At 44.0% G+C, this 144179-nt stretch overlaps 1 protein-coding gene across 1 annotated transcript; it reads right to left on the bottom strand.

The window, feature by feature from the left end:
• Positions 1-42560: 42560 nt before the first annotated feature.
• On the bottom strand, positions 42561-125462 carry NDNF (neuron derived neurotrophic factor). Its single transcript, XM_078676852.1, has 4 exons — positions 125182-125462; positions 52816-53007; positions 51195-51319; positions 42561-45598 (listed from the first exon to the last, which is right to left on the bottom strand). The coding sequence occupies exons 2-4, from the start codon at positions 53004-53006 to the stop codon at positions 44196-44198; spliced, it is 1719 nt and encodes a 572-aa protein (XP_078532978.1). The 5' UTR covers position 53007; positions 125182-125462; the 3' UTR covers positions 42561-44195.
• Positions 125463-144179: the final 18717 nt, after the last annotated feature.

Here is a 144179-nt window from a genome sequence, read left to right as displayed (position 1 = left end):
GGGAGAAAGAGGACATCCCTGACGAGTGCCTCTAGACAAGGAGAATGATTTGGAAAAGTGGTTATTGACAAAAAGACTAGCACGTGGGGAGGAATAAAGAAGTTTAATCATAGAAATAAAAGAAGGGCCAAAACCAAACCAGTGTAGGGTATGAATGAGATATTGCCAGTTGATGCGATCAAACGCTTTCTCAGCATCTAAGGACAGAGCAGCTAAAGGGACTTTAAGATGTTTGCTGTGAGCAATGACATTAGAGAATAAACGAGCATTGTCCGCAGCAAGACTACCCTTTACAAAACCCACCTGGTCTGTCTTTATAAGACGGGGGATAAGGGAATCAAGACGGGAAGCAAGTATTTTAGCAAAAACTTTGCAATCATAGTTTATCAGGGATATAGGACGATAATTTTTGCATTGGGTGTGATCTTTATCAGGTTTCGGAATGAGGATAATTAATGCTTCCAAAAAGGACCCAGAAGCTTTCGCACTACCAATAAAAGAGTTAAAGAGTTGAAGGAGTTTAGGGACAAAAAAGGTTTGAAACGAAGAATAAAATTCCACAGGAAGGCCATCTGGACCAGGAGCCTTCGAGCGCTTGAGGGAGTGAATGGCTCGGGTTACCTCTTGAAGTGAAATATCCTCTTCTAGGATCGCAAATTCATCGGGGAGGGATGGGGGAGGGGGAAGACCCTCAAAAAAGGAGGATAAGTTTACATCAGAGGGAAGGGTGTCATCAGTATATAGGGAGTGATAGTAGGAATGGAATACATCAGCGATGTCTTCATCAGTTGTAACCAATTTGTTTAGAGAATCATTAAAGATGGGACCAATATTTTTACGTTCAGACTTAATTTTTAAATAGTTTGCTAACATGTTCCCGGCTTTATTTTGGCCACCATGAAATTTGGATTTAATTTTGAGGAGGGTATTACAAGCCTCATTGGTAATAATCTTGTTAAGGTCCGTTTTAGCTAAGATCAAATCATGAAGAGAGGAGGAGGATTTAGAAGAGAAATATAAATGCTCGAGGTTCTTAATCGTACGAAGTCGGTTGTCGTACTTTTCTCTATTGAGTTTCTTCTTTTTAGCAACATGTGATATGGTAAATGCTCGAAACGCGACTTTAAACGCATCCCAATTGTTGGGAATGGAAGTATCAGAGGGATCATTAAATGTAAAAAATTCAGTAAAAAATTCCGCACTTTCCTTTAGAAAAATTTCATCAGAGAGAAGAAAGGTGTTAAACTTCCAGCGACTAAATTTAGAGGATATCAGGGACAGATCAAGTGAGGTAGAGACAGGAGCATGGTCAGAAATAAAAATGGAGCCAATGGTAGATTTGTGAATGGAGGGGAGTAAGGATTTACTAATCATAATGTAATCAATTCTAGAGCGGGTGTGGTGAACAGGGGAGAAAAAGGTATATTCCAACACATCTGGGTTACATAATTTCCAAGAATCATATAATGGACGTGAGGCAATGGCAGATTGGAAACTTTTATGGGATTTGTCTGGTTGAAATTTAGTGGAGGATAATCTGTCCGAAAACGGGTCCAACCATTGGTTAAAATCACCTGCAATGATAAAATCAGGACAGTCTATGGAAGAAATCAGGGTTTTAATAGCACTCCAAAACTTAGGGTCAGGACGTACTGGACCATAACTATTGAGTAAAACCATAGTCTTCTTATGGATAACAACCTTAGCCATTGCCCAACGTCCTTCATCATCATGTTGAGAGGATATAATCTGTACATTCAAAGCCTTGTGAAATAGAATAGAAACCCCTCCTTTTTTAAGACACGCTGGAGAAAATACAACCTGACCCACCCACTGTCTCTTCAATTTGATTGATTCAACACCGGAACAATGCGTTTCCTGAAGAAAAACAACTTGAGAACCAATTTTGGATAGATGAGACAATACCTTTTGACGCTTGACAGGGTGACCAAGACCTCGCACATTCCAGGAGACAAAATTACACACCATTGAGGAGAGGGGTGATGGACGACACGTGAAGAAGACACTTGGCAAGGGAAGCACTACAAAAAAGGAAATAACAATGACATAAAATACGAATAAGGGAAACTCTTAAAATACTCAGAATGCACATTAAAAATGTGGTCAAAAGGACAAACGACATTGCGAAGGAAAATATTCGAAGAAGAGATTGCAAAGGAGAAGAAAGGAATGGAACAATGAAGAAAATGAAAAGAAATGTAGGAAGAGGAAAAGAGAAAAAAGAAAGAAAGGGAAAACTAAAAAAGAGACAAGAAAAAAGATATAGAAAAGTAAACAGATCAAGGCACAGACGCCTGATCGGAGAGTAAGCGAGAAACAGAAGCATTAGGGGCAGGGATACGCCTGGCAGCTGAAACGTCCCCATGAGCAACCGAGAAAGAGGACATAAGTATAAGGTGAAGAAAACAGTGTAAGAGCGGAAAGTAGAGGAATAAAAAAGTACAGATGAAGAAGAAGAAACATACAAAGGAACAGTATGTAAGAATGCATTAACAGTGGGAGAAAGACAGGAAACAACATGTTAGAACTTCAAGAGTAGACACAAGAAGAAGGATTATGGCACAGTTTCCATTGTCGACGAAGAAGCACTTTGGAGTTAAGCATGGAGCTTTTGAGGATCATCAAATGAGCGGGTTCGGCCGTTATGAGTGATCTTGCAGAAAGAAGGGTGAAGAAGGCCATATTGGATGTGAAGTTGTCGCATCAGAGGTCGAAGATTCAAGAATTCTTTACGTCTAGCATTAGTTGCAGTCGAGAGGTCTTGGGATATGAAAATATTGTGACCAGACCACTGGAGACGCCGTTTTGGTCTTGCAGCTCGTAACACAGTCATTAGCTCTGTGAATTCCAAAAAAAGCATAATAATGCCACGTGGTTTGTTAGATGCAGAGTTCAAACGGCCAAGTCGGTGGGCTCTTTGAATGTTCAGAGGAGAAGACGTAGGTTGGAGGTCCAGAAGTTCTTGTAGAAATTTTTGTAAAAAAGACACCATGTCGGAACCTTCCAAATTTTCCGGCACACCATAAACGCGTAGATTGTTCCTTCTATTGCGATTTTCCAAATCCTCCGTATGCAGCTTAAGTTTGTGGATTTCTTGCTCCAGGAGTGGAATTTTAGTCGAAACATCGTGAATGTCACTAACCCTTTGCTCCAAATTCAAAACTTTGCCTTCCATAAGTACCCAACGGTCTGCAATCTGTTTGAGCCTGTCATCAGTCGCACTCATAAAGGGTTGGAGGCCTCGAACCTCCTCAAGAATCGAGTCGAGAACAGGATTAGAGGAAGACTTGATGGGAGAAGGCGGGTTATTTTTAAGCCGCTTAGGTTTGGTACCAGTCTGAGACAACTTGGAGTCATTAGCCATGATGTCAATGGGAGCCGGAGCCAACAAACGCTGCCAAAGATAATCCGTCAGACAGATATTGCACCAGAGAAGCTATCACTGAGAGGAAACACCGACAGTAAGCCAGGTGTAAACAAATCGCAGAATGCTGAGAAAGGATAGGACTGGGGTATGTGGAAAAAAAAATGACACCAGGCGCAGCGTTAAAGTACACAAAAACAAGTGACCTTCCTCATAAATACCACTGCAAATGCGTAGAGCATACGAAAAGTAGAGCGATGTGGTAAAAATAGCAATCCTCGAGGTATATTGGATAGGAGAGACAAAATCCAGTCAATTGAAGCAGTAGGAAAATGGCGTCATGTTTTTATCATAGAAAAAGCATAGAGTCATTTGCAAGCATGAAACAGGGGCATAAAAATGGTCAAGAACAACCAAAATGACGCCATAGTGGTGCAGATTATGGGCTAAGTAGAGGAATAATGCCCAACATATAGAAAATGATTAAAGCAGGTAACGGACCGACGACACGGGCTCAGCGCACAAAATGGCGGCCGCCCGCGTCGCGTCTGAAGAGAAAGTTACCGCTTGGCATTTAGAGCCTTCGCCGCTTGGAAATCCGTTCTGCCGGTAACATGCTTGTCGCGGAGCCTTCCGCCGACAGTAGACCTGTTTCGAAGACCAAAACAGCAGAATACAGCGCTCTCACGGCATTCGATAAGGAGTCCACCACGGAGCTCACGGAAAGAGCGTCTTCACTGCTCGGCGCGCAAGCCACGCCCCCCTCACCAAAACAGCAGAATACAGCGCTCTCATGGCATTCGATAAGGTGTCCACCACGGAGCTCACGGAAAGAGCGTCTTCACTGCTCGGCGTGCAAGCCACGCCCCCATGGTTACAAAAGATTAAGGCCACTTTATTGGCTATGGGCCTCATCCATTTGTGGGAGGACCCTGAAGGGAATTCTCTCCCTTCCAAAATACATTTTAAAGCCATATACAGGGACATGGTCAGCCAAAAGTCTCTGTCTCTGGTGAATGGTGCTTCCCTAACAGGTCTCTTTCTGGATCACAAAATTGAATATAGGCTGGAGGCTTATTGGGATACCATCACGAGCCCTGGTGACAGGAAACTCTATCACCAATTTAGAGTGGGCTCTCTCCCCTTAAAATCTTTTACTAAAAAGTGGGGGATCAATCAAGAAACAAAATGTCACCTTTGCCCATGTGAGGAAGAGACCTTACCGTATGTTCTGTTTGTATGCCCTGCATACAAAGGCCCTCGTCATAAATGGCTTAAGCTGGTTTGCGCTATAATAGGAACAAGATCTTGTCAAACGGCTTTGCGTATCTTAAAAACTGATACTAGTGAAGTCATAGATATTGCTATGGTTAAATTTTGAAGCTGGACGTGGGCCGTTAGAAGGATTAGTTTGCAAGGTTCTACGTAACATGATTGTGTTGAGTGTACTGTGTTTTAGTCTTTTCTAATATATTCTGCTCACAAGAATGAAGCGTCTAGCCAAAACTTGTGTAATTAGACATAATATTTTTTACTATGAATTTTGAATTGGTTTTAGGAGGAAAGGATTCACAATCATTTTATTGTTGATATGTGTTTAGAATTTTAACAGAATCCTACTACGATATGTTTAATAAAAAAATATTTTTAAACAAAAAAAAAACCTACCATGAATTTTAACTATTTTGTATTGTTATATGTGTCTTTTTTGATTATTTATGATGGAATAAAGACAAATCGAATTTGAATTTGAACTAATAGTTCACACGCACCGAATAGGGTAGACGTACCGGATGGTGCATATACCTGTTTGAAATAGTTTGCAAAGTCTTCAGCTATTTCCTGTCCGTCTCTAGTCAAGGCTCCATCATGTGTCTTAATCTCAAACACCCATCTTGTGGCCATTTCTTGCTTATCCAGCCATGCCAACAGTTTACTTGCCTTATCTCCTACCTCATATACTCAATGCTGCGTAGCACAGTAATGGCTCTGGCCACCTCCTCCCCAATATGTTATGTTATGTTATGTTATGTTACATTTTATTTTTATAGCGCACAGCGACTCAAAAAGAGTATCCTGGCGCTTTCACAGCGAGACCTACAGTGAGTAACACAACACGACAACAAAGCAGAACGAAAATGTGATAAACAGAAAAAGAAACCTATAAAGTAAACAGCCAGGTTTTAAGACCTTTCCTGAAAGCCAGTAAACTCGTGGCACCACGAAGTGTCAGTGGCAGAGCATTCCACAGCTGGGGGGCACGCAGACCAAAGGAGCGACCCCCAATGCGGGCTTTTTGAATACGCGGTACAACTGCCAGAAACTGTGACTCTGATCTAAGTGCCCGTGCCGGTTGATAAAAGGACACTCTCCTTTGGAGGTACTTCGCACCTCCAGACTGTAGGGCCTTATAGGTCAGAGTCAGCGTCCCTTTATTCTCTTTGTTTGATCTGCAGCCTATGATTTATGTCTGGGAAGTCCAGTGTTATCAGTTTGCATTCTAGCTTGGTGATTTCCCTCTCTACCTCTAGAAGCTGTTTTTTGTTTCTTATGCCTACTGATTGTAGAGATACCCTGCCCCTTGATAACTGTCTTGTACGCTTCCCACAGTGTCTGGGCCAAGTCCACTGACCCCTCATTCTCTTGGAAGTAGAGAGCGGTAGCCTCGATAAGATGTTCCCTTATGCTCCATATTTTAAGATACCACAGGAATTTTGTAAGGGCGGCCTTCCCCTGTAGCGTGTGAATAGGGACGAATGATCTGAGATGCACCTTGGGAGATGCCCAACCTCAGCGAACATCGGTAGCTGCTCTGCCCTTCCAAATGTATTGTCTATGAGGGAAAGACTCCCATGGACCCCGGAGTGGAAAGGATACTGGAGAGCAGAAAGGTTTTGGGTTCTCAAAACGTCTATTAAGCTCATTGCCCTTGTAAAGTCTTCTAGGGCTTTTCCCGTGGCCTCCCTGGACTTGCCTGGGTTTCTATATTCATCTGCACTTTTAATCTCTCAAAATTAGGAAGAACATACAATTGTATGATTGTGTCTTTCATGTAACAGTGCCACATATGGCAAAAGGCATGTCCTGTGCTGCAAGTACATAGGACACAATCTCACAGTCACCCGTATACAAATATATTCCCTTCATACGTACACATGATCATACATCCCCAAAAACCACGTTCTCACTGACACACATGGCAGCCCTTTCATAGTGTCCTTAGTCATAGTATTTAGTTCAAATCATAGTATCTGGCTCTATGGACATTAGGCTCCAAGTCAATGTAGATGAGCATGGGGGTGTCTGTTTACAATGTGCAAGTAGTTTAGCCTTCAGTAGTTCACAATGATTTTGACTGATTAGAAGTATCTCTCACTCCGGAAAATGTTGAGGACCCCTGGCCTAGATAATGTGACAGGGCTGGATTAGTGAAGTCATGACATGAGAAGGGATAAGGGTACTCAACTGGTTACTACAAATGTGCTTCGATTTATATTTTCAAAATGGAAAACAAAATTTTGTGTTCTAACTTTTGACCAATGTGTGTGATTGTTTTCTAAAAAGTGTGTTATGTCAATACAGACAAACAAAATGTCACAAAAGAAATGTATCCATACAGGTCAACGCCCATCAGAAGAAGACGATATGGAAGGGCATCACGAAGAAGATTTGGACCCTGGAGGTCTACAAGTGGTGCAGCCTACATTCCCAAAAGAGGTGGGAGGACCTACAATGCTGGGCCAATAAGTCATCTAAAGTCCAGTTTGTGCAGTCCTTTCAACATGGGCAGTACATGTGTTGAACCCTGACCCCCCCCCTTTTGTCCCCCATGCTTGCGATGGTCTATCTGGAGCTTGATGGGCAGTTGAGAGCCCAACAGCAGCATCAAGGGTGTAAGTTCTTGTATGAGTTTAACATGTTAAATAGCTATTTTATGTTGCAGCAACAAAATATGGCATCAACATTAAGGTCGACACATGTCCAATGTACAAGAAGAATTCTTAAAGGTGTAGGTTTTGCACAAGGTTTATGGTGATGCATTTCACAGATTAGATTTTGGAAAAAGATACCTCCTGGTGTCTGTTCAGTACCAAATGACTCATTTGAACAGACTGATGTTATAAGTGACAGTTGTAGCAAACAAGCCACTAGTTTTTATTGTGTCAGGTGTGAAGCACCTTCTCTATTGTGAATGATGTACATTTAGCCTTATTAAAGGTGGCATAGCATAAAATGCACTTATGAAACGATGGATGTTCCAAGCATCATATTGGTAAGTCAGTTTTCTGCATAAGCAAGAGTGAGCATGTAAGTCAAAATGGCTAGTAACATCAGATTAAAAGGCTAAATTGTTTAATCAAAACATATCCCAAATGTTGCCTTGATTCAAAATTACTATTTCATTCATGTTAAAATTGACAGATTTCCATGATGTCTTACTCCTTCACTGTGCATGTAAGCCAGTCTGTGTTTTGGAAAATAATTGTGATAGACATACAACTTTTGGAAAAACACAAACAGGAATGTGTACACATTGGTGGCGAAGTACCACATACCCCAAACCATTTTTCAATATCCTTTGTTATGTACAGATGATATAGCAATGATGGAGAAAAATTGGATACTTAAAGGGATTTTTGAAGATGGAATGTTCCATCAAATATATGTTGGAGTTTCCCATCTGAAACTCAAAATTAGGCCCAAATCATGACTCGTTAGGAACATGTAGAAATGAATCAAGGTGCAATGTGTTACATATTGTGAATTGCATTTGAATCTTTGATGTAAATAGTATATTTGAATCAGTGTATGTAATATTTACTGTGATGTTGCACAAATATTTGCCTAAAGTGAAAGTCATCATATTTTTTAAACCATTTCACAATGGTAAAACAAACATGCAGGAGATCATGATAAAAAATAGCAAAAGTTTGCAAGTCTTAAAGCAGGAGACATCTGCTAATTTTGCAAATATATGGAGAAAAACTTCATGATCAGTTCTATTTACACTGATACAGTAAAACTATTGTATATGTCTTTATAGCAATTCAATAGGGACATTGGCCACATAGGTGGGGAAGCCGCTGGCAACTGTGGTTCCGGTGCTGAGACCATGGACACCAAGCGACCAAGTAGCACAGAGAGTGAGAGGAATGCAACAGGGGCCAATAGCTCCACAACATCCAGTTTATAGTGGTGGCAGACCCTACAGCAGCTGTTCTACCTGCATCCTTGTCCACCACCCAGAGATCAATCTCCACCCTCCCTCTCACTCCTCTCCCCAGTTGGCCAAATCCACCACCCTAAAAGGGCTGGGGTCTCCTTCGCTTCATGTACACCCCACCCTGCCGCTGTCTCCTTGGCTGGTTTGAATGAGGAAGTTAATGACCTCTTACGCAGCATCTCTGTAGGCCAGACTGCACTCCCAAATGCCATACAGGGCCTTAGTTGCCATATGTAACAAATGGTGCATACCTGGAAGGCATTCCTAGTGCTAAGTCTGGCCTGCAGAGATTATTTACAGGCCTAACCTCATTGATCACAGTCCCTGAAACAGCCCAACCTTGTGCCCGACTCAGGTCCCTTCCCCATTTCAACTCCCTGTTCCCAGCCCTGTCCAAACCACATGCACTCCTTTACATGCACCCACTACAAAATACACCAGCAGCACACACACTCATGCACACACACACACACACACACACATATAAACCCAAACACAGCAAGAAACACAAGTACAATCACAAGAACACACCCAAACAACATGCAGACCACCATTCCCACCACCACAACCAGCAAACCCACAAGCGCAACCCCACCTACTGCCACACGCACCCACCACAACCAGCAAACCCACAAGCACCACACCTATTGCCACACCCACAAGCACGCCTACAATCACCACACTCACCACCACACCCACAAGAACCAACATATCCACAAGCAACAAAACCATACCAACCAGCTCAACAGCGCACTCAACCAAACACACACCTACATGCAAACAACACCCACCAAACACAAACGCACACACGCACCCGATCAACATATGCCTGCCAAGAAACATAAACCTGGCAAGAAACACACACCCAAATGAACAAAACTTACACCAAACCCACATGCAACTGCACAACTGACACACACACATCACCTATTGCATCACCCGCTACCTCCAAAACCCAGACCTCTCCCACCCGTCCTACTGTTTATTCTAGTTTTGCTTTTATTTCTGCTCTGACCTTCACCCCTTCCAAATGAAAAGCCACTCCTCCTAAACATACCCCCCTTCCAAATGCCAAACCCACCCCTCCAAGCCCTCCCACACCCATCCCATCAAGCCCTCCCAAATCCGCTCGACACCTTCCACTCATTCAAAACCCAGACTCATCCCTCCTAAGGGCGATCATTGAGGTGCCTGCTCTGTGCCCTGGGGAAGTTCCATTTGGCAGTTTCCTAGGAGGCAAGTTAAGATGCTGCAGCACAGCTGTGCAGCTCATGAAGTTTTTTGATCTGCATGTTTTTATATTAAAGTTTCATCAAGAGAGAAGTATCTCATTTGGAGAATAAACCAATATTTTCATTTCACCAAGTTTGTCCTGATAATAATTTTTATCTGAAATTGTTTGATCCTAGACTAAAATGTGAAGTACATATTTGTATTCACGATTATGGCAGGAAATATAACAGATGTTTTTAATGTCTACTTTGTTAAGTGCATACATGTGTTAAAATTGTATGTGAAGATCATTTGAATTTGAATTTAGGTGCAAGGATTCAAAATGATAATGAACACTTGCACTAGCAAATAGATGTTTTATTTTTTTAAGTGTTAATTCACGTGTGTTTATTCCAACTTGATAAAAAGTGATGAAAATAAACTTGGGTGACAATTGACATTTTATAAAATGCAGGAATTACACTAGACAAGGAGAAATATTACCTGGCTTAATATGTTAACAGATTCATGTTTGGGACTGACATTGATTTTACAGGTATTTAAAAAGTAAACATTACACATTGTCTAGTGCTATTTCTACATTGTCGTACATTTCACTGATCCCAATGATGTTTAATGCATATGTCTTTAATTTGACAATTCATGTAATTTATTTAAACACACCTGCATGGTCACTTTTGATTTCTTTGGATTAATGTACTTTTTTGTTTGTGTCCATTTTTGCATGCATCTTCCACCAAATTTTGAAATGCAATGTAAATGTACTGGTGTGTTTCATAAATTTTCTTAAATGTCGACATTACACACAAACACATATGCATTGCACATTGGTATGCTATTGCTTGTAAGAGAGATTTGACAAGCATTTACAATGCAATAGGTCTCGCAATTACATTATTTTGAGCTATTGACATTGTAAATGACATTGATTTTTTTTTCTTCTATAAAACATAAAAGGCATTTGCTGTTGACTATTAACATTGCAAATGACAATGCCCTTTATTTTTGTTTTTAAAACATAAGTAAAGGGCATTGGTATTTATAATGCCAATAGCTTAAACTCGTGTAACTGCAAGACCTATTGCATTGCAAATGCTTGTTTTTCAAGGCTTGTGGCTGTGCTACTAACAGCTTGCTGTATGTTAATGTTGTGGGCACAGTATCCCTCTCACATGAGCATTCCTGCTGATGAAACATGATAGAACTGTCAATAAAAGCGCTGAGAAGCCAGTAGAGCGTAGACCTCCAGACACGGAAGATAATAAAAAGTGATGCTATGAGACCTCTATATTGTACCTGGACCCCTTGGAGCTTTTCCTTGCATCTTCAGTGGGCTGTCCGTGGATATACCATGCCCAGTATAGAGCGGGCGCTCTTGTTATGGACGCTGTGTTTTCCTGCCCATGCACACTGAAAGTAGGGGTGGGTCATTGCCAGTGCTTAATTTGAGCCGGTGGTTTCAGATGCTTGGCACTGGCACTTGTCCTCACCACACTTCCCACAGTCTTCCACTGTAGAGGAGTTCCTATATTCCCAATAGGCTCTGTGCATTGGAATAATATATCCTATAGATGTGAAGTAGGACTTATGTCTACTAGGTCGCTATTGAATATATTAGACTTAATTGTGAGTGCCAGCTAGCTCAGAGGTCACTAGAAACTTTCTCGAGTTCACAAGAAGGGATTTAGTTTCTGACAACCGCATAAACATGACAACTTTGTTTCCCCAAGATAATACTGATCTTCAGAGTCGTGGAAACAATAGATAGATATTTTTCTCAGTCAATCCTGCATGCTTCGTTTCACCAGAGGTGCAGAGAAATAGATAGACGGGCGTTTTCAATAAAAGGATTTATTGAACAGTCTTCTTTCTAAAGCATAAGAAATTAACTGCTACAATCGTAAAACTGGTTGCAAAATATAATGCATCCAGTAAAAAGAGTAGAATAAATAATACTGTAAGAGCATTGTATGGTTCTTAGACCATAGATAAATACATACATAAATAACAAAGGTTAAAAAGTACTCAACTGGTGTTTCTAAAATACGCCTTCCCCGGTGTACCTAACCTAAGCTTAGTACGAGGGAAGAAGTAAGTGAGGTGTAGCATAAATGTAGTATTCTTTGCCAAGAATCTATCCAAGATATCTCTTGGGGTCTAATCAGCTCCGTACCTTGGTTTAGAATGAAGAAGGTCAATCTCAGGACTCGATTTCCCAACAACCCGCAAGGGTAGCTTGGAAACACTGGAGCTGGATTTCTCGGCAGGAGAAAAGACAGCGTGTCTCTCAGTGCGTCTGCTGGAGGGTCGGTTTCCTTCGGCACTTGCAGTAGCAGGGCGCGTCGGGCAAGTAGATAGTCGAACTGCTGCAAACCACCGTGTGTTTGCTATGGCAAGTGTGGGCATATTTATACCTTGAAGGTACAGAGTTTGACGTAAAGGTGGACATAATAACGTCATCAAAGCATCTCAGTTCTTTGAAAACTCCATGAGTTGTTGGACAAGTCAGTATTCGAGCAAGGGGAAGCCCCTAGCTGTAGAAGTCGAGTTTTCCAAGAAATCGTTGTAGATTTTCGTAACTTGTGGAAGTAGCCCTGCCGTATTTGGACTGCATGAGCTATGTCTAAATATGGTTATGATTCTTATGCCTATATAAGGATATGGTGATTTATACCTATATAAGGGCATGAATCGGGGAACATTACAATAGGGTCCTAAAATGTTATACAACACCACATGTGGCGCTGCTCATCTAATTTACAGATGAGCAAAACAACGGTTGCTTATGAATGCAATACTGATTAAAAATTACTAATAGCTGCCTCCCCAGTCATTCCTTTCGCTTTGGGGGCCTGAAATAATCTAAACTGTGGCACTTGCAGGCGAGAGAGATGGTTCAAAGTTGTTTTGGCAGCGATGACGGTGCGATGGGTGGTTCAAGCTGCAGTAGCCTCCTGGTCAGGGCCCTGGCACTTATTATTTTACAAATTAAGCACTGGTCATTGCACGCTGACCTCCAAACCCGAGGGGGGAGGTGTTTTAGGGGTCATTCCTAGTGACATTTTGGGGTGTTTGAACCTCCAAAACCATGTCATCCCCTCTGCTGGGGGTCTTGGTAGGCTTCCTGTTGCACCATTATTTACACGGTGCCTCGTACCAATAAAGTTCTGCTTCTTAACGCTGGCATAATAAACTCTGCAAAAACTGCATTTCTCTCAACTCTGTGGCACATCAACTCGGTGGCACATCTATCGGCCTGAGGGATTAAAGTGTGAGCATGCCCAAGTGTCTGGAAGATATAGTCATCAGCCCGTGGCATTGCTGCAGGCAGCACCCAGCTGACTGAGCCCTAAACCCGCTGCCACCCCTGAGTATGAGCTTTAGATGCACAGCCCCGGCACAAGTTAACTGCACGGAATCCAAGTGGCAAGAGGCCATTGTGCCATAAACGACAATGACCTGTGGGTGGCCCCCAGGACCCCTTCTTGTTCTCCAGTGACACTCTCTTCCTGGGCACCAGAGCCAGGGACGTCTCTCAAACACGGGCACACATCTTAAGGCTGAAAATAGGCACAACCAACTTACACAGAAGAGTTCAACGCCGCTGTCAGGCCCCACCCGACAGACCAGCTCTACGGGAATAGGAAAATGACATGGGGCAAAGCTCAAGAGAACAGTCCTCTGCGTCACCCATGCCCACACACTCAAGTGGAGGGATGCAATCATGGAAGCCACAAGCACTATTCAGTGTGCACACTGCAGCCAATAAAAAGGTGGCACTAAAAATACAGATTCGATATATTTACAAAAGTAGACAGACTGGTAGACAGGCATACCGATAACAGACCTCATGACCCATAGAGCACAGCGTCAGTAACCTAGTTACATTAAATGAGAAATGAGAGCAGCCCGGGGCTCCCTGCAGCCTGCCCACACCCTCTGCCACCTTTCAACTAACACAGGGCTTGACAGGTTAATCCTGCTCGAATTCTTGTACTGCACACTGAAGCAGCCCCCTCCACCCACCATACCACACATACACACAGCTGGACTTAGAGCATGACTCCATCCTCAGCTCCGCCCTCTCCATGTATGAATGATTGATACCTGTGCGTCGAAGTGTTGTGTGCACTGTAATCAGGCCAGCAGCTCACCAATGCAAGTGCGGCAAGTGCAGACACGTGTGACGCAATAGGACCGGTCACCTATTCATCGAAGCGTTGTGTGCACTGTAACCAGGCCTGCAGCTCATCATTGCAAGTGCTGCACATGCAGACGCGTGTGACGCAATAGGACCGGTCACCTGTGCTTTGTGCACTGTAACCAGGCCTGCAGCTCACCAATTTGGGGAGGTGTACAAACTTCCAATATCGATTGTCACAATAATTACATTTGGTTCCCGGGTTACATTTTCCAGTTTGGAAAGAGAATCTAGAATAAAAGATGGTATGTCCTTCACGAAAGGTTGGAGTTTCCCAGATATATACTCTCCCAATCTTGTGCAGGGTGAATTATCTCCTGTTATAATCAGTCTTACAGGGGGTGGATTGTGTATTTTGGGCAGTAGGTAAAATGTCTGCTTTGTAGGATGTGATACAAACAGATATGTTTTTTCCTCACCACTTATTAGGTCCTTGGTATACCATTCTTCTCGTTTGATCTTCATCTGGCTTTCAGGGGTGGGGTCCTGAGTCAGTAGTAGGTAGCAGGTGTTATCTGACAGTTGTCTGTTTTCATTTTTAGCTTTGACCGGAAGTTCTATATCCATTATTATTAACTACACTTCAGTCTACTCGATACTAAGAGCGGACAGTTGCCACCCACAACACAACATTGGCAATATACCCAAAGGGAAGTTTCTGTGTATCAAACACAACTGCAGTGAAGACTCAATTTTCGAAATAAAAGTCAAGAAACCATAACATCTTTAGCTAATCATGGATACAAAAAACATCATCTATGGGCAGTCATGAATAGCATCTCAAAGATGACAAGATCCTTGGCACTGTGCAAGAAACAACCACTATATAATATGAAGGAAGATCGTATTCGCTTTGTCACAGAATACCACAGTCGGCAACGCCATCTTGGAATGGTACTCAAATGTTATTGGAACCTACTTCGCCATACACCAGGAATGAACAAATATCTAAGAGAATACACTGAACTGAGTTTTCGCAAAGCACCCAATTTGAAACTAATGCTATGTCAATCTGAGTTTGTTGACAAAAGGAAAATCACGAGCACCTTTCTGGAAAGACCAGCTGGCCTCTATACCTGCCACAACTGCAAAGCATGCAAACTGGGCAAAAATAACACAACAGAGATCTCAATAGATTCTGGGTCACGTATCAAGATAAAAGAATCTATTGACTGTAATAGTAAATTTGTTGTCTATATAATCTTCTGCCCTTGCAACTGCCCTTACATCGGGAGCACAATCCGCCTGCTCAAAATTCGAATCCAGGAGCACTACAGGAACATTCACAAATTCACATTGGGACATTAATTAACTGAACACTTCCACTTGACACACTGACACAACAAATCTTTTACCTTTTTGAGTATTGAAATAATACATAAACACAGACTGGAAGGGAATTGCAAACTTATACTAAGGACGAGAGAAAGCAAACTAATGCTGCGATACAAGGCCACAAAGCATGGACTTAATGAAAATGCAGAAGTACAATATTGGCTTAATTAAGACTGATATTTTTCTCCATGATGAATCATACCCACATGGCCCTCATCCAATTACAGGAAGAGACACTAAATGGACTTGTTCAGTATCTTGATCTGTTATAAGGTTGACATTTAATTATGTTGATGCTTAATAGTTAAATGTATTCATTTTGTTCTCCAATAATCATGTTACAAAACCCCCTGGTTTGGTTGGTGTGCAATACAGATGCTTTGACAATCCACTGTCTCTTGTCAATACATCTCTAAGGATTATGCCACCATCATTCATTGATGGCCGGTTGCTTTTTATGTCCCATACTTATCATCTCAGGGTAACAACACATGGGTACTTTATACTGCTAGTCAGAATTGCATTATCACTACCTCACCGGCACATTCCTTCCTTGACATAGGGCATTCACTGGCACTTCTCTTGGTGATAAGGTACATCCTTTTCTAGCCTATATCTTCTATACTTGCTGTAGCTAAATAGGACACTTCCACCTTATTTCATGCTGCTTGCTGATATTATGAAGAGGAGTTTATGAGTTTATTTATTATGCTTGATTAATTAAAACCATTGCATACAAAAAATAAAATATCTTACAATTTTTGATAAAACAATTATAAAAAAAATTCCAACTTTTCATCAGCAACAGTAATTAAAGTAATTAATACATTTTTTACAAGATGTTAAAAAAGTGCACAAATTATTAAAACATTCTGCACGTTAATCGTGTTGACTTTAAGTATTGTTTCGACTGTGTTCGTTCTTGTAATGATTATGTCAGTTCTTGCAGTAAGTAGTCATTAGGCGACTCGGTCCAGTGTTTCAATCTTTTTGCAGTTATGTCAAGGTATTTAATCAGCCGGCAATTTAGCTGGACCAGCTCAGGGTTGAAACACAGCATTACCACTTGTCTGCATGATCTAACTCCATACTGTTTGATCGCTGGCTTTAACAGGGTGATCCTTATATCTTTTAGCATGTTACAGGTGCATATGACGTGAATTAGGACCTCAACACCACTGCCACATAAACGACAAGGCTGGACTCCTCCCTTTCTCTCCCAAAGTGGCATGAATTGATTAAAGGGCCCAACCCCAAGCCAAAGTTTTATGAATTTTTCCTTGATATTAATTTTTGTTCCCATTTTGAAGTAGAGCTGGGGTTTGAGTGTTTTGTATGTGTTTAGGACCGTCCCGCTATGCGATTGTTTGGCTAATGTTTTTTTATCCTCTATTGCGGATAGTAAGCGGGTTACTTTTGTTACGTTTTTTTTAAAATGTAAAATGATTCGTCGGGATGTTACACAAGTCTGTTAGACCTAAATGTATTATAGATTTTTGGAGGTATAGACTTACTGGTGATTTCCCTGGGTGAGAAAGTTCCATCCAAAGTTGGTCATTCAGGGTTCCTTTTTCGTCGCTTTTGATCTTATGCCAACATTTCACGTATGCTCCCTTGTGTTCCAAAGACTGTTTTTGTAGCCCAAATTCCAATCGTATTTGGGCCGGGGAGACCATTCTGGGGAGTAGAAAGATCGCACGGTATGAGTTGGATTTATATTATCAAGGGTTGTTGCATTTTTTCTTTCAGTGCTTCGCTCCCATAGGTTATTCTTGGCTGGAGTTTATCTTGCAGAACCCTTAGCAAAGGGTCAAACGTCAGATCCGGTAAAAGCTTCTTTAGGGGCTTTATGGTTAGGTAGGTCATTACCCCCTTTCTCCGCAAGGATTCTATTTGCGGTTTCGATTAGTTATTTTGATCAAGTATTACCCCTAGGTAGTTTTAGCTAACTGCTTGTTCCAAACTATGTCCGCTGAGAAACTAATTAAGGTGCTTCTTCTTGCGATTATTGATTGCCATAATTTTTGTTTTGTTGAAGTTTATTTTTAGTACGTTTTCTTGCGAAAATCTATAGGTTACATTCAATAAGTGCTGGAGTCCAATTGGGGTCCTACTTATCAGGACTAGGTCGTCCGCGTATAACAGGTTTGACAGAGTAGAATTCCCTAGTTTTGGTGCGTGGGCTGCACAGCTGTTCAGCTCCCCCGGAAGGTCCGCTAGTAAAAGATTGAACAACAGGGGGGCTAGAACACAGCCTTGTTTAAGCCCTTTTGTAATAAGATTTTTTTTAATATATGTAGACCTTCGCCAAGCTTTATCCTGACCCATGTATTAGTGTGGAGGTTCCTTAGTTGGTATAAGAGAGTTGGAGGGATCCCCCAGCCATCCAGTTTTTGCCAAAGCTTTGTTCGATCGGCGTGATCGAATGCTGCAACAAATTCTATGAAACAAAGAAAAAGTGGGTATTTTCCCTGTTTAGCTGCGTCCATGAGAAAGGTCAGGGCCATTATGTTGGTTATTGTGCCTTGGCTTTTCCGAAATCCTGTTTGCGTTTGCGGTATTATGTGATTCTCTTTGGCCCAAGTGGCTAGGTAATTTAAGAGGAGCCCTGCAAAGTATTTAGCCTCGATATCAATCAGGGTTATCAGGCGGTGGTTTTTCGGCACAGACTTCACACCTTGTTTATAAATTGGGCTTATAGTTGAGCCTCTCCATGACTCAGGAATTGTGGAGTTTCTGACTGCGTACTTAAAGACAGGTTCAAGTGCGATGCTCCAGTAGTCCGGGTCATTTTTTAACAGCATTGGCGGAATGCCATTGGGGCCAGGCGCTTCAGCCAGTCTGCCCCTTGCTATTTCTTTCTTTATCTGTTGGGCTGGCTGGCTGGAGTGCCCCTCCACTAATCTCTGTGTATCATTTTATGATGAAGTTGTTACCTGTTGTTGTTGGGATGGCACTGTTCTTTCTCTATCCACAAATGAAGGTGGGTAATGTTGTATTAGCTCCTTTGCGATCCTGCTGGAGCTCTCAGATCCTGGACGTATGGGGTGTGTAGCTATTTGTTCTGTGTCATTAAAATGGTTAAAAAGGAAATCTACCCAGGCCTCTTCGGTAATCTGAGAGTTGATTCCTGGGTGACTTGACCGATGTAATTTATTTACGGATTGCCAAAATTTGGCACTGTTTTTCTGTTTTGCGTCGTAAAGAAGTTTTGCCCAAAATTCAATATTCATGGTCATTTTCCTGATCCATCTTCTTCGCTTAAAAAGGGCCTTTGTATCACAAAGAGACCGCTGCAAGCTTTGATTTCCCGGTGTTCTCCGGAGTTGTCGTAATAATTGGTTTATTGTTAGTTTCATTTTCTTAGAGACTGGGCTCTTTACTATCGTCATCAGAGGGTCATTTCTGTTCTTTTGTTTTGGGCCTGTTTTGGTAAGAAATTTGGCGCCAAGGGAACAGATGAATTTTTCCCAACTTTCCAACGGTTGACTTAGGTTATACTGTACTTGATTAAGGACTTCTTTGGCTGTACCTGCTACTGTTTCTATATTTGTTGAGTTGCACCTTATACCTTTGAGGTTTGTTGTTCCTACCGAAATGATGGATTTGTCGGCCTCCAAGGATAACGTTGAGGCCACTTGAAGTTTCATTTCTTGTGGCATGTGATCGCTAAGTATCTTGTTGCCTATTTGAAATTTGGCTATCCGGTCAAACATGGCTAATGTAGTTAATGTAAAATCAAGGTAGGAAGATGTTTTGGCTGAGTGGTATGTAGGTAACGGAGGATTGTCCCCTTTAAAACTGCTGTTTACTGCCCTCAAGTTCAGGTGCTCTAATTCTAAGAGGAGATAGTTTGAACTCTTCGCTGGTCTGTTTTCCTTTGAGCGGCCTTGAGTCTGAATTCCCCATGCACCAGTCAGGTCGTGCGTGAGGTCTTCTTCCTGGCTATTCCCTAAAAGGTGCATATTAAAATCTCCAGCCATGGTAACATTGTCTGTATCCTCTTCTTCCATTACTCTTGTGACTTCTTTGATCAGTTCCTTGGATGTTTGTAGTTTGTGTTTAGGGTGTATGTAGATGTTTATCAGTATTACTTTCTGTGCTGTCTGGTTAAGAGTCAACTTCACTATTGAGGCCTGAACACAACTTGGAGGGGTGCATTTCTACAATTATTGTTATCGAAGAGAGGAGAAGTAGACCCCCCGAGCGGCATCCCAAAATGGATCCCTTAGTGGCCGAATGAAGCTAGAAGTGTAGCCCTGTAAGTCGAAAGGTTTATCTTCCCAGGTCTCCTGGAGTAAAATGATGTTGAAAGTTTTAATGTAGTTCAAAAAGTCATAGTCGCTTAGTTTGGAGTGTAAGCCGTTGATATTCCAGGTGCATATTTTAACTTTGTTGGGGCCCAATCGAAGGTTTGATGGAGGTGGCATCCTATGTCAATTTGATTGCGCTAAGAGAATTGTTGGTTGTAGCCCCTGCCTTCCGTTCGTTGACAAAGATTGCTTTGGAAGGGGTTGGCCATCTGTTGGGGAGCAGCCCCGTGCTCCCCTTAGGACTGGATTGACTGTCTGTGATTAGAAATGGAGCTGGGTATAGTGGTTTAGGCACTGGTTTTAGGGTGATCCCCCAGCTTTGAAACCTTTTGCTTTCTTGGATAATTCTACTAGCTATCTCAGATGTTTTCCATATGGTTTTGGAGGCTTCGGAATTTGGCAGGCCGTTGTTTGGTAAAAACTCAACAGACAATAGATCGGAAGTATGAATATTGGCTAACTTTGAGATAGCTTGCAGAAGCCGTAGCATGTTTCCTCTGTTTAAGATGTCTGCACGGCCTTGCAACTTGTATTGGGGGCAAAGATGATCATGTCAGACTCCTCCTCTTGGGTGGATTCCTGGGTCGAGGGCTCAAGGTGGTGACTAGTAACGGCTGTAAACTGATGTAAACTAAAGATGTCAGGGACGTTTGTTTTACTGTCAATGCTTTCCTCAATGGTTGATAAATGGCCTTGGGATCCCAATATTCTGTAGAGGATATGCTTAGTTCGAACGAGATAGATTTAGTCCTTGAAACATATTAATTCATATTTAGATCATAGGTAATAGTGAAAAAAGGAAGGTTGTTTTGCTTACTGACATTCTGTAGTATTATATGCTTAGTATGAACAAAATAGATTTAGTCCTTGAAACATATAATTTCAAAATCAGACCGTTGGAAATAGTGAAAATGTGAAGGATTTTTTGCTCATTGCACGATTGCAGACATCCCAACTTGCTTAGTACAGTATGAGATCTCCAAGGGTCTTGACCAGCTCCTACCTATTTTATTACTGCCCATTCCATCTCCCCACCCCTTCAAATCTGTACGGTTTCTCCATTCATTCACTATCCCCCTCAAGCCAGCCTCTATTGTTAAGGAACTGTATTTATTAGATTCTCTACAAGCCTTAGACTCTTTTCTTGCAGAGGACCCCCGTTCAGCCTTATGATATCAGTTATAACACATTGGCTAATTATCCACTCCAAGGTGGCCCTCTACCTGGAATGTGGACGGGCACCTTTTACTCTATAAGCCTACCGCCGGAAGACAGAGCTGGGACTTCCGGGTTCTCCATTGTAAAAGAAAAACCTCGATCACTCGGCATAGTTGCAGATGCCGATTGACATGGGTGATGTGACATCTTTATTTCTGGTAGATAGCTCGAAATGGGGGGTGGGGGGGTTTCCGGTGTTACTTACTATACGGGATGAGACGATTTATACTTCTCCTATTGTCCCCAAAAACAGATTTTTCTTCCAACCCCAGCTTGTTACTTCGCTGACCTGAGCATTCTATAAAGCCTTGGATATTAGGTATGGTAACGCTTAACTCTCCTCATTGTTCCATAAGGGGAGGGCTGACCGCGGGTAGCGGACCGTCTATTTCTGTTTTTATGACTCCCAATATAACGGGAACAAATGGGCTAACTTATTTTGTGTCTCTTATATATGATACAGATCCTGCATCGCAAAATGCTTACTGTTCATATCCTTATCTTATGGTAATACCGGTTTACATCATAAATGGTTGTCGGGAAGAGCCGGGCTCACTTTACCAATGGCTTTAGCTGCCAGAGACACTGGACTACCATCCTAGATGTTTCTTATTTAATTTTCATTATTTTAGGATTGAGATGTAATACTTCTGCTTATCCTCTATCGTGTACCTAAATATGATCTCTCACAAACTTCCTTTAAACCACTTCACAGCTAATACCTTTTGCCTAGGTATGCAATATTAGACTACACAGATAATTTGTAAGATTAGATTTCATCTCTGATCATGAAATGCTCTAACCTAGCCAGTTTTTGAGACATGCTTGTTACTGAGTAGATAGAATCGGGCAGACTCATTACTGCCTGTCTTTTTGGGATTCACCCTCACATCACTACAAAGGTGCTGTTGGTTAGCAGCCACACAATTGCTTAGCAATTACTAAATTTGAATCCTTCTGTTCTCCTCTACTATATTGCTTCCTGTTATTGCCTCGTGATGATGAAATGTTAACTCTACATGTATGTATCTGATTTTGCTGTTCTCTCTTTGATGAATTTTTCTTTTGATGCTTTTAATCATGATTATAATGCTCTCATCAATGGTTCTGATATTCCAATTGATGGTTGGTCACTGGTGGCTTTTTTCATGTTGGAAACTCATGTCTTACTTCACATATGTTGATTTTGTGATCTATACTTTCTGCTGCTCTGAATGGAAAATACCTATGAATGTGCTAATTCATTACTTTGTTATTTGATGATTTGATGTTTATGGTAACAATTAACATATTATACTTAATTGAAACATCTCGATATTCTTATTTTTTAATGACTACTTCGTATTCTGTTTGTCTCTTGATCTCCCTTTCTGTATTGATGTGTATATTGTATATATTTTTGGGGGTCAAGTTTTTGAGGCAATGTTACACAATTGAAATCCCGGGTATGGCATCTCTTTGCTTTATTTTTCTTTATCTTTTTACCTTGTTTGGCACTATAATGTGGTTGCCCTATACAGCCTTAAAAAAGCCCCACCATAGAGACCACTGGGGGCGAAACAAGTGTTGGCTGAGCCTCACAAAATGTGCTTCACTATTCACTATTCAAGTCTTTGAACAAACATTGGAAGTGACAAAAAGAAGATACGAGTTTCCAACTTCATTGTTTAACGAGTACTAAACTGGATACTGAATTTGAACTAACAAAGAAGTTATACAGAATACCACTTGTCCTGTGTACTTTTTTCTCTTACAGAATTAATGGGTAAGGGGTTTCCCATTTCCATGGACAAGAAGTACTTAAACTATCCTCATTATTAAACAGGACAAACAAAAACTGGGACCATTACCTCTCTTAGCCTTTCGCTTAGACTAGTCCTTAACCACTCACACAGAACCCACATCTCACCACACTCTAGACAACACCACTGGCTCCTGATACACAAATGCACCAAATTGAAACTTCTCACCCATATCTACAGAACACAGGCCTGGCCTCCCTGGACAGCTGCTTTTACGTCCACCAAACTTCCTGATACCTCGTCTCTTTCAGTGTCTCATTAGCACACATCCACGCAAACACAAAAGCAGAGCAGGTGCAGCACCTTCTCATACCTGGCTCCTGAAGACATGGAACGACCTCCCACAGCAAAACTCTTCCTCTTTTCTTGACTTTTGCAAAGAAGTTGAAGGCCTGGCTTTTTGAGTAAGCCCTCCAGGGCTGTCCTCACACACCTTCTAAAGAGTGCTCATGAGTGATTAGCATGCTATCAAAACACTGTTAACATATAACTGGCTATATTGCTAGTCGTCTGCAGATATTCTTGTGCATTATACTTCTGCTTGCCTTGAGCTATATGTTCTATGATTCATACCAAGTGGAAGAAAGATTTGTTCCGGTGCAATTGCCTCATCCTCATTTGGTCCAAAGAGTGTTTCATCATCCAATTCCTCTCAGATCCTCATTGCCTTTGTTTTACCTACTCATTTTCAGCAGGGTATAGACATTCTTTATTCAAACTCTGTGATGTGAAGAAAGTATCAGGGTTGGTGGATGACCAGTTAAAGTCTCTGGTTCCTCCTTTAGTCCCTGGTCTTTTGAAATGTATGATTTAATTTCTTCATTATTTGTATTTTTTTTCGAATTGTTGTTCAAGTTTATGATTTCATGGTGGTGGGCTTCAAATATTTTCAATCGCGAATGTAATGGTTACTTTCAACATTGAACTTGACTTCCACTTCTGGTTTGGAAAACAGAATATTTTCTTTAGAAAACCCCCACCCACCAAAGTTTCCCCTTGGTGTCATGCTTCATAATTGAGTCCTTCCCGTTCCACTGCAGAACGGGGTGTGCTGTGACCTACGAGTTACATGGGAACACTTTTTTGTTTTGTTTTAATAGATGGAAAAAGATGTGAAGATATAGGAATGAGGGGGTTGTGGATGACTAAACATACCTGCCTAGTAAGAAAAAATTATTTTATTCTTACCTCTAGCCGGTATTGTTAAAAAAATGGGGAGGAAGTGAAACGCAAAGGAATAAACAGCCTGATTCATGTACGGGCCGTTTTGCGTGGCCCTAATAGCGAATCATAGCGACTCGCTATTGAGGACACGCAAAACGGTATTCATGTAGGAATTGCTAAATAAATAGCGATTCCTACATGTTCTCTATTTGCGAGTAGAAATTTGCTACTCGCAAAAAAAGGAATAACTCCCCATTCATTCCTATGGGCCAAAAGGCCCATAGGAATGAATGGGGAGTATCCCTTATTTGCGAGTAGCAATTTACTACTCGCAAATAAGATAGCGATTTTAAGGGTGCAGGGGTGTCCAAAGGACACCCTGTAGCACCCCTAAAATGCACATTTGAACAGGTGTTGCGCACACACATGTCCAAAGGACATGTGTGTGCGCAACATGCAACTTAGAAAAATGCTTTTAAAAGCATTTTTCTAAGTTTTTGCTATTTACCGAGAGGTCTGACCTCTCGGTAAATAGCGGCCCAAATTAGCAAATTCGCAATTTTTGAAAGTGTCATGAATAGCATTTAAGGAATCTCTAATAGAGATTCCTTAAATGCTAATCCTCGCAATTTAGCGAATTCTTCATTAGCGATTTTTGCATTTGGGATTGTGAATCCCAAATGCCAAAATTGCACTCGCAAAAGGCAAGATTCTGAGAATCTTGCCCTTTGCGAGTGCAATTTAGCTTCATGAATCAGGCTGTAAGATCCTGAGTTTCAGAAGTCTACATGTTTCAAGCCCTACCCCAAGGCTTTTCTTAGGACCAAGGATTACTACTCCCTGATTCCACTCCTGTCAACACTCTAGTTGTGAAGCAACTGCATACTGAAAAAATTAAATATACATACAGCACCATTTTGGTGTTATATCTCGAAGATTTGTAATAATATGAAGTGAAAGTTAGTCTGCCAGAGTTCCTGGACGTGTTACACACATTATACATGTATATTGCGATCATTAGAGAACATCACCTTTGTGAAATTTGTAATATATTTCTTCATAAGAGTGAACACTTCTAGCGCAACCAAAATATCAAACTTAAAACTAATCACATGTAGGCACAGACACGAACACATAGATGTGGGAGACCGGCGAATATAAAATAATGTTATAGTACAGGACATAAAATTAAAAGTAAAATAAAGGTAAACATATACATGTAGTATGCCTAAATTCAGCATCATGAGTCCAAACTGGGGGAAGGGATGCCTGTAGTCACACTCTGTGGAGAATGCAAGATGAAAAAAAGATGGGTGATCATACTAGGAAAGAAGTTAAAAACAGCTTGTGAGAGGCGCGTTTGTCAAAAGGACAGCTATGCTGTACTTACTATTCAAAGGCTACTCCCTTGCCGACTCACTTAGGGATAGCCCGCCCGTGCGTCCGAAGTTGCCGACAGGTTTGCGCTAGGGTCAGCTATATTGAAACGAGGAGTGCATCGGCGTCCTCATGTTTCAGTGAGAATGGGACGCTAAACGCCCAACATGGCTGCTGGTGAATGGAACCACTTCATGGTTCCTACAACCCTATTGGTATGTGGGCTAGAGAGCTAACCTTTTAAAATTGCCCCTAAAATGGAACCACTTCCTGGTTTAATCTCCATAGAACTTAATTGGAAACAAACAACATGGCCAGATGTGAGATGGTATATTTGAGAATTTGTTAAGAATTATACAAAGTTATTCCACATTGGGAGATATATACTTGATCTAATTAAATATATAAAAAGAATACTGAGTGTACTGACGATGTGTTGGTCATATGGCAGGGAGACAAAGTCGCAGCACTAGATTCTTACTTTTTAGAAATTCACAAATACTTTGACTACGACAGAACTGTTTTTTCTTGATCCAAACATCATCTCTGTTGAAGGAACACTTAGGACAAACACCCACAAAAAGTTCACAGCAAGAAATTGGCTTATTTTTATAGCTTCCACCCCAGGCACCTCATGGAGTCAAATTATTGGTGGGTTAATGATTCTCTCTCGCTATATTATAGCTGATACTAGATTTAGCTGCCTAATCTGTCTGCTTGTCTGAAAATGCAGCCGTAGGCCTTATGCACTTGAATGCTGTTTCTTCCGGGGTAGTACAGGTGTCTGTTCTTAGGCCATCCCCTGTCTGGACTTTGTGCAAGGTACAGTGCTGTCTTAATGCATGGGCATGCTGGGCTGTTGTCCAGGGGCCCCACAAGCATAGGGGCCCCACGCAGGCCAGAATGTAACATACATTTTTAGTTTATTCCTTTGAGTGGTTGTGTAGGCAGGAGCTAGTGCAAATCTCTCCAAGGGAAGGGACCTGGGTTTCTGAGTAACAAACTCAGGTGGTATCTGCCAGCGCAACAGCTAAGATCCAGTAATGCCCACCTTTTGTGTACTCAGAGAATACACAGAGTAAGAAAGGGTGGCAGAGCTTTCTGCCATCTAGCCCCGAGACACTGGAATAAGCTGCCAGTAAATATCAGGGTGTGCAGCGACCTACTTACTTTTAAGAAACTGTTGAAAACCTGGTTGTTCTAGATGACCCTGCCGCTCTGTGCTTTCTCCCATAGCGCCGAGAGATCCCCTTGGGGATGATTCGCCTGCGCTTAAGAAATTCACAAATACATTCACTTGTGGGCCTATAATGGTGTTAAGAGTAAGACAGCCCTGGCCAGGTATGATGTAGTCGCTTGTGCTCTCCCCTTGAAGTGGCTTTGTCTCAGAGCTGAGTGCAGGTAGAGTTTAAGGGTAAGATGATATTAGCTAATCCATAATCGGCAAACCACCTACTATAGTAGCTTACGTGAGGAATAGGCGACCCGTTCGTCTCCCAAAGATGATTTCTTTGTTGGTCCAGTTGGGTTTATCCTGACTTCCAATTCGTCCTCCTCTTGCAAGAATGTAGCTGATTAATCTTTGCCCTGCACTATTTTTCTTTTTTGGGCGGTTCCACTGCTTTACATCCTTTTTTAAGACAATACTGAAATTCATTTCAGTTATAAGTGGTTAATGGTTATAGTTTGCCAGTCTTTTCTGCTAGATGCACACTTGAAATGACTTTTCTTTGATTCACAACATAGTTGGGGCTAGGGATCAGGAGGTCAATGATGGGAGACAAGCCACATTTTCTGGAAAAGCATAATGCTATCACAAGAAAAAAACCATCATGCCAATATCAATACATCAGAACAGATGTGCAATATTGGAACATTGTCAGCATCCCAAGTTTGCAGCACTCATTGAGCAGATATGCTAAGGATATTAGCGCATCTTTAATCAATTCCAAAAATATTACAGAGGAGGGTGGTGCTTTAGAGGCACAACAATTGTCTAGTGCAGTGCTTCCCAAACTTTTTCGTACCACAACACTCTTTTTAGAACAACAAACTTTTTCAACACACCAAGCTTTAGTGGACATGATATTTTTTAATGTAATTAAGCATCTCGTGCTAAAATCTTCAGTTGAGCCTGGGAGAGGAGAAGGACTGACCTGTGATCTTCTGTCCATTTGGGTGCCGCTGTTCCCGCTGTTGCCGCTGTTCCTGTTACTCCTCGCCGCACCCGCTACGCGGGTGCCGCTTCGCGGGCTGCAGCAAGGGGCAAGGACCTAATTGGCAGCTGGGATTGGAGGCGGAAAGGCGGAAAGGAGAAGGGCGTAATCCACAACGCAAGGACTCCAAAGACCAGGAGTCCCTGCAACCGGCCAGGTGCGCATGGCCGCGCCCTCTGGGAGACACGCCCCCCGCCCACAACTGCTCCAATTAAACAGAATACGTGGCGCATAGCGGGACGCTAGCGGGACGCCGAGCGAAGCCCGAGCAAAGGGCGGGCAGTCTGTGGCTGTCAAGGCTGGGCTGGACAACGTCCCTTTCTTCCAGCACACTGTCTGTGCGTCTCTTTTGAGCTTCTACTGGAGGTAAACAACCTTGCAATGTCTACGAGGTCAGGGAAGTCCCTGAGGAACGAGGGAGGTGGTGCTGCTCCTACTGCGCCGACTATGATCGGCTCCATGGACCGTTTCATCACCAGAGTAGCGGCGGTAATCGAAAAGGAAATAGTGATGACTGAAAGACGCCTTTCTGATGTATATCTTCCCGCTAGGCGTTCTTCCCTAGGGGCTGTGGCTTTGGCAATGTCGCCGTCCCCAAATAAGGCTCAATGTCTCCCTACAACGGACAATCCCCAGAAGTCCCGCATCTCAATAATAGGGGACACAGTTGACAGGCTGGAGAAACTGGCAGCGTTACTGCCGGGGCAGGAGGACTATGAGGTTGTGGAGGTTTTTGAGGAGCCCGGGGCTTTGCCCCCAAATGGAATACAGGCTCCTACGCCCAGCATGGTACCTTCACCAAATAACCAGGATACTGTGGATGAAGCAGTTGAGCCCGCTAAATCCGTGGTGTTGCCCACACATGATAAGGGGAAGAGGGGTGGCCGCCGTCGGAAGGGGAAGTATGTCACCCTTTCCAAACGTTCTAAGAAGCAAGAATGCAGAAGACTGGGGGTAAGGTCATATTCCCTTCCAACCCCCACCACAGAGGAAGTACCAATTGAGGGGAATTTGTCAAGCAAATTATTAGATGAGGGGTGTAGCTTGCCAATCTATAGTAGTGATGTGTTGAGCACGGCTGTCCCTGACTACACCAATATTATTACCAATAAGCTCACTAGCCTTTTAGCCCCCCTGCTTAGTATAGTTGAAGGATTGGGCACAAGATTGGATAAGCTAGAGCAAACAACACTCGATAACTTCTGCTCGCTTAAAAATATGATTAAATTACAGACTCGAGTGAGTGAGAAAAATATGGTGGGGGAGGTAGGGAAATCACTCCCTGTAGTTCAGGGCCAGACGCTGGTTACATCTAATGTACTCTCAGTGGGGGGGGGGAAACAGCTCCTTCCCTAAACTCAGTCCCGTCTGTACCCCCAGCAGGGTGTTACTCTAAACCTAAGCAAAACCCCCCCCTTCTTCCCAAATCCCAACCCCAAAAGCTTTCCCAACCTAAGGCAGTAGACAAAGTGGATCCACCTAAAGCCAACCAAACAGTGGAGGGGGCTCAGAAAGTAAGGGGCAGCAGTCCTAGCCCTACACCTATCCCCAACAAGAACAAGACAACCCTTGTGCCACCTGTAGTTGGTCCCCAGAGGCAGCCACAGAGGAGGCACTCGGCAAACCTTCCCCCGGACTGCCTTCCCTATGTGGCTGTCTTGGTAAAAGTTCCCCCATTGAAGGAAAACCAGATAGAAACACACCAGATGTTAAAAAACAAGTGTATTCATTGGTTAATATAAAAAAAAACATTACCCCCCGGTGTGGACGGGCTGATATTAGCCGTCCGTAGAGTGAACTGGGTGGGTCAAGGTAAGAAGCATTTGGAGGGGGACTGCATTATTATCAACTTTCAGGATCCTAGGGTGGCAGGTTTAATTTGTGCCCAGGGCCAAGAGCGAGCTAGCGAGGGTGTACAAGCAGTGGATTTGTCCTATTTTTACCCCAGGCCTGTGTCTAATTCAAAAAAACTGGGTTTGGCTGTAAATCCTCTTTCCCAAAGTATGGGTGTTTGCTGGACAGTGGAACCTTTGTCACACCCCAAGGTCGGTTGGATTACTCCCAATTGGAATCTGGGGGGGTGTTGACCTGAGGGAGTCGAGGGGCTGTTAGGGGAGGAAGTGTATAGTGTAACTATTGATTTGAAGCAGATGCCCATTTCCTCTTCTCTGGAGGAATTTCCGCTACTACCAACTGATATAGCGGGAGCCAGTATGCCCCAAACTTCTAGTTATTATCTGGGAGCTGACGGTCCTCCGGTGGGCTTGCCCCCCCTGTCCTGCTCCTGTGAGCAGTGGTGCTGCGTCTGTAGGGGTCACTGATCTTAGGGTCGCCAGCTGGAATGTGGCTGGAATTACCAGGAAGTTACAACTCCCAGACTGGAATGCCTTGGTAGAGGAATATGCTATATGCATCTTCCAGGAGACCTGGAGCATGGTTCCTGTGCACAGAGCAGGTTATGCAACCAGCTCTATCCCGGCCATATGCTCGTCCTCTAAGAAAGGACGACCCTTGGGTGGTCTTTTAATTTGGGTGTCAGCGTCCCTAAACTGTAGGTTAGTGGAGTGTCAAACAGGCTGCCCTGACATTCAAAACATCATCTTAAAAGACTCTCGGAACCGAGCAGTGCTGAATATTTTTAATATTTATGCACGCAGTACCAAAGGGGGTATTCATTCACCAACTATCAAAATACTGGAGGGTCTTCTAAAAACAACGCCCTATAAATCTTGCACTATGGTTGCAGGTGACATTAACTGTACGTATGAGCCGCTGGGCTCAGATGTTTCCTTGCACCAGGAAGAGCTCGATAGTGCTAGGGGGATTCCAGGCCTAGAGATACAACCAATCAGAAGGTGGTCGCAGGTGGCCCTCCAAGTATACTCACTTTCCATCGAATTTGAGTTACGGGCGGTGAATGGTAGGACCAAATCAGACAAGGAGGGGGCTCACACATATAATAGACCAAACCACACATCGCGTATTGATTATATCATGCTCGATGTGGGTCTATGGAGAGAGCTAAAAGATATGGTCGTGGTTCCAACCATAGAGAGTGACCACAACCTACTCTCTCTTACATTGGGGTGTTGGTGGACACCAGGAAGGGAGGGTACACCCACCTCTCGTCTGGCGGGACTGGGCGATTCGCAAGTTGCCCCCTGTGGGAGGCGACTAAAGTGGGAAAAACTTTCACTCTCTAAGAAGAGTGTTGAACAGGTTATGCTTGTCCTATCCAAAGCCCAACAAAGGTTAGATGCATCGCTGAGGGGAGTGGGTGCAGCCTGTGGGGAGTTTCGAACCTTGACAGAGAATCTAACAAGTTTATTTACTGTCCCATCAAGTGGCTGGGAGGGAAAATCTAAGCAAACCCAAGCAAAGGGATGGTATACCCACACATGCAGAGTGTTAAAAACAAGGCTGGTAAAAGCGGTAAAATCGAATTCCCCATCCAGAGTGAAAGAGGCAAGGAGATTGTACTCCAGGTCAATCTCTGTTGCAAAGAGGGAATGGGCGGAAAAAATTTGGGAGTACCTGCTAGTGGCCAGTAGAAACAAAGACCCAAGAGGGTTCTGGCTACTCGTGGGGAAGCGTAGCAAGCCCGATGACATCTTAAGGACTTGTAATATTCCCTCCCAGAGTTGGGCCAATCATTTTGGGGCACTTTATGCACTTGGAGAAAGGGTTTTGCTTGAATCTGTTCCCCTATCACCCTCCCTGGAGCTAGTTAGTTTAGATCTGTTTACCCCGCAGGAGGTTGAGAATGTCATTCAGTGGGTGGCTCCCCGGAAGGCGGCAGGACCAGATGGTCTACCTGGAGACTTGCTGAAGGCTTTTCCATCGGAGTGGGGGAAAATAATATCGGCAGTTCTTAACGATATTATGAAGGGTGGGCCGGTCCCCGATTCTTGGAAGGGGGCAGTGGTAGTCCCCATTTTCAAAAAAGGCTGCAGGAATAGCCCTGGGAACTATAGACCTATTAGTCTCCTTGACTCCTCACAGAAAGTAGCGGGGAAGGTGCTCCTGGGGTGTATTCTGCATTGGGTTAATGAAAATAGAATACTCTCCGACTACCAAGCGGGGTTTCGCACAGGAACAGGAACCGTGGAACAGGCGTTTAGGTTGGCCCTTATCAACCGGAAGGTGGTGGTGCTGGGCAAGGGCAGTCTTTATTTAGCCTTTATTGACTTGAAGACTGCCTTTGACCTAGTACCACGGGGACGGTTGTGGGAGTCACTACACAATATAGGGATACCTCCCTATATCTTATCCTTGCTTATTAAGTTGCACGAAGGCAATTTTGCCCAGGTACGGTGGGGGAGTAATGGCGAGACAACAGAAAAGATCCCAGTGTTAAGGGGTGTGAGGCAAGGGTGTGTGTTGGCCCCCACCCTGTTTTCGTTGTACGTAAATGGGGTGGTTGATTATCTCCAGAAGGAACCGGCTGACGCCCCTTGCTTGGGGGGGGTACGAGTGCCGACCCTGCTCTTTGCGGACGACACTCTATTAATTTCGAAAAACCCCCAAGGCCTTCAGAAACTACTCAACCGCTTCCAGAACTTTTGTGACGCTCGTGGTCTTGTCATAAATGTAGATAAAACAAAGTACTTAAATCTACATCCCCCGAGGAAGCTCGGAAGCCCTCCTGTTCTTAATTCCATACCTCTGGAGAGAGTTTCCCAATTTGATTATCTGGGCCTTCAAGTAACAGATAGCATGAGTTGGTCCATGCATATAGAAAAAATGCTTCTAAGTCACAAGAGAGAAGGTGGCGCTTTGTTGAGAGAATTCCGGGAGTCACCCAGACACAGAATAGCGCCAGTCCTCGAAATCTATAAAGCAAAAGGTGTTTCGGCGGCCCTATATGGGGCGGAGCTAAGGGGACATGAAAACCTGGACTCCTTGGAAAAAGCTGAGAATAGGTTTCTGAAGGACCTCCTTTGTCTGCCCTCAAGTACACCAACAGTTCCCGTACTATTAGATACGGGCTGTAAGAGCATTAAAAATCAAGCACGTCTACGCCCGCTCTTACTGTGGTCCCGGATCTGGAGGGTGGAGGAACTGAAATCCTATGCAAATGGACTAATTGAGATTATGAATATGGCTGGCTGGGCCAAAATCAAATGGCCGAGGGACACCAAGAAACTACTGTATAACCTTAGCCTTGGTGATCATTGGAGCGCAAGAACGTCACCCCCAAAAGTCGCTTTGAAGAAACTCTACTGGGACTGGGCTGCAGGTCAGCTAATCATGAACTCTTCCCACTGTAATTCTACGAGATCTTTTTTGCTCCTAAAGGATATGACAAGATACGAATCCTATTTTGATTTTATCACCCTCCCAGCAGATAGGGCTCTGTATTTTAAATTTAGAGTGGGTATTCTCCCAATTGGTGCATTCACATCGAAATGGAAATCTGGTGCTCCTCTGTCCCCGTTTTGTGCCCATTGTCATAATAGACCAGAAACGGTGGCTCACATTTTGTTTGAGTGCCCGGACTACCTAAGACCAAGGAAATACTGGCTCAAGCCCCTTTTGTCCAACATGGGAACACGTAGTCACCTGGTTGCCCTTCGTATTTTAATGTCAGATACCTCTCTTGTTATTGTTTGTGGTGTCTCCAAATTTTTAAAACAATTTTGGCTGATTCGTTCCAAGAGGCTGTCAATTTCTGTTTAATTGTTTTCTTAACTAATTTATTCGGGAGTATACCCGGTTCTTAACTTTTTATGATATATGCATTGACTAGCTGGATGTCTTGGAATTTTTTTATTGTATGTAATTTGCTTTCAAGATACTTGTTTATCGAATAAAAGCTTACAACACAAGCATCTTGTGGTAGCTCACTCATTTACATAAAGCAAATTTTCCTTTGAAATGGTCAGTACATTTGCACAGATATATAGTTTTACTGAAATAAACTATATTGTACACAAATGATGGTTGGAAATCAGGCTTCAGTGAACATTTATCATTTGTGAATCACCAAGTAAACATGTCTAAGTTTGTTTTGATCCTATGAAAATCTTTGTTTCAACCTAATATCAGAGCTACAAAAAAGTGTGCTTTATTTATTTTTTTAACTGCTGAATGTTTTTTTTATATCTCATCAAGATCCCCAAGAATGGAGACCTGGGTAACTGTGCAAATTGCACAGGGATAACTCTTCTATCAACCCCAGGCAAAGGGTTCAGCAGAATCATCCTGAACAGAATGAAGGAACAAATCAATGCTCAGTTGCGAGACCAGCAGGCTGGCTTCCTCAAAAAGAAATTCTGCACAGACCAGATTGCAAAACTGTGCATTATTATTGAGCAGTTAATGGAATGGAACTCCCCCCTCAATGTCAACGTCATCAACTATGAGAAGGCATTTGACACCGTGTACAGAGAGACCCTTTGGAAACTCCTCTACCCCTCTGGTGTGCAAGATAAACTCATAAGAATCATCAGAATCTCTTACGAGGGAAAGACCTGCAAAGTAATCCATGGCTGACAACTCACAAAAGGCTTCCAAGTGAGGGCCTGAGTCTGCCAGGGTTGCACACTCTTGCTTTTTCTCTTCCTTCTGGCCATTGACTGGATCACGGAGACATTCATAGCAGGGATCCATAGGACACTTGGGGCACAGCTCGATATCCTGGACTTTGCAGATGACCCGGCCCTACTCTCCAATAACCATCTGCAGATGCAAGAGGAGACTGGTAATGTGGCAGCCATATCAGCACAACTTGACCTCAACATCCACTAGGGAAAAAGCAAGATCATAAGGAAAAGTCCCTGAAGGCTAACATGGCCAGCACAACTGCAGTCACTCTTTCAGGTGATACAATGGAAGAGCTGGAGGCCTTCACCTGCCTGGGCAGAGTCCTAGATAAGCAAGTGGCACAGACGCCAACATCAAGGTAGGAATCAGCAAAGCAAGGGCTGCCTTCATTCAGCTAAAGAAGATCTGGAGCTCTTAGTGGCGTCTCCTCCACTAAGGCAAAGGAGCGTCGCCTCACTGAACAAAAGGAAACATAGCATGAGAATAACTATTGTTATTATCATGTTTTTTCCTACATCTGTCAGTGACTCTCAGGCGGGGCAGGGCTTCACGACCCAGCAAAAATTGCCTAGTAACCCACTGGTCACAATCCACCATTTGCTAGCACATTTGATAATGAGTTGGGACAAGAAGAGATGGAGGAAGAAGACAAAATAAATGAAAGACAGGGTACAGTGGGCATGGAGGGTGATGAAGCTCCCTGTACACAGAGGACCAATAATCTACTACATTTAATCCTGTGAACTGCACAAGACGCATGACAAAAACATTTGAAATTAAGCACGTAGATCCGCTACATCTATACCAAAACTGAGGATATGGATAATACATTGACAACTGTTTCTGATTGATTGGAACGTTTGGAAGAGTCAATTAGAGACAATATGAATACATGCAATGACCAGCATGAAGGAACATTACTGGCTATCAATAGGCTCAAATGTAAAAATGAGGATTTGGAGAGCTGATCCTACCTCTGTAATCTGAGAGTGGTGGGGGTTTCTGAAGGAAATGAAAGTGCTAATATCTTAATGAACACAATCTCTGAACTATTAAATTAAGTGGTAATGCAGAATAAACACTAATAAGAATTATCAAAAACTTAAAGCACACATACAGAACCCTTTCAGATAAACCCTAAGAACACTAAACCCCCCACTGATTTAGGTCTTTTACTTATTATTTGTTGAAAAAAAGTTTCTTTTGGCTAGAAGCAAACAGTCTTTTCTTAGTTAAACCATGGTTCACATCTAGCACATATCCAGATATTGCTTATGAAACAGCACAGAGAGCCCGCTAGACGAGAGTCTTAACCCCATATATAAAAGACATGGGTGGTCAACTGCAGACAGATCAATAAGCTCATGTAAGAATACTATGGAAGGGAGAATTAAAATTGATTCAAGATACAGAAGACACGGTAGAATTTGTATCAACTGGAAAAACAAATCACAAATATTGAAGCAACAGTAACACAGCTTTGGATAATGTAAGCCCTGGACGAAGGACCCTATTTTGTCAACCATTATTGCATACTGGATGCATGCTACACTACCCAATTTTCCACAGTCAGTAACCATCAAAGGGGATGCTCGAGGGAATGAGAGAATTATGAAGGTGTGGCTGGGGGGAAGACATCAGGGGGAAGGGATAGAGGGAATCAGAGCACAAGAAAAGAAGAGGGTGAAAAAGGGACAATAGGGAGGCAAGACAATTAAAGATAGAGGTTGCTGCTATAACCAGATAATAAGGGGTGCAAATAAACAAGCAATCACTTAAGAAAGATGTGGTGTGCATTTGTTGAAATGAAACTAATAGGAGCTCATTCTTAGCTGAAATGTTAATAGATGTAATGTTAATGCAAAAAGAGATTTGATCAGGAGGGAATTGACCGAATTCAATAGTTTAATATTTTACTTGCTGGAAATACACCTTCCTTTTGCAAATCGCTCTCTTTATAAGCAAGCAGGTTTATATACAATAGTTTGCTCTTTGCAGGGGGATACACAAAGAGGTGTATTAATTGCTCCCCTAACACAAAGCATAAAACAGGTCATTGTGACCAAAACGTTGACTGATGGCATGGATTGTGGGGTATTTCAGTGATAAAGATTGGGGATCTGCAATTTTCTTTATGCACAGAATATAAACAATGAAAATCCGTCACTTTTCAGGTTTATAGCTCATGAAATGACTACTTGGGTAGAAAGATATATATTATATGCATTCTAGATTGTCAAAGAGAGATCAGCAATCCAACAAGAACAGAATGTTACAATAGACCAAATCAGTATTGAAGTATCGTATTAGAATTGTGGATCTCTCAGATGTTTCGGTCAATCATAAACAAATACCAACATACTTGACAATGGCTTCACATATTACCCTATCCCCACAGCTAATATTCAAGATTAGGTTATTTTTTGCATCTAGAGAAAATAAAAGTGGCTGTGGCATAAAGAAGATGCTAAGGATTGAGTCAAACCACAGTCCATTAACAATACTTTTGGCAACTAATCTATCAATTGTACATAAAAGATGGAACGTCCATAGAAGAAAACAGAATGTAGAATTTTAAAACTATATACAAGAAATCATAGCATTTAACCAACGTAAAAGAAATCTGCAACACCGATAGTAGTTTGGGACACTATGAAAATGGTACATATGGGGGCTATTACTAGCTATACAATACCCTAAAATAGCAGAAACAAAAATTACTTAATTAGAGTATAAACATACCAAAGCTATTGGAGCCAAAACATCCATCTACTGAGGTATATATCTTTAATTACTTGAAGTCAAAGCACAAATTGCTAAAACATTCTTGCAAGGAACAATGCACATCCCTATCTGCCACATCTTACTTTAACATATGAATATAGCGATTCAATAGTTAATAATTTGGCTTATAAATCCAAAGAACAACAAAGTAGGACTATCATAAATCAGATTAAGGAAGATAAAGGTATAAAGGCATAATGACTACTGAGCAGATGCATTTCTATAGCTTTTCAGCCAATTTTATCAGACATTATATACACAAAACTTCCTTAGATATACCATTCACCAAGGACAAGGTGAGATTTGCTATACAAAGCCTAGCAAATGGGATGGGAAAGGGATGGTGAGGATGCTACACCTTCATCATTCAATATAATATTTCTAGAAGTAATATAATAGTAGCCAGCATACACCAACCTGTATTTTTAAAAAAAGGTAACTCTGCTGAATAGCTAGGATCATACAGGCGTATATCACTGATAAATGGTTATGCTAAAATATATGGCCAAATGTTGGCTAGATGGCTTTCTGCCATAATACCAAAGTTGGTTTCTGATAAGCAACATTTTTTTACATACCAGGAGAGATACCACTGAACTTAGCGCCAGGACACCATCGGGTAACAGATGCGCTTTACAAATTAATTAACATAACATAACATAACATAAGCATTGCTATAACCATGTGTGCTACAGCTAGTTGTTTGGGGTTAAGGACTGGTATGATCCTCCTTGATGCCGGGAAGGCCTTTGGCAGAGTTGATTGGGCATATTTATGGGATGCACTACTCCATATGAATGTTGGCCCAAGGTTTGTAAAATTAGTACAGAAATCATATCAGAACTCTATAGACAGAATGGTGGTGATGAAGAAGGAATCTGTGCCCATAGAAATTAAAATAGGTACATGACAGGGATGCCCACTATCTCCAATACATTTTGCTTTACATGTAGAGTCTTATTTAAGAGTAAATGCAGAATTACACAAATCTCTAGCTAATTGGAATGAGTGTGAATTAAAGGTAGCCCGTTATGCGATGTCATTGTGATCCTCTCTAATAATGTGAAAGCAGCTCTCCCAGCTATAGAAGAAATAACTATTGAATATGGCAGTTAGCTCCAAAACAGAAGTTCTAATAAATTACAACTTGGTACAAACTCCACATGTAACATTTAAAGTTGTAAAATCTTTTGGAGCATTTATCTCAACTAACATGTATGAAATTTCCCATATAAATTGTGATTTGCCTCTTAAAAATACTAACATTTTAATGAAAGGAAGGGACCTGCTCCCCATATCTGTATTTGGCAAATGTAACCTAATTAAAATAACTATACTCCCCAACTTTTCTATATTTATTTAGTGTCGTTCCAAAATACATTCCACTAATGTTCTTTTAGAAGTTGGATGCAAGGTTACAAAAAGGTATGATGGGTCCCCATATTTCTCAAAATCTCATGGGGGGAGGAGGGTGGACATTATCTGATTTTTGGTTCTACCATTGGATGCCTATTGGTACAAGACACTCTAGCCTGCTCTATTCTATAAGACATTATAATTATATATACACAAGGGGATGGCTACTCTGTCAATTTGATCACAACTGCTTCAAGCAAGTCAAGTTCAAGGTAGTCTGGAATGACAGAAATATCTAGCTACAATGGGCTAAAATTCTAAATATCCCTTCACTTAAATGATGTACACCAATCAGAATGCAAACAGAACTGATGGTAATTTTTTATGATGTCATAGCACAGAAATGGGCTAAATGGGGGAATGCTCAATCAGGCTATTTGTATAGACATTAACATATATGCACATATGATAAACTTGATTTGATTTTGATTTGATTCTGGAATTTATATAGCACACAATTGCCCTGGCGCATCTAGGTGCATTGCAGAAGAGATAGCCGTAGGTTGTGCATTCATTTGAAAAGAGCCATGTCTTTAGTAGTTTTCTGAAACCGAGCAGTGTTGGGCAGTTTTTGATATTTAGCGGAAGTGAATTCCACAGCCTCACAGTACCCAGGACGAAGCTTTTTCCTCCCCAGTTTGCTTTCTTGAATTTTGGTGTTTGAAGGAGTTTGCTCTGTGCTGAGTGTAGGTGCCTTGATGGGTGGTACCAGATGAGGTGTTGTTTCAAGAATGTTGGTCCATTTCCGTGGACAGCTTTGTATGCTAGACATAGAGCCTTAAAGTCTATCCTTTTCTTGATAGGAAGCCAGTGGAATTTTTCAAACCTTCGGAGATGGATTGGAATTTGGGAACGTCTAGCTGTAATCTAGCGGCAGCGTTTTGTGCTCGCTGATGTTTAATCATATGTTTTTTCTGAAGGCCTAAGTATAGTGCATTTCCGTAGTCCAGTTTAGCCAAGGCTAGAACTGTCACTAGCATTTTTACCGCTTTGGGGGAGAACAAAGGTGTGTAGTTTACGGATTGATTTTAGAGTGAGGAACACTGATGAAACGACTTTGTTGCCCTGTTGTTGGAAGGTCAGTCTGTCATCAAAGATGACACCCAGGTTCCTCACTTTCTGAACTGGAGTAGGGACAGCGCCCATACTAGGATGCCACCAGTTTTGTGACCAAAAGGATGTGTCAGAGCCTAATAAAAGTACCTCATTGTTCCATTGAGCTTCAGACAATGTGTCCCCATCCAGTGGTTAATGTGGGACATGCACTGGTTGAAACACTCGGCTGTTTCCTCTGGATTGCTGGAAATGGACACCACGATTTGGGTGTCATCAGCGTAGGATAAGAGTGTAAAGCCGAATTGCCTGATGACCTTGGCTAGAGGGGTCACATAAAGGTTAAACAGGGTGGGGCTTAAGGAGGAGCCCTGTGGCACCCCGCAAGGCAAGGTAAACTGTTCTGAGCAGAAGTCCCCTATCTGAACATATTGATATATGTTGTTCAGAAAGGATTTCAGCAGTGTTTGGGCAGAGTTCTTGACTCCAATCACTTGTAGCCTCCTAATTAGAATGTCATGGTTCACGGTGTCAAAAGGCTGCCGACAGATCCAACAGGATCAAGGCGGCCTTGGCACCCGTGTCCAGTATGGCCTGGATCTCCTCTACTGCCATGATCAGGGCAGTTTCGGTGCTGTGTCCTTGTTGGAAACCATACTGAGAGGAGTCCAGTAGGTCTGCCGATGAGATAAAGGTCGTTAGTTGGAGGTTTAAAATTTTCTCCAAGAACTTGGACGGGAAGGTGATCCTTGCTATTGGTCTGTAACTACTGTTGTCATGGGGTTCCAAATTGGGTTTTTTTAACAGTGGAAGAATAGATATTGACTTCCATGCATCCGGGAAGACACCTGAGCTATTTATCTCTTTAAAAAGAATGCTGAGTTGTTCACTTATTATGTTAGGTGACATGTGAGATATGTTGGGAGGGCAAGGGTCAGATGGTGCTCCAGATTTAATTGATTTAATTGCCTCCTCTACCTGCTCTACGTCTGGTTGTTCAAACAACTCTGAGACAATGGAAGGGCACGGGGAGATTGTGGCAGGAGTTGCTACCGTGCTGTCTTCCCAGTCTGAGAGGCATTCGAAGATAATTTGTACCTTGTTCTGGAAATAAACGGCTAGTTGGTTGCAGAAAGCGGCGTCAAGTTCTTTTTTTTGCGGTTCAGGAAGCTTAACTAGTTTTTTTAATGTTGAGAACAATGCTTTACTGGAATTGACTGCTTGTTGGATTTTGTTTGAAAAGTAATTAATTTCCTTTTATAGTAACAACTTTTTTAAGATGCTCAAAGATTGAGAATATAAAGTATTATCAGTTATTGAGTAGTTGCTTCTCCAGCACCGCTCTGCCTTTCTGCAGAGTTGTTTCTGTTTGCGCAGGACATCACAGAACCAGGGCTCAGATTTCTTTATGCGTTTGCTAGTGATGCATTTTTCTGGTGCCAGTAAATTCACTGCGGATTTAATCCAGTTGGAGAAATTACCTGTTGTGTCATTTGTTTCATGTTTCAGGTCAGGTTTAGAGGATGCCAGAGTGTATTGCATCTGCTGGGGGCCAATGTTCCTCCAGTTATGACCTCTAATTGTCTTATGGGGTATGTGCACCTTGGAGATGTGATGTGTGGTAGTTAACGTGAACAAGATGGCTCTATGGTCTGACCATGGAATTGGCAGGATTTCTTGTATTTTAACGTGTGGGTTGGAAGTGAAAAGTCCATCCAGAGTGTGACCAGCTTCATGTGTGGGGTGCTATACTTTCTGTTCCAGTGAAGCACTGGACATCATCTCTATTGGTGATGCGGAATTATGGTTGTCTGAGTTTTCAAGGTGGTAATTAAAATCGCCTAATATACATTAGTCCTCTGAGTTGGTACTTGATTCTACTACTTGGCTAATAATTTCCTCAAATTTGCTTTTGCTTTTCGAGCTGGGAGGCCTGTACAGTAGTGTGCCGTTGAAAGTGTAATTGGCGCTCAGAGTGATTCTAAAGGAGAGTAGTTCACAGTCAGGGTTACTTCCTGCCGGGGATCCTTTGAGTTCCAGGGAATTATTGGCTATGATTGCTAGTCCGCCTCTCCGTCTACCTTGTCTATCATTTTTGATAATAGAGAATCCTTGCGGCATAGCTAAGGCCAGATCACAGTCAGAGGTGCTGTTTGCCCAGGTTTCGGTCACAAAAGCCATGTCGACTTTGTGCAAGGTCCATAGTTCTGCAAATTCTATGTTGTATTTTATGAGGGAGCTGGTGTTAAGGAGCAAGCCTGTTACTGCCTTGGGGGCTGGTGACTGTCCATATAGGTTTGGGTTTTCTATGGAACATGCCTTGGTTTTAGTAAAGAGAAACTTTGCATTGCAGTGGGGGCATGTCTTAAGCTCATTGGAAAGATCGAGCCTTAGGCAGGGGGATGTAGGGCATTTTTTTACTGAGGTTCATAAGAGTGATATTAGAGTACGTCAGTCTTATGCCAACTTTTGGGGGGTTGCGGACAGGGATCATGGCCCTGGGTCCGGTCCAGGTAAGGACGGGAACAGACGGGCTTGCTTGGGCAAATCATACTCAATTAGGAATATCAGCTACTTGAATGGGGATTCTTTAAATGTTTGGAATGTTATAGTTAGAACCAGATTTTACACACACAAAACCATAGAATTCAGGAGTTATAGTTATACTTATCTCAAGAAACTATAATTCGTGGCCTCACATAACTATAACACCGCCATGGGTAGTTTTCTCATCAATAATTTCATTGAAAATGTTACAGTGAAATTACCAGTGATGTCATAGAAGATGTCATGACTGATGTGGGATAATCAGCATTGCATGGGGAGATTGTGAGTTTTAGTTACGTTAGGGCATGAATTACAGTTTCTTGATATAAGTGTCCCTGCATGCAACCCCACATGCGGTCAACCACACGCCGTGCCCAGTCACTCCCTGTGGTGAACCCCCCACATACAGCCAACCCAGGAGAGGGTCATGCAGCCCCCCTTCTTGAGCCAATTTTAAGTCCAGGACCCCGATTCCCAGGGGCTGACCACATTTTCTTAGGGGCAGGGGTACATAACCCCCCTCCCTGGGACATTTTCAGCCCCAGGGACCCCATCTCCTGGGGACTGGCCAAATTATGAAGGGAAGGGGGCACACAGCCCCCCTCCCCAGGTCAATAGCCCCAGGGACCACATCTCCTAGGGTGGGCCACATTTTTTTTTACCTCGTGGTCAGCCAATCATGGCATTGCTGGTGCCGTGTGATTTTGCTGATCCCCTGCAGAGGCTACACGTCCCTAGAAATTAAATTTTTCTTTTCCTTTAATAACTCTGCAACTGCTAAATGCATTCATACCATCCAAATCACCAAAAGCGCTCTTTCTGAACCAAGAGCTACCTCTCAGCCAAATTTGATGTAATTCCATCCAGCAGTTCGTACTGTAGTCATGTTTAAAATCACTAAGGGAAATTGCTTGGGAAACGCCCTTTTTTTTACACCGAACCTTACTCGTCCCTCTCTTGATGGATCAATTTGAAACTTTCCATTCAGCGCTAAACAAGCTGTGCAACTTTTTTTGAAAAGTTTCTTGAATATTCGCTGAAAGGTGCCAAAGTTGTAACCAAATCCCAAAACTCTTCCCCTATGGAAACTAGGTGCTAACTATAACTACCTCATGGCGACCGCTAGTAGGATATATATATATTATTATTGTAGTTTGATAATAATAAGCTCGCGGACAGATGGTCTGCAGCTTTGTTTGACTGTATCTCCATTTATTAGGAGGGCAAGTATGATCCTAGTATTGGAGTTACAGTTAATCTCAAATGTGACTTTAATTAATAGTTAGTAATGGTGAGCCTCAGCCCAACCAGAATGCACTGCTTCAAGTAGGAATCATTATTAGACCTATGCTAAATAGGAAGCTGCTGACATACAAATGATGTTATCCCGAAACCCTAGTCCCAATAACTGAATCTGGACTTTCACTGGAAGGCGTGTAAACTCTTGCAAAGCAAATCATGCAATGTCGTAACCATGCCCTCTTCACAAGGCGCAGGTGGGTTGGGAATTTATCGTAATCGATTTTTTTAAATTCTAATAATTTCCGATTTAGGGAATAATTACTACTTCCATGAAAGTGAAATGCTCTCTGGAGTTGCAGCACCCTCCGTGATGATTCTGTTATAGTTTTGAGAAGTCACCCCCAATAACACACTGTGAAAACACTTGGAGAGAAAAATATATCATTAATGTTATTATGGCCCTCATAGATAGAATAGAATGGAAGCAAATTATATTCGAATATTTGTTACTTTATATACAGGAATATATGCATGACAACTTTGTACATGAAATACATATTTAAACATAAAAATTAACCGAAGAAAGAATTTACAAAAGCAATGAATGTATCAAGAGTGCAGTCCAGTTAATGCTTGGATGTGGTCAGAAAGTTAATGGGAATGAATGTAGCTGCTTATAAACATTTCATGAGTGTACAGTTATAAAAACAGACTTTTTAAACAAAAAATTATAAATTATTTACGAAAATCCTATCCTCTAAAAAGTCTGTGCACTTCTGGAGGTGAGTTAAAAGACAGTCAGATGGGGTGTCTCAGCACTGAGTAAAATATAAAATAATTTATAAACAGTTCATGCAGTGTGCAAAGCAAAAGAAATGGCGGCTCCTCCAAGATTTCCCGTTTCCTTTGACATCCACTGAGCATCATACTGAGAACTCTGGACACAAGATAATACACATGCCTGATGCTGTCAGCTCAGTCCTTCCAAGCAACCACGGAATTATGTAAACATAAATATACAAGTTGATATCTTTCTACACAGTACAAGTACAGTTCACAGCTCTTCAGCTGTGTGAGTAGTCAATCTGTATACGTTAGGTCAGATAATGTCCAGATTGGAATTGCATCAATGTCTGAGACTAACAGAACTTCCTTGTTTTCACCAGTTTGCTTTGGTACCTCACAGAGTGTCCTGAGTGCCCAATCACATACACATCTAGCAAATAGGATTTACCAGACTGAAGTCCTTTTATGGTCTCTGTTGTGACTGCTTTCTGAAGGTTTGGGCTGTGAAAATATTTACAGAGGATCTTTTCTGATTTCTTTCTTGTATCTGGTCCCAGGCACTGGTTCTGCTCTCTTTTCTTTTGTTCTTCACTGTAATTGTCATCAACTTCTTTTTTGTAGACGCAGAATTTGTTCCTCTCTTGCGTGCCCAGCCATGCCACTGTGACAGAAGAACATGTGCGTAGCTTGTCGAAGGCTTTGATTCTTGTATCTTCTGGAAGAGAAGGAAATGGCTGTTTGTTGATTTTTGTAGTGGCCAGAAATTTCAACATAGACGCACCTTTTTTATTTCCTTTAAGCCTAATGAGATACTTGGCTTTGGGTTTCCCTCTCAGTTGAAACTGACGGACGCCCTCCACATTTTGAGACAGCAGCAGTTTTCCATCTCGCCTGACTTGTATCTGAATAGCATCCAGGCAAGAATGAACTGAGAAGGTGACTTTCTGATGGGAAGAGACAGGTGCAAACTGTAGGAATTTGGCACCCTTTCTCTTGATGAAGACATCAGTGACTTTACCATCTTTCAACTCAACAGTTTTCTGTTTTGCCTCTTCCTTTGTTCTGGCAAATGTTCCAACATAAGCTGTACTCATATTGGTGAGAACGTTTACGGCAAAAACATCAAAGTAGTACTGGGTGTCAGGCTTCAGATCCGACACTGTGAAGATGTTTTTGTTTCCAATGCACAATTTCTGAAGGTCTCCACGGGATTTGCCATTTATTTGACGGAAAAACTTGGATGAAGATGGTGCTTTTGGCATGTAGCCGCGCTCTTTGCCAGCATGGTTGTCTGAATGAAAACCAAAATGGGCGAAATCAAAAGGGCTGAAGTCAAGTCCTGGCTTGGGAACGGTCATGAAGGCATCATCAGCATCACGTTTAGCATCTACAGCACACAGGCTCTTGAAATTATGTTCTTTGTTGATAACCACACAATATTGGACGGGCTGCTTCAATAGCGAAGAAGTGGGAGTAGGCTTCCATGCCAAGGTGACCGTGGTACGTCCAAGCGAGGTCACATCCACTCTGGAGTCATAGGGTAACTCCGGATAAGGCTGGTCTGACTCTGGGGTTGTGGTCGCATACACCTTAAAGTGGGTGTCCTTCTCTGTGGAGAGAAGCTCCAACTGATAAAGGCCGGAAGGGGAACTAGACGAGACAAAATACTCCACATCGTTGCCTTTGTAAGAGAACAGTTCAGTTCCTTCCTCGTTAATGATCAGCGGTTTCTGCTCTTCCAATGGTTCTGCTTCACCTGCAATGGATTAAAAAAAACAGGTTTTAAAGAAGGCCTTTGATTTGTTCTTGCGAATATTACAGTGCACTCTTATGAATTGATTGGAATGGGTCTTCATTAAAAAAAGAAAAAAAGTTATGTCAATCAAGGCACCAGGTAGGAGTGGAAGTCATAGTTCTGAAAATTCACATAAATCATAAGGCACCTGAAGTGGGACAGCATGCTCAATATCCCAATTTGGTACTGCAGAATTTTACTAGGATTTCCCCAAACTATTTTCCAACAAAAGTTATATTGGCTGCTGCTATCCCTGAGGCCTCCAGTTAAACACAACATCAGGAACACCTTGTTTTTTTTTTGCTAAAAGGAGGACTCGTGTAAGATCAACTTGTGCTGTTGTTTGCAGAACTTAACTGGAACATTAGCTATCAAAATAAAGGAGGTCCCTTTTTTGATAAATTGCCAATGTGTGAATAAAATGCATGTACATTCCATCGTATGGAAAAAGTCATACATAAAAATACAGTTCTCAGGCTAAAATATACCATGGTTGTAGATAGATAAAAAGAGTCAGATTTACTGTGTGCTGATGAGGTGGAGAACATAATAAATTAAGATGGGGGAGTGGAAACGGTAAAGGGGGTGTGGGTAAATTGAAGATAAGGAAAATGGGAGTGTGTAGCAGCAACTAGGGGCAGACATGAGTGATAAAGTGAGTAGTAGAATGTTAGGTAGAAAAAAGGTTAGAGTGAATTGTATATTTTACTTGTAAATGTCCAGGAAGAAGACATGGTAAGAGCACAATGTAAATGAGGGCAGTTTCTTATAAAATAAAAACCGTGATCAAACTGAAAAACGTGAATTCACGGAAACCATAATAAAAGAGTGACGTCAAGAGTGTGCAGTTGAACCAATTTCGATTGCAGAGAAAAAAGAAAAGATGTGTCTTTACACATTACAGGACAAAGGGGTAAATTGAGTCATGTGTGAGATTTCACAGGAGCAGTGCAGTTATTACTAGGGAGATTGAGGGAAGTAGCCCACAAGGATCAGGTTACGTTGGTGGTGGGAGATAGGAAGTGGGAATTATACACTTGTTAAAAGAAAGTTGTTCTGAAAGATGTTGGTTTAGTAATAAACAAGAACAAAAATTGGCAAAGCCAATAGCTCTGGTTTGCATGTTCAGCCCTGATTCAAACATTAAGCTCTGCTGCAATAAAAAAGCAAAAACAAAAATCAATTGCTTTGTGTAAAAAAAAACTATAAAAAATATATTGAGTTCTTTTGAGATGTAAAATAGTTCCTCGTGCATTGCAATGTAAGCTCTACAAAGGAGGTGGATTGATAATCAAACAGCCAATAGAATGAGGTAAGACAACAATACTCCTTTGGGAGGTGTCAAAGCCCTATGTATGCATATTTTAAATAATTGGTAACACTATATTATGCAGAGTGCCCTCAAACCAATCCTAAAAAGAGTTAGGTGCATGAGAAGGTGAGCAGCAAAGGAATGCCAAGCAGTAAGATGGGCTTGGTAAAACTGTAGTATTAAACTAAAAGTGGGACGAACAGAGTATGGACAATACAGAAGAGACTGAAGGCGGAACTGCATTTGAGGGCAAGCATTAATGGAAGATACATTAGTAGAGAAAAGTTGATTGGAACAATAATTCTTAATTGACATTTCCTTGAAGTGAAATTGGCATCCACTTTTCACACTCACACTTCAAACCTTTCCGGTCGTTATAATATTGTGTTTCCTATCACACCCATTAGAAAATGCATAAAGCCTGGGATATGAAACATGGCCTGATTCACATTCAGGTTTTAGTCAGAGGAAAACTACAAAAGTGAAAGAGTAAGGAATACAAGTTGGTTTGTAGAGGGTTATTAGTTGATGGCGAGAATAGCAGTGAGTTATGGAGGGTGTGGATCAGAAAGAGCAATTGAATGACAATGGATGAGATAAGATTTTAGGTAATACAAGAGGGGTAAGCCCGAAATAAGATTGAAAACATATCGTGTGTCTACTCTATGCGGACGACCTGGACCAGACTTAGATTGGGCTACAAAGAAAATTAGACAGGTTCAAAGAATACTGCCAGGTCAAAAAACTTTTAGTTAATATGGAGATGACTAAGGTCCTATGTTTCGGCAGAAGGAAAATAGGGTTCTCCTGGTATCTGGGTACTGAAAAGCTAGAAAAAGTAACTGAATATAGATACCTGGGGATGTGGTTTCAGAACAATTTGCAATGGCGTGCTCACCTGGATGCACTAAATCTGAGGTGAAGGGATTAAAAAGATTTAATGGTGTGTATGGGGACATGTCCGACAGACCAGTTTTAAAAGCCTACAGCCATGGTGTCAACTCAATTTATGTATGGTGCAGAGATACTATATTTGAGTGGCAAAAATAGGTGGGACGATGAGGAGGGTAATTGTCTGAAAAATCTTTTTTTTCTGCCCAAATCATCAATGTTACTGGCAGTAAGACTTGAACTGGGAACCACCTCATGGGGCATTATAGCCTGCATGGCCCTAATACGCTTCTGGCAACGTGTGGGTTTGGGTCATGACCTTAAAATCTCACAATGGTGTCAGAAGGAAATTGTAAACAGCAATTTAACTTAGGCAAAAGAAACTAGGGCCATTGTTAGCAAAGCGTGTGATTTGTTAAAGATTAAATCGTGCCCCCAGGACCCTCTACTTGAGATCTACAAGAGAGAGCTTAAGATGCTGGGAATTGAAGCCTCTCGAGCACAGGATCAAGATTATCTCTCTAGGAAAAACTCAATTCTCCATATGGTCACTATGTGGCAAAAAGATCAACATTTTCCCTATATTGGCACGAAGTGTTAAGGTTAAGAATTGGGGTAAATCCATGTTCAATCAATCAATCAGGCAAATTTGTAAAGCACGCTACTCACCCGCTAGGGTCTCAAGGCGCTGGGAGGGGAGGGATCCACTACTGCTCGAATAGTTGCTACTGGTCATGAGTTGTTTACTGAAGGAGAGATGGTCCTGGGTCAGTCGTAGGTGGATGGGGAGGGAGTTCCATGTCTTGGCCGCCAGGTAGGAGAAGAATCTTCCTCCGGCGGTGGCTCTACGCATGCATGGGACGGTGACGAGGGCGAGGCTGGTCGAGCGGAGCTGGCGATTGGGTGTGTAGAATGTGAGGCGGTTGTTGAGGTACTTGGGGCCCAAGTCGTGGAGAGCCTTGTGTGCGTGGGTGAGGAGTCTGAATGTGATTCTCTTGCTGATGGGGAGCCAGTCCAGGTCTCTCAGGTGGGCAGAGATGTGGCTGTGTCGGGGGATGTCCAGGATGAGTCGTGCGGAGGCGTTCTGTATGCACTGGAGTCTTCTCTGGACTTTGGCTGTGGTTCCCGCGTAGAGGGTGTTCCCGTAGTCCAGTCGGCTGGTGACAAGGGCCTGGGTGACCGTCTTCCTGGTTTCGGTGGGGATCCATCGGAAGATCTTTCGGAGCATGCGCAGGGTGTTGAAGCAGGATGACGAGACGGTGTTGACTTGTTTGGTCATCGTAAGGGACGAGTCCAGGATGAAGCCCAGGTTGCGGGCGTGGTCCGTTGGTTTGGGGGCGGTGCCCAGGGCAGGGGGCCACCAGGAGTCGTCCCAGGTGGAGGGGGATGATCCCAGGATGAGGACTTCCGTCTTGTCTGTGTTCAGTTTCAGGCGGCTGGTCTTCATCCACTCTGCGACGTCTTTCATTCCTTCCTGGAGGCTGGCTCTGGCGGTGGCGGGGTTGTTGGTGAGAGAGAGAATCAGCTGGGTGTCGTCAGTGTAGGAGATGATGTTAAGGTTGTGTTGGCGTGCGATGGCTGCGAGGGGGCTCATGTAGACGTTGAAGAGGGTGGGGCTGAGCGAGGATCCTTGGGGTACGCCGCAGATAACTTCGGTGGCCGCGGATCGGAACGGGGGAGGCGGACTCTCTGTGTTCTTCCGGCGAGGAACGAGATGATCCACTTCAGGGCCTTCCCTTGGATTCCGGTGTTGCTGAGGCGCTGTATTAGTGTGCGGTGGCATGCAAGTAAAGGGGTAAAAAGCTTCATGCTAAATAATGAAGGGAAATTCACCTGCACTTTGAGAACAACATGTGATATCATACATATTTTATTGGATTGCCGGAAGTTGTTAGGAATGCAAAGAAATTAAGAATAGGTCGCAAGCAGTAAACCTCTTCGTGGAAATGGTCAATTTAGACATAGCCTGTGCCATGGGGAAATATATAAAAAAAGTTAAAGAGTTCCTAAAATGTAATGACTATCGAGAAGTTTAGGTTAAGTGTATGAGGTGAATGAAATATAGAAGAATGAAAATCATGTGGTAAGAAAGATTTTATATTTTAGGATTTTATATTGTAAGTGTGCGTTTTAGAAATTTTCAAACTTCTAGTTTTTAATGTTTCCTCCCTTTAAAGGATGTGAGGATTGTCGCTTTTAAGATGTGTGTAGATTCTTTTAGAAGCCGTACATCCTGGTTTTATTATGTGGTATGTTGTTTACTGATATGCTTTTGTGGTTTTAATAGATCGAATAAAGTTTTTATTGATTGATTGATTGGATGGATGAGATAAGGTGGAGATGGGGACGTCCAAGTGAGAAGGGAGGGGTGTGACTCAGGGATTATATATGTGGAGAAACCAAATAAGGAAGGGAGCTGGTGGTGTTCCAACAAAGGGAAATGAAGATAACATGGTTACCATAGTATTTATGGTATAAGTTAGGAAAATCTGGAGTTACCACAGAGAGCCTGACAGGTCACAGTAATGGACAACGAAAAGACACACATTTGTGAAAGATGTGTAAAAAATGCAGAGATATTTGTACGCCAAACTTTTAATAAATGAGATCTCAACAACAGTTGAACATATTTTGAAATTAACTGACTCAAGACCAGCATCTCAGCTCTAAAATGCAAATATACTAAAGATTTGCAATATTAGGCTTAACGTTTTGACATCAATGTATGCTGTGCATGAACACCAGCTTTCTATTCGCTTCACTCGTCTAAATGAGACAGGGTGAAACACGTTGACATCCCAGAGGTCACACTATCTGGCAACAGGAAAAAGCATGTTTACAAGCAACACTTAAAGCTTGTGCATTGGTCCCACCTCAATACGGATAAACAAGCTGGCAAAAGTGTGCATTGTACCAGGAGCAAGTTTAGAAATGCAATTGTGCAACATATTGTCCTGAAGAGAACGCAAGGATTACTGAGGTTCCACAAGAAAATTAAGACCTGGCTATTCCCCAGGATGTAATATGCCTCTCTGTGTGGGGTAGAAGGAGATTCTCTGGATAGCATATCGACCCTCTACTATGTAGTTAACTAGCGCCAGGATGCCCGTAGGGTTGCAGTGCGCTCTACAAATGTTTATAATAATAATAATAATAATGTTTTCCAGATAATCTTTCCTCAATAGAGGCATTTAAAACTTCTAAAGGCTTTGTGATGTTCATTCATTGACTTGACACAGGAGCCTTCTAGGCCCCTTCCTTCAACTGTAGCGAGAGCCGTGGATAATGATGAGGCGGAGCTTCTAGACTGTAAACATTACATAATTATATTCAGCTTTTGTTGGAATTAATCACCTGATCCTTCACCGCTTCTTTCTTCGGGGAGCTCCTGCAGGTGCAGCTTCCATTCCAGAGGTGCGTCACATGGTGTTACTGTGATTGATAATGGTGTGTTGTCTTCTTCCACCACGAAGAAATACCTAAAAAAAAGCGAAGCAGCACATTTTTATTGCTTGAACCTCAAATGTTCAGACTTTTTTCTTTCATAAATAAAAAAAATACGAATATTAAAATTACTTTGTGAAAAGAAAAGTAAATTTGCGTGCTCACACCATAAGAATTATTGTAAAAAGCAGAAAAAAATAGGTATAAATGAAAAAGAAACGCACTTTAGATGCCTCATTCTTTGAAGAGTGTTTCAATTCAGAATCAACAATAACTTAAAAAGTCGCTCAGAAAAACAACCACTTTTAAATTGCAGTAAGCTTGAAAAGTATTCATGTTACAGTTTGGAGGAAAACTCTCTCTTTTGTATGCCAAACATTACAATACAGCGAATCACGAGAGCGCAGGGTCTTAACCAGCGCTGGAACCCAATCTGCATCCTGTCATTTAGACTACACTTATTTTGATGCAAGATGTTGCACATGCTTCTCTCGGATAATTAAATATCTCGGTCACATAACCCCTCCATTCCAGAATAATTCCCTTGCTTTGGTTTTTTAGCTGCAGTTTTTGTGGTCCAGACATTCCCTCATCTTCGTAGCTTTCTTCTAGACTGTCTCTGATCTTTGTTTATCTTTCTAAAAAAGAAGGCATCCTGAACTAGGCCCAGGACTGAACTGTTTTCTTATGTGTCATTCTGTGCCTGAATGCGTTTTTCAACATGGCACACTTAGTGAACAAGAGGGTTACTATTAATCCATCCCAGAATGTGCGTTATCTGATCAAAAATCTGTTTATGGTTTTTCACCATCATGGATTCATAACAAAATATTTTTATCGTGTATATGTAATTTCTAAGTGGAAAAACTGTCAAATATATGCCATCAATTAGGGGTTGTCGTGCTAGCAACTTGTACTATGTGCCTGAGCACCCCCTAGCTTTAGACATTGATCAGAATTTATAACTGGATCACTCTGCTCGCCACCAAAAAGCAAATGGAAGCCATGTGTGTGTAGGGGGGGCGGTAAGCATCTAACACGTGTGTAATGCTGTAGTGTCTTTGATGGACAAAGTGTGCATGATATAGCGCCTACTACCCCTGATATTTTGGTGAATTGAGGTATATTTAGTGTTGTAGTTAAATCTATTTTCTGATTCACAATGGAAGGATACGTAAGTGGCTGTTTCGAAAGAATTGTGAGGGGATGGGAAATGAAAATGAAGTAAACACCCACAAAATCTCGTGCAGGTGTTTGCTTTTCGCTAGTCTCAGGGCTCGAGTCGGGGTACGGCGTCCCCCCAATTATTTTACCTGGGGGACACCATCCCCCCTGCCAAACAGCTGGACTTCACTCTTTGGCCTCTCTGGGACAAAGAGCTCGGCACCTTTAGTGACGTCACTTCCTGTTGTGATGTCACTTCTGGTGACAGCGTCCCCCCACTTCTTTTTTTACGACTTGTGCCCTGGCTAGTCTGGAATTTATACAAACAGTACTGCAAGAGCAGAGCCACCAGAGAAGGCGCGAATACCTTTTTGGATTATCTCGGAAGAGGTAGCTACTGATCTCGGCTCCATCTGGGATTACAGATGAGTCGTGGAACAAGGCTTTGTCCTGGATCTGCATCTGGAAGCGCTCTTCATCCCTAGTGGGCAACTTTTGGGTCCTGGTGGTCGAGGGCAGAAGCAGCAGCAAAACCACCGAACACTGAAGCAGAAGCATCCTACAGGAGGGACCCAAAGGAAAGAGTTACTTTTCAATGTAGGACTCTCAGGAACTATTCTTTGAGCTACTACTGAAATGAGCTCAAGGAGACAAAATCTGAGAAAATACACCAAGTGAATATATAGTCTGAATTTTTACAACGAATATAAGAAAACAGTTAAAAAAAACTGGTTGATTTTGCTGCTATTGGGTTGAAGGGAAATTATTTACTCTTTTCGTCTATAAACTGAAGGAAAAGCAAGAAGAATAGTTTTGTTTTATTTGAAAAGAAATGGTTTGGCTGCATCAATACACGGGTGCTATTTTACATAACCCGTCTTCTCGGGAAGTCAGACATACAAGCAAATATACTCAAACACACAAAGTTCACACAACACAAATACACTCAAGGATGCAGTATTCCGTCATTCACGAGAAAATGCTGAACACTGAAACATGATCACATCGGGAAACAATGACTTGGCTCATGTTGTTCTGATTAACGAGTGAATATTACATTTTCTCTATATATCCTTATTCCCATAAAAGGGTGACCGTAGTATATGTTAGCTATTTCTTTCAGGATTATTGTCATGTATTGTATTTTATTGTAGTGTAATTTAATTAATATAGAGCTTACTTTCTCTGACGAGTGGTGCAAGGGTGACCTATTTTCTTCTAGCAGTTTTGCTTAATGCCTACGCCAAACTACGCTCCTCTAGGGGTGACAGTATCTTGTGACCTAGAAAATAATCTTTGCTGTTATTAATATTGTAGGAGTAAGTAAGCAATGGACCAAAGGAATTGGTGGGCAATGGGAAGGGGGCCGTGGCCCGTAGGATCCTCAAATGCCTCTGCCTGTTGTTGCATTATAGAGTTTTCTGCGTAGTTTTCACACTCCCTTTATTTTAAAAATGCTTTTACTTTGTATTACTTCCTGGACTTTGCCAGGCCGGAAGTACCTTAGATGATCTGGTACTTCTATTAACAGTTCGGCTTCCCATCATCTTCTCCTTTGCTTCCCTCTTCCCTCCTAACCCTCTACCTCCGTACACACGTGTAAATTCTTCAAGTACTTTTCATGCATTTATTTGTCGTAATGCACCTGACAAACCTTTTGTGCTTTATCAAACCGGACATCTGCATATGACTCGCAGCCCCAACAGAATATGTTAAAGTGGCTTTACCACACCCTCACATGTACAACATGGCACCAAAGACATTCCACTGGTAGAGAATGATCTTCCAATAATACAATTCACCCCTGCGCAATTGTGAATACACCAATGATGTAACAATCCTTCAAAGGGACAACAGAATGCATTAATCTGATAATGTCTCACCAACATGAACACAACACAGTACCAAAGATTTGGAAGGCTATTCTTTGGAACAGTACAAGACTCTCCTCATGGGCATCAACATTCACAACTGCAAGGCAACATATTAGACAGTCCATCCACACCTACAAACACACTAAACAGCACCAAAACCATTTGAGTGGCTTGGCCATGTCCCAGGAGCAAAACTTGTTCGGTACACAGCTGACCCTCACACAGCAAATGCTGATCTGAATATCATGTCCTATCTTCAAAGTAGAAAAAAGCACCACAAGTATATAGTTGGCGATGAGATGCTCCATGACAACCGCTAGGCCATGGAGAACAGTATATCCTCCTGGGATGAGACAAATGGGAAACTCCACAAAAAATCTCATGTGGAACTGCCTCGCACAAGACACAATTACACAGGATGCAAAGACTCCATGAAAATTTTAAGCAACCCCTTATTTTACACTCTTGACAAAACAGCTCGTCCTAGATTCTGGGTCGCATTCAGGTATCTAACTTCGAGTTTGCATTTAGTGCTGTGAAATAAATGAAAATCTGCTTTCCATTGGTACTTCTTCACTAGACCCCTGTACTTTAAAGCTATTTCTGTGACCAGATGAGTAAACGCTGTTGATGTTACACCTCCTTGGCTTTCACCGAAGGCACCACTGAGCTGGTTAGTCAACGACTCACAAAGAAAACATGTGCATCACACTTTTCAAATGCTACAAACCTGACTAACTTGCGAGAATTAAGAGAATGGGAATGCAACACTGCAATCCCCCATTTTCAACACAATGGTGAATGTTCCAATGAAATTTGCAGCTTCTGTTGTACTCAGAAACATTGATTTGATTATTTATTGACCACCCTTTAGCCAAGATCTTCATAGTATTAGGAGATTGAAAGATTACTACTAGTGCTACCAGCAATCATTTGCACAGTGGAAGCAGTCGAGGGACGACAGCTTCCATTGTGCTTTGTGCAGCTGCTATTAGCAGAAGAAGCAGGCCCTAACAATGCACGTTTCTCAATGAAATGGCTTGTCATGCATTGCCCAAGCAGGTTCAGATGTCTACTGTTGTTCGGTTGCCTCCATGCCTGCTTTGACAGGTCTGTGCAATGAGGTGCCTTTCTGTCCTACACTCCATTCTATGACTAGTTCTACACAATAAAGAGAAGTGTAGATCAATTGGTCAATGTGAAAGAATTTGGCCATTGCAAATCTTAGAAACTTCACACAGTGACAACACATCTCTACAATCTTCATCCTTTAATTCTCTTCATCTTAATGCGGCCGATTGAGTACAAATCAGCCAATCAGTTTTGCTTCTCTGTATTCTCTGCTCTTCCGTATAATTGTGTTGCACTAGTTGTTGCTTGTGTATTGCACCATGGAATCTAATAACTCGCACGAAAAAGGCTTGCCATAATATTCAGCATCCTTATGCAAGCATTAAAGGGTCCAACCATTGGATGATGTCACCACAGATCTCAAAATCCCAGCATATATCATTCAACAAACATATAACGTAGAATATTTATTGTTGTTGATAGTTAGAGATGCAGGGCTGTGCAAAGTGAGACGTTTTTCCCTACTCTCAGTGGCCCCAATAACCACTGGTTAAAAGCCCAACAATTTAATTGCCTCATTCCTTTTCCTCCTCTACATTATCTTACAGTCCGATTTAGATCTTTGCGGACGGGTTACTCCATCACAACGTTGACGGATATCCCGTCCCCGAAATATAAATCCCATTATATCCTAAGGGATTAATATTTCAGTGGACGGGATATCAGTCACTGTTCTTATGCAGTAATCCACCCGCAGAGATCAGTCAGGCACTTAGTCTGTCCACCCATGTAGGTGGCATGCAACTCTATTCATTTTACTGAATTCAGAATTTGTGCAATGATCTATTTGACAACGTATCCATCTGTGATATGTGGAATCTGTCTGGATGTACATTTACATTCTGCTTTTCAGTATAGAAGCATATACTGTAAGTTTGTCTATTGGAATTTGTATATCTTCATCTGACAGTTCACCAGAAAGTCTGTTTTATAAATTTGCCCCAATTGCATTTGCCAAGTGGCTCTCTGGACATTCCCGGTCTGTCCGTGCTCATCTAAACGAAATAATAACAGTAGTGATAATATAATCATGACGGTAAACAACTTATTGCTTTTCTTTGATCCTCCTATTTATTATTTTATTGTTATTATTATGAATATTATTATTGCCCTATAATAATAATAATAACTGCAACAGAAGAGAAAAAATTAAAGTTAATAACAGTAAAAATTATATTGATAAAAGTAATATATCATAATTGTGCTTTGCTATATAACGCGTCATTGTCTATAAATAATGTTGTTCTATCTCCGAGGATAGTACTAAGCACATACGACATAATCAATCCCTCAGGAGAAAACAGATCATTCCTCAGAAAGCCGTCTCCCACCAATCTCCCACGTCAGCAGAAATATGTCCATTTGATACCACAGAGGATACCACTAAGTATGATACAGCACAGTGCTTATTGATTTTGTGTACATTACTAAGATGATGGGAAGGAAATGCGTTCTCAATTAATCGGAAAAGTGGCAACGTTTTGCTGTTACGCTAAATCTTCTAATCAAGACAACTCCCTTTAAAAGAAGCTGCTATTATGACGGCACCAAGACTGATCCATGTATTGCTGCATGTGTACCCAGCGGCAACTGGACAGCATGGAAGGAGTGCACTGTTGCATCAGTGGTGTGTAGCCCCAGGGTTTTTGTTTTTTCGATTAATGATCCACCTGGGAAGGGCCGGCTTTACAGCTGTTAGCGTCGGGTGCAACAATAAGTTTTGGCACCCCCCATGACCCTCTCCTCGGATTCCTCACGACCACCAGGCAAAAATGTCCCTCATCTCTCCATAGGCCCTCTCTCACATACATTTCATGTGTTATAAAGCACTGGTAAGGGCTGACTTTACTAATAAGTATGTACATCTACCCAAACAAACACTTTTGAGCAACATTAGGAGAGATAATGAAAGAAAGGGTGGGGGGGGGGGTGGGGGGGCGACTGAAGGTCCTAATCGGTTTTGTGCAGTTTTCATGCATCACTTTGATGGCAGTTCGTAAGAGTCACTGTTGTATATTATGGTTGTATCTTATGAACTGTGGTTACAAAAGGATCTCTGTGACAAAAACAGTAATTCACTCAGCTATCCACATAAAATACAGATCTGTCATCTGCGCGGTATACGTTATTTACAGCAGGCATATTAACCCTCTGCATTACTTTATGGGGAGTCAAAGCTGCCCCTAGACAAAACTCCGATCTATCTTTCTAGCAGGAATTTTAATCACAAAAGTTATCTTGACATTTTTAATTCTGCCTGAAAACTGGACGCCTAAGGAACTCTGCTGAAGGGGTTTTTAAATCGTAAGTTATTGCTAAACACAGCGCCCCCCTAAGGTCAGCGCCCCCTCCCCAGGTTAGTGCACCAGTCACACTGCCCTAAAGCCGGCCCTGCACCAGAGAGGCTGCTACACCCCTCCGTATAAGCTGGCGATGGAATGCTCCAGTGCCCACTGCAGTATAGAATGCCAGCAATTTCAGAGCAGTCCATTGGTAAGGGCTGCCATGCTGCTTCCTGACAACATGCTATGAAGCTTTCATCTCAGCCCTTAGCTGTGGTTTCTTATCCATCACTTTGCGACCCCTGACACTCATATGGTAATTAATAGAATTCCATACACTACTTCGATTCAGGGTTCCCTTCTGAAAATTATTCCCCGCACGTAAAACCTGCCTGCTGCAAACATCTCCGTCTGGGAACGGGAAACGAATGTTTTCTGTTTAGGTAAAATCATGTGTGAGCCTGTTATTCTTTCTTCTAATGCACATATTATTGTAAGGCTTTTAATGGTGTTACCCCAAAGCCAATATTTGCTTAATGTTGTCGGAGTGAGCTTGGGTGACCTCTGCAGTGGCCCTGCTTTTGCTGTAGTTTGTGAGTGAAACCTGCAAAGTGTCAGTGGCGGCTAGAAGGCTTTTCCACCGACTCAAAGCACCAAGTAAGCCGTTTATTAAGAAGTTTACAACATAAGCCAAGCCTCGACGCACCAATAAGTATGAATACATCCGTCCAGGATCACACTCTGAGTAGACCTTGGTACTTTCTTTTCACCTTGTAAACACCGAGGGCTAATTGTGACAAAAAATACACATTGCTCTTTAGAGAAAGGGTGGTGGGGTAGCACAGAGTGTCAACCGTGATTACACCCAAGCAGTAACTACCCCCAGTTACTCAAGAGCGGGCGGTACCCGGTGCAGTCCTCCACTGGTAGTAGACATCTGTTGGTGGCGCTATGTGCTTGGATTCTGTCCATCCTCGTCCACCACCCCTAGTGTGAGACTGTTCAACACAATGCAGGTGGTGGACATGAGACTCACCTAAAGTATGACCACACCTTTGCTGGGTGTCTTTCAGACAGCCATGGCAGTTCTGCCAAAGACCTGCCAGCGCTCACAGCAACATGGAAAACTTTGCATAGAGGGGGTGGTCACACTTGATGGTTTCACAAAAGTAGTGAGTAAACCGGTCAAATGGCCTGATTTACTGGCCTTTACGACATTTTTTTTGGGTGCTCCATCTCCACTTTGACATTGCATCCAACTAGTAAAAAAAAACAGAAGATGGTACATAAAAAGTGTACCATAATGCCAACAAATCCATTTAATTAAATCAAAAACCATCTTTTCCTTTGGACCTCCAAATATCTCTGTCTTCTCCAAATACCAGGTGACATTTCCTATTTTCACAAACAGTAAAAACGATAATAAAGATATTTCTTCATTCAGCAACTCCATAATGCAAGTGTGTTTACTATAAAGAGACATGCTTTATTTCACAGTTGTCAATGAGAGGTGAAAATTGGATATGGACATCAATCATAGTTTATTTGATCATCATTCGCCCTCCCATTCACACACAAAAAGACAGGGTCATATATAATATGATGATGGGTACCATTTTGATGCTGTAATAGCACTAAACATCCACAGTAAAATGACGTGCTTTCAGTAATTAATGACCCTTTCCAATTATACATTTGTGAAGCCCGATTTTGAAGCCAACGATTTTAAAAGAAATCAGCCAAAGTACAGAGAGGCAGTACACATTTGGTACAGATTGATCATTTTTTTAAGTCTCAAATAATATTGTAGATCATAGGTTACAGGAATGTAACATTTTGGAATCTTGCTATTCTAAAAAAATCTCAGTGTCAGAAAGCAACTGATTCAATTTCCAAAGAAGTAGAAGATGTGTTATTTGTCAGGGTCTTTGAAGGTCGTGGCTATCTGAATAAAGCACTGCAGTCTGACTTTAGGGAACAGATGCAGGATTTATACAAATGACACACAAAGTAATACCTTGATAACCTGTACACTAAATGGAACACAGAAGGCTTATGCAGCTCATCTACACTGTGATTTAGAGGATTACTACATGACCTACACTTGGCAGCAGCGTTTGTTGATGCTGGTTACTAATTCGTTAACAGCACTGAGATGAGCAATGCAGTATACAGGTTCAAAAAAATAAAGAGAACTCTAAAATTATAAATAGGTAACTGACCCACTGGAGATGAGGGAGAAAATTGGATGGCGAGGGCATGATTAACTAAGCAATTTTTGGCTGTATATCTATGGCTCATTTTATGCTATTTGCCCATTATTGCAAGGACTGGGAAGTGGGAGGATCATGGAGAGGTTTGACAGGAGGATTTGTGAGCTCCCACATACTCATGAGCTTGCGTGCATTCGCAAACTCCTATTTTTACCTTTCTCATACCAAATATGGTCAGAGATATGCTCAAGCAAATGGCTGCAGTAATTCCCCTAGCAGGGTGAGAAGAAGATTCACGTATTCATTGGAGAGTAGGCCTAGGGGATTTCTTTGTGGAGTAAAGAGTTTCGCTTGGAGAAAAAAAGCAGATGAAACTTAAAAAGATTTACCTTAAACAGGACAATTATGGCCCTCAAATTACCTGGGCACTGTAGGCTTGGATCAATCATTCTTTATTGGGTCGAGTTTTTAAATGTACATCAATGGGTAAAGAGACATAGCATACCTTCAGAAGCGTGCAGTGAATCAACATACAAGAGTAAATGTGTGTTGGAAAATGACCTATTGTTCCCTTTGTTGATAAGTGACATGTCCAAGCAACACAGCATTCGGTGCTAATTAGCAACAATGTCAGCAATCTTGGAGAGGTAATGAAGGGGTAAAGAAATCTTGTGGCCATATTGAGTGACTAAAATCTCATTATATAATGCATGTAATACTGGTGACTTTATGCTGATCACCCCATTTTAGATTCTGTTTATTTGAAGCTTGGTGCATTTAAGTTATATTGCGATTTTTCTTATAAAATAAAAAATTTGGAGCAAAATGAAGATGTTCCATATTATTATGCTCGTTATTTAGGTCATATGCGTGTAAGTCTTGAGACTTAAAACTACTTGTAGTGAGACTGAAAGTTGCTGCTCAGTCATGTTAACTCCTTTATGATCTGTAGATCTGATTGTTCGTCATAAAGCATACATTTTTATTTTTTAAATATAAATGAAGGTGATTTTCCTATTGTTTTAAGTTGACCAAAACTGTTCTAACAACCAATTGAGAATTTTGCAGTATTAGAAATAAATGTAAATAGATATAATAGAAACTTTACATTTCGTTCTTGTATATGAATGTTATCAAATACAAATACAATGTACTAATTAGAAACTAGCTACAGTATAATTCTGTTCAACTCAGTAAGAATAAAGATTAACCCTTTTTCTTTTACCGTCCCATGGCCAAAGGATACGAAACAATGTTTTTCCCCACAATATTTAGATGGGTAATCTAATGTACATAATTGGGGAGGGTTGTCCTTTAAAGATGCGTGGGTGGACTGCCTACCCGCCATGTCACCAGAAGATATGGCTTCTGCTCCACTGGAGGACTGCCCACCCTACTTTGATTTCCCTGACTGCCTGGAGTGGGTTTCTGTGCCTATGCTGGTGTCTCTAACGTGGCAACTGTACTGTAGGGTTAGTGTAATACCAAAGAGGCGGCCTGTTGTTTTGGTGACTTTCTTAACCATAACCAATCTCCCAAAAGAGGAGCGTGTTTGTGTAGCACAAACATTCAATTGCTTTGAAGCACAGGGACTTTTCTCCCTGTGTCCGAGGTCCATTAATTGATTGCCTTGCCCTGGACTGCCATGGCTTGATTGAGTAGCAGAGACATCTACTGAGTCACCCTGTCTTAACTACGGCACGGCGACCATGATGATGACCAATCCCAGCCATGTCGTGGAGGGACATCAGATTAACAGTCTACACCAACAGAGTCACTGAGGCTCTGCCCTTAGAAGCCCTGCAGTTCCCCTACCTTTACATTCGGGTTCCAGACGTTTGGCAAGGCAAGTGAGCTGCCAGTTTAGTATGGTTCCACTGCTCTGCCAAACTCTGGCTGGTACTTTAAGTCTTGAAAATATCATTGCTAGTGAAGAAAATTTTATGCATGAAAAATGTAGGGAAAGTTGTTCACTATTTTTATTGCAACTGGAATACAAGTGTCTCTCTAATCAAAAGCATAAGTATTGTTTAACAAATCCACCCCACCGATGCAGAGCATGTTCTTTGACTGCAATTGCCAATAATGCAGCATAAAGCGATCCTGCGGTTTTGTGAACAAGATACAATCTTATTTGAATCCAAATAATTATATTTTCTTTCCTACTCATTGAAGGTATTCTAATCTATTTAATTGTGGCAGCCTTAGAGTATGCTACACCAGTCACATAATTCTGCATAATTCAATAGCACAGTTTAAGAACACACCAATATTTAAATGTACATATCAGGTTCACTGTAATATTATAACTGTGAGATCTATATAGGAAAGTTCAATTCTACTTCATCATGAACCCTTTCATGGTTCATTTCCTACTCATAAAAAAATATAATTCGTTTCAAGCTCCAATAAATTCTAGATGAACTCTGTTATAAAGTTTTATCCATCACTCATACATGTTCTTCTTTATTCATAGCTGCAACTGCTCAATATATTTCTCTTAATAGTTTCGCTTCCAAGCCATATATGTAATTAAATGTTCTCCAAGTTCAACATTTTCTAGTTCACCCATGCCGCATTTTGCATCTCTTTCATCTCCTCCTACCGTCAAACTTTATTTGACAACTTTGAATTCAACACGCTGTGGTTTTCTGTGATCACGCTCTGTCAATAATATATGCGTTTGAGCATAGGGGGTGAAATTTGTCCCTGACCAATTTCTCCCTTGACATTTACTCTAAATCTTAATTGAAAACAGACTTGCACACCACCATTTGCCCATTTGAAGTCTTTAAAGCTGATAGACATGCGTGGGAAAGATTTCAAGAAATGAAGTTGACATATTTGACAGTTCAATCATAAAAACTGTCAACAAACCATCAAGTACAAATTGGAAAATGACATTTGATAGCTTAGCTTGTGGACCTAAATGCAGGTTCTTACAAGAAGCATATAAAATAAGCAATTTGTTTAAATTTGGCAGATATCCCAGGCCACTACTTCTCTTTATTTGACAAAATCCACTAGTGCTCATACCATTACAGAATGTTTCAAATGCTGGTTATCTATTGCCACGAATTCTTGATGATGCCAGGTGGTCAGTCGGAAAGCTATGGAAGTATATTGCAATCATACAACTTTGTAACCGTACTTCTATAAATAAAGGCAGCATGCAGGCAGCACTGTAGCACACACTCTTGAATATCTCCAGAGAATATGGCAATATCTTCTTAAACAGGTACCAATTGGTAGTCCCTTCTCAACAGCATATTAAAACTGAGGGATTATTAACACAGTAACAAATCCGAAACACACTAGGACCTATTCACAAAAAAAATGTAAAAGTACAGGTGGAGATTTACATGTCTGCCTGAATATTCTTTCATGACTTTTGTCTATTCACAACCATTTCCAAAATTACACTTGGAAAGCTGTAAAAGGAGATGTTTGCCAAGCAAACTTGAGAGAATATCATGAAACTTTTCATAAAGGCCCCTATTCTCAATCTTCTAAGTTTTCCATTGAGCAGCACTCCGCACATGAGGAATGGAATCTCACATACACATTAAGCCTGGGTGGTGACCTTCACTCCATTAGCGGAGTTTTCCACACTGCGCGTTAAGCAGATCTCACTGAGTTTCCTCACTTGCATTCGTCACGTCAAGTTGGTGAGCGCAAGCATGGAAAATCAACCTCCCAGAGAGATTTCTCAACGTGGGTTGTCAGATTTCTCATTGGGAGTGGTTCAGTATGCTCTTGATTCCTCCCATTGAGAAACCCTCCGTTCACATTGAGAAAGCTGCAGTTCTAGTAAAAAATCTACTTGAGCGGCAGAAAGGAAGTAGCGCCCACTAATGCTGTGCATGGTGCCGTTCTCAATGATCGCACAGAGCAGACAAACACCCGGCGCTGAAAATCACCGCCAACAGCATTTATCTAACACACTCTGCTGCTTGCGGAGCTCCGTGTAGAGTGGCAAAGTTTTTTCGGCACTTTGCGAAGTTCCGCTAACTCCACCCAGGCTTAGTACACAAGCATTTATTTTCTCCATGGGGAAAATATTTTTCCCAATAGGGAAAGCCTTTCCCCTATACCCCATCAAATCATTTGGTGAACCTTTCCCATCTTGGAAATGAAGTACGGAATTTCTGAACATTTACATGGGTTGAATTGGAATTCAAGAACTGACAAAATTACATGTTTGTGGGTTTCCCCAGTCTCCCAGGACAAACCACACCCTGCTACTCTCACTTCCTACCCCTTGAGTGGGATTTACTACTGTGTATTTCTCTGCACTTGTGTGGGACACCTTCCCACTAGTATCTGCATTTGTGCCTGACAGGAAGCTCTTTGTATAATATTGACAGTTGTAAACATTTGCTTTCAGGTTTACCTTTGTGAATTGTGTCCGAACTCATTAAAACTTATTTTTGTGTGTGTGTCACACTGAGGAATGAGCTGATATGCCTTTGGTACTGTGAAGCTGAGGTGTTTTAGATATGCCAAACAACACATCACTGCATGTCTCTCACCTTAAGAGGAGACTCTGGTAGAATGTTTTCTTTCCATTATTCTATGGAACTTGTTGTCACTATTGTGTACATTTGTCAATGACAGGGTTAGTTTCTAACTGGAAATGTAAGCCTACATTTGCACGGTGTTCTCTTTTGAGGGTTTATACATTGATGTTTTTTTCCTATTTATTTCATAATCAGAAGAAATTGATTTTCAGGAAAGTAAGTGACATGCATGAAATATGGGACATTACTACTGTAACAATCTAATATGGCATTCACCCTTGCCTAATATGGCATTCACCCTTGCCAACGGGACTACAGCTTGACATGTGTGTCCAAACACTGAACATTTACTGGTCATTGAATGTTATAATCTGACTTCTTTGCCGAAAGCATGACTGGCTGAACTAAAAAAAAAAGCGGGTGAGAATGTTTTTCTTTTCTTGTCAGACGCCTGCTTTTACTTAAAATTAATCATTTTTGAAACACTGCCTGTTATTTAAATTCCCCATGTGCCACACAATTATCTGCCCCGTGTTTTCAGTGCAAAGGTTCTTTCAGACACATATTTTTGTTAAGAAGCTGGATCTTGAAACGCAGAACATATTATCTGTATTTTTAGCCACTGTGCAGCAGAAACACTCAAAACTGATTGAGTAATCAGGTTAGGATGTACATCACGGAGAAGACAGCAAAAAAGATAGCAATTGCATTACCAATTGCTCCCCAGATGTTTGAACTATCAAATATATATATGTGTGTACATGTAAAAAAAAAACATTTACAAAGGTTTTCTAAGAGAATATCTGTAACCAAAAAATAGTTTTAGATTTCCAGGCATACCTATAAGTGAGAATTCCCAACATTCATAAATCTGCACACCTGACCTCTTCGACTTTTAAATGCAGATATGTGATTTGCTCTAAGAATTGGCCCGAGATTATTAGGTTCATGGGGGCAGATTTATGAAGGCCTTGCGCCGCCGGTGCGTCATTTTTAACATGGGAAAAAGTGACGCACCGGCATCGCAAGGCCTTCATAAATCTGCCCCATGGTCTCTAAGAAATAGGACTTTAGGCACAATGGTCATGTCTCTGATAAATACATGTAAAAAATGTATTTTCTAAATGGGCATGTCAGTTGTGTTTGAGGTTGGATGTTAGAAAGTCAACTTCAGAAGTATTCTACTATAAGAATATATTGTATCAAAATTATCAGGCACCAAAACATTCTGTAAAGTATAGAATTACTGTTTCTACCTACATGTCAACATGCATTGCCCATATGTTAGGTTATTATTATTTTGGCGGTCAATTTATTCATGACCATATTTTTTTAGCACAACATTTAAAACTCGAAACTCTGATGCCACAGTTATGGGTGAATCTGATGCTACTGCATTCAGGCAATTGGACGGTAGATACTTATTTTGTTCTACATTCACGGGGCCACTATGCACTGCTCATGATTCTAATAAGGAAACCACAAATATTTGTGATTAGGTGCAGGATTACCTTTAAAAATACATTTGGAACTGTTCCGAAGCCTTTATGGCTCTCCTGAACATAGGTTCCCTTTAACTTCTCCGTAATCCCAGAACTAAGAAAACAAAGACAGGTAGAAGATCTACTGTTGTCGTTCTAACAATATGGAATATTTCCTTCCAGCATCAAATTTGTGGGTGACAACGTGCCATCATGTTGTCCAACTTGTTCCAGCTATACCTTCTCACTGACAGCGCCTCCACCCGATCACTACTCATTTCTTTGTGCCTCTGCTGTGTTGGTTTCTTATACAAAGAAGCAACAACTCTGTGACTAACAGAATAGTACTCTACAAAAAAGTCTTATGCAGTATGTTTACATTATGCAGGCAATGGCGTTATATAAACAATATTTCTAATTAGCAATAGATACAAAAAAGTGCTGTCCAACACATGACAACAGACGTATCCTAAAATGGGCAGCTATATTAGAAAATGTAGGTATATAAGAAATGAAATGACAAGGGACATTATCAGAAAGGTTCTTACTTAGACTTGGGTGGATGCACCAGCTCTTCTGGTATTTGGTATTTGGAAGAGATGCCTTAAACACTTCCCTTCCACATACTGATTTGCAACCCCGGATTGAGATTCGGTAACAGTTATTGAATCGCAATTTGTTGTTGGTACTTTTGGAAATGCCTTTTGTGTTTGCAAACAGCCTGATTCGTAGACCTCAAAAAACGGCTCCATACATCGAGCCGGTAGTCTGTGTCTTCAGAATTTTGATGTAGGTTTATTTTGAGAAAGTCCTATTACTACATTAGACACTAGCCACCACCACTGCATGCTCCTACCATGGCTTTTGGCAGTCACTGCTCCTAATCAAAGAGTTGGTTGGCCGATGATGGTAGAGTGGCCGGAAGGTGGTGGCCATGAGCATGATCTCCTTCAACCAAGTTTAAATATTGCATGTAGGGCAACCCCAATGTTTATTTACAAAATGGACTCCAAATACAACACGTTTTTCGAGCATTCCTTCTGCATTGTTCAAAATATTGACAGACTGTGATGCAGAAACTACACTGTGAGCTACAAGTGACCTGTGTTTGATTATGTGAGAGAGCAACTTGTTCTTGAATTTGAAATGTGAGTCTTTTGTGGGCTTACACTTTTACAGTGAAGATTGCATTTTGAGTACTACGGATAATTTTTTCCCTTAAATTGTATAATAACAATTCAATTAATTTGTGATACAAATAAATGTTTAAGGCATTTGGGCTTTTTTAGGGTTTTTTTGTACTCAATGCGCCTTGAGGGCTGGTTCTTTTACTTGGAAGAAGAATCGCTCCACTAGTGATTCCCTGTTGTAGGGGAGGAAGAAGAACTGAGTAGAGTGAATCGAAGGGTGGCAGGATAAAATATCAGCTACAATGCAGCAGGTTAGTCTTGAGCAGTTTGCATCAGCAGACACCTCCTCTGACCTTCTGACTCTGGTGCTCCATCACCACCATCATAGCATTAGGACTCAATTACAGGACAGAACCAGCATTATCTGCTGTGAGGCCGGTGCAACGGACAGCTGCACCACTATCCGCATTGTTGGTGTCTTGGCCACTATCTTGACAACAGCTTCAGTGCCAATGCTATGGGCACCAGAATTACAACATCATTTGCAAAAACAGCTACTGTAGTTGCTTGTGTTATTGAAGCTCCAAGAAAATGTGTTACCACAAATAAAATCCCTCTGCTATTACAGCAAATCTCTTAATGGGCCTGGGAAACTAAGGAGGAAGTTCATTCTGTGCATTAAACTGAGGAGGAGGCCAGCATGAACATGAATTCCCAAGAGTTCCTTCTAATAGCCACATTACATTAACTGTTGTGGTGACAGGGCTGTTTGCTCTTGCAAGAGATGTCTGTGTTGCCAGAGCGAGTGAGGGATAGACTTGTGAATCAGAAAAGGTCTAACCCAGTAGCGGTCGGTGGTGGGAGTGCTGCCGGGCGGTGATCTGGGGCAAGGGAGGGGCAGGGTGGGGGGTATTAAACTACAGAATATGGCCGAATACAGGTAAGTAAACATGTAAATAAATAAAACGAATTTCGTTGCAAACACTGCATCACATTGGCGTTATTTATTTATATGTTTACTTACCTGTATTTGGCCGTATTCTGTAGTTTACTACCCCACATCACCACCCGGCAGCACTCACACCACTGACGCTACTGGTCTATCCCTCAGAAATCCCAGGCAGAAAGAGCTTAGATGAAGATGTACAATGGCATCTGATTATTTACTGCCAATCAGTAAAACAGTAGGAAAAGGAGTGCGGGCAATAGCAGTTTCCAACATGCAGCTCATGGTTGGAGTTTGGTGTTGAAGCGAAAACCCATGATAAAATGATGCGGGAGATAGGTACAGGTTTTAGGCAAACAAGAGGTCATGGATTTGTTTCTATAGAAAAGTGAAGTCACTATATTTACCAATGTCATGACATGTAGTGTGTTAATAATTTAATTTTGCTGCAAAACCTTCCATTGTATTCCATTTTGTCTTTTTGATACTTATTGAGTTAGCTCCACTTACTCATGTTCATATACTCAATTAGTGAAGAAAAACTACTCTGCTTTATAATCTTTGCATTATAAACAAAGTCTCTCTAATTCTCAGGTTTCTTACACTTTCACTTGTGTTGCAGAGTTTCTCATTTAAAAAAACAGGAATGTATAGCTAATGCCAAGCTGAGTATGTGGACATTTTGAGTGGGAAGCTTTGAACATTGTTATTGGGTTTCATTCACAAAAGTGATATAAACAGAACCCGAAACTTGGACTATTAAATTCCGTTCTTTCTGTCTCTGTCTAAGTGGACAGCATCCTTGCCCAACTCTGTAATTCAATTCACCTTTCCTGGTTTCAAAAACTACCCGTATTGCTGGTTCTAGAAGGCAAAGGATAAATAACAGCGCAGCCCGTCACTGCTTTGTCAGCCAAATACAGCAACACTTTCATGTTGCATTGAATTAGGGGCACTGTATATCCCTTCTAAATTACAAACATCTAAAAGTATTTTGTAAGTGTGCGTGCACATGCGTGTGCAGGTGGGGTTTATGTGGATGCATGCACATCTCCGTTAGCCATGTGTATGTTAAGGCCTTTCCTTGGACTGCCAATGAAATGTATCTTTATTGAACCACTGTCCTACTAAGGCAAGTCAATCTGCCTTAATCTTCAAAACGACATCAAAAGTCTCGATTGAATAGTTAAATTACTTCTGCAGAATGTACAATTAGTTTATTTTCTTTATTTCGGTTATTTAATTTAAGCATGCTTTTCTCTGAGATGCTAGTGTCTGCGGTAGTAATAGTGACTTGATCCAAAATAAACCTATATCAAAATTCTGAAGACAGGGACTTAGGGCTAGATGTATGGAGCCTTTTTGAGGTCTGCTATGCAGGCTGTTTGCAAACACAAAATGGCATTTCGAAAAGAACAAACCCCAAATTGCGGTTCGGTAATTTGTTACCGAATCTCAATTTGGGGTTGCAAATTAGTATTTGAAAGGGGTGTTAAAGGCGTCCCTTGAAAATACCAATTAATATTGGTATGTACGAATGTTTTGTGACCGAAATGCAGTCGCCAAACATTTGCACTTTACCGCGAACTCAAAGTTGGTGATGACCCATTCGCAAATGGCCCCTTGCGCCTTTAGAATGGTTGAAAATATATTTTTTAAGAGTAGGCAGTGATGTAAGGGACTATTAAAACAAGCTTTGACTATGCAATAGGTCTCGCCTTTCATTAAGTTAAAGCCATTTGCTTTTCTATACAATACCATTAGCGAAGCAAATGGTTTTAACTTAATCAAAGGCGAATGAAGCATCTCTACAGCGACCAGACAACAGAGAGAAGTGAGACAGGGATTAATAAAAGAGCAGCTGGGCGGTTGGGAGGCAGCACAAAGTACAGGAGTTAGATCAAAAAAGGAGAATGAAGCTTCTCTACAGCAACCGGACAACAGAGAGAAGTGAGACAGGGATTAATAAAAGAAGCAAAAAAATGGACTGAAAGACGAGAAGTTATGAGACGTAAGTCCATAAAGGAGGTGGGCAATACAAGGCGGTAAAAGAATGGGCTACGATTATACGTATCTGTGTATGGGTGCGGGGGCGGAAGGGGAGGGGTGTGCGCACGCATGTTGGGGTTTGCTGGAGAGGTACAATTGAGATATATTGAACAATTAAATAGGAGCAAGAGACGCTAAAAGTGTGAAATCGAGGAAATAATGAGACAAAATGAGAGTGGAAAGCAGAGGAAGAAGTTGGATAATAGTGGTAAAAGGCGGGCGCAGAGAAATATGCGGCACAAAGGAGAGTGAGAGGAATCATGGTGAGAAAAAAGACTGTATTAGACAACGAAACATACAGGCAGAGACCAGGCTGTATGACCCACTTCCATTGCCCCCTGAGTCATGGGCCCGCAGGCACAGGAACTGGTGATGATGCTCTTACATTTTGGAAAGCAGCATGGGCCGCTAACGGCACTGTAAATTCCTGTTTATTACATTGCAGTATAAATATTAGTGATTATTGTCCCACATTACCAGCAGCACTAATGATGTCGGTCAGCCTCCACAGGTATGGAAGAGAACAGGAACACGCCTATCACATCCGGAGCACTCGAGTCACGGGTCTTGGAACGTTCCATATAAAAAAGCTGTTGCTATGCCATGCCACGCCATTGTGTGAATGAAAAAGAAAGGCCTCACCGAGTAATTAGAAGACACTGTGTCATGCCGCGGAGTAAAAGATCCAATCCCTGTGGGCGGGGCCAAAAGTGGACAAGGCGGTAACCAGGAGGAACTAAGAAGCCTCCTTTTCAATCGTGAGCCACCGTTTATCCTGGAGGATGACGCCAGCAAATGGAAAAGATGGGCGGGTCTTCTGAAAGCTTCTGAAACCGTATTGATTTGAAGATGCCCTCGCATGGGGACGGCAGCACATGCGTGCAGCTAACGCCAGGCGAGACCTAAAAAGCAACAAATGTTTCATTTTCTTCTTTTTAAACATATCCCGAATTCCTTGAAGGAAAACAGGCTGCATTTAAACAAAAAGATTGCTTTATTTAAAAGCAATCTCACAAATGGTGGTCTGCTGACCCCAGCTGGCCACTATCCCTGTGATGACAGTGAATAGAAGTGGTTCACAAATTGTGACCTACCTCATTAATATTCATGAGGTAGTTCTACTTGCGACCCATTATAAATCGCTAAATAAAAAGCAATTTGTTTATAATTTTATCATGTAGTTTTAGAGCGTTCAACTTGTCTATCTGGAGTTGTTAAAAAAGGAACAAGCGTGAAATTGGAAACAATGTGAACTGGTTTGAATATGATTCTTGCCGTACGTCTCCGTGTACCCCACCTATGCTCAACAACTCTGAAGTGCAGCCTAAATTGATTATTGAATTAATGGTTAATAACTGTGGACTTGAACAGAGACTGAATCCTCCTTGGATTCCCTCCTTGGACCTCACCTACCCAGTCTTTAGCCAGACTTCCTTTCGTCTCTCCTGTCATCTCTTCCCGCATCCTCCCTCTATTTATGTCTCTCCTTCTCTCTCAATGTATTGAGATTGAACTATTTTGTCTGATGCCCGATGGAGCAACCTGGTTTAGCTATAGGGGAGCTGGGCCGTGGACTCCCTCCTTGGTCGTCACCTACCCAGTCGGCCTTTAGACAGATTTTATTTCGTCTCTCCTTGTTGTCTCTTCTCCTATCCTCCCTTTCTCACCTTCCATGTCCCCTCCCCTCTACGCTCCATTTATTTTGCCCTCCATGTTCCTTAAATGTTTCCCTTTGAGACCTAGCTATTTGGCCAAAGCCCGGTGGAGCTACCTGATCTCTATAGAGGAGATGGGTTTTTTGACCTCCCCCTCGACCGTCACCTACCCAGCAGGACTCTGGGCAGCATTTCCTTCGTCTTTCTGCTGTATCTCATCCCACCCCTTTACCCTTACCCCTTCCCCTCTACACTTAACTTATCTCGTTTTCATTGCTCTTGTAATGTTTATCTAGCAACTGATGTAAATTGGAACTGATGTAATCTTGTAAGTTTGTGGAACCTCATGTAAAAGCGCTCTGATAACTCCGGGTCTAGCCAGCGCTATATAAAACTCTTAAAATAAATAAATACATAAATAAGTCATTAGGGATAGAAATTTTCTAATTGCGATTTGCAATATATTGTTGTTAGGATATTGCTATTCCTAATCTTTCTACATTTAGCCCTAAGTACCTTGAGTCAGATTGTTAAAAGATTTTGGTGCAGCTACATCATGGGTAAGCAAAACAAATTCTCAGAAATAAATTCTATATCCTTAGTTATAGAAACAAATTGGTATTACTTTAGAATTGAAATTTAGTACTGTAAATTGTACTAGCAAATTTCAACCCTAATGACGATTTTGTTGAATGTATTACTGTAAACGCAGGAGAAGGAAAGGGAAGGGAATATGACCTTTCTGGGAATGTGGCTTCCCAGAAACAGTAAATCTACCACAAATAAGTACATTTGTTGGTGTTCAAGAACATTTTGGAAGTAAGCTATTTATCACCATGGAAATAAAAACATAATAGTCTTGTGGTGGAGAGGATTACGTTCCCTTATGTTTTACTACAGACAACGAATCTCTATAAACCAGTAAGTATTTCGCTATTTCCAAGACATTTCTTTTTTCAAGCTAACTACTTCAACATTAACATGCAATACAAAAAAATACATTACAGGTAATATGTGTAATATGCATCGCTCGAAACGGTCTTTCATCTCTTGGCACAGATATATTTGTACCTTATTATATTGTGCATGTATTGCTGCATAAATATAAACAATAAACAGTCAAATATGTGCTTTGGCGGTGAATACTATTTTTCTGATTTTAAGGTGCAATTCATTATTTCCCTAATCAGTGCCCCAGGCTGTGATACGTTCAGTCCAAAAACAGGAGATGTTGGTTTATGAAACAATCACAAAAAAAATTCAAAAAACCGCACCTATTCCGTTGTGGACTTATCTGACAACAAAAAGGCTATTATGTAACATGATAAAAACTCTGATGGACTGCACGCCTCTAAATATTTACATAAACAGAAAACACTTTAAATAAGTAATTAATCGGTGGAAGGATGAATAGTTCTTTCTGTGGTCTCCTCTGTCACTAGAGCTTGTAAATATGCCGACAAGAACCTTTTTTTTCTTTATATATTCATTGTGCTGCACAGAAACCTGAAGACTTCTGGGGCTTTTTCCATACCTTTCCCAGTACTGGTACACAATTTGTTCTTAGAAAGCACTCAAGTTCGTTATTAGAAGTCTGGGATCTTCATGGGCCGATGTTATGGAAACAAGGTAGTGCTTAATTTGAGTTGGTGGTTTCCGATGCTCTGCACTTAATTGCCAACACCAGCACTTGTGACAGTGTGGCTAATTTAAAGAAGACCACAACCACAGTTAATTATTAATTCAATATACATTCAAATGACCATTACCTGCCGCCCAGGCCTTTCTTATAGCTTTGGGAGCCTGGAATAGTCTGAATTGTCACACTTGTAAGAGTGTGGAGGTTAGTAGCTGTGTTTGTACTATCAATGGCAGCATGACAGGGGCAATGTGTGGTGCAAGCTGCAGTGGCCACTGGCACCACGTTTATTTTTTAAACAAGCACTAGTGATAGGTGTAATCAGGCTTAGTCAAACGTCTGGCTTGAATCTCCCTGGGAGCTATTGAACGGCCTCAATTCAATCAAAATGGAGTATTTTGGTATTGTGCAGCATCTTATTTACAATCCTTATTCGAACATTCTACCTTTAAATGTTTACAGGATCTAATGGCATACATTAAAGTTGAAGTTATCGTTTGCATCATTTCGATACCAATTCCCCTTTAGCTTCAGTGCTACCTTCTTCTGAGGACCTCTGAGTTAGTGGTCAATTATAAGGGCCAAATTAGCCATTTTAAAAGAAGGGCAAAGACCCGGGATGCGGGTTTATGCCCCTTTAGGGTCAGTTTCACCCCGTGGCAATCGACCCTTAAAACACTGAAACTTTGTAAGTGGTGCTAAGGTTATGTCTCTAATGAGAGCTGGGGTTCCCATAACAGAAATTACTCTTGCAAACAACCCAGTGGCACATATAAGCTTGGCAGTAGATGGGCAGAGGGCCTGGTTTAGGCCTCTAGGAGTTAGTGACCAGCAGCGAATGCCCTTCAATTATTGAAACCCCGTCGGTTCGGTAAAATGTGAACAATTCAAGGATGGGATACTGCTGCTGTGGTTGCAAAGGATCTTTCCTCTAATGACTACTTCCTTAGATGAACGAACTTGCATGGACCCACATGGTTAAGGAAAAGGGCAATACGGGGGCTTGCAGCGGACCAGGGGTGGTACTCAGAGAGACGGAGACAGGGCGTTTTATTTTTTTATTTTAAAAGATGATCCAATTAGCGGATGGAGTGATAGGGGTGGGGGAGAGGGGGCTGGGGTTCAAATCTTCACGTAGGTTAGCACTAGCAGCTTCCTTAGGGGAGAACCTGTTTCCCTCAGCTGTCCTGGAAAGCTGAAAGCTGGTTTGTCACACAAAGCCACTCTTTGCAGCTTTTATTAGATGTGTTGGCAGGTTTGCATTTGGTTCCCACTCCAGCTCTAGTAATTATCCCACAATAATGCCCACAATATCACACATTGAGGAAGAGTCATAGTTTAAGCTCTTTATCGCTGGATCACCTTCTCCCAAACTTAGAGTTGTGTGTGAAGCAATGAAGCAGTTAAAAAATATGAATCACTGAATCTATTTTCATGGCACTTAGATAACCATGAACATTTAGTTGAGAACCTCTAATGTGAGACTTTATAACTTTGACTTATTCCAGCGTAGTTAGGAGGAAGTTGTGTGATGTTACTGTTTGAATGCCAAAGTGTACGGCGAGGAACATTTCGGGGTTCATGAAACAAGTGTAACAATGAATCCAGTAAACGAAGGGAGATGATGGACTTCGAAGCACTATGTAAATCATTAAGAGTAGAAGGAGCTCTGCTGTTCCTGCATTCTCTACAAACAAAAAATGCAGCGAGCGCCTCATTACTTGCATAGAAGAGTGGAGATTTATGTATGGAGGGAAGGAGTACTCACCCTTAAATTACAAAATACTTTCTTTGGCGCATACTTCTGTACAAAGTTTACAAAAAACGACTTCTAAACTAACCAGAGAAGAAAGGCAACATTTAAGCTATTGTCCCTGGTAATGTGGCCTTTGTGGGTATAGCCATAGATGAAATAGTGCACATATCTGTGCCCAGAATATGCCATTAAATGTGGGTGAGCCACTGAATCCTCGAGCCAGACTCAAAACTGAAGCCTCGCTCTGGCTCAGCGCGAGGTCCTGTTGGAACCTCGAGCCCAAAAGAGCCAAGATGTTATGTATCTTCTGCCTGCTAGCCTACCTCCCTCCCTCTACCCAGGATGTGGCATTGCTTCCAGAGCTGCCAACTGTGGACCTGGGGAATCAGGTTCGAATCCCAGCATTGGCTCAGCATCCTCTGATTCTGGGCACATCATTTCATTTGCCTGTGCCTATAAGCAATGCATGTGAGCTTGTATAATACAGCTGGTCCTCATATAAAACACTCAGCCTTCGGGTCGAGTTTGCCGTGTATTTAAAAAGTGAAGCAAATGAACTAAGAAGTATATACAAAGCCTTAATATAAGAAAAGGCAAGTAGAGACCGATTTTCAGGCAGATTGGTACAAAGTGAAACCAGAAAACCTGGTAACGGTGCAGTTTCCCTGCTTAGATTGTGTGATCTTAAGGAAATAGTTCATTTCACCAAAACTCTTTTTTTTATTCATTAAGGTGTACAAAAACACTTTTAAATATGTGAGTTCAGACTACCAGTTGTCGACAAATATCAATAATTACTTCTCAGTGCACTGCTATAACTTGGTTTATTAATAATAATTTTAGAGACACACTATCCGATAGCCGCTCCAAATCGCATGGAGCAATGGAAGGCTGAACTGCACCCGCCAATGAGAGAGGAGGAATGGAGGTTCTGCTGTGCGCAACTCGAACAGCTCTCCCCAAATTATAAACTCAGGTTAATCCACTTTAAATTTCTCAACCAATACTACAGGTAACACCCATCCAGTTATTGCGCATGGGCATTCGGCCTAATGCGGAGTGCTGGAGATGTCACACAGATCAAGCCACCTTCTTGCACCTGGCCTGGGACTGCCCCAAGATAGCGGAATACTGGACAGTGATCTTCTCAACAATAAGTGAGATACTTATGATACGCATAGAGCCTGGGGCACTGATGGGCTTGCAAGGGTATGTCAAGTATGGCCCCGTGGAGGTCCGTAGACTTTTAGCTATGCTATTATTGCCAGCAAAATGAAGGATTGCCATGAAGTGGGGCAGACCGTCTCCTCCTAAACTAAAGGACTGGGTTCTAGATGTTAGGTTCTATCAGGAAAACCTCGCTGCATTTTGGGAATTAATGCCTGTTGCGTCTAGGCCGAAGGATATTTGGGGCCCATTTGTAAACTGGCTGAGGGCAGTAAACCAAGATGTTACAGACCCCGGGGTGGAATTGAAGATCTCACAATGCTTTCTGCTATATAGCTTCAATATGTATACACCCATACAGTTATCATCCATGGTTAAAGTAACTGTTAATAATTGTGTGTATGTGCAGTTCAACTCGGGTGACGAACCCCTGCTAATACAGGACTATTTGATTGTATACAACTGTCACATTTGGTAATTACTCTGTCTATGAATGCTTCATATGTAAAATTCTATACCTTTTCTTTTTGACCTACCAATAAAATAAAAGTTTAAAAATAATAATAATAATTTTAGAGAAATACACCTGAGATCCTTGGCTCGGCTCTGGCTCGGCTCACCATCTTGATTTGTTGGCTTGCCCACCTTTAAGTTACATCAGCACTGCACTCTGCAGTGTGGCAAAACGGATGCACATTTGGTTTTGCTGGTGAACTATGTACACCAGCCTGAGTCACTTTTCTAGCTAATGCAAATATTCATTATTTGCAAGTGAAACCCTATCTGTGAAAGAGCCTGGGGTGTCCTTTCGAGCAAAGGGATCATGCACACACATGTGGGGATAGACCAGTGCCTCACTCAAAGCTCAGAGAAGTTGTCAGAGACATACATGGGCCTTCAGGATCAGAGCTGTCTAATTAGGAAAGTGTTCACTTCCTTCTCTAGGGTTTCAGTGAAAAGAACATGATTTACTGTAACAGCAAATAATCTGTCTAGCTCTTGGCATGGCATATGGAATGAAAAATATTGAACAGTTCTAGTTTTAGAGTTTAAAAGGTTCACGCTGGTAGATTAGTGGAAGTATGGAAAATATCACTTAGACCTGTGCGGTAGCATGAAATCAAACACAAACAGTTTTTTTAGTTTTATATAGTTCTAGCTAGACCCGAGAGTATCCGAGAGTTTTACATGCTAATTGATTACATTTACAAAATGTACATGAAGAGATTCATAACAGTCAAAGAAAAGAGCAATACATCATTAGGTGGTTATAAAAATACAAACGTATAATACAAGGACCCATTGAGGAATGGCATATGGGACAATATAGGAGACTGAAAGAGTCAGTGGCCGTCTTGATTTTGTATTAGAGCACATTCCAGTTGACTGCATGATGCACTAGCTGATGGTTTAGACTCACTTCTAATACCTGCCTCATAGCAGGGTCGGACTAGACGGAAATTAGACCCACTAGCGACTCAGACAGCAAAAAAAAAAAAGAGTACCGACGTTTGCAAAATCGGAGCACTTTTGAACTTGGGATAACATGCTGCATAAGGTATGGGAGATTGAATAAATGTGTCCTTGCTGTCGGCAACATTTGTGGTGATATCAGGGAAGTCAATAGTAAAAATCGCTCCAACAAATAATAAAACAGCCCGGCAAACAGTAAAAAAATCTACCCCACACCCCGTCCTGTCAGACAGGCCCTACTGGTACTGCCAGATTGCCCTATAAACCAGTCCAATAATGCATCACAGTGGTAGTAACAGCTCGTGGAAAGCATTTAAAATGAAGAAATAACATTATGCAGAATATTCTTAATGTTTAGCTCCGACTGATAATTTTGGTGCTAAAACACTAGTTGCTATGAATAAAGATAGATATTAGTTGGATAGTGGTGTTTCTGCACCCGATTATGAAGTGAATAAAAGTTACCTTTCTTTTATTGACCTATCTCCTAAAAGGCCATCATTTCTAAATGTATATTTCCATGATCTTTATTGTCATATATATCAGGTAAGGAAGCATCCTTCAAAACTCTGGTAATTTAAACTGTGGACAAGGGTCTAAAAGAAAACCTGGAAACCATGAAGGGGAGTTTGTGCCATTTCCAACAATTCTTACGTCTGGGCTTTTGACAGCTGAAAGATGCAGAGCTAACAATATATACAGAGCTGACTTTAGGACTGCCTCCTTCAGCCATTGGTGTTCTTTGACCAGCCTCTTTCTTCCGTACACTTGAGACATTGTCAATCATGGCTTGTATCATCCCAGTGACATATCCATTATTCACCAGAGGCTGCTGTCTGTTTGAGTGTATTATTCTGGTCCTACTCCAATGATTGCATAAAACTGCATGAGGAACTACTTTACAGCTATAGACACCTCCTCTCATTTTATACTTCAGTGTTCCAAATATATTGCTTAAAAGCCTAGATTTTTTTAACACTTCTGAAGAGAAACATATGAACTATCAAGATCTAGCACACTATGAAAGACCAACTTATGTTATTGTAAGAAACATGTTTCACTCCCTCAGGTTCTCTCTGCAGGAGGGCAAAACATAAAAATGAAATTTAGTCTACATCTCCTCAGAATAAATTAGGCATCCATGCATCTTTCCATTTGTCCCTATTTCCATCCAGCTCTACATGAATGGGTCATTTGTGCATGTGTACAAGGGAGATGGGCTGAAAACACAAGTACTCATACAGAGTGCTTGAAAACAAATAAAACAATTGCTCCGCAAACTGCGAGCAGCGTAAGGAGAAATGTACCTCGTCCATGCACTATGGGAGGGCCAAACACAAGAAAAGGGCATGACGCCCGCATACCATGATGAATGGTATCAAAGAAAATGAGTGTGAGGCTGAAGTTTACCAATGGTAGGAGATGCATGGCCTGTAAGCCCATAGATAGAACACAGCACATCACTTTTGAGACAGCACATGCGCTGTCTAGCCGAAAACTAAAAAGCAGGGGTGTAAAATATCCTGCAAGAGTGAGATAAAGATACAAGGAAGTGTTGAGTGTTGGTAGAAAGTGACAAGAGCTGCAGTCAGGACTAGACTGTCTTGGTACTCAGCAACCCCAATGTTTAGCAGTGCCGTTGGTGAACTCTTAAGAAAACTCTTGAGCTCCTGCACTTATTTAATTGATTTATTTTACAAATGTACCACTCTTTCCAAAACATCCATCAATGTGGTGCACTATTGTAGTGTGCTATTTTTCTCCCCTTGGTGGAAAGATTTTCATCTGTTTATGTAGGTGGCAACTGAAAATAAATATTTATTTTTTCACAACTTGGTTCGTTTTCGCTTTAGAAAATATACTTGGTTTCATGATATGAAGCACATTGTTTTCTAGCCAGCAGCAGGGAGTTGCAATAATACTCTTTGAAGCCAGAGTGGTTTTGGAAAAGAATGTACGCGCACAGCGTCAGAGCCCTGCGAGGTCTTGGCCTGGGCGACAGGGTGGGCAGTGCCGTCACAAGCAGAGATTTGAAATTCAGACTGTTGTGAACCTAAGTAGACCACAGCATGGACGAATTAGTGACTAGCGTGCTTAAAGCAGGGTAATACCTCTGGCTCAGTGTGAGCCCGGTACATCACACCCTGTGTGTACACTGGAAGGAAAACAATTATATATTTAAAGCAGAGCTCTGAGAGCTTGGATCATGCTATACTTGTTATATATTTAAGGCAGAGCTCTGAGAGCCTGGATCATGCTATACTTGATTAAGCCCTATATATTTATATTCGTAAACGAAACCCAGCATTCACTGTGCCTACACCACTAAACTCTCTGCTGAGTGTTGTTGTATGAATTGTATTTATAAATACTTATGATGACAAAGCTCAACTTTGTTGGAGTAATTATGCTCTGCTGTGACATCTGAAACAGGCATTGGCAATGCCAATAGGTCTGGCTCATGAAAGTTCTGTCAAGTCAGACATAAAAATGTATGGAGGTTAATGACTGCCCTCCTCCCATCTATGCTGCAGCCAGAGAAAAACACCATAAATTATCTAGTTATCTAAGAAACCTTAGCATTACAATGACGTGTGCACAGCTGAAATTTCAAGCTCAGGCAGTTGGATGCCTAAACAAAATGATTATAGCTGTGTGGAGGGCAATCACTTTTTTGTCGATTAAAACAATTATTTCTGGCTCCCAACACGTGGACAGAGCCAAAGCCCCCCTTCTGGTAGTACTCACATAATTGTCTGGCGACAGTTGCACAGTCAAGTTAGAGTGAAAAAACCTATAGTACTAGGCACAAATAGAAGCAAGGTCTGGCAAAGCAAGAAAGTCAAGGCTGACGTATTAGTTTTGCCAATGCCTTTTTGGTTGCCAAACAAAGGAGTACAGATGCGCCATGATGCATGCACCGCTCGATCAGTAGTCTTGCAGTGTTTTTTTTAATTAAAATCCACTTAAAGATGTTATGCATGCACACATCTGCATCATGATACTTGCATGTTCATCTTCCATGACACGCAACTGCATTTTGAATTACTCTTTTAAACTCTGGAAGACCACGTTCCTCTAATATTCCAGGACTTTGTGCACTGAAATGATAACCCATGCCTATGTCTAGGCCTCAAACAGGGTGGATGGTGACTGCAGCCTTCTTGTGCCAGCCCTGCATAACTAGGATTCACATTTCTCCATTTGGATACATTGTTAAAAAATAGTCAATGAGATCACGAATATACCACAATTCTGTAGAATTTTAGACTAATACTGTATTTGTACTTCTTGTTACAATTTACTATTTGTTAAAAATATTTCATATTGCTATCCTAGTAATTCTTTATTCGTTTAGTTGAATTTGTTCTTTAAGACCCTTATCATTAGTTTTATTATTTCCAATGTTTTGGGTCTTGCACACTGTTATTGTTATTATTTCCAATGTATTGGGTCTGGCACATTGATATAAAATAGCCTGTGCATTTCCAGCGAGGACATAACAAAAGGGCCCAACACACTGTTTAGTCGTATATTTTGCATTAGACTGTACTCCATTGTTGTTCTGGATGTTACACTTGCCTATTAAAGTAGCTAATAAGAGTGTGACTGAAGAAATTGTATGTGATACACTTCCCTCGCTCCACATTCTAACAGCACTGTCAGGAAGTGATGTTGTTAACATTCCAGCAGTTTTGTTTGCCTCTTAGAGCAGCAACATTCAGCTTCTTATACTTTTCCTTTGTCTGGAACACTTAACTTTCCAAGTATCCCTCCATGTCAAATAATAGTTTTTTTTTAACAACTTGTTTTTTTATGTATTGGTTGATTTCACATAGTTGCTGTTCCCCAGTGCTGGAAGTTGGTTGTCGCTACTATCCAATTTTATGGCACTCTAGCGACCTAGGAATAAGGGAAAGATAAGTTGGTCGAGGGCATATTTTGGGATAATTAATTTACTTAAAATATGCCCTCAGCCCCAAGGTCTCAGTAGTGTGAGGGGGCGATTGAACCAATGGCTCGGGTGGTTCTTTCCAACTAATCCCAATTATAGCTGTAATTCCTTTCTCAAAAGGGTGTGAGGCATCTTCCTTCTTTGCATTAGGGCCTTGGTAACATTTCTATAATCCTGGGATCCCTTTGTCAAACATTTTGAGAATCTATGCAATACTTGGCCACCATTTGTTGTGGTGAAGCTGTAAGCAGTCTGCTCGTGGCTGTTTCCTTCGGTCTATGCACTCTCCTAGATTGTGGAGATCAGCGCCTGGAAGCAGTACTCATAAGTGTAGCATCATCATTAAATCAAAGTGCAGGATGGATCGGTGGTGCTGCAGCAGGAAGGTGCTTGTGAAGCATGTTTTACCACACCTCACTTCAATTCTCATTGCAAATAAAGCTAATATGTTCAAAACATAACACTTGTGACTATAATTATATAACACAATGCCTACTGCAATGTTGTCCTACCTGTAATATTCACTGCTGAAGTCTTACAGCATGACAAAATCCATTTTTGCTTCTCTATTTTTGTTTGCGCAATCAACTTGACATATTTTCGTCTTGTAGGATTTCCGCTCATTACATGTGAATTCGTGATTCTGAAGCTACATCAGGTTCACATTTTTGTGATCTCAGTCAATATTTATAACAATATAATTAACATGTTTTTTTAAAGATATTTTCATTTAAAAATGTATAACGCCTTTCCATAATGACTACAAACTCTAGGATCTGCCAATAGTCACACTAAAAATGGTTTGCCCATATTTCCAAACATCCCATATCTACTACTATAGGAAGTTCTTCCAGTCGAAAAAGTGGGAAGCCTATTTTTTTTAATTGTCTTGGGCTGATTAAGGTAGAGGTTTGAGTAAGTGGCACCATCGTCTTCCATTGACCAATTCAAATTCCGCTGACAACACAAAACATCTTACTAGAATGAGACAACATCAACAACAAATGTAAATACTCCCAAAACAACACTCTTTTGTTATCTGTCTGAATGTCTCATGTTTCTCTTCAGATCATCTTTCTCATTGTCTGTGCTTAATTGAGATTACCTGCACCAGCTCACCTACTGACACTTGAGTCCCTTTTCAAAAGATCTCATTATATATTTATATCCAGTCTATTCTATAGTGATAAACGTGTCACCTTATGGCTACTACAGAGTGTTTTGTTACACATAAACATGTACAGTGGGCTAGTAATGTAAATATTGTAATTCAAATAAAAGAGCAACAGTGCAGTCAGTAAAAATAATTTGATTGTTGATATTGAATCGACCTGATCAAAAGATGGAGTGAAACATAAAACATCCAACTTCTTAGTAAATAATAGTTTAGGTCTGTGGCAGACAAAGCAAGGAAGAAAGCAACTTAGCAAACTGTAGAGCGGAAATGTCTATCCAAGGAAATAGCTTCGCAACAGACCTGCAAATGCAAGATTATATCGGTTTTGTCAATTTAGAAGATTCTATTAGTACCAGCAACCAAACTAAACGGAATAAAAGATAAAGAACACATAATATGAGCGTGAATACAGTTTACAAAGGCAGACGATCTAGATTCTCACTGAACTCAAACATTGCAATTCAATGATTCAGTAATCCATGTCAGACCATGACTGATATGCAGGACACATGTTATTCAATAGTGATCATCAGTGCGATAATCCTTTCATCAGATTGAGTAGGACCTGAGACAGTCCTTGTAGAAAATGACTTGTCTCGTCATATCCTGACACGGTAGGAAAGCATTGACTCCCCAGCGGCTGTAAAAAGGAATATACACACACAGGGGACACATGGAGGCAGATTTACAAAAGGTGACACACACTTTTGCGATTCTCATTGAACCCATCACAAATGTTGAGTGCACGCATTACTTGCATTTAACTTCTGTTTCACAGATGGAAACTGTATATATGAGGGAGGCCTGAGAGGGCGGGCCAGGTGCTGTGCACCACCACTGCCCATCATTCACGTAGCCTATGGGCAGGCCGTCAAAGGCAGTTATCATGTTACACCTTTTGTGTAGCGGGGGATGGGGTTTGCAATATAGGCAGATTACATATTAGTCCATCATCTGCAATGCACCTTTCCATCAGGTTAGACATTAAGTAGTAAAAGGTGAATTAACCTTGCTCACGCCCCTTTGAATTAGGGTTAGTCAAAGCTCTGTGTCCATCATACCCCCCCCACCCCCGGCCCATCACACACACACATATAATTTTCATTTGGTATATGTGGTAGCGCTCAAGCACACACATACACAAACTGAGCATTTTGATAAAGTATCCACTTTAAAAAATGTGATTTTTGTTGCATGTGGAAGATACAAACGACCTGCTTAGATATGGGCCTAAATCTTGGTAGACCATCTGAAACTAGATGAAAAGGCTATGTTTGCGCAGCCAACAAGGAGCGTGGTGCTACATCTAGTTCATGCTACAACCGACATTACAAATTCCCCACCGTTATTTGATGATTGCTATCGGTTAGTAACGGGGCAATGGTCGCCCAACACAATAATAGTCGCACACCTTCCCTAAACAATTATTTGAAATACTAGGAACAATATATATATATAGTGTGTGTGTGTGTGTGTGTGTATATATATATATATATATATATATATATATATTACCTACTGGCGATAGCCAGTAGGTATATATAGTTAGGATTTTTTTCCTATGGGATTTTTGAAAATTCTATGTCGAATAACTTTGGCGTTTGAGGACAGAATTGGCTGAAATTTTCAGGAAAATGGAACATTTTGTTTCTGAGCAGCCCCTGAAAATTTGGGGGGGTTTCGTCAAGGGGGGGCCGAGAAAAAAGGGGGGTCCCAAAACGTGTTTTTCCCATGCAATTTTCCATAGGGCGGTTGGCCTCACTTTTAGCCTGAACGGCTGAATGGATCTACACCAAACTTGGCAAAATTGTAGGGACTGGTAGCCCGATGTGCCTTTGCTATGTCTCAAGATATAGGCTCCAGTGGTTTTTACGAAAATTTACTTTGAAAAATATATATTGGGCTACAAAATGGGCTATATATATGTTGGAGCCCAAATGTAGCCCAATGTAGCCCAATGTAGCCCAAAGATGGCCACCAGAGACAAAAAAAACAAATGTAGCCCAAATATCAGCCAGATGTAGCCCAACTATAGCCCAATGACAGAATGTCCCAGAGTGTTCTAAAGAACAACTAGAGTGCTAACAGTCCTACTTATTACAAAGGTATGGCACACTTGAAGCCATCTTGATTGGAATTAAGTGGTAACTCTTAAAACATTTAATTTAAAAAGGAACAAAATGAGGGGGTTAATTTTGCCATAGAAAGTATGATTAGCGAATATATGACGAAATCCCGCATACCATCAGTCCACAAAAAAAATCCCGCATGTACTATTAGGCCGCAAATTAAAATAACTAAAACTTTTAGAACGAATATGCCTTTAGCATACACTAAACAACTAAACTACCCTAAACCCTAAAACACTACCCCCAGCATGACCCTACACTACACAAACAGTACAACACTACCCTAAACCCTAAAACACTACCCCCAGCATGACCCTACACTACACAAACACTACAACACTACCCTAAACCCTAAAACACTACCCCCAGCATGACCCTACACTACGCAAACACTACACCACTACCCAAAACCCTAAAACACTACACCCCAGCATGACCCTACACTACGCAAACACTACAACACTACCCTAAACCCTAAAACACTACCCCCAGCATGACCCTACACTACACAAACACTACAACACAACCCTAAACCCTAAAACACTACCCCCAGCATGACCCTACACTACGCAAACACTACAACACAACCCTAAACCCTAAAACACCACCCCCAGCATGACTCTACACTACGCAAACACTACAACACTACCCTAAACCCTAAAACACTACCCCCAGCATGACCCTACACTACGCAAACACTACAACACTACCCAAAACCCTAAAACACTACACCCCAGCATGACCCTACACTACGCAAACACTACAACACTACCCTAAACCCTAAAACACTACCCCCAGCATGACCCTACACTACGCAAACACTACAACACTACCCAAAACCCTAAAACACTACACCCCAGCATGACCCTACACTACGCAAACACTACAACACTACCCTAAACCCTAAAACACTACCCCCAGCATGACCCTACACTACGCAAACACTACAACACTACCCTAAACCCTAAAACAATACCCCCAGCATGACCCTACACTACGCAAACACTACAACACTACCCTAAACCCTAAAACACTACCCCCAGCATGACCCCACACTACGCAAACACTACACTACCCTAAACCCTAAAACACTACCCCCAGCATGACCCCACACTACGCAAACACTACAACACTACCCTAAACCCTAAAACACTACCCCCAGCATGACCATACACTACGCAAACACTACAACACTACCCTAAACCCTAAAACACTACCCCCAGCATGACCCTACACTACGCAAACACTACAACACTACCCAAAACCCTAAAACACTACCCCCAGCATGACCCTACACTACGCAAACACTACAACACTACCCAAAACCCTAAGACACTACCCCCCAGCATGACCCTACACTACGCAAACACTACAACACTACCCAAAACCCTAGGACACTACCCCCAGTATGACCCTACACTACGCAAACACTACAACACTACCCAAAACCCTAAAACACTACCCCCAGCATGACCCTACACTACGCAAACACTACAACACTACCCAAAACCCTAAAACACTACACCCCAGCATGACCCTACACTACGCAAACACTACAACACTACCCAAAACCCTAAAACACTACACCCCAGCATGACCCTACACTACGCAAACACTACAACACTACCCAAAACCCTAAAACACTACCCCCAGCATGACCCTACACTACGCAAACACTACAACACTACCCAAAACCCTAAAACACTACCCCCAGCATGACCCTACACTACGCAAACACTACCCTAAACCCTAAAACACTACACCCCAGCATGACCCTACACTACGCAAACACTACAGCACTACCCAAAACCCTAAAACACTACCCCCAGCATGACCCTACACTACGCAAACACTACAACACTATCCTAAACCCTAAAACACTACGCCCAGCATGACCCTACACTACGCAAACACTACAACACTACCCTAAACCCTAAAACACTAGCCCCAGCATGACCCTACACTACGCAAACACTACAACACAACCCTAAACCCTAAAACACTACCCCCAGCATGACCCTACACTACGCAAACACTACAACACTACCCTAAACCCTAAAACACTACCCCCAGCATGACCCTACACTACGCAAACACTACAACACAACCCTAAACCCTAAAACACTACCCCCAGCATGACCCTACACTAAACAACCACCACAACTCTACACTACACTAACACAACACTACACTACACAACACTACACTACACTACACAATCACTAACCCACGAAAAAATTAACACAAACCCACTTACCTCTCTCGTCATCGTGGTTTTCACAACGCAAATGCATTTACCATACATGCCTTTAAAACGTAATTCTTTGTAAAGGCATGCGCGATAAATGCACATGCGTTTTGAAAAAATGCGGGATAATGGTATGCGAGGTCAATAACCTTGCGGGATAATGGTATGCGGACTGAAAGTCTGCGGGATAAAAAATGCGGGAAAATGGCTGCAAACCATGATTAGCAGCAGACTTCCCTGGTGAGCACTAGCTTTACTACAGTGATCTAATGAGCAACTAGAGTGCTAACATTCAGAATTTATGGCAAATGTGTGACACATCTGAATGCCTTCTTGATAGAACCAAAGTAAACAAGCATTGAAAATGCAATAGATCTCTCCCTCGTTTAAGTTAAAGCCATTCTGTTTGTAATGAGGTGGCTTTTTAGCTTTGCTTTTATTAGTGTTTTTAAAACTTTCATGTAAATGACATGCATATGTATGCATATATGTATATGTATGCATGCATTTATATTTATATAGATATGCAGATTATATATGTTTATATATGTATATTACCTACTGGCGATAGCCAGTGGGTATATATAGTTAGGATTTTTTCTCTATGGGATTTCTGAAAATTCTATGTCTAATAACTTTGGCGTTTGTGGACGGAATTGGCTGAAAATTTCAGAACAATGGCACATTTTGTTTCTGAGCAGCCCCTGAAAATGTGGGGGGGGTTTCGTCAAGGGGGGGCCAAAAAAAAAGGGGGGTCCCAAAACGCGTTTTTCCCATTCATTTTTCCATAGGGCGGTTGGACTCACTTTTAGCTCGAACGACTGAATAGATTTACATGAAACTTGGCAAAATTGTATATATGGTTTGCCCGACGTGCCTTTGCTATGTCTCAATATATGTGCTCCAGTGGATTTTGAGAAATTAACGTTTACAAAAATATATATATCTGTGACAGCGCTCCGGTTAGCGCCCCGGTTCGCGTACCTGACGCGTAACGGAACTTCGCGAAGCGAAGCTGATTGGCTCTCCGGTGTCTGTCAACATTCTAAACAGTCCGGAGCGGCCGCCATCTTGTCTCTCGGTACGATCGAGAGACAAGATGTGGTGAAAAACGAAGGGGGAAATGAAGGAAAGGGGGCAAGGTAGACCACTCCTGACCCCCTAGGATTGATGAGGGGGATATTAAAGTCCCCCGCGATTTTTCGCGGTAGAGGCGCTTCCTGGTACGCGAACCGGGCAGCTAACCGGCAGCGTAACGGGAGTCCGCCATCTTGTGTTTTTGGAGCGTCCGGTTCGCGTACCGGGTAGCGTCCCGGTAAGCGTAACAAGGGGAAAACCAAGAGAAACAGTAAAAAAAAAAATTAAGGGAATAGATTTCCAGCAAACTTGGCAAAATTGTAGGGACTGTTTGTTTGATGTGCCTTTGCAAGGCCTCAAGATATGTGCACGTGTGGATTTTGTCTAATTAAGGTTAAAAAAAATATTTATATCTGTAAGCGTGCTCCGGCACGCTTACGTTACGGGTTTTGTTTGCGCTGCAGAGCCGATACGTCACGGTTATGCGACGCGTCATGAGGCGTCTCACGTGGCTACGTGATACGTCACGTAATAAAGAATATATTTTACAGCTATAGATATTAGCTTTTAAAAAAACAATGAAATTCACTGAAAAAACCATAGGTTATAGACCATATATAGTTAGGAATTTGCATTTACAAAACCTTGAAAATTCACTGAAAAAACCATAGGTTAGAGACCATATATAGTTAGCTGGACATTTTATTGACATAAAACCAATGAAATTCCATATATAGTAAGTTGCACTAACTATATATCGCGCACCCGCAATCCACTGCTGATGATGTCACATATTACATCATTCATGACATGGTCAGTGACATCACTGATGACATCACTGATGACATCTCAAATGACATCACTGATGACATCACTGATGACATCTCAAATGACATCACTGATGACATCATGACACACCAATACCAGTTACTACATACGCACTCACTGATTCCTACGTCTACACACACATTCACTCATTCACCCATACAATCACTCATACATACAGTCACTCATTATTACAACACTATCATATGCACTCATACACCTATGCAGACACTCACACACTGCCACTCATCCATGGAGTTACTCACACACCTAGTCAGTCCTGTAAAGAATCAATCACACTTCCATTTCCTCATCTATACAGTTAAACACAGAACACCATACTTCAGTGACATCACTGATGACATCACTGATGACATCTCAAATGACATCACTGATGACATCTCAAATGACATCACTGATGACATCATGACACACCAGTACCAGTTACTACATACGCACTCACTGATTCCTACGTCTACACACACATTCACTCATTCACCCATACAATCACTCATACATACAGTCACTCATTATTACAACACTATCATATGCACTCATACACCTAGTCAGTCCTGTGAAGAATCAATCACACTTCGATTTCCTCATCTATACAGTTAAACACAGAACACCATACTTTTCACACATATACTAACACATACTTACTCTCTTATACAATCACTGATACAAGTACACATTGATATGCACAGAGTCACACACCTCCCAGCCAGCCACACACACACTCAGTCTTCCATACATCCACTCATTCTTCAATATGTAAAACATATTTAAACTTTACAAAAACACACAGACACTAGATGATGTCATCAGTGATGTCATTTGAGATGTCATCAGTGATGTCATCAGTGATGTCACTGACCATGTCATGAATGATGTAATATGTGACATCATCAGCAGTGGATTGCGGGTGCGCGATATATAGTTAGTGCAACTTACTATATATGGAATTCCATTGGTTTTATGTCAATAAAATGTCCAGCTAACTATATATGGTCTCTAACCTATGGTTTTTTCAGTGAATTTTCAAGGTTTTGTAAATGCAAATTCCTAACTATATATGGTCTATAACCTATGGTTTTTTCAGTGAATATATATATATATATATATATATATATATATATATATATATATATATATATAGAGAGAGAGAGAGAGAGAGAGAGAGAGAGAGAGAGAGAGAGAGAGAGAGAGAGAGAGAGAGCTATATGTACGTATAGGTGGAGATAAAAAGGCAAACCATGCCAAAGTCAGTAGTAACTCCTGATCCAATGTCTTGGAAGCAAGAAATTGACAGCCAGTCTCTCGCCTGTCTTGGTGTTACGCCGTACCTTGCCCTAATACCACTTAATAATGGTGTGTGTTGAATTCAACAGACTGTGAGCGCACTGTACTTGACCACCACCCAAAGCAAAAAAACTCAGAACAAAGCAGCTTCACTCCTGAGCCGTCTATGTGATCCCTGCCCCTCAGGGCGGCAGGCTGGAGTTCAGTTTCACCCCATTAGTCATTCTATTGAAGCAGCATGCAGCACTTAACTCTTAACCCTGACAATAGCGGCGTGTGAGCTTCTAATGCCATTTGTTCTAAGAGGGAGACCAAGACCAGGGGAGAGGCTGGATATCAAGTCTCAGCCCCACAATACCACCAAAATCTACGCGCCAACAACAATTTATTCAAATAACCAACAGCACAGACGTGGCTAAGCAAATGTCAATGTTCCTTTAATCTCGGCACAATTGGCACTCAATCAATTTCAACATTGGGTTTGTTAGGCCCTGCAAAGGTGGAAGGTCACGCTCACTCGAATATTCAATTTCCTTGAGAACCAAGTAAATGGCCTACTATGCATAATCTTGTATGTGTTTTTTCAAGCACATGCTTAGTATGTGTGATTTGTGTACATTTGCAGGGCATGTTTCATATAATACGATTTCACTGATCATTAACATTGCAAGTTTTGATAGACTATCCTTCAGTCTTCCCTATGCTCAAAGCATAATACCTTCATCACCGTAATGACTCTCAAACATGACGAAACGCACATGCAATTGTTGAACAACTTTGATAGATATCTGCGTTTGGCTGACCATGGTATATTTATATGATGACACCTTAAATTTAGAAATATGTATGCGCTTTTCTTGAAGCCCCCTCAGCAATATATCAATATTTTATCAGCTTCCCTGCTGCTTATGTTTGGATTCTGGTACATACTTTCCTGCATAAGGGTCTATAGGACAGTGGGACACACATGTAGTTGGGCCTTTATTCCTGTGTTAAAAAATGGGGTCTAATGAAGGAAATACAACAAAGCAATATTGAACAAGTAAACCATCACCCCCAATTCCACTTCAATTGCAAAAACCTTCTTAAAATTCAATTTGCATTTCCAATTGTTATGTAGCTGCAATTAATTATGGTAAGCTATAAGAAGGCCAACAGTGAAACCTCTCAGCGCCGACTTAGGCCCTAGTTCTGATCGAAATAAAGAAGTATAGGCAATCTCTAATTTTCAGCATATCGGTGGAATGTGCAGATAATACTGTAATACAAATTCAGTATTTGATTCAGCTGTAGACTTTCACCATCAGACAAGATAGCAGCTTTCTTGTCCACATTAGCGCGCTTGTAGAGAGCCTCGGTACAATTCACGCCTATGCAGCAGCTCCTTCGTAGAGAGCCTCGATTATGTTCAAGCCCATGCTTCACTCTTTCTTCTTCGAAGAAACTTAAAAAGACACAGCTGGTAAGATGGCTCAGAGGGATTAGAGCCTCTGTTCAGACCTTCAGGTTGCTGATAAAATTCCTGGCTTGGCCAGATCAGGCATTCATCTATCACAGGTTGACAGATTTAGGTCTGCTAAGTAACCAGCATACTTTTTACGCAAGCAATTACAGAAGATACAACTGTTAAAGGAATGCTCAGAGTACAATGAGTTAAGTTCAATGTTTGGATTTTATGGATGATGAGAGTTACAACCTGTTCTTCAAAGCTATAAATCGAAATGGAAGCAAAACCACAGGCGGCACTCTGGATACATGTACTATGCAATTTTGTGAGGTAATGTTATGTATTTCAATGAACTTGTGGTAAAAACCATGACTCAGAGGAATGCTGGGCAATGAGTTTCTCGATATGATGCAACATGAGCTACTTGACTACAAAATCCCATCATTTAAAAGATATACGAATTTAACCACATCTTTTAAAGAGATGGAGGTGAGGGCAATCCAACAGGTTACAAGATACCTACTATGTAAATATATTGCAGTGGGATGTGTTTACATCTGTCTTGTACATATCTGACTATCTGGCAAAGCATCAATTAACAAAACCAAGACAACAAGGACATCTTATGTTTCTGCAGAGCTGTTACACTGAGATACAGGCGACTTCCATCATAGCTCCACCGCAGACAGACAAACAGCACAAAAGTCCCATTTTAAACGTTATCTGCTCAGCAGTCCTAGGTTTAGCAGGTTTTTGTTCTTTAAAAACTACGTGGGTGTGGGTAAAGGGCAGGGCCTGGAATGCCTGGCTCTTCTCTTTTTTGGCTCGCCAGTTCTCATGAGACAAAGGCTGAGCCTGGCCCTGCTATTCAGCTTGAGCCAGGCTGGAGACAAGATTGGATTGTTCATTCCTACTCTTTTACGATACCATCCTATCTCATCTGAGTTCTCTATCCCTCCTTCCCTCTAATATATCCTACTTTGACACGTTTCCATCTTTCATTCTGCCGTCCACCTTAGGTTTTTAAGGCCCTGTATTGCAATCACTTTTAGTATTCTTTACCATAATCTCCAAGTAACCCACACATTGCCTCTTTCTACCCCAATGCTCTTTGACTCCTTTTAACATTGTAATTCATCTTACTCTTTGAACAATGTCCCTTTCTTCATGAATACCTGGATCTACCTTAGTCTGGTTCCAGAGTAAATTGCTCATTCACGTCCTCTGTTTCTCAAGTAGTATTGTGTTTTTACACAAAGTCTGGATCTTACCATACCCTCACCATTATTGGGATCACGTGGTGGGTTATTTCTATCATTTCTTTATATGTGATTCATTTGGTGTCTAAAATAATTCAGAACATTGTTCTGACACCATTGGATTGCTCGATAGCTTACTTCTCCCATCTGTCATTAAAATAGTCCACATTACTCTTGGCTTAGTCCATCACATTGTTCCTAGGTTTACTGGCCCCACCAATGTGTTTGTGTACAAATTAAGACCAATAGCTCTTTCCAGTTCCACTGTCAACATTTCTTTGGCTGTGTGTGTCGCGAGTTCACTCAACTCATCTCTACCATCCCAAACCTTTCTTTGAAATACTCATCCTCAGTCATGACTCCTGGTCATATTGGATCCAACATAAAAAACATCACACAACACCAAATGAGAAAATGTCCACTGACTTCCTGTCTGTGGAATATCCACTGATTTTCTGTCTGTGGAATATAACACTTTACGTGTTCTGGTTTGAGATGCTCTGTCACACTTCTGTCTATTTAAAATTGATTGTCAGATTTACCTTCCCTGTCTCAGAGTGCAGATCATACTCATGCTCTAATATGTTTTTGTTGAGTCCCCTACCTTCGCTTCTCTAACTGTATTCTACGTAGAAGTAAAATCTCTCTCTTACCTACAATTTTACCCTCGTGATTCCACGTGTCATCAAGACTCACTAGTCCTATCTTGGCTGTCCTTCTGGCTGTTGGCATTGTGAAAGTCATTGCTTAAAGCATGTATTTCCATTGGATGTATGATGTTACAATGCATACTTTTACCACGCATGCCTTTACAACGCGGTATTTACAACTGATACCTTTACAACGCATAGTGCTTTTCGGCGCTGGATAGTGAATTATTTAATTTACTATTCCAACTCCAGTCCCCGTGGATAGTAGGAAAGGTGTTGGATAGTAAATTAAATATATTCCCTATCCTAGAGCGCCCCCAAGCGCAATGCGTTGTAATGGTTTGCGTTGTAAAAGTTGCGTCGTAAAGGCACTGCGTGGTAAAAGTTGCGTTGTAAAGGTTGTTTACCATTTCCATTCCTTAGCTGCATTAAAAAAACACAAGACTATTACACACCATACCTTTCAGGGCACTTGCAATTACCGAAGACTACATATCTGACAAAAGTAATGTGCCATAAGAACAACAGTTGGCAAAACACAATAGTCCTTCCTTGTGTGAAACATAAACTTAGTTCAAGGAATAGGTCATAAGCCTACCCACTACCAAAACCAATAATTCTGCCTTTTGTTAACTGGAAGAGTTTTCTCAAGTTTCACCAACACACTGGTCTTGCATGGCCAGCAGCAGTAATATCTTCCCTTTCACACAAATGTTTCCCATGAACTATCAATCACTTTATCTCCACAAAATTCTGTGCTATTGCTAAAATAACTGAAGTTTTTTTTTTTTTAAATGTAAATCTCATAGGAACAATTGACCAGGTAAAGTGTACATTACTTTTCCTGCTCAGCCTTCAAAGTTTGGGGCCTATATCATAGCCAAAAATGGTGCTGCTTTGCAATATTCCTCTATAAATACGGGAGCACTGTGCTTGCCTTTACACACATGAATCAGTTCTGGTTCTAGGCTCCTTCTGCCACACCAAACTGGGAGTAGAGGACTGAAGGGTGGGTGGAGCGATCCCATAAAAAGTCTACCATCTTGTCACATGTATAACTAAAGAACTCTCTCGTTTCTTGTGTAAATAAGCAGTTTTATTTCTTTGTGCTAGAGAAAGGGCAAAAATATGTAAAGTTATGTTTGATTGGAGATAAAGCAAGGTGCTAGTTGTGATGACTTTGTATAAGATACAGCTGATTTTGAAGATGCTGCAGGCCGGCAAGGGGAACCAATGGAGTTCCATTAAGATGGGTGTGAAGTGATCAGATTTCTCCAGGCCCATCATGAGCCATGTTTTAGCATGTAGAATGCCCCTAAAGGATGCCACTGTGGAGCCTGGGAGGCCCCAGAAAAGGGCATTACCACAATCCAGATGCAGGAGTATAAGGGCCTTAACAGCAGTTCTGAACTCGCTTCCTCGAAGAAATAGTTTGCCTATCTTTGAAAGAGATAACTGCTACCAGGGCATCTTTGTTTTCTGGGAATATGTTCCTTGGGAATGAGTTTGATGTCCAGGGTAAATCCAAGAGACCTGGCATTTGATGACAGTTGGGTTGGAAGCTGTTCCAGTTCAAGTCATTAAGCCATGTGTTTACTGTATCTTGTTTGTTCTTCTTGGCAAATAGCAGGAATTCTGTCTTGGTTGGGTTGAGCTTCAAGTAGGCACTGGACATCCTGGTCTGGATGATGTACAAGCAGTATCTGAGACGTTAGATGTCTGAAGCAGAGGAGACTTTCAAGGAGAGATGTGCATTATCTGCATATTGGTGAACGTTGATGCTGTTATCTGTGAGTAGAGCACCAAGCAGCTCCATGTAAAGGTTAGAGATGACAGGAGCCATGTTATAGGGGTCTTCTGTAGCCTGGAGGTGTCTATGTGAACAAACTGGTGTCAGTTGGAATGGTACGAGGAGAACCAATGAAGAACATTACTAGTTAATCAAATTCGAGACTCGAGGGTGCATATAAGGGTGGGATGATTGACTGTGTTGAAGGCAGCTGAGAGATCCAGCAATATCAGGGGACAGGGGTCATCTTCATTTGTAATCAAGAAGTCATTGTCTACGATGTGTACGTTGGTGATGTCCAAGTTGCATCATGTTCTCAAGCCAGACTAGCAGTCATGCAGGAGATGGTTAGCAATGATGTGATCTTGTAGTTGAACACACACTACATTTGTGATTATCTTGCTGATGAATCATAAGTGAGTGATAAGCCAGTATTTGGCACGGTCATCAGGGTCTAGTGTACACATCTTTAGGAGTGGGAGATTTGGCCAGTCTGGAGAGCTTTTGGGAAGATGCCTTTAATAAAGCAGGCATTGACAATGGTAAGTAGTTGTAAAAGAGCATCTCCAAAGAGAGCTTTGATAATGCACGATGGTAAGGCATCCTCTTCATAAGTGGCTTTCTGGAGTTGAGTGTGTCAGCCAAATCTGGGAGAGATCAGTCTTTGAAGGCTGAACATTGTGGGATTCTATGGGAAGGGGTGGGTGTGAGGGATAAAGCAGGCTTGGTATAGTTGATGTGCAATTAAATCTTCTGTATTTTTTATCTGAAGAAGAGGTTGAAAGCAAGGCACTTTTATGTGGCCTGAGGAACAGGTGGGTCCGACAAGGGGTTGATGTACTGCCTGATTGTCTTGAACAGTGTTCTGCTTCTGCTGGTGGATTCCTTGATGGTACAGTACTTTGATTTTGCTGCAGTGATATTTACATATATATTGAAAGCAATAGGTCACGCAGACAGTTGAAAGGCAACCTAGTAAACCCTGGCCAAAGAACAGATATTTACTTTGATGAAGCCTAAAGCAAAAATACTCTTTGCTCAGTATGTGCCTTTTCTAGGGCACAAGTCCTAAAAAAAGAAGTGGGGGGACATTGTCACTGGAAGTGACGCCATGACAGGACGTGACGTCACGAAAGGTGGATTGCCCCATCGGGCTCATTGCCTCCCCTCGCTCACCCCTTAGATGCGATTGCACCTAAGAAGCCAGCGCATGTGCAGCGTGCTGTGACCTCCGATCTCGTCCCAGAGAGGCCAAAGAGTGAAGTCCAGCTGTTTGGCAGGGGGGATGGTGTCCACCCGTTAAAATAAGTGGGGGGACGCCGTCCACCCGCGTGGTACCCCGACTCGAACCCTGGCCTTTTCAAAATACATGAACATTTACTTTTAGAGGACAATTCGCAAAAAGATTTATGAGTATTGGAGGTAGTACCATAGCAGTACTCTTTAGAGTACTCTTACGTGTCTTTGTGAATCGGCTGTAAAACGGCCAACTTGCTATTAGTAAAAGTGCAAAGAGGACAAAGTCCTTTCTTTTTTGTACTAAACTTACATAAATACACCCTAAATATTCCCATTTTACTACTAGTTTAGATATTTTGTGGACAATTCACAAAGGGATATAAAAAGTATGTGTAAGAGCACTACAGGAGTACTACCGTACAAAACTCCAAAATTATTTCGCAGTTAGGCCTTCAATCTATCATTGTTCCAATAAAAAGCATGCTGGTTTTTTTTTTTTACTTTCCTTTTTGGGCAAAATGTTGGGTGTAGATTTTGGCAGAAAAAAAAAGTTTCACTTGCACCTCATTTGACCTCCTTAAAACACCTATAATTATAGTTCTGTAGCTGTCTTAACAGTTTCATACTATCGTGTGTTAATCTTCGAAAGTTAATAGGAAGATCATAAAATATCCCATCTCTTTTCTCCCCTCGATTTAGGCGCCATAAAAAAATGTATTTACTACTGTCACCCACATCATTGGTCTGCGGCCGTAGTGTGGACATTGTAACCAGTGTGTAGTCCCACGCTCCGTGTGAGGTGCTGGGCACTTTTCTGCCAGTCCGAGAAAGTGTAAATATCTTCAGCAAAATTTTTTTTGAAATTTGTGGAAATACTTCTATTTTTGTACGCAGACTTCCTGTCTTTTGAATTCGGCATCCAATAGATGTGTGGTATGGGTGTTCCCTGCATACCGATTTATGCACTACAGAGACTCCTTCACTTCAATGTTTACACTGCAGATATTTCAAGAAATTCAATTGAAGTGCATCATTGTTCTCTTGGGATATTTGGAGGAAAAACATGGATTTGACATATTAAAACAGGATAAACCCGGGTTGTGGGAAGACAGGTCGACTAAAAAAAAGGAAAAGGCAAGATTTACTTTGGATGAATGCACATATAGTTTTTTTGCCTTCCAGGAGCCTTCATGGCTTTACAGGCATAAAAAAGAGGAATTAGGTAGAATGTTTCCTCAATAGCAACATTTTAGTAAGGATTACAATCGCAAAAAATAAACGAAAGGATTAAAGAGGCACTTAAATCGAGAGAGAGAGTGTGTTTTCATTTACAGGATTGCATGCCGAGTCAAAGCAGAATGAACAAATGAAACCAACTGATTTTAGTCAAAGAAAGAGAAAAGGCAAAAAACAAAAAAGCGCCGGACTTATTTTCCTGTACTTCATCCCTTTGCTCGGTAACACCTAACCAAGGTGGTCGGATGCCAGGAGCAGTGGCTATGTGCATACACAGTGCAGCTCTGTATTCATTCAAATTTTTTTTTGCAGAGTTTTATGTAGCGCGAACCGAATCAGTTATCAGAACGCTTTACATAGCACCAGTTACGTTACATGAGGACACATTTTCATTTTAGGCACGGGGAGATTAAGTGATTTGCCCAGAATCACAGGGGTATTTTGGCGTCGTTACCGGGACTCGAACCAAGTTCCCCAGGTCCGAGGTCGAGCGCCTTGACCGTTAGGCCAACCCCCATTGGAGCACAATTGGCTTGAAGTCGGTTATGAACTTCGGTTGATTTGTGGTCCGTTAGGTTGTAGCTGCCCACGAACAACACAACGTTATTTTTGGAGTATATCCCTATTCAGTAGCGCACACGAATGCCATGGGCCCTAGTACAAGCTAGGAGAAGGATCCATTTGAGAGCTGTCTACCGTAGTGAAATATAGCAATTATCAAGGTTCAATGGGCCCGTCAAGGCTCCAGGCCCCGGAGCCACTGCACCTGCTGCACCAGCGGTAGGTACACCATATCCCTATTCCTTTAATGCGGGTGGTGGGAGGAATACTGCATGAGTGATGTGCTGTAAGGGACAGTACCGAGCCTATGATGATTCTTGCCAAGTAGTTAGTTACATGCTCCAGTTTCTCACGTTTGGACTGTTATGAAGGCAAACGCCCTTCTGACTGCACATTCTGAATAACAGAAGTCACTTATACTCGTGAGATTCGAATTACTGATACATTATCATAGCAGGTCAGCGTTGACGTCAGTGGAAGCCTGGTATATGCCTGTAACTCGGTTGTTATACTCTATTTACGCCTCTAGTTTTCATACTTTTGCAAAACCTTCCCCTAATAGACAGTGGCACACAGTACAACCATAACAGGAGCTAGCTCATGCTGTGCCTTGAACTTGCACAACCACAATGCTCACATTTACAGAACATGGGGAAATAATGAGAAATCTATTTAAAATAAATGAATTAAACATGCATTTTTACTCTAGACAATTCTTAGAAATACTGTTCTTGTGTATTTCGGGTGTGGCCTATTTGCTCATTGGATGGGTAAGTGCATTTCCTGCTCTGCCTGGTTCGTCCTTATAGATTTTGCCAATGACACAAACACATTTCTTAATTTTCATTCCAAGTATGAAAAGCACATAAACAATAATATTAGACTAGTAAACATTTAATAGCAACACATATTGCATAGGAAGATCATCACCCAGGGACAATGAGACAGCAAATGTTGCCATGAACTGTACATTAGTAATATTCAGAAACTGGTAACCTCAGACCCTAAACTTTATAATAAACTCCATTATTTGTGTTTTCACGAGCCTTGGATTAGAGAAAAGTCTGAAAGAGGGAAGAACCTCTCACAAATAAAAAAAAAAAAAAAAAAAAAAAAAAAAAACTTTATTGCTTGATTTAAAAAACCTTTGCAAGTTACAAAAGATAAAAAATATTTAAAAGTGTACATATGTAAAAAATGGAGTGCGAATTCCAGTCCAGTGTAAATAAAAGTAGCAATATTATGCTGATGGAAGGTCACTTGGATCGATCACATCACAAACTCTTTTTTCTGCTTGATCCAAAAACCTGACCAGGGCACAGTTTAGGTCGGTGTTCCGGGGATCAAAGCATGCCAGAACTGCTGCCCTGCATGATCTAACCATATTTTTGTTCCAAAGTTTCCTTAAGAGGGATCGTCTTTCGTGCAACAGGTTTGGGCAGAGGCATAGGATGTGTATGATATCTTCTTTGTATTTCCCACAAAGTCGACAGGGTTCGTGGCCGTTGACTCTTTTCCATTTTGGCAAGTGACACGACAAGTTGATGAGTCCCATTCTTAATTTTAAGAAGCTTAGTTTTGTACGTGCAGTAAATGTTAAGGTTAGGTACGGCTGTGGAATCAGCTGGACATAGGATTGCAAGGTCATCCAGCCGTGACTTCTTTTTGCTAGCCGAGCCTTGTCTTCCACTAAAGAACGTTTTTTAGCGCTTATTTTTACTAGTCGTTTGAATTCATTTTGGCTTACTTGCAGATTCCAAAGGTCGTTCAAGCCTAGGGTTCTTAGCCCTTTTTCCCAATAGTCATGTCCTGCTCACCATAGGTTCTTATTAAGACTGGCCCATAGGTGTTGGCCTAGGCTGCCTTCCTTCGATGACCTCAATTTGTGGCAGCACATTAAAAAGCTCATGGCTCTGGCCAAGGATTGATTACAGATACCCAGTTCCAGCCTGATTTGTGCCGGTGATGTTTGGTTTGGTAGCTTGAACACTATTCTATACGTTTTTGCGATGATTTTATCCAAATTTCCACTGTCCAATCCTTTTAACACCTCACTACCATAGGTTAATGTTGGAATGATTTTGGCCTGCGCGACCTGTATTGTTGGTGCAAATGTTGGGCCAAGTAGCTTTTTGTGTAGGGTGCTGATTGCGAAAGCTAGTGCTGCTCCCTTCTTTTTTTGTTCTTCAAGGTGGATTTTATATCTTCCGTTGTTGTTAAAAAAAGACGCCAAGGTACCTGTGGCAGCTAGATTCAGCTATGCTTTCCCAGTTCAGGACCCAAACCAGCTTCTTTCCCCTTCCTGGACGCACCGCCAAAATTTTTGTCTTCTTGTTGTTGATCTGAAGCTCATTTTTGGTTGAGTATTCGGAGGTTGCGTCCAATAGTCTCTGCATGCCAATCTTTGTTTTACTAAGGAGGACCACATCGTCGGCATATAGCAGGTTTGACAACACGAAGCCAGCTGCTTTGGGAGCGTGGGAATTTACCTTATTTAAGGCTTCAGGAAGGTCTGATAGGAACAAATTGAAAAGGGTGGGGGCCAAGACACATCCTTGTTTTAGGCCTTTTGTCGTCAGAATTGGGCGTGATAACCTAGAGCCGTCCCCAATCTTGATCCTCACCCATGTATCCTGATGCAAAAGCTGTATGGCTCTTAAAAGTTCTTCTGGGATGTTTAACCTAGAGAGCTTCTGCCAAAGCATTCCCTTGTTCACATTATCAAAAGCGGCTTTATAGTCTATGAATCCCATATAGAGTGAGCTGGAACTGGCCTCCGCCTGGTCAATCAAACAGGAGAGGGTCATTAGATTGACAGAGGTGCCAGTGTTGCTTGTAAAGCCGGTTTGATTCGGAGGGATTACTGAGTGGTCTTCTGCCCATGCCCTAAGTGAATTCAACAACAATCCGGCAAAATACTTTGCCTCATTGTCTATGAGGGCTATGAGGCGGTAATTCCCAGGTGATTTTTTATCCCCGCCTTTGAAAATTGGCACGAGAATTGACCCCTGCCAAGAGGGCGGAATGATGTTGTTATGTAGGATGGTTTGTATAAGGGTGGTTAACTTCGAGGCCCAAAAAGTAACGTCCTCCTTAAACACAGCCTGAGGAATTCCGCCTGGGCCTAGCACCCCATCTTTGCGACCCTTTTTGATTAGTTTTTCAGTGTGGTCCTTCTGGATAGTTCTTGGTTCTTTCCCGTTTCGGTTCCTGGGACCCTGTGTTCTTTCGATGTTTTGATCTGAATTAAGGGATACCTCCTTTGTAAGCGATTTGGATTGCTGATCAGTAGGCCATACTGTAGTGCCTTCAGCGATGGAATTCTCACCTCTCACAAATTAAGTTGAGGATTGAGTGGTTTTGTGTTTTTTTGCAAGGCTTATACAGATGTGAAGATGTACAAGTGCTTGAAAATACAGAATTTTCAGATTGTAATTGTTGTGATTCAATATCACATGAAAAGGTATAGTCCTAGATGCATTGCCTGTTGACAGAGGAAAAAGCAGGGACCAAACCTGTTGATTATTTGGTTAGAAACATTTGCCCTGAAACTCATATTCAGCCCTTTGTATGCTGTAGTTTGTGAAATATTCTGGCCAATTTGTGGTTAGAATATTCCGCATTTTAATTTGTAATTACACTATGAAAGCTAGATTATTGGTGTAAGCAGCTAATATGTTCAAATTCATGACATGCAACCACTAGGCTGAACTAAATAGAAGTTAAAAAGGTGAGTGTGCTCACACATTCCACACTGGTGTATATTCCCTCCAAAGAGGGTGCTTAATTCTTATGGAAATGTCTAATGTCTGAAGGAATTTATCAGCACACTTGGGAGGGTGTATGTGACCCTTAAACGGTGCCTCCCATAGGTGCTTGGAACATTACAGAGCATATATGACCTCATTTTTAAGCTTGGTTAAAAGCACTGATGTAATGATCCACTGAGAGCAGATACTGCCTTATTGCCTAAAAACGCAGAATCATTACTAAGGACCTGATGCACTTGTAATAAGGAGGACGGGATATCTGTCTGTTTGTGATGAGCACCCATCCGCCAAACTCTAAATCAGACCCTTAGCACAGTGCGTTTCCTTTTGGCGATACAGGTGGGATAGATTAGCACTGAAAAAAATACTATCATTCAGTGAAGGGGAACATCCTTTACAACGCAACTTTTACCACGCAGTGCCTTTACGACGCAACTATTACAACGCATGTCATTACAATGCATTGCGCTGGGGAGCGCTCTAGGATAGGGAATAGACTTAATTTACTATCCAACACCTTCCCTACTATCCACGGGGACTGGAGTTGGAATAGTAAATTAAACTATTCACTATCCAGCACCCCTTAGCGCTATGCGTTGTAACAGCATGCGTTGTAAAAACTGCGATGTAAAGGCATGCGTGGTAAAAGCATGCGTTGTAATGTCATACATCCTTCAGTGAAGGTACAGAGTAGGATACACATCTGGTGCGAATAGGGCAATTAAACACTGAGGGGCAATGTGAGTACACTGGAAGAGGGTTTGGTTGTAGAGTATACAGAATAAAGTACTCCTACCACTACCAACACAGAGCATGGACAGGTCACACTTTACAGCACTGCTCCTGCTGACTTGGGTTCTCTGTCACTACGACATTTTATGGCTAGCCTTTAAAACCATCATCTTTGTATTTGTGCGCACATTGATGTACGCACACACAAAAACTCATATGAATGGGCATAAGTACTAATAGTTGGGAATATTTATGATGCACACATTTTTTCCTGTTCCCTGGTTGGACCACTTGTGGTTACCAGTTCTGCAATATATCTTAGGGGGCATAGACCAGTGTTTGGAATTTGGGAGTAAAGGCGTCAACCATCCACGCACACAAACATACACCTACAAACTAAACAACGAAACAACAGAACAGCACAGCAAAGTGAAAAAAACTAACAACTCAACACAGAGCAACTCAACAACACCACAACGCACCAAAGCAACCCAAACGCCAGAACACAACAAAATAGTACATAACATTATCCCAACAGGACATAGCAACACAGCACTATAAGAAGACAAAATATCACAAGAGAATACCACTACCACAGAACAAAATAGCAACAATGCAAACCACAACACAACAATACCAGTACACAACTAAACACAAAAATGTAAACTGTATTTACTGCTCCATTCACCACCCACCCTCTCCTGCTACCCTTGGTTTACTAGAAAGGGGTCCATAATATTAAACAGAAAGTGATCAGTTGTAATACAATGTACTTTGAGGAGATTTGTAAATGAAATATGGATATCAGCTTCAGTTACATAATGAACATCAATGGACCGCTCGAGAGGTGTTTATGGTCATATATCTCTCAGTCTGTGGCCCCAGACTCTGTAAACACTTTGACATCCCTCTGTTTGCATATACATACACTATGTAGCTCATCTTTAGCTGAAAGAGAATTGAAGGAGAAGTGAAGTAGTGCAGGAGCACTACAGGAGCAGCGGGCGACCAAAATATGCTACAGGCTTGAAAATATTATACGGAAAGGAAAAGCAAAATGATGCCAGAAAGAAAAGCCCCAAAAATCAGCAAAGCATGTGATTGAAGGGAAATTATGCCCCAAACTCTCTGGGGTAATTCTCATTCTATGTCTACCTTTTTAATACAGTGATGCAAAAGGATACCAGTGCCACACAAATAGACTTTTATTTAAAGAAAGAAAATCACACACATTTAGCAGATCATATTCAAAATATTGTCTTGCATGGAAACACACCACCAAACAGTTCTACCACCCAGAGCAAAATAGATGATGTAAAAATACAACATCCTTACTCAACAGAAAATAAGCTTTCATGTGCACATTACTATGATATATGCTTAGTCCTAGTACTGTGCTTTCCTAATTATGTTATAGAACAAGTCTTCAATTTCAGGTCTACCATGTGATCACACTATAGGACCTTGAATGCACCTATTTGCCAGAAGAACATTGGAGCGTTAAAAGAGAAACATAATGTTTGGGATTCTTCTAAAGTCTGAGCGCCATCTTGAAATATCTGTAGTGCTACTACGAGAACATTGTTGTGATGTAAATATGGAATTGTGCTTGGAGAGAAACAAAACATTTGCATGACAAAGAAGGAAACAGTCACTGGATTTTGTTCGGCATACCTACATTTATTTATGGTCTTGGTTATCAGCTGCATAGAAAGATCTAGTCAATCGAAAGACAATATTTACACTATCTTGGAAAATTGTCACATTTCATTTGCCAGGAAGCAGAGACCAACAGCTGGAAGTTGACCAGTTAACGTTCCCAAAGTGTCTGGTGAAGTGATGCATTCCTTGTGCAGCGATTTTTATATCTTTTGATCTCTTTGAGTTTGAATCAAATCTGTGTTGTTAAAATCTGCAAATTAAGCCTAATGACCACCGTATCCAATGTACTGACCCCAAACATGACTGTGCCAATGGAATCATCTATGTTGGGCACAACAGTTGAAAACTTATTTAGCTTATGGGACAAGTCAGCCCTGCACTTGGCATAATGTGTAACTAACCATAAAGTAGGCATTTCAGTGCCTCTTGTTCACATATTAGTTAGTAACTATAGCAAAATTACACTTTAAACATTCTAACTTAAGAGAGAGAGAGAAAAACAGGTAGAGATAAAGATAAAGACCTAACGTAAAAGAAAGCAAGAGAGAGGGGAATCCATAACGAATAACTATGTTAATATAGTACAATTGGTATTAAGAGGTTCTGGTGACATCGGTTGGTTAGTACTTATCGCATGAACCTCAATTCAAAAATATAGGATCATATTACATTTTAACTATTATGTAGTTTTATATTATGTTTATTTTAGGATAGTTACCTAAAACAAAGTGTCTTTTTCAATCAGGAAAATGTTTATTGGAACAGTATGTGAATAGTTGGCCGACTGTTCGATTGTCTGCAGTTAAAGGAGCAAAACAATACTTATCCTGGATAATTTGCTTTTTATTATTGCACAGTTTAGACAACCCTGTTCTTTAATTTGATTTTTTTCTGCATTATCCTAGTGGCCCTGACAACGGTAAAGCTCTGCAGGGTGGTTTGCAGGCTTTTGTTAAAATGATAAAAATCTATATTTGATAGGGACCCATACTTAAATATGCAGCAATGTAAACATGTGAAAAATACACAATATTATTTTTCAGGGGTAAGAGAGGGGGGGATACATAATGGTACTTTGTACTGTGGTCCAATGTTGTCACTGATTGGTTCTGGGAACTTCATAACCCTTGAGGCAGAAGGCCAAGTGCTTTGTATATGCCACTAGAACCCCATATTGTATTATAGGGTCTTATGACATGTTACCTATAGGGCCCGATGTAGGTAATTCTTATTTACCACTTCTTAAATACCGAATTTTACCGATTCGGTATTTAAGAAGTGGTAAATATGAAGGGGGAGATGTAGGTATTTCAGAATCTGTAAATACCGAATCGTTAAGATTCGGTATTTACCGATTCTGTAAATACCGAATCGGTATTGCCCATTGATTCCTATGGGCTTTGAAGCCCATAGGAATCAATGGGAAATACCGATTCTGTAATTACAGAATCGGTAAAATTACCGAATTTGCAAGGGTGACAGGGTGTCACTTTGACACCCTGTTGCACCCCTGTTCCTGGCTTGTGTGCCATGTGACACACAGACATGCCCTTAGGGCATGTCTGTGTGCCACATGGCACAGGTGTACATGCACAGATGTGCATGTACACTGGAATTCGTTATTTACCATGGAATAATATTCCATGGTAAATAACGAATTCTAAAGGCCCTGTAGCACTGTTTAAAGTGCTACCTACATAAGAAAATACAAATTCGGTAATTTTACCGATCGGTAATTTTACCGAATCTGTAAAATTACCGATTCGGTAAAATTACCGAATCTGTATGTTTTTCAAAGCCCTACATACCAATGTCCAAATACCGGTCGGAAACGGCCGAAAATCGGTATTTTCGGCCGTTTCCGACCGGTATTTAGACACCTACATCTGGCCCTTTGTGTTTTTATATTAAATGTTTTATTTGTGAGTAGTAACCTTGAAAATCTTTTTTGTTTTACCTTTTACGAATAAATTATTGACAAACAATGGTGAAGGCAAGTGAGTTTATGTGATTCAGTGGATTTACACTTTACTGCAAATTAAAGATATACTACATTTGTGACATTCTTTACCACATAATTTGGAGATCTCAATTAAAATGTAATTTCTAGCTCTTTTGGATGAATATAATACTGCCACTGAGTATTATTGCACAATGTTTCTGTTTGTTGCATAATTTAGGTGACCTTGCCACAAAATCTGGTCCTCCTTGCTGCATAATACTAGTAGCAATGGTATGGAGGTTGTCATTATTAAGATGAATCCCTTATTTTCCATGTTTCACGTTTTCATATTTCATGGCTCTATACCTAAACATGTAATAAATATATGCAGATGCACAGAGTGTCATTTTCTATTTATGACCATTGATGAGTGTGGTGTGTGGCCATGACTCTCTAGAGGTGAAGTCCTGAGTGAGTCATAATGCCCACCCCTCACTCAACAATGCTATTAATGTTCACATTATACTCTGAACATCTGCTTCATGCAATGGCATTTTTACTTGTGCATTTCTTTTAACAAAAGGGTATTTCACAAAAATCTTACATTTCTGAAGCAAAGTAAAATCACACCAAAGAGATATTCTATTAGCACAGCTGTAAGAACTTATTATATGCAATATCTGAGGCACTAAACTGGTATTTTCCATGTCACTTCAGCTGCACTATGGTAATAATCTCAAATTTGAACTTTGCACTGTAGTAATACATGTGTGAATGTGTGCTTAAGCAGTTGCTCTAAATAACGTGCTATTAGGCCAAAACAATTTTCAGTGCCATTAGCATAAAAATATGTCCCTGTATAAGTATAGGAAAATGTAAAGGGTAGGAAACTTTCTGTCTACTGCTTGAGGATTTTCGGAGTTTATCTTTATGTGGACCCTTTGCAGGAACGCCCTTTGGCTAATGTGTTTCCAACAATCTCTTTTAATACGGTTTTTATCAGAAACCCATTTGTTTTCCTTTCAAGAAGTGGGTTGAGCAGAGTTAAGAAATTAGATAGGAAAAGAGGAAGACAGAAAATAATGAAAAGGGAAGAAAAGTGTGGTTTAATGAAAGCCAAGGGCTCTTGTCGATGCCATATTGTGTTTTTTGCTGCTAAGGCTTTTGTTGTGATGTAGCTATGTACAAGTCACCTGTTTCTGATGTGCGCAGCAAGTGAGATGTATTAAGTTACATTCTGGATCCAACCGTTCACTGCTGACTCCTTTATAGATGGTCCCCTGGGGGCAAGTTGTGAAGTCTCAGCTTTTCGGTCAGTCACTAGGTAGTGTAAAAGGCACTGTCATAGAGTAGAATTACAATGGCTTTTTGAAAGGGATGCAGGAGATCAATACTACAACAAGTGTTAATTTCCATAGAACAGAAGTCACGAGTCCACATATTTGCAGTCGTGATATTACTTTAATTAAATGGCAAGATACCAAATATTTGAGAGTGAGCTGGGGTGAAGGATGACGTGACCACGAGTTATAAGGAATAAACTAACCTCTACAACGACATAGCTGCTGAAACACACAGCAAAGTCACCTCGAATTTTCGTGACTTTATAATGGAACCAGGCCTTTGGTGCGGTCTCTGAACTCCAGTGACTTGCAATGCAATGAATATCCTCAGAGCATATAGCAGGGGACATTTAGTGCCAAGTATGTGTATATTTAGTCGACCCGACACCAGGCACAGATAGTTTATATTTATGTGTAAGAATATGTTGTAAATGTATTTCCATTTATATTTGACAATGAAGAAGAAAGGCGGGTGGCATTGTTTATTTCTTTTGCTAGCGCCTTCGGGCAGGAAATAGCACAGCCTCCCAGAGGCATTGGCGCTCTCTGACCCATAGCGCCTCACTGTGGCCATTAGAGACAAAGCACTCTCATGAAGGGCAGAACCATAGGTTCTTCATAGAAGCGCCGCTCCCTCGGCTATGCTGGGCCTGGGCCTTCACCTTTCCGGACGGGCCACTATAGAGCATGACTGTGGAAGATAGGGGCGAGGCGGCCCGATTCACGCAGAGAAATGCCTCGCAAGGAACATATCTGCACTTCAATAAAATATGTTTTACAACAATGATGACCCAGGCTAAGCCTCCCTTGGTGCGTAATTCAATCCTCGGGGATCCCCTGCATGGTTTGAACGTTTAAGGATGGTGCGCTCAGATACAGATGCTACTGAACATGGCGGCAGGGACGGCTCGCGGCCCGTATCACAGGCTCGGATCAGGGCTCGAGGCGAGACAGTGAGAAGAAAACAGGCCCAGTGAGCTGCGTGACAGAGGTGAGTGTACCAATGCTTATTTATGACAGCACTCTGCAAAGGGAAGAGGGCACAGCTCGTATCGCACTCACTCTCCCACTGCCAGCCGCCACCAGACAGAGCGCTGCCCTCTCCGGGCGTTTTCAATCATGCGAACCCAAATTATAGACACATATGAGTTAACGTATTCTCAAGAGAGCAGTCCATCCCCCTATGACCATTCCTTCACAGCGTCATTTTCTTAAATATAACTTTCAGTGACCTGTGCACACATTGCAAGTAGAAGTGTTCGGGAAGCATATAAAACATTTCCATTGCAGACATTAGACGCCAGATCCAAGATATTTGAACAGGGTGAACCACCAGACTGCACAGTGTGTGTCGAATGTTTCCTCCCGAGGACACAAGTTGTCGTTATAGAAAAAGCAACAGTCGGATCTCTGTTTGCCCTCAAGGTAGCCCGAGATTTCCCAACCTGTCATCTCAAAATGTCATAATTGTATCAAATCTCCGTAAAATGAGATTAAAGTAAGAAAGATGGTGTAAATTATACGGCACTTCATGGAAAGCGATCGCTTTAATGAAACGTTTCAAGATGGTTTCCGAGTGTTCAAAGACTGGCGTGTTAAGTATAGAACACTTCCTACAGAATGAACATAAACAACAGATGCCACCGAGAGCGGTTTAAGGACAGCTTCTGGTGAAGACCGCAGAAAATTAAAGGCTATTTCAAGGGCAATTTCCTGTTTATTTTACAGTGATGATCCTGGAGTTTGAAGGATTGCAGTCCTGTGTCTTCAAAGCAAGTGAGGTCCGGTGAACCGAGCGGAAAGAGTACGAGGCATCAACGCCGCACATAAAACAAAGACACGCTGGGGACCTGGTGCAGCACTCAAAAGCAACATGCAAGCTAGCGACTACCAGCCTCTAACAGGAAACCCCAAGGCGTAACACACGGAGGTCACAATGCATTCATCAGTGCACCACAGTAAAATAGTCATGTACATCTAAACCAAACCCTGAGTCTGAGCCCTGGTCCCACGAGGCCCTGACAAGCACATCACAACCAAACCCCTGAGTCTGAGCATTGGCCCCAGGAGGCCCTGACAAGCACATCACAACCAAACCCTGAGTCTGAGCACTGCTCCCAGGAGGCCCTGACAGGCACATCACAACCAAACCCCTGAGTCTGAGCATTGGTCTCACGAGGCCCTGACAGGCACTTCACAACCAAACCCCTGAGTCTGAGCATTGGTCCCTGCAGGCCCTAACTAGCACATCACAACCAAACCCTGAGTCTGAGCACTGGTCCCACGAGGCCCTGACAAGCACATCACAACCAACCCCTGAGTCTGAGCATTGGTCTCGCGAGGCCCTGACAGGCACATCACAACCATACCCTGAGTGTGAGCACTGCTCCCAGGAGGCCCCGACTAGCACATCACAACCAAACCCTGAGTCAGAGCACTGGTCCCACTAGGCCCTGACAAGCACATCACAACCAACCCCTGAGTCTGAGCATTGGTCTCGCGAAGCCCTGACAAGCACATCACAACCAACCCCTGAGTCTGAGCATTGGTCCCAGGAGGCCTTGACAAGCACATCACAACCAAACCCTGAGTCTGAGCACTGGTCGCACAAGGCCCTGACAAGCACATCACAACCAAACCCTGAGTCTGAGCACTGGTCGCACGAGGCCCTGACAAGCATATCACAACCAAACCCTGAGTCTGAGCATTGGTCTCACGAGACCCTGACAGGCACATCACAACCAAACCCCTGAGTCTGAGCATTGGTCTCACGAGGCCCTGACAAGCACATCACAACCAAACCCTGCATTCCTACAAGGAGTTACTGAGAATCACATCACAACCAAACCCTGCATTCCTGAAAGGAGGCCCTGAGAAGCACATCACAACCAACCCCTGAGTCTGAGCATTGCTCCAACGAGACCCTGACGAGCACATCACAACCAACCCCAGAGTCTGAGCATTGCTCCCAGGAGGCCCTGAGAAGCACATCACAACCAACCCCTGAGGCTGTGCATTGCTCCCAGGAGGCCCTGAGAAGCACATCACAACCAACCCCTGAGTCTGAGCATTGCTTCAAAGAGGCCCTGACTAGCACATCACAACCAAACCCTGAGTCTGAGCACTGGTCCCACTAGGCCCTGACAAGCACATCACAACCAACCCCTGAGTCTGAGCATTGGTCTCGCAAGGCCCTGACAGGCACATCACAACCAAACCCTGTGAGCACTGCTCCCAGGAGGCCCTTACTAGCACATCACAACCAAACCAGAGTCTGAGCATTGGTCCGATGAGGCCCTGACAAGCAAATCACAACAAAATCCTGAGTCTGAGCCCTGGTCCCAGGAGGCCCTGACAGGCACATCACAACCAAACCCAGAGTCTGAGCATTGCTCCAACGAGGCCCTGACAAGCACATCACAACCAAACCCTGAGTCTGAGCACTGGTCCCACTAGGCCCTGACAAGCACATCACAACCAACCCCTGAGTCTGAGCATTGGTCTCGCGAGGCCCTGACAGGCACATCACAACCAAACCCTGTGAGCACTGCTCCCAGGAGGCCCTTACTAGCACATCACAACTGTGAGAAGTTGGCCTGGTAGGGGATGTTTCCAATTCTGGAACCACCTACTACCTGACCAAACAATCCCCTTATGGTGTCTGGTTGTAAGTCAACCTTATTAGACAAGCTATCCTAGGGGTAGCATGGACTAAGCAGCCTAAAGGCTTAACTTAAGAGGTCGTGTTAAGCGAGCTGTTTTACCACATACAATCCTGTAATACCAAATGAAAGGACACCACACAAGTATATATTATAAAAATATATGTGTTTATTACTAAAAACAATCCCCAGTATTCTTTATGAATAAAGGGGCACAAGCGTTAAATCAAAAGCACTGTTTAAACATACAAGTTGCACAATTATGGATGAGGGCGGGGGGCCACTCAAACCATATACTAAACAAGTGGTATAAGAGAGGCCACTCGAACAGTGGTTAGGCCTAGGGCCTAGGGAATCGCTGGGAGCAGTCAGGACAAGCAATGCTGAAGTCGGGAATGGCCCTCGGGATTCGGGAGATGTGCGGAAAGCGCACGCATGCACCAATGTTAACCAATGGTGCGTAAAAGTCAAATAGTTAAAGTTTAAGGACACTTCCGCTGAACCTAGAGGAACAAAACTTAACACACAGACCCTAGAGGTGTGCACCAGTGTGGGAACACCGGCGGAGCAAAGTTACCTCACCCACAGGAAGTGGGTGCACAGGGTCGAAGTGGCGTCGGGTTTTGATACGCAGGCTCTTGGTGCTTGAAGCTGAAAGGGCTGCAGGCAGGGTGAAGACGAAGTGTCCGGTGGAGTCCAAGGGTGGACTCAAGTTGTAGAGTACCTGAAAGCAGAGGGGACAGAGTCTGGGTCACTCAGCAGTGACCAGGGTGGAACCAGGACGGAACCAGGCAGTGTCGGGCGCAATCAGGTGGTCGTCGAGGCGCTTCTCTTCGCTGTCACGTGGGCTCTGGGGCATCTGCGACGTCCAGGAGCAGGTCACGATCTGTCCCACGCAGGCTCTCACCGTCGGTGCAGTCGGCTTCCGGTTTGGAGCAAACAAGCCTTGGTAAGAGCAATCCACGCGGGATTGGAAGATGGCGTCTCACTCGGACCAGGAAGGTCAGAGTCGGGGCTCCCTTTCAGGGGAGCTGGTGTGGATCTGGAGCAACCAGAATCACGAGTCTTCTTTTGTAGTTCGTCGGCACAGGGACCACAAGCCAGCTGGCAAGTGACCGGGCCAACGCGTTGAGCCAAATCGTGCCAAAGGGCCCCACGCAGCACTCGTCGAGTGTGGAGGGCTGAACTTCGGCTCAGGAGTAGCTCAGGGTGGGGGCTTCTCAAACCCCGGTGTACAGCTTCGAGGGTCACTCGTGGGCTGCACGGTCAGCGTCTCGTGGTCACTTCAAGATGGCGTGCCCCACGCTTCCGGTCGCCTCCACGGGTCTCAGCTTTGCAGGGACTGTGGATCGGGCTGTTAGAAGCTGGGCAGGCTTGATCTCGTCGATCTCAGTCGCTCGAGTTCCGGCGGGAACTGCAACCAAGTAGACGTCGAGGGCTGGATGGTGCCTGCTGCTGCAGGGTGGTCACTCCTTGACCACAAGGGAGATTCTTCGGGCTTCCACGTTGAGATGGAGGGCGAAGGGTCCAGAATATCGTTTCAAATGTTTCTTCCAGGAAATCTGATGTGCATTGGCACTGCTCCCACTCTTATTCGAATCTGGTGGGCGTGATTACCTGCTAGGTCCCCTCCTATGGGTGGGACCCAGGAAGTGGGTGGATACACCCCCTTCCTTTGATCCAGGCCGCCCTGGCACGAGGGCTGGAGTGCCCCAGAACCGGTTTGGCCGGATTATGCAAGGGGCAGCCTTGTGCGCCCCAGGCAGTGTCTGGTTTCTTTCAAACCTCCCTGCTACAATACACTATCTCCTGTCTGGAGGGCGGTGACACCCTCCTGTGACAGGAAACCCTTTGTCCAGGACCCCCTTGACTGGGTTTCGGTCAGCTCCAGGGGTCCAGACATTTGTCTGTGGCAGAGGCATCCATTTTGTGGATCTTAAGGCCTTTGGAGAAATCAACCGCATTAAAGTGAAGTAACATGTCTTACCCCTCTAGAGGGGTGGAATGCCATCCCCGTCGCCAGAACTGGCGAGGGGATGGTATTCCAAAGCGTATGACACCTTACACGACATGTTTTGATAAAGCCAAACCAGAGTTGCTAAATAACCGCGAGGATTATAAGGCACTTAATAGTATATGGTATGGCATTATCCTGAAACAGCTTAGGGATTTGTTCCCGACGGCTGCAGACAGGCTCAGCTCATGCTAGAGCTCCATCTCACATAAAAACCAAGCACCCAGCCTCCAGGATTGGTGAGGCCTGTCTATAGGAGTGGCTCACAGGTTTACATGTGTCCAGATATAGGTTTAGACATAGGTATACTATATCTAAGCAAGGGGTGTGTACACCACCTTACCCCAGCTGAGTGATCAGCCAGTTGTGTCAATTTAAGAACCAGCCAGGGGTGGCAAAAGATATGCTGCAGCCCCTGGTAGGCCTTAGTGGCTCCTGTGCCCTGTGCACCTATAGTGCATTCTACAGGGGCTGACAAGGAGTCCATTTCCAATTGGTATGTACCTAGGGTACATGGAATCCATTTTACAGAGAGAGCAGATGGCCTGGGGCCCTGATTAGCAGGGAACCAGGTCAACTAAGTCAAAAAACCAGCTAAACACAGGCAAAAAATCTGGGGTAACCATAGTCAGGTAGCCACCTTCCTACATAACCCCCCCCCAAACGAAAGGAGATAAGGCTATCCTTGGCCAGGTAAGCCTATATTGCCTGAGTGGCCATATAAGGAAGTACCTGCACTAGCATGGGTACCCCCTGTCTCATGGTCCACTAAGCAGTCCCTCACCCTTTGGGTATTAGAGGGTCTCCACCATAGGGAATCACTACCTTGGGTGTGTTTATGCAAAGTTAAAGGCTGGTTTGGATATGGAGTATTGAAGTGAGGCTCTACTAATTTAGGGCTTAGCTTCCTCCAATTATCTTCCACCATGTGTGCCTTTCTTTCTTTAACTGAGTTGCACTGTGCTCTCAGGGTCAACCTCTGGCTACCTAAAGCTGGAGGCTGGGTCCCTCTGTTTGGCTTGCTGGAGGGACAGTTCAGGTTTGGGCCCTTTGGGTCCCAGGTTTGGCTGTGCCCAACAGAATCCATCTGGGGGAGGTCCCTAACTGTTTTTAAGGGGGCTCCCTCAGGAGTTTTTAAAGTTTTCACCTTACTAGGGCTACTAGTTTTGGTGCACCTAATCTTTTGATGGGGGTGCTTTATTTGACAGGGGGCCCTCTGGGTCTCACTGTCCTTCTTGTCCTCTGCAGCCCTGGGCTGGCTAAGGCAAGGGAGAGAGGGGCAGGTTACCTGCTCCAGACTGGGTCCCACCTGAGAAGGGTCCACTGACATCAGAGGTTCTGTCAGGCTAGGCCCAACCACCTCTGGGGCAGTTCCTTCATCAGGGGTAAGATCAGTTCCCTGAGGAGGCTGATCCTGTCCTAAAGTCTGGTGAGGGGGAGATTTCTCTTCCTCCTCCATGCTCTCAGTTTGTGTGGAGTTATCCATCATTTCAGGTTTCACAACACACGTGTCAGTTTGAGTTTGGGCTGTGGCCATCACAGCCCCACCAACCTTTTCAGGAGGAGACTCAGTTTGGGTTTCTGCTGTTACCATAACAGCTTTGCTATTCTGTTCAGGAAGAGCTTTTGCTAAAGATGGGGCAGAGAGTTTCTCAGCCCTACCAACCTTTTCAGGAAGGACATCTTGAATTGGGGCTGTAGCCATTACAGCCCCACTAACCTTTCCATTGGAATTCACCATTCTAGAATGGGTTTCCTGTTCAACCTCAGCCCAGGCTGAGATCTCCAAATCATTACCAAGTAGGCAGTCTACAGGCAAGTTTGGTGACACTGCCACTCTCTTTGGGCCAATGACACCTCCCCAGCTGAGACTTACTACTGCCATGGGATGATTTGTTTGGATTCCATCAATGTTTGTAACTTGGTATGTGGCACCAGGTAAAAGTTGCTTAGAGGGGACTAGGCCATCAGCCACCATGGTGATGCTAGCCCCTGTGTCTCTAAAAGCCTCAACTTTCAAACCATTGATGATGGGTTCTTGTCTATACTTGCTCAAAGTATTTGGGCAAGCAGAGAAGTTGGCAAACCCCATGCCAACCTCATAAACAAGATCATTGGGTGATGGGGACCTGGATAGGCCAGGGTCCACCTGATTTCCAAAAGTAAACCCACCCAGATTCCTGGGTGTGCTTCCACTTCCTGGGGGATTACTGCTGACAGTAACAGGAGGTGTTGAAGCTGGCGTTGGAGGTATATTTTCTTTATTGTTATTCTTGGGACAACAGTTGTCTGTTTTGTAATGCCCCACCTGTTTACAGGCATAACAATAAGGCTTTTTCTCAGTTGAAGAAGTGTCTTGGGACCCACCCCCATCCTTGGAGTTTTGGGGCCCTGGGGAAGTCTTTTCTTTACTTTTATCCCCACCCTTATCTTGAGGCTTGGTAGACTCCTTCTTCTGGTTACTGTCCTGATTCTTAGGCCTAATCCTGGTTCTGACCCATTTGTCTGCCTTCTTTCCCAATTCTTGGGGAGAGGTCAGATCAGAGTCTACCAGGTGCTGGTGTAAGAGCTGGTTCTGACAATTACTTAGGATCTGCTCCCTCATAATCAAATTATACAATCCTGTAAAGTCATGTACTTTGCTGCCATGTAGCCAACCCTCCAGAGCCTTAGTTGCACAATCAACAAAATCAGTCCAGTCCTGAGTCTGTGTCTTCTGGGTGTCTCTGAACTTCAACCTGTACTGTTCAGTGGTTAAGCCAAACCCATCTATCAGAACACTCTTCAGGACTTTGTAATTGTTTGCATCCTCATGTCTAACAGTGAGGAGCTTATCTCTCCCTTTCTCTGAAAAGGAGTACCATAAGATTGCTGCCCACTGTTCCTCAGGAACCTGCTGTACCATGCAGGCTCTCTCAAGAGCAGTTATCCATTTGTGGATATCATCCCCTTCCTTGTAGGGGGGCACAATCTTTGTCAGGTTTCTACTATCATAGGACCTGGGTTTCTCTTTAGGAATATTGCTGCCACCAGTGGCATCTAAGCCACACAATTTCTGCTCTCTTGCCAAGGCAAGTTTAGCTTGAGCTAAGGTAAGCTTAGCTTGACTCAGGGCTACCTCCTCTCTCTCTATCTGGAGTCTGACAGCCCTCATTCTAGCCCTATGCTCAGCTTTCTGAGAAGCACTCATGCCTCTCTCTGATTCTCTGGAGGCACTAGAAAGATGAGAGTCCCCTGAGGGAGATCTCACTCTTCTGTTGCCTGGGAGAATCACATGTTGGGTTCTGGGGAGGTGCTGGCCCTCTCCATTCCCCAGTAGGTCCAAGTTGGCCTGGCTAAGCCTACCAACTGGAACCTGGCTACCCTGATCCTGTACTTCTAAGTCCTCAACCTCTGAGTCCTCATCCAAGTCATCATCATCCTCCTCTTCAGGGGGATCAACTACAGGGGGGTTCCCTGTGTCTAGGGAAGCTGCTTTTGCCTTCTCTAAGTCATCCTGTTCTAGGATTTCTACCAGGATTAGGCAGGTGGGGCTTCTGCCCCTTTTTAACCCTCTTGCTTTGCACAAGGCAATCAAGTCTCTGCGGGTTAGTTTGTCATATCCAAAAGTTGCCTGGGTAGGGTCAACTGTCACAGGACTAGACCCTGAGGCCTTTCCTGTGTCAGACATGGTTACTAGTGAGGTGTAAGTGGTGCACTTACCTACACTAAGTGTTTTCCTACTGGACCTTGCTAGTGAGTCGTAGTCAGGGGTGTGCTACTCCCTTCAACCTACAACTACTAAGTTCAGTAGAACTTAATATGCTAAGCTTTTGATTTTATATGTACCTAGAGGTACTTGATGTGATCTTTCAATTTGATATAAAGATTGCAATGGTAAAACAACAGCAAGCTCAAATCCGCACCGCTGCTCACCAATGTGAGAAGTTGGCCTGGTAGGGGATGTTTCCAATTCTGGAACCACCTACTACCTGACCAAACAATCCCCTTATGGTGTCTGGTTGTAAGTCAACCTTATTAGACAAGCTATCCTAGGGGTAGCATGGACTAAGCAGCCTAAAGGCTTAACTTAAGAGGTCGTGTTAAGCGAGCTGTTTTACCACATACAATCCTGTAATACCAAATGAAAGGACACCACACAAGTATATATTATAAAAATATATGTGTTTATTACTAAAAACAATCCCCAGTATTCTTTATGAATAAAGGGGCACAAGCGTTAAATCAAAAGCACTGTTTAAACATACAAGTTGCACAATTATGGATGAGGGCGAGGGCCACTCAAACCATATACTAAACAAGTGGTATAAGAGAGGCCACTCGAACAGTGGTTAGGCCTAGGGCCTAGGGAATCGCTGGGAGCAGTCAGGACAAGCAATGCTGAAGTCGGGAATGGCCCTCGGGATTCGGGAGATGTGCGGAAAGCGCACGCATGCACCAATGTTAACCAATGGTGCGTAAAAGTCAAATAGTTAAAGTTTAAGGACACTTCCGCTGAACCTAGAGGAACAAAACTTAACACACAGACCCTAGAGGTGTGCACCAGTGTGGGAACACCGGCGGAGCAAAGTTACCTCACCCACAGGAAGTGGGTGCACAGGGTCGAAGTGGCGTCGGGTTTTGATACGCAGGCTCTTGGTGCTTGAAGCTGAAAGGGCTGCAGGCAGGGTGAAGACGAAGTGTCCGGTGGAGTCCAAGGGTGGACTCAAGTTGTAGAGTACCTGAAAGCAGAGGGGACAGAGTCTGGGTCACTCAGCAGTGACCAGGGTGGAACCAGGACGGAACCAGGCAGTGTCGGGCGCAATCAGGTGGTCGTCGAGGCGCTTCTCTTCGCTGTCACGTGGGCTCTGGGGCATCTGCGACGTCCAGGAGCAGGTCACGATCTGTCCCACGCAGGCTCTCACCGTCGGTGCAGTCGGCTTCCGGTTTGGAGCAAACAAGCCTTGGTAAGAGCAATCCACGCGGGATTGGAAGATGGCGTCTCACTCGGACCAGGAAGGTCAGAGTCGGGGCTCCCTTTCAGGGGAGCTGGTGTGGATCTGGAGCAACCAGAATCACGAGTCTTCTTTTGTAGTTCGTCGGCACAGGGACCACAAGCCAGCTGGCAAGTGACCGGGCCAACGCGTTGAGCCAAATCGTGCCAAAGGGCCCCACGCAGCACTCGTCGAGTGTGGAGGGCTGAACTTCGGCTCAGGAGTAGCTCAGGGTGGGGGCTTCTCAAACCCCGGTGTACAGCTTCGAGGGTCACTCGTGGGCTGCACGGTCAGCGTCTCGTGGTCACTTCAAGATGGCGTGCCCCACGCTTCCGGTCGCCTCCACGGGTCTCAGCTTTGCAGGGACTGTGGATCGGGCTGTTAGAAGCTGGGCAGGCTTGATCTCGTCGATCTCAGTCGCTCGAGTTCCGGCGGGAACTGCAACCAAGTAGACGTCGAGGGCTGGATGGTGCCTGCTGCTGCAGGGTGGTCACTCCTTGACCACAAGGGAGATTCTTCGGGCTTCCACGTTGAGATGGAGGGCGAAGGGTCCAGAATATCGTTTCAAATGTTTCTTCCAGGAAATCTGATGTGCATTGGCACTGCTCCCACTCTTATTCGAATCTGGTGGGCGTGATTACCTGCTAGGTCCCCTCCTATGGGTGGGACCCAGGAAGTGGGTGGATACACCCCCTTCCTTTGATCCAGGCCGCCCTGGCACGAGGGCTGGAGTGCCCCAGAACCGGTTTGGCCGGATTATGCAAGGGGCAGCCTTGTGCGCCCCAGGCAGTGTCTGGTTTCTTTCAAACCTCCCTGCTACAATACACTATCTCCTGTCTGGAGGGCGGTGACACCCTCCTGTGACAGGAAACCCTTTGTCCAGGACCCCCTTGACTGGGTTTCGGTCAGCTCCAGGGGTCCAGACATTTGTCTGTGGCAGAGGCATCCATTTTGTGGATCTTAAGGCCTTTGGAGAAATCAACCGCATTAAAGTGAAGTAACATGTCTTACCCCTCTAGAGGGGTGGAATGCCATCCCCGTCGCCAGAACTGGCGAGGGGATGGTATTCCAAAGCGTATGACACCTTACACGACATGTTTTGATAAAGCCAAACCAGAGTTGCTAAATAACCGCGAGGATTATAAGGCACTTAATAGTATATGGTATGGCATTATCCTGAAACAGCTTAGGGATTTGTTCCCGACGGCTGCAGACAGGCTCAGCTCATGCTAGAGCTCCATCTCACATAAAAACCAAGCACCCAGCCTCCAGGATTGGTGAGGCCTGTCTATAGGAGTGGCTCACAGGTTTACATGTGTCCAGATATAGGTTTAGACATAGGTATACTATATCTAAGCAAGGGGTGTGTACACCACCTTACCCCAGCTGAGTGATCAGCCAGTTGTGTCAATTTAAGAACCAGCCAGGGGTGGCAAAAGATATGCTGCAGCCCCTGGTAGGCCTTAGTGGCTCCTGTGCCCTGTGCACCTATAGTGCATTCTACAGGGGCTGACAAGGAGTCCATTTCCAATTGGTATGTACCTAGGGTACATGGAATCCATTTTACAGAGAGAGCAGATGGCCTGGGGCCCTGATTAGCAGGGAACCAGGTCAACTAAGTCAAAAAACCAGCTAAACACAGGCAAAAAATCTGGGGTAACCATAGTCAGGTAGCCACCTTCCTACAACAACCAAACCAGAGTCTGAGCATTGGTCCGATGAGGCCCTGACAAGCACATCACAACAAAATCCTGAGTCTGAGCCCTGGTCCCAGGAGGCCCTGACAGGCACATCACAACCAAACCCAGAGTCTGAGCATTGCTCCAACGAGGCCCTGACAAGCACATCACAACCAAACCCTGAGTCCGAGCACTGGTGCCATGAGGCCCTGAAAAGCACATCACAACCAAACCCTGAGTCCGAGCACTGGTGCCATGAGGCCCTGAAAAGCACATCACAACCAAACCCTGAGTGCGAGCATTGCTCCAATGAGGCCCTGCGAGCACATCACAACCAAACCCTGAGTCTGAGCACTGGTCCCTCGAGGCCCTGACAAGCACATCACAACCAACCCCCGAGTCTTACACATTGCTGCCTCAGGACACTGTCGTGTTTTGTTGTGCTATGATATCAAAGTGCAGCCTCCGGACCCTAAAAGCCATGGCACGACCACCAAAAGCTTCCTTGTCGAGGCCCTGACAAGCACATCACAACCAACCCCTGAGTCTGATCATTGGTCTCGCGAGGCCCTGACAAGCACATCACAACCAACCCCTGAGTCTGAGCATTGGTCCCAGGAGGCCCTGAGAAGCACATCACAACCAACCCCTGAGTCTGAGCACTGATCCCAGGATGTCCTGACAAGCACATCACAACCAAACCCTGAGTCGGAGCATTGCTCCCACGAGGCCCTGACAAGCACATCACAACCAACCCCTGAGTCTGAGCACTGGTCCCACGAGGCCCTGACAAGCACATCACAACCGACCCCCGAGTCTTACACATTGCTGCCTCAGGACACTGTCGTGTTTTGTTGTGCTATGATATCAAAGTGCAGCCTCCGGACCCTAAAAGCCATGGCACGACCACCAAAAGCTTCCAACAAACCCTTCCAAACTGAGTGCAACTCACTGCAGCCAGTGAACCCCTAGAATGCATAACAATCAATATATCAGCCGGAGGCACTGCCCCCTCAGGCCTGAAAAGCATGTAGAAGCAAAACATGCATTCATAAAACTGGCACAGCACACTCAGGCACTGAGTCTGTCACAGTGCAGCCAGGAGACCATAAAAGCACATTTATGGAACAGAGCTCTCATCAGATTTTAGCAAACGCCGCACAAAAACCCCAGAGCCTGACACACCTACCCAGCAGACATAAACAAGAACAGAACAGTAAATCCACTGAACCTAACAATTAGTAAGGAACCCCTTTGACACAAGCACAGAACAAGCACGCCTGCTTCTGACACTGTTTCTACCAGATATGCTAACAGTCAAGTGCACAGCCTTGACACTCTACTGCCACTAGACACACTAACAACCGACTGCACAGCCTGGTACACTGCTGCCACCAGATACATTAGTTAAAAAAGCAACTGCACAGCCTGAACAACACTGCCACCAGGTACACTAACGACTAGCTACACAGCATACACTGTCATCCGATACACAATCAACTGTACTGCCTGAAACACTACTAACAAAAGTTATACTAAGAACAAACTAAACAGTCTGCCACACTGCTACAACCAGATACACCGACTTAACTGCACAGTCTGCAGCAGTACTACCACCAGATACACTAAAATACAACTAAGGAGCCTGACACGCCCAGAAGCACTAACAACCAACTGCACGGAACCGCGGAGCCTCGAACAGGGCCAGTAAAGCAATCCTAACACAAGCTTTTCCAGCAGCCTAGTGGCCAGATCTACAAGCTCGTAGAATCCTAAAGAGGCCCTGCAGAGGCAAACTCCGGCTGCACGGACACAGTGCTGACACCCAAGCAAGCAGAAAGCCCGTTGACACACTGCTGACACCTAGACACATGGAGCCAAACACGCTGCTAACACCCTGGCAAACAGGGTGTACACGGAAACACTGCTGACACACTAACAAGCAGGGAGCCCACAGACATACTGGTGACACCCAAGCAGGTAGAGAGCCCACAAACACACTGCTGACACCCAAGCAAGCAGAGAGCCCACGGACACACTGCTGACACCCAAGGAAGCAGAGAGCCCATTGACACACTGCTGACACCCAAGCAAGCAGAGAGCCCGTTGACACACTGCTGACACCTAGACACAGGGAGCCAAACACGCTGCTGACACCCTGGCAAACAGGGTGTACACGGAAACACTGCTGACACACTAACAAGCAGGGAGCCCACGGACACACTGCTGACACCCAAGCAAGCAGAAAGCCGACTGACACACTACTGACACCCAAGCAAGCAGGGAACCCCGCAGACACACTACTGACACCCAAGCAAGCAGAGAACCTGCAAACACACTTCTGACACCCAAGCAAGCAGGGAGCCCATGGACACGCTAATGACTCCCAAGCAAGCAGGGAGCCCACGGACACACTGCTGACACCCAAGCCAGCAGGGAGCCCGCGAACACACTGCTGACACCCAAGCAAGCAGGGAGCTTCAGGTCACACTACTGACACCCAAGCAAGCAGGGAGCCCAGACACACACTGGTGACACCCAAGCAAGCAGGAAGCACACAAGCAGGGAACCCACGGACACACTGCTGACACCAAAGCCAGCAGGGAGCCCGCGAACACACTGCTGACACCCAAGCAAGCAGGGAGCTTCAGGTCACACTACTGACACCCAAGCAAGCAGGGAGCCCAGACACACACTGGTGACACCCAAGCAAGCAGGAAGCCCACAAGCAGAGAGCCCACGGACACACTGCTGATACCCAAACATGCTGAGAGCCCGCAGACCCACTACTGACACCCAAGCAAGCAGAGAGCCCATGGACACACTACTTACACTCAAGCAAGCAGAGAGCCCAGGGACACACTGCTGACACCCAAGCAAGCAGGGAGCCCATGGACACACTGCTGATACCCAAACATGCTGAGAGCCCGCGGACACACTACTGACACCCAAGCAAGCAGAGAGCCCACGGACACACTACTGACACCCAAGCAAGCAGGGAGCCCAGGGACACACTGCTGACACCCAAGCAAGCAGGGAGCCGAGGGACACACTGCTGACACCCAAGCAAGCAGGGAGCCCACGGACACAGTGCTGATACCCAAACATGCCGATAGCCCGCGGACACACTACTGACACCCAAGCTAGCAGAGAGCCCACTGGCACATTGCTGATAGCCAAGCACACAGGGGGCCCAACAAGCTGCTGGCGCCGAAGCACACATGGGGACCAACATGCTGCCAACACCCAAACAAGGAGGGAGCCCTTCACTCTGCTGTATCAAAGCAGATCAAACACAGGTCTGTGCAGGAACTGCTTGTGTGTTGGTGACGTAAGTTTAAAATGGGTTCAGTGCAGAGAGCTGTGGGACACGCGTCTTGACCAATATACTACGGAAAGGTGGGGGGGGGGGTGCTAGGGTGGATACCAGGGCCCTGCAACCGACAGAGGACCCAGACGAGGATAGAAGAGGTAGAAAACGATGACATCTGAGCATGGAGGGGATACATCGAAGCCCATATTCTTCGACAACGCAAGTATTGCATATTTAATGAGCCACGTCCATAAAAAGTAAAGGAACTCACAGAGAAAATAGTCGTTGCTACCAGGAATGGAATACTTTAAGGCACCTGCAGTTTTATAGAAAATAAAACGTCTAACAAATAGAGTGGGAGGGAGCTATATAATAGGGTACCTCAAACCTGTGCCTGCTGCGGGGTTAATATTACCAAGACCCTGGTGGTACGGAGAAGCTAGTGAGCTCAGCGAAGTCCACCCTCCAGGCAGGGGTCCCGAGCGACCATCTCCATTGAGACAGAAACGCACAGGAGGCAGTTGGAGAAAGAGTTCCGTCCCTCCCCAAGAGACACAAAGCACTCCGAGATCACGGGGAAATTCGCACCTTTTGACTATTCACGAAGCTCACAGGTACAAGAGGCGCAGGTCTGGAGGGGGGGGGGGGATAGGTCTCCAACGGGCTGTAGGGGAGATGGGAGCGGAGAGCAAGTGAAGCTAGAGTTGGGAGGGGGGGGGCACATGGAGCTAACTTCAAGGGGTGCACTGCGCAAGAACAGGCAACGTAGGGGCACACGTACACTGGGCAGCTAAGACAGGCGCATGAGCAACTGGGATAGGTGCCAAGATGAACAACTAATGTGGAACCACACATTGCCTGAGCAGCAACAGGAAAAACACCTACGGTGGTAGGAAGCACACAGACCACAAGTAGCAGGAGCGGAAGTCCACTTAGCATGATTTATGAACATTTATGGAAGGTAGGACAGGAACGCACAGAGCAGTTGACGTGGGAGCGCTCCTTGTGTTAAATCGTTGTCACATAAGCACACAGCGCGAGGGCAGCTAGAAAAAGAGCACAGTTGGAAAGTGCAGGTAGGACCGAGGCACAGCACATTGTGTGCGCACAGAGGAGCTAAGAAAGGAGAGCTCAGCACGCGCAGCTAGGGAGGGAGCACGCGGGCCACGAAGAGCTAACCCAGCAGACACGAAAAACTCCTCAAAGGAAGAATTGGGTAGAAGGAGCAAGTAGTGACTGTAGACGCAGACACAGGAGGAGCACAGACAGTGGACGGGACGTGTTGACTGAGTTCGAGAGGGTAGTATAGTAGCGATTCTAGCGAACAGTGCAGGATATGTGAAGACAGGTAAAGGATGGGTGCAGAGTGCAGAGGACAGGAGTAAAGGAGTGGTCCTAGAGAGTATCAGTGACTGGCCCCAGGGGAGCCTTACCTCACAGTCTGCGCCCCTCCCGTCCCTGCAACGCTGCTCGTATCACGTGAAAGTCCCAGAAGATGTCACCTCTGCTTCTCTGAGCCAGTCTCAATGAAAGTTTCCAGAGCAGAGGCTGCGGGTGAGGGGTGGCTGTCGCCCTGCTCAGTGGTGGCTCCCTGGGGGTGGCTTCTGGGTGACCCTGCAGGCGGGGCTCCTTGTCAGCCAGGAGGCACAGGGTCTACCTAAGGCTGGGCTGTGTTTGCCGGCTGCTGTCCCTCTGTGGATCTGTGGAGGGGAAACGCCAAACGCTGGATGTCAATAGAGGCATCAGTGCAGAGCCGCCCTCTCCCCTGCACCCACAGGCGCTGCCACTCCGCGCACCAATCAGGTGGCGCGGGACAAGGGAAACCAGCCAATCCGCTGCCGCACGCACCTCCACCACCGTGGCCCCGCCCCGTGACCGATAAAAGCCGAAGTATGGCGGCAGCAGTGATGGAGTGTGTAAGGGAGGAACAGCGAGTGGGTTGAGGCAAACTGAGGGAAAAGTTAAGAGAGCCTTGGCAGGGAGGGTAAAGAGCATGCAGGAAGGAGCTGCCACACATACGTGGGGCAATAAAGTGCATCAGAGTTAAAGAAGTGGGACAGAGATGTTAAAGACCACAAATAATGGAGTAGAGTGAGGGCAAAATATGGCAAGGGTGTCTGTCGGGTGAGCAAGCAGCATGGATCAGACACAGCTGAGTATGACAGAAGTCTGTGTGAGAAAGGGGCCGGTAGAGACACATGATGGCGAGGAATGAGCAGGGTGGTTAGAGAAAATACGTGCAGGGCAACGAGTGGAGGGGGAGGGGGCGGCGTGGAGAGGGGATCGGGGTGATAAAGGAAAGGAAGGAACGTAACCGAAGTAAGACGAACGAAAGAGGACAAGTGAGTAGGCCAGTCTGCGAGATTGTATAGGTCATCAGAAAGCTGACCTCGAGTAGTTGCGTGATCCCTGTTTGATGTTTGGAAGAGTGTTTTTTGTTCCCCAGAGCCGCTGAGGACACGCACTGCTTACTTGCACCCCTGGGCCCCGCGCTTGAAATAAAAGAATCGCAGATGTATACGAGAGCTGCATACAAATTATGTCTGAGAAGCACTGGGTCTGGTGTCTAAAGCAAAGCGAGATGGGCGGGGAAGATGTGCCCCGTCAGGCGCTGCGCGCTTGTAGCGCTACTAAGTGGCACAGCTCGGTCTGACAGGTAAACCCCGCAGCTCAGAAACTTTGCACACCATTCCCCGGTAGGACAGTCCTGTGAGACAGGCAGAGAGAGCCTATGAGAAAGTGGACAGGGACAAAAGTGTTCGGATTCGCAGACCCCAGAAATTCATCAGCACTAAACGAGTGAAGCGAGAGGCGCAGGCGGCTCTTATGCTCTGAGAGCCCCGTGCACTTTCGAGTGGAGTCTCAGGAAGAAGCAAGCGCTAGGTGTGACCGTGAGCGTGGTCGTGGTGTAACACCGGTGAGTGGTCCTTGAAGCAGTGCTTGAGTTGTTGATACGAGGACCTGGCTCCCGTGTCCTGCTTGGGAATCAAGTCTGAGGCATGAAAGGAGCCGAGGCTTTCCCTGGCGTTGGCCTGCAAGGGCATTTCAGTGTGTCCTGTCAGCCAAGCACGAAAAAAACCCAACATATGAAGAATAAACCTCGATAGCGCTCGAACTCGGGAACAGAGGGCGAGTCTCGCATTTGGGAAACATAACATTATGCTTAACTTACCCAACTGTGAGGCAGTACTGTGAATCCTAAAACGAAGTGGTGACGCGTAGAACTATGACACGAGCACAGTATATGTGTGCTGAATACAATATACGTATTCACGTTGTCATACAAGAAGTGCGCAGCGGCATCCATACTGGAGACATTACAAAAAATAATAAATTAATAATAATAAAACGATACCGGATTGCCAAGGACAGCTCCTGGAAGCGCCCCACATACGGTCTAATTGCCAAAGCAGTAGCCCAGCAGTACTCACGCACTCTTGTATTCTACCCCAGAGATGTCACAGAAGGGCTACTTTCCTCTCAGCCTCCACTGATGAACACATACTTTTTTCTACTGTGGCGAGGGACCCTCTGCTTCTCATATTTTCTAGGTGGACGTCTTTCGCGCAATCTAACGATAGTGTTCTCTTATCCCAGATTAAAAAATGTTTACATGTAGCTGCTTGCGCTTGGGCCACCAGCCTCTCCCCTGACGCGCCACAGCCCGTGATCAGAAGATCTGGTGAAGTGAGTAACCCGTGACTACTAGAATCTTCCACTGCAGCATCACCGCGACCCTCTCCTATTGGACAGGCTGTCTCTGCCCACCGAGGGTCCTTCTACCTTGACCTTTGGTCTAAGGGGAAAGAATTGTTTGTGAGAGTGAATACCGGGCTGTACTTGGAGGGGGGATGCGGTAGTGAGGAAAAGATTAACTAAACGAGTCCCTGTCTTGGTCAAGGTATTCTGTGACCCCAACATCCCCTCACCCTGCGCCCCTGAGGATGGCACTTCTGAGCTCCACCCGTAACAGAGAAGGCACTGGGTGATGAGAGGGCGCCACACACCCAGCTCACGGCACTTCCACCTCAAAGAATCATTTCCCCGCTGCAACCGCGGCAGAGTAGGGTGTTAACGACCCTCCGCGTAGTATTTTGCACAATAAACTTATTGTCGTAGTCTGACCCTACAGTAAAACAGTAGGGTGAAGATTCCGCAGACGCACCTCTCTGGTGTTGGATGGAGGGGTGGGGAGCGAATTAAAGCCCCAAGTAACAGAAAGGGGCAGCGGGCTGGATATCTCTCCGTTCATATTTCGCCCGACGAAGTGATGAAGTCAGCTTGTGTGGCGGGACGGGCAGGGCACCGCACCGGCCTGCAGCTGAGCATGTGTTTGAGACTTACGACGCCTGATTTCCCCGCCCGCTTCTACCCTATTATTTATGTCACGACTGATCCACGCACAGAGAGCTGTGGGAACTAAGCGCGGGGCTGCCGACGGACGGATCTGTGGCCCGCCAACAAAACACAGCCTCACTGGACCTGCAAGGCGCTTCGTTTTTTTGTGCATATCTTTGAGGGGAAACGGGTTTCTATTGCACCCGCTTGGCTTTCTTTTTAATTGTGTGTTACGAGTTCTTGGTTCGCAAAGCGTGGAGCCTGAAGACGCTGTACAGGGGGCGGAAAAGTAGAATTCAACGGGAAAACATTTTGACGATAGCAGTATAAACAATATTGATTTAATGATATCGATTATTATTATTAATACTCTATATTGCTTGTGAATACACGGCCAGTGTAGCCCTAACTTGTGACGGTAAATTACATGCACGAATATTCCAGTCCGGGACCTCCGGGTTGCAAGCGTGGTTTGCTGACCAGCCCTGCAGCCGGGGCTGTCTACCTTCAAAGAGGAGCACCCGTCAAGCGGGACTGTCCAGGTCTTTTGACGTCCTCCACGGATTGCTTTTATATTTTCACGGTGTTACTTTTTAACTCGTATTCTTGTTGATAGCTAATTTGCAGTAATTCGAACCAACAATTTACATATAATTTGTGCTTGGATTTCCGATTTTTTAAAAAAGTTTTAGAAATAAAGCAGTGTTTGTCCAGCCAAACCAACACCACCCTTGACTTAAAAGAAAAGAACGTAACAGACAAGTACATTTTGCATCAACACCACTGCAGCATGTGTAAATCAGGGCTGGACATGGGAACCGGCAAAAACGGTCCAACCAGCCCCGCTCCCTTCGATTCTTCGCGTAATCTCTCTCTTTCCAACAACCCATCCCCTCTCTCTCTTCTTCTCTTCTCCGTTTCTGAGCGCTTTCTCTCCACCTTCACTCGCCCGCCCTCTCCATTGAAGCCTCCCTGTGCCTGATGCAATTAACCTCGGTAAAAGTGAGAGCGGCTTCAGCGGCGCTCCCGCGTGTCAAAGCCGCCCCAAGTCTCCGGCCCACGGGGAAATAATATTTAGACTGACGCAAGTGTAAGACTTCGTATACACCAACCAACTCCTTGCAAAACAGGAGCACCCACATACCTCACAGAAAGATCCGTTACAATTAAAATAAAATAAAACGATGTGTAAAACATTATATGAAGTAATCTTCCTCGAGTTTTTCTAGCACCCGATTCTCTCCCTTCCTTCCCCCTTCTCGCTCCCCACCTCACCTTCTGTCCACTTTCTCCTTTCCTCCCCATCTTCGTTCCTTCCCTTCTTTTTGCTCCGTCTCTCTTTCTTGTCTCCGGACTTGTACGTATGTGCTTGTTGTCCGGAAGGGCTCTTTCTCGAGAAAGAACATAATAAGCACACCAATGTATCACTGTGCCTATTTCCCCAAATTCGTCCTTTGCCATATCTCCCCACATTCACACACCACATCCTAATACTATGCAAATACGTACACTTTGTTGTACTGTGACGCGTCACACACTCTCTCACATGCAGTGTAGCTGACTTACGCAGAAGAGTAACATGTACTTCTGTCATACGCATGTTGTGTCTCATTCAAAAGAAAGAGTTACAGAATGATTTCGTCACACATCCAAGCACGCACTTTGTAACACGCACTAAACGACTGACATCACCCGCATCAAGTACCAATGTCACCCCTCCACCCCTGCCCCGCCTCCCCGTCTCACCCTGCAGAAGGCGTCGCTTTGCCACCCAGGCTCAAAACAAATTGCGCTCTGTTGTCTCAGGCCCCAGAATCAATTACACCCCCTGGCCGGCCGGTGTGGGGCCCCTCCCGCGGATCTGCTCATTTCCACATCAAGCGTGCAGCAGGCCGGTAGCAAATCAGAGCAATGTGAAGCGATCGGCTCCCGTCCGTCCGCGGGGCGTAAATCAGGCCGACCCTTCAGGGCAGTGATACACGCCGCTTGATCTTCCTTTCCCTGGGCACACTTGTGTGTTCTTTACTGCCCTTCTGTTGACACTGCCTGTCTCAGGTTGTCACAAACTGTTTACTCTGTCCGTGACCCATTAAACGATTTCCCAGACTTTTAATTTCTGCACGGGTTTAAACCAGGAAATATGCGGCATGCGGTGTGTGTTATTATTACAACATATGGGCCGCTCTCTAAAACAGGCCCCATAAAGCTAATTTTAGAAAGAAAATAATCCATTCACCCGTGGCTCCTAACAGTTTCACTATGGTGCCACTAATATTTATATATATGCTCCCTTCAACGTCTTGCATTGAAAAGTATACTTTCTGCCCTCAACACTCTACACTGAGCCCAGCTATCAATGACAACCGTTCTGCACGCAAGCTTCGCATTTTAACATATAGAATCCGTATTTAGACAATCCCTTTTTCTCTAAATATGAATTTGTAAGTAACGTTATCCATCCTACCTTTCCTCTTTCCATATTCACTTTTGCCTCCTCTCCTGCCATCACAGTTCCTTTAAAGTTCGAGAAGTATAAAAAAAAGAGAAATATGCTGTATAACTTTGAATGTTCAAGTCACTGTAGTAATTCCTGAATGCCACCTATAAAGTTGCACGAAGTCCCAAATGATGACTAGCGGACATATTGAAAGACTGTAAAGCAATGGTGCCATCTAGCGGCAGCCAGGGCAATGGACTTAATGTGGTCAACAAACGTTTTAAGTTTTCCATTTAGATCGGCAATAGCATTTTAGAAGCGCTTCCCCAAGTCAGAGTGCTTTTATGTTCTATTATTAAAAGGGACACTGATTTCAGAGAACATTTTAAGTGTTGCGAATAATGGCCGTTTGTATCTCACTTTTTTGTAACCAATATTTATTAAATACAGAACTTGCCTCCTCATCCCCACCCACTCACTCACTTTTCTTGTACCTTGCTAACGCGAGGCGTGTGTATCTACTAAATAGGTAACCCACAAACGGCCCATCTAAAAGACAAGCATTTGCAATGCAATAGGTCTCGCATTCACGCGAGTTTGAGCTAATGGCATTGTAAATGACAATGCCTTTTATTTATGGTTTGGCTTTTAAAACATAAATAAAAGGTATTGTCATTTACAATACTAACAGCTTAAACTCTCGCAAATGCGAGACCTATTGTATTGCAATAAAGGGTCTTCTGGTCTACTTGTTAGATTGTAAATATCAGAGGAAGAGACTCGGCCTGGTACCTATTCAAAGTAGTGATACATAATCCAGTGAAGAAGATGTATACGTGTTGAAAATTACCCAGACACAAATTGTGAAACGAGAGTTACATATGGTCTGAGCTATAAACACTCACAAGGCACTCCAACACCTTTCACTCTGTGAGGACACTTTGGGGCTCAGGAGGAACAGTGGTAGTCGTGGTGTTATTGGTATTCATGGTGGTGTTATTGGTATTGGTGGTGGTGGAATTGGTATTGGTGGTGGTATTGGTGGTGGTATTGGTGGTGGTGGTATTGATGATGGTATTAGTATGGGTGGTGGTGTTATTGGCCGTAGTGATATTGTTGGTGGTGGTGGTATTGGTAGTGGTCGTAGTGGTGGTATTGGTGGTGGTGGTGGTATTGGTGGTGGGGGTAATGGTGGAGGTGGCATTGGTGGTGGCAGTGGTATTGGTATTGGCGATGGTATTGGTATTGGCGGTGGTATTGGTTTTGGCGGCAGTATTGGTATTAATGTTGGTGATGTTGATATCGGTATTGGTGGTGGTGGAATTGGTATTGGTGGTGGTGGTATTGGTGGTGATAGTATTGGTATTGGTGGTGGTGATGGTATTGATGATGGTATTAGTATGGGTGGTGGTTGTATTGGCAGTAGTGATATTGTTGGTGGTGGTGGTATTGGTAGTGGTCATAGTGGTGGTATTGGTGGTGATATTGGTGGTGGTGATATTGGTGGTGGTGGTGGTATTGGTGGTGGTGGTATTGATGGTGGTATTAGTATGGGTGGTGGTGGTATTGGCGTTAGTGATATTATTGGAGGTGGTGGTAATATTGGTGGTGGTGGTATTGGTTTTTGTGGTGGCAATATTGGAGGTGGTATTGGTGGTGGTATTGCTATTTTGTGGTGGTGGTATTGGTATTGGAGGAGGTATTGGTGGTGGTAGTCATGGCATTGGTGGTGGGGGAATTGATGATGGGGTATTGGTGGTGGTGGTATTTGTGGTGGTGGTATTTGTATTGGTGGGGGTATTGGTATTGGTGGGGTAATTTGTATTGGTGGTGGTGGTGGTATTGGTGGTATCGTTGGTGGGATTGGTGATGGTGGTAATTGTGGTTGTGGTATTGGTGGTGGGATTGGTGATGGTATTGGTGGTGGTATTGGTATTGGTGGTTGTCATATTGGTGGTGGTTGTGGTGGTATTTGTGGTCGTGGTATTGGTGGTGGTGGTGGTGTTGGTGATGGTGGTATTGGCGGCAGTATTGGTATTGGTGGTGCTGGTATTGGTATTTATATTCGATTGGTGATGGTATTATTGGTGGTGGTGGTATTAATGGTGGTATTGGTGGTATTGGTATTGGTGGTGGTATTGGTGGTGGTATTGGTATTGGTGGTGGTGGTATTATTGGTGGTGGTGCAATTGGTATTTGTGGTGGTGGTGGTATTTTTGGTAGTGGTGGTATCAATGTTTGTGGTGGTGGTATTGGTGGCGGTGGTGGTATTGGTGGTGATGGTATTGGTGGTGATGGTATTGGTGGTGGTGGTATTGGTGGTGGTGTTGGTATTGGTGGTAGTATTGGTGGTGGTGGCATTGGTGGTGGAGGTTTTGGTGGTGGTATTGCTGGTGTTGGTGGCATTGGCATTGGTGGTGGAGGGACTAACAAGCTTATTAATGAATCCAACAGCAGCATTTACAAAAGACAATGACACAAGCCAATGAAAAATATGGGTGGAGAGTGGGCGGTGGCTTTTCTCCCATACTCTACTGCAACAGTCTTACAGAGCGAGCAGTGCATTCGTGCTGCTGCTAGGCTCGACCTAAAAAAACAAGCGACCTGGGTCCTCGCAGTGAGAGGCTCTGCGCACTCATTCCAGGCACTATGGACCTTATTTATGAGGCCTGGTGCACCTCTTTTTGTGACGCATCAGCGGCGTAAAACATGCCCCCTGTTGCACTCTATTTACAAAGTGATGCATCAAAACAGATGCGTCACTTTGCAAACACCTGTGCCACATTATACCTGCATCAAGTATAATGTATGCGGGGGGGGGGGCATTCCCTTGCAAGAAAGCCTTGTAAAAGTGACAAAGTAAAATCAGTGAGATTTCACTACGCTGCTTCTAGGATGCAAATGTGTCAAAACCTTAGGCCTAAGATTGACGTAGTGCTATATTCATAGCCCTCCCCTGCATTGCTGGAGTTGGGTCATGCTTCAGCACACCTCCAGCAATGCGTTATTTATGCGCCAACAGATAAGTCAGTAAAACTGACGTATCTGTCATTCCTTGTGAAATGATGTGTCATACAGTAAATATGACGCATCCATTGTTGGACAGGCCCCACGAAGGGCTCGCTCCCTCCCCGCATGACAGGGCCCAGACACCGGCTCTCCGGGGGCTACCCGCAGAAGCAACCCGCAACCCGTCCCCTCCGGGACGCCTGCTCCCGGATGTCTCTGTGTCACGGGCCCGGGCCCCCGTCAGCCCCATTGCCCGGCCCAGCCGCCATCTTGGACACTGCACCACGCGGCCGCGTGGCCTCAGCTCGACCCCAACCCTGGACCTGGCCAGGCCCCGCCATCCCGGCACCACCATCCACCCAGGAGGTGAACGGACCACTTGGCAGGCTAATGGGAGAAAGAAGTGTCGATGGCTCTCCCCCCGCCAGGTGCCGATCGCCCCCAGCCTCCCCGGGTGCTGGCTCCACCCCCCTGCTGGGTGTCTGGACTCCCTCATCCCGGACCTCCCGACCTCCCAGTGCGAGGGTCCGGACATCAAAGGGCGCCAGACCTATAACTGAGGCAGCCCCAGAGCAGGAGGGCAGTTGTGTACTGGAGTCGAGAGACACCGAGAAGAACTCATCCTTGACGGACTGCTGGCGCTGCCGCAGCCCTGCCTTGTGAACTATCGCCCTGCCTGCTGGCGCTGCCGAGGCCTTCTGCAACCTTCATCCTCGTGGGACCTGCTGGCGCTGCCGCGGCCCGTTGTAACCGTCATCCTCGTTGGGACCTGCTGGCGCTGCCGCAGCCCGTTGCCATCTACGACCTCTTCGGGACCTGCTGGCGCTGCCGCGGTCCGACCCGTCCGAACACCGAGCTCGAGGATTGTGAGCTACCGCCGTTTCACCTCAGTACCAGTCGGTACCAAGACTGTCCCGCTACCCCCTTTCCCTACTAGAGACTAGAATTGAGAGGATCATCGTGTCCTGACCTCCTTGTATCGTACTACCGTACTTCCAGAACTGCCTATAAAAGGTGTTAATCTGATCTTCGTGTGGTGTCCATCTGTGGGGGGGAAGTTACTTGTCCGTACGATCGCTGGAGACGGCCCTCACCGGATGCCTCTCCCCTTGTGCTCGGCCGACCCTCCAGGTCCCCGTCTAACATTGGTGGCCAGCGGCGCGATCCGAACCAAAGCGTAACCGTACAGAGAGTAACTCACCCTACGACTAATCCACAATGACGACCAGAGAGAGCGGTTCTGCAGAGAAATTCCAGATGGAAAAACTGGAAGAGTACAACCACCGAGAGCTAAAACTATTTTGCATAGAACTAGGCATTGCCACCACCGGTCTGAGCACGAAAGATGACTTCAAACACACCCTAGAATCCTGGGCAGAGACAAATATCGCCGGACCCCGGGACCCCGAAGCCCCGGAGACAAACACCACTCTGACGGAAGAAAGGAGAACGGATCTCTCCCGGGAAGAGATCCGAGAACGAGAGAAAAATAGACTACACGAGTTAGAGTTGGCACGGCTCAAATTAGACGGAGAATTGAAACTGGCAGAACAAAAGATGAACTTAGAACACTTACGGCTCCAAGAAGAGCGAGAAGAAAAGCAGAGACAGAGAGAACTCGAAGAAAAAAGACTGGCATACGAACACGAGTGCAAGCTGGCGGAGATAGAAATGCGCAAACAGAACAAAGACCTAGGGGTGCCCGAGCAACCGCGCCCCCCAGGGACTACCGAACAGAAGGTCCACATCCCCAAAGATGTGGTCCGTGAATATTATCGGAACGACGACATACAGCAGTGGTTCAAGGCCTACGAGATCGCCATGACTGCCCACCGGATCGCTCGAAGTGACTGGGGAGTCGGTCTATGGGGGAGATTCGTCAATGAAGGCCGGGATGCCCTGCTGCAGCTCCGGACCATCAAATGACGTCCTATGACCACATGAAGGCCGCCCTCCTCAGTCGATATGGGCTAACGCCCGAGATGTACCGCCAGAGGTTCCGCAACTGCACCCGGATCCCGGGTACAACCTGGATAGAATATGTGAACTATTTCAGCCGAGCCTTCGAGGGATGGATCAAGGGTAGCAATGTAACAACCTACGAGCAGCTCTTCAACCTCATTGTGTGGGAGCACCTCTCCAACAACTGCTTCGTCGAGCTCAGGCAGCACCTCCTCGACAGCAAATTGACTGACCCACGGCAGCTCGCCGCCGAGGCTGACCGATGGGAGAGCACCCGAGTGACCCGGAGTGGGCCAAACGAGCAGAACAGAACCAACCAAGGTCATCATCGTCCCCGAGGAGGAGGAGGAGGACAGGGCCGGGGCAGAGACGCCGTCCCGGCCGCTCCCGCAAACAACGCCCCGCCCCCGGCCGGCCGGGGCAACCCCCCGATGCGCCCGGGGTTCCGAGCCAACGTTACGTGTCACCGATGCCAACGAGTCGGCCACTATGTCAGTGACCCGACCTGCCCAAAGAACCAGACCCCCGGGCCCCGCCAGATGGCTGCCGCCGCCCTAGGGGAAGAGCAAGTCTCCGAAGAGCCTGACGAGCAGGAGCAGCCCGAGTGGGAACCCGCCGCCATGACCCTGGCCTGCCTAGGGGGAAGAGACCTGATCCCGCGGGCTCCCCTACCAGCCAACACCAGGAAATACAGTCAGTGGGTGAACATAAATGGGCGTAAGGCCGAAGCCCTGCGTGACACCGGGGCCAGTGTGACGGCCGTCCGTTGTCACCTGGTGACCCCAGAACAAATCCTGCCAAACGTTCTTTGCCCCGTCCGATCGGCCGACAATTCGGAGAGCCTGTGTCGGATGGCCTGCGTCCCCTTCGAATGGGGAGGAGTGTCCGGTATGCTAAGAGTGACTGTCCGCGACGATGCCCCCGTGGACTGCCTCCTGGGGAACGATCTTGAGAGTTCCCCGTGGGCAGCCGTTGAAAGAAGAGAGCACCTGGGGATGTTGGGCCTCCCGGGCTGGGCGTGTGTAACAACCCGGTCCATGGCCGTCGACACCATCCCTGGATCTGAAGAACCCGAATGGCCAGCACCGCCTCCCCCGATCGCTCCAGAGGGAAGCTCCATCCCTACCGACCCCCCGGAACAAACCCAAGGAGAAGCCGCTCAGCCCCAAGACCTTCCCGACCTGGCTCAGTGGCGTCAGGAAGGGGGGCCCACCCAAGAACAATTCCGGCAAGAGCAAAAGACATGTCCCTCCCTCGAGGGACTGCGACAGCAAGCGCTCGCCCAGAGCGCAGGAGACACCGCAGGAGCCCACTGGATCTATTGGGACAATGACTTACTGTACAGCGAACAAAGAATAGCGGAGCTGGGGGCCAGTCGAGTGCTGGTGGTGCCCCTCTGCTTCAGAGACTTCCTTTTGAACTTGGCCCATGATGTCCCCCTGGCTGGACACTTGGGGCAAGACAAAACATACAACCGCCTGCTGACTCACTTTTACTGGCCGAAAATGAGAAATGACGTCTCCAACCACTGCCGGTCCTGCCCGACCTGCCAGGCCAGCGGGAAGAGCGGCCGCAAACTCAAGGCACCCCTGCAACCATTCCCCGTTGTGACCACCCCGTTCGAAAGGGTGGGAATAGACATTGTGGGGCCCCTGGACCCCCGAACAGCACAAGGGCATCGATTCATCCTGGTCCTGGTGGACCACGCCACCCGCTATCCTGAGGCGGTTCCCCTTCGAACTGTAACCGCACCAGTGGTGGGTCGAGCCTTAATGGGAATCTTCTCTCGGGTGGGCTTCCCCAGGGAAGTCGTCAGCGACAGGGGCACGAACTTTATTTCAAAATATATGAAATCCTTATGGCAACAGTGTGGAGTCACCTACCGATTCACAACCCCCTATCACCCGCAAGGAAACGGACTGGTCGAGCGATTCAACCGCACTCTCAAGGGGATGATCATGGGGCTGGAAGAACCCCTACGCCGCCAGTGGGACGTGCTACTACCGTGCCTCCTCTTCGCCTACCGAGAAGTCCCCCAGAAGTCCCTCGGCTTCAGCCCGTTCGAACTCCTGTACGGACACCCTGTTCGCGGGCCTCTCAGCCTAGTTAAAGAGGAGTGGGAAATGGCCCCCCTGAAGACCCCTCCAGACGTCTACAAGTACCTCCTGACCCTCCGTAATCAGACCCGGCAATTCAGAGAGATCGCCAAAGCCAATCTTGAAGCCAGTCAGGAGGACATGAAGACGTGGTACGATCAACATGCCTCCTCCATCGAATTCGAGCCTGGCCAGCAGGTATGGGTGATGTCCCCCATCGAACCTTGTGCCTTACAGGACAAGTGGACGGGGCCCTTCAAGGTGATCGAGCGTAAGAGCCCCGTCACCTACCTCATCGACATGGAATCCCCCCGGAACCCCCTCCGGGTCCTCCACGCCAACAGACTCAAACCCCACTTCGTGCGCTCGGAGCTCAGCCTGCTGATGGCTACAGACAGTGGGGCGGAAGAGGACTCCGAGCCCCTCCCTGACCACCTGGGGACCGGGGAAAAAGATGGTTCGGTGGACGGGGTCCAACTCTCCGAGGCTCTGACCCCGGAGCAGCGCCAAGACTGTCGGGCCCTCCTGCTGCCATTTGCAAACATATTCTCCCTCACACCCGGGGTCACCCCCTGGTGCCTGCACGACGTGGACACTGGCGACAGTCCTCCTATCTGACACCGGCCGTACCGAGTACCAGATCGGGTACACACCTGCATCCAAGAAGAAGTCTCCAAGATGCTCGCACTCTGAGTCATCGAACCCTCGGACAGCCCCTGGGCCAGCCCGGTTGTACTGGTCCCCAAAGCTGCGGCCCCGGGCACCACACCCGAGCTCCGGTTCTGCGTCGACTATCGGGGTCTGAACGCTGTCACCCGCACCGACGCTCACCCCATCCCCCGAGCCGACGAACTAGTTGACCGCATGGGGGCGGCCCGCTACCTAAGCATCTTCGACCTGACGGCGGGCTACTGGCAAATCGGCCTCACCCCCAGGGCACAAGAACGATCCGCTTTCTCCACCCCGGATGGACACTACCATTTCAGAGTGATGCCATTCGGCATGAAAAACGCTCCAGCCACGTTTCAACGACTTGTGAACCAGGTATTGGCGGGCCTCGAAGAGTTCAGCGCCGCATACCTGGACGACATCGCGGTGTATAGCCGCCACTGGTCAGACCACCTCCGCCACCTCCGAGGGGTCCTGCAGGCCCTCCAACGGGCCGGCCTCACCATCAAGGCCAGCAAGTGCCAAATCGGCCAGGGGTCCGTGACCTACCTCGTACACCAAGTGGGGAGCGGTCTGGTGGCCCCCCTCCAGCTCAAGATCGCTGCCATCCAATCCTGGCGCCCCCCCGTAACCCAAACCGAGGTCCGAGCCTTCCTGGGGCTCACCGGGTACTATCGGCGGTTCGTAAAGGACTATGGCAGCATTGTGAGGCCCCTCACGGAACTCACATCCAAGACCAACCCAAGAACCGTCAACTGGACTCCCGACTGTCAAGCGGCCTTCGAGAGGCTGAAGGCCGCCATGTGCACCGCTCCTGTGCTCCAGGCCCCCGACTACAGCCGTGAGTTCATCGTCCAGACTGATGCATCAGACCATGGCATCGGGCCGTCCTCTCCCAACTGAACCCCGAGGGAGTCGACCAACCAGTGGCCTTCATCAGCAGACGCCTACTGCCCCGAGAACAGCGCTGGAGCACCATTGAGCGAGAGGCCTTCGCGGTAGTATGGGCCCTCAAGAAGCTCCGGCCTTACCTCTTCGGAACCCACTTCCGGGTACAAACAGATCATCGGCCCCTGCAATGGCTAATGCAAATGCGGGGGGAGAACCCCAAACTATTGCGATGGTCCATCTCCCTGCAGGGGATGGACTTCACTGTGGAGCATCGCCCTGGCCAAGACCACGCCAACGCGGATGGCCTGTCCCGCTTTTTCCGCCTCGACGAGGAGAGTCCCCAAGAGGATGGGTGACTCTCCCCGCCTTCAGCTGGGGGGGACGCATGTTGGACAGGCCCCACGAAGGGCTCGCTCCCTCCCCGCATGACAGGGCCCAGATACCGGCTCTCCGGGGGCTACCCGCAGAAGCAACCCGCAACCCGTCCCCTCCGGGACGCCTGCTCCCGGATGTCTCTGTGTCACGGGCCCGGGCCCCCGTCAGCCCCATTGCCCGGCCCAGCCGCCATCTTGGACACTGCACCACGCGGCCACGTGGCCTCAGCTCGACCCCAACTCTGGACCTGGCCAGGCCCCGCCATCCCGGCACCACCATCCACCCAGGAGGTGAACGGACCACTTGGCAGGCTAATGGGAGAAAGAAGTGTCGATGGCTCTCCCCCCGCCAGGTGCCGATCGCCCCCAGCCTCCCTGGGTGCTGGCTCCACCCCCCTGCTGGGTGTCTGGACTCCCTCATCCCGGACCTCCCGACCTCCCAGTGCGAGGGTCCGGACATCAAAGGGCGCCAGACCTATAACTGAGGCAGCCCCAGAGCAGGAGGGCAGTTGTATCCTGGAGTCGAGAGACACCGAGAAGAACTCATCCTTGACGGACTGCTGGTGCTGCCGCAGCCCTGCCTTGTGAACTATCGCCCTGCCTGCTGGCGCTGCCGCGGCCTTCTGCAACCTTCATCCTCGTGGGACCTGCTGGCGCTGCCGCGGCCCGTTGTAACCGTCATCCTCGTTGGGACCTGCTGGCGCTGCCGCGGCCCGTTGCCATCTACGACCTCTTCGGGACCTGCTGGCGCTGCCGCGGTCCGACCCGTCCGAACACCGAGCTCGAGGATTGTGAGCTACCGCCGTTTCACCTCAGTACCAGTCAGTACCAAGACTGTCCCGCTACCCCCTTTCCCTACTAGAGACTAGAATTGAGAGGATCATCGTGTCCTGACCTCCTTGTATCGTACTACCGTACTTCCAGAACTGCCTATAAAAGGTGTTAATCTGATCTTCGTGTGGTGTCCATCTGTGGGGGGGGAAGTTACTTGTCTTTACGATCGCTGGAGACGGCCCTCACCGGAGGCCTCTCCCCTTGTGCTCGGCCGACCCTCCAGGTCCCCGTCTAACATCCATCATGTCACAAGTAGGGCACAATGAAAAGTGATGCATCGCTGTTTTCACGCAGTGATGCCTTACTTCATAAATGAGGCCCTATGTATGCACAGCCCACGCAACCACAACTCCTGCTGTTTTCACGGCTGACCCTTTCCACAGACAGCATCGGAGTTAAAGTCTTTCTCCTCTTTATCTTGAATTGATGACTTTAGTGGATGGCTCTTTTGGGCTCACATGTCCTTTTTTTTTGTTACAGATTTATATACTGCAAACTCGACCAGAAGGTAAGCTTTACATTAGCATCAGTTACGTTACACAAGGACACATTCATTTTTTGGTAGGCACGGAGAGATTACGTGATGTGTCCAGAATCACAGGAAGCTGAGCCGACGCCAAGGCTCGAACCGGTTTCCCCAGTTCCAAAGTCGGCAGCTATGGCCTTAAGTCCACAACCTCTCCCCTTTCTGGCTTCCAACCTTATTGCAGTGACAGCTGTGATACATATACCCCTCATCTCCTCATTTGAATCTAGTCGGTTGCTAACTGGATCTGAGAGCCCAAGGGATGGGGAGACATGGTAATGGAGGGAGGTTAAAGAAAGCAAACTAAACCATTAGATTTTGATGACATTCTGGAGAAGATGAACTGCACTGGTAGCCTGGAAAAACATTATTCAAAGCGAAAGGTGATTTCTGCTCTTATGAATCCTTCCAAATCTAGGACCCCAGCACTGTGCCGTGCACGCTTGTGCCAAAAGCCAAACCTGCTCTCTTTGAGCGTGCCTATCTTGACAAACTCTGTGTTATGTCCTAGTCGGAAAGCCCACCACTTTTCTTAAGTCGAGCGTAGGCAGCGCATGCGCTGCTCTGCGAGGCATGCTGTATTCAAGTAAGGATTTGAAGCTACGCCCACTCTCCACCCATATTTTACATTGGCTTGTGTCCTTATCCTTTGTAAAAGCTGGCTTCTGATTGTTGAAAGGTTTGCTACTCCCTCCTTAGTACCGCCATGTCTTCATTTGTAACCTCTCATGAGTACTGGCCCTTTTACTTCCGCTGTTACACTGCATGTCTAATTTAGTTTGTAAGCACTATTTTCATTAATGAGTAAGTAAGTAAGTACATTTTATTTGCATAGTTATTTAAAACTGTTGCAATACAAACAAAAAAATATATATATTCATTAAAAAATATGTCATGTACATACATAAAATGTGTTCCTTCATAATGCTTATGTCTTTAAAACCATGTTGGTAAACTTGCTAATTTTAAACAACTATTGCAGCATGATACCTTGTCAGTTTTTTGTCTCCTGGTTTATAGGTTAATAATGTCTTTAAAGATGCCTCACACATTGGCTTGTACTTTTTCTGGCTGGCTTATTGATGTTTCCATTTCTGGCATTTTACTTCCGCACAGTCTCAGAAACTTTACTGCTCTGGAGTTCAATTGTGGATCGCTAAGTGCGAAGCATGCCAACAGAGCTTGCCTCCTTGTTCGAATCTCTCGTTGATTAAACAATTGTTTCAGCAGTTTCTTTTGTTCTTTGAGGAGTTCTTTACAGGAGCATAGTAAATGCAGCAGATCTTCCTGAGCTGTTCCACATAATTGGCACACTGAGCCTGCTTTATTCCCTAGCCAAGGTGGAAGATGCTGGGGGTAGGGGAGCAGACCGAGTCTATATTTCATGAATGCAATTTTTATATTTTTATCATAACCCAGATTAAAATAAGCTCGAGCACCCAGCTTTGTGTATGTATTCAAAGTCATCCATCCATGGGTGAAAGTGCGGCCTTGTCCTCCAGCCATGACAGTAGTTTTACCGTCTTCCACACTGTTTTTTTTTAAAATTACGGTGGTTGCCGATGTTTCCCAAACTTGGTTTAGCCCCAATTTTTCTAAGCTGCTGTAAAGATATTTAGCTGCTGGGAGTGAAGTGTGCGTTTGTAGTTCTTTCCACAGTTGTTCGTTCAACGTTCCCCGAGGGTTTTTTCGCACTTTATCCCATGCAGTGACAAAGACCCCTTGTCTGGCGATTGTTTGTTTCAAAACGCCGAACTCGAGTCTAATTTGTGCAGGTGAAGTATATTTTGGCAGCCCAAAAATGACCCTGTATGCAGTTTTAACAGTGGCGTCAAGTATTTCCGCGTCCTTGCCTTTCTGTACCTCGCTACCATAGGTGATTGTTGGTAGGAGTTTTGCATGAACCACCTCTGCGAGTGGCAGAATAGATGGTCCAGATAATTTTGAATTTAAGGTTTTTAGGGAAGTTGTTATTATTAAACTTTTTGCCTTATACTGTTCTTCTGCGCCAGGTAGTGGCCGCCGGAATCCAATTTCACGCCGAGATATTTGTACTCTGTTGTGCCTTCTAATCTGGTCTCTCCCCAAAACCAGGCTGCGGTTTGTCACCTTTTGTTCCCGATGACCATTGTTCTTGTTTTGTCTGGGTTGATCGTCAAATCATTTGCTTGTGAATAGTCCCGTATTGTATTTAGGAGATGTTGTAACCCTACTTTTGTTTTGATAATGAGGACTATATCATCTGCATAGAGGAGACAGGGAAGTGCCATGTCTCCTAGTTTCGGGGCATGTGAGTTGCAGCCGGTTAGCAGCGGAACTAGATCGGCTGCATACAGATTAAAGAAAATGGGTGCCAAAACACAGCCTTGTTTCAGGCCTTTGTCCGTGGAGATGCGTTTTGATAGAAATGTTCCATTACCCAACTTTACCTGTAGCCATGTGTCCGTATGCAGGTTTATGATCAGGTTGAGTAGGGGCTGAGGAAGTCCCCAGTGCTCTAATTTAGACCAAAGTCTGGTGCGGTTAACATGATCAAAAGCGGCCTTGTAGTCAATAAAGCAGAGGTAAAGTGACAATCGAGATGCTGCTGCCTTGTCCATAAGCATTGCCATGCTTAATATGTTGGTTATTGTCCTTACTGATTTTGTGAAGCCAGTCTGTTGAAGAGGTATTACGGATTTTTCCTTCACCCATGTCTGAAGGTCCTCCAATAACAAGCCAGCAAAGTATTTTGCTTAGTTGTCTAGTAGAGCTTTAAACGATAATTTTGAGGTTCCAGCTTGTCTCCAGATTTATGGATAGGGGAAATGATTGATCCTTTCCATGAGCTGGGCAGGATGGTCAGCAACCTGATTTCTCTGAAAAGTAGATCCAGTGCTTCTGCCCAGAAGGTTGCCTTCTGTTTATAAAGTACTGGTGGAATTCCATTTGGGCCAGGAGCACCTTCTCTTCTCCCCTTTCCTATCTGCCTTTTGATAGCGTCGATTTCAGTCATTTGTTGCCTGTTATTTGGTTGATCTGGCCCAGATTTCCAAGGGTCGACGCAAGTGATTTTGACCCTGTCCTTGAGTGTCGTTTGAAAGTCAGGTTCAATTTGACAGGCTTGGGGCTTCTCGCTACGTTCAGTGCCATTGTTGAAAGTGAGACCCAAGATATTTTACCCAGACTTCCTCTGTGATGTTTGTAGAGACGCCGTCATGATTATGGTAAATGAACTGGTTTATGGTGCCCCAGAATCTGGTGCTGTTGTTATGCTTGACATTGTCATGCAGTTTAGCCCATAAATCCTCCTCCA

Source organism: Lissotriton helveticus, chromosome 2_1, assembly GCF_964261635.1.
Source record: "Lissotriton helveticus chromosome 2_1, aLisHel1.1, whole genome shotgun sequence".
Classification (NCBI taxonomy): Eukaryota; Metazoa; Chordata; class Amphibia; order Caudata; family Salamandridae; genus Lissotriton; species Lissotriton helveticus.
Note: the sequence above shows the minus strand (reverse complement) of the source record. Positions and strands in the feature narration are given on the sequence as shown.

Excerpts from the sequence above, each read along its gene's own strand:
- NDNF (XM_078676852.1), bottom strand. The coding sequence starts at position 53,006 with ATGCTTCTGCTTCAGTGTTCGGTGGTTTTGCTGCTGCTTCTGCCCTCG. Across the intron at positions 51,320-52,815 it reads TTCCGAGATAATCCAAAAAG|GTATTTCTTCGTGGTGGAAG; the intron begins GTATTCGCGCCT and ends GCTTTTTTTTAG. Across the intron at positions 45,599-51,194 it reads AAGAAGCGGTGAAGGATCAG|GTGAAGCAGAACCATTGGAA; the intron begins GTGATTAATTCC and ends AATCCATTGCAG.